We start from the raw sequence: 128792 nt of genomic DNA, 5'->3' as shown, positions 1-128792 counted from the left end.
GACAGACAGACAGACAGACAGACAGACAGACAGACAGACAGACAGACAGACAGACAGACAGACAGACAGACAGATAGATAGATTTGAATGAATGAATGAATGATGCATTTATATAGCGCTTTATTGTGTATTGCAATTAGGGTTGGGTACCGAACTCGGTACTTTTAAGGGTACGGACCGAATTGCGTCGGTACTACCGAGTATCGATTCACATGAAATCATTCGGTACCAAATTTCGGTACCTGAGAACGCATTTGGGCGCATACGAGAGAGACAGAGAGAGAGAGAGAGACCCTGTGACTTGTCACCCCTGCAACTCTTTAAAACACAACACGCAGAGCAAACCGAAATGTTCTGAAGTGTGCTTACATTTCTAGGGTCATATGGTTTCCGCGAAAACGCAGACAGGATGGCGGAATCCATTCATATAAACGGAATTTACTCTATAACGCGGAATGCCACGGAATTCGGCAAGTTTTGGATGAATAAAAGAATGTCTGTCACTTAATTCGAATCGCGATATGAACTAGTGTATGTGAATATTAAAACGCAAAAAGACGGTTTAAATATGAATCCTGCATGTTCCGTTAGCCTCGGTATGTATGAATGGCGGAGACGCGGTTTTGTTTAATAAACAAATACTGAAGCACACGTGAACTCGCGGTGATTTTCGGCCTCTGCACTACATGAACACATGAACTTACAGGCTGTGAGTCACTTCATGAGAATTTTACCGTTTCATTTGAGAAAACTAGCATCATATCATACTGTATACACACAGAAACTTCACGCAACCTGTCAAAATAAAAGTGCGGTTTAACATGTAACAGAAATATATTACTCTTGTATTACTTTTGTACAGTATAATGTACGCCTTTATATATTCCATTTACTGACAAATTTAAATAAAACAATTAAATTATAAAAATAATTATTACAACCACATTAACGACTTAATTGTAGAAAAAATACAATTATTATTATAACTTTTTAAAGGTATATTCACATAATTTTTCTACCATGTATTAATTTTAACAGTAAACCTCTGTTTGTTTGCCAAAAAATAAAAGGGTTTCATTTTGATTTGATTAGAAATAAATAAATGTTTCATGCCTTCATTTGATTATCAGAAAAAATAAAACACAAGAATTTCTGGAAGAAAAAAGAAAAACAATTGTTGGGTCCAATTGTTCAAAATGTTGAAATTGAGAGTTTTGGACTTATTTTTCACTGAAATAAATGTTTTGTTATTACACAGAGAGTAAAGTACCGAAAAAAGGTACCGTTGGGTACCGGTACCGAATTTCAGATACCGGTACCGGTACCGTACCGGTTCAAATGTGAACGGTACCCAACCCTAATTGCAATACACCCAAAGCACTTTACAATCATGTGGGGGTCTCTCCTCAACCACCACCAGTGTGCAGCATCCACTTGGATGATGCGACAGCAGCCACAGGACAACGGCGCCAGTGCGCTCACCACACACCAGCTACAGGTGGAGAGGAGAGAGTGTCATAGAGCCAATCAAGTGGATGGGGATTATTAGGAGGCCATGATAGACAGGGGCCAGTGGAGGGAATCTGGCCAGGACACTGAGGACACATCCCTACTCTTTACGATTTTTCTGTCTGAACTTGTTCAGTCAACAAACCCAGCTATATATACACATACAGTATGCCTTCATACATTTTCCATCCTCAGGGTGATGTCTTTTTATTTGCCCAAGGTGATTTCTATACTGGTTATACAAGAATCTGGAATGATTTACATTGTAGCAGAACTTCATCAGGTCAAACCAAACCAAACCAAAACAGGCTAACATTGCTTTAGCCAAATAAAGATATTATGATGAATTCATTTCATACTATCTTCCATCAGTTTTCTTTTTGATAAAGGCTTTATTCAGTTTCTGGATGTTGCATCTAATCCAGTCCTTTCTCACTTGCAGCCACATACCAAAAACTCAAGCTTCGCCAATGGGCATGATGTTCGGTTGGCATACGGTTGTGCCAATTATTTCATGCTCTCTGATGCTGTCAAATGCAATAACCTAATCATCTGAAGAGAACGCCGCATGAAGTCTGCTGTTTGCTTAATATAATTACAGCTAATTGATTAAGAAGTCAAATGATGTGGGAGACTGGCTCATAAAGCTCATTTCCAGAAGACATTTATTAATGAATCAAAGCCCTGAAGTCTTTTTAAATCCACATTCAGATCTACAGTAAATGCCTTCTCTATATCTGCAGAATTATCAGTAAACATCATTCTTTAACACCGCTAAAAACACATAGGTGGAGTCTGTAACCCTCCTACCCATGCATAATACAACAACTCTGAATTTATCTGACTGCTCCAACAGCTAATTATATTTCCATTCTCGATAAACGCAGCTTGACTGAACATTTTGGCAGCATCTGGAGGGTAAAACAACAGCTCACTGATACAGGAAACATCTGATCAAACACATCAGGAACTCCAGACTGATTCAACAAAGCACTCCGACACACCAGGGGATATTTGCCCAGCCTCTGATACAGAGGCACTGATGCACATGGTTCCAACCTGCTGATGTTACTGAGCAGTTGCTTGTTAGTGATTCCAAGAAAAACAGTAAGAAACATCACGAAAGAGATCTCTTTAAAGTCTCAGTTGTTCTTAGCAATGGAGAGCAAGTCTCCTGCCTTTCAGATGTTTCTTCTGAGAAAAAAAAAACAAACAGATGTATCATAAGTATCTTTTCTAAAATTTCAGAAGAGATTTCAACAATGTCTCAAACTGTGCTCAGATTGGCTAAGACACCAAAGTTTGCAACCAAAAGTCAGAGATCAAACTTTGAATCAAATATTTCTAATCAAATTCTTCCAAAACCTAATTATCTGGTCTATACACCTTACATTCCTTTTATAGACCAATACTATTGTGTGTCTACAATCTTCCCACTTGGGTTTACTTTAAATATATCCTATGAAACTTTAGGAGAAATATCTGAAAACTGAAACTGAAACTGAAAACTCTTCTACGTCTCCTATGCATTCAACATTTAACAGGTTTTAGATGAGTTTTGGGTACATCTCAGCTTTGGGTACAGGTCAGGCTGGGAGACCAGCTGGCCATCCAGCTAAAGACCAACTTAACCAGCTGAAAACCACCTTTAAAGACCAGTAAGACCAAATTAAACCAGCTAAGAACAGCAAACCAGGTTAGGATAGTTTAACCAGTTACTAGCAGGTTTTATATCCCAAATGCCATAGAAGAACCTTTTCTACAGTAGTTCCACCAAAAACCTTTTAGTTCTTTAGAAATCTATCTATGTTCTGGGTCTTTATAGAACCCAGAAACAAAAATGCTGATCTGAATAACCTGAAATATAACATCAAGAATCTTCTGAAGTTTCTAGAGAACCTACTGCCAATTTTGAAACCCTATACAGACAAAAATTGTTCTTAAAAATGGTTATTCTTTGATCAAATGTTGAAAAATCATAATGGTTTCAACTGTAAGCGCAAAACCATGTCTAAAGACTAGAACTGGTAAGTTCTGAAGTCTTCAAAAACATTCTTGAATACATTCTTGGTGGTGAAACAAAGCTTAAATCTGTGGTAGCTGCAGACAACAAAATATTTTAGATATAATATGTATATAAAATATGTCTTGTGTTCAGGATGAGGGAAGTGAAGACGACACTGTAATGATATCTTTCCTCTCTTAGAGATAATAAAATAAAACCAAATCTCACACACTGATCACTGGGTGGCTGTAATCACGGACTCTTAAATGACTATCCCTCTCTAGAACTGTTTCTGCGATTGCACGCCAAGAGTTCCTTAATTACAAATGCTTATGTAAAGACAAATCTATTGCAAAGATAGAATTAAAACATGTGATGATTAATTACTGAACTTTAGCAGAACTGGATCATTCATAGTAAAATTTACACAAGAAATCATAACATTCAATATGGCGGCTGTAGGAACGGAAGTCCCGCCTTTCAGTTTAAAAGAGCTGACTTGCCATTTGACATTAGTGACCCAAGTGCTGTCACCCATGACAAACTAAGTCCCGCGTTAGGTCTAACTGCAATGCTAGTCTCGGCTCTGTTCAGACCTGCACTGCCTCCCCCTCCTCTCTCTTCCTCTCCCAGCAGCCTGATCTCTGCCCTGTCCCAGTCATGCTCCACCCGCTGCAGGCCACTTCCAGCCCCAGCCGACTGCTTGATTTAGTACATGCCAAACACAATCAGACATTTAACCACTGCAGGTGCAGTGTAATATTAGCAGGCTTTGACCTGTGTCAGTTTCAAAACCAATGAAAATGGATTAGTATTAATATTAGTATTTTGTAATTTGTGATCATCAGCCCCTATATTTATGCAGCAGGAATCATAGCCATATTTAGAGACAAGTGGACAGTTGCAACAAACCCCATATTGTTAGGAGAAACTTTAGTAATAACTGTAAGGTTATTATTAAATGGATATCTCACCCAAAAATGGACATTCTGTATTCATAAACTCACCCTCCAAAGCTGTAGAACTTACTGTCTTTTGAGAAGCACAAAAGATATAAAAAATTTCAATAAATAAATATATAAATAAAAAACGTTAATAAAAAAATTAATAAAATAATTTAATTTGTCTCAGTGTTTTATTCTTTCTAAATCGTTTCTAAATCTAATATCAGAATTCTTTCTACTGTGGAAAAAAATAATTTTTGAGGAAAATATTATCTTTTCAATATAAATTTGTTGCAACTTGCTGAATATCATTGAATATCGTTTTTTTTTTTTTTCTTCAACTAGACCACATATAGCACCTGGCAAGAATCCAGAACAGCCTAGTAACCACCTAGAGGTGCCCTATAATAATCATATATCAACTTTCTGGTAACCACCTATAACACCCTAGTATTGTGCCAGCATCTTTTCTAGAAAAAAGTAGTTGTTTTTTAGTACATAATTTAATGGTACAGTGTATACTTATACATATTATATTTACTATTTGTTTTACATTATTTTCTTAGAATTACTGTTTTAGTATATAAGGGTAAATACTCAGAGAACTGTAAATGTTAATTAATTAAATATAAAATAATAAATTAAATGTAAATATATTTATCCAATTATTATATAATTCATATAATTATTTATATAATTATAATTAAATATTGAATTAATTAAATATAAAATAAGATTAAAACCTTATATCTCATGATATGAATACAAATAATCATTGTTTTGTGTAAACTGTCAGAAATTTGTTTTATATATCAGCAAGCAACAACTAAATATATATCACAGTAAACATAATATCACATATTACCTGATGCACAAAGGCTAAGCTTCCCACTCAAGACCATTTTACAATACAGACTATCAATGCACACTTCTGTAAGCAACCACATATTTATGTTGGAAGTCATAATCAGTAATTAGTGTCCATGGGGATGTCGGATATAATGAGGATTTAAATTTTTTATATGATTAATCATAGAGGAACTATGAGGAGTTATGCTGGTACAACCCATATGCAGTTTTACAATTATGTCTTGGCAGACATTTTCTCAACAAAATGTTAAAGTCCATTGCATGCTGGCAGGTAAGAAAAATCTCTATCATGTACTTAATTTTTTACTGCTTCAGAGAAAAGATTGTGGAAAGCAAACTTAAAATGAAGCCTCGGTTGTATATGAAATAAAGTATTTGCATGAATTTATGTTCAAATATGGAGCCAAGTGATATGCATACACACCAGCTATGACCCTTAACATTTCCATCTCTCTGTAAAGCTAATGAGTGGTTTAGAGAGTTTAAAAAAAAAAAAAAAAAAAGCAAAAAGGGGAAAGGGGAAAGATAATATTCACATCCCTCAACCAAACACACCCCTCATGGAAGAAAATATCTCTATTGAAGTAATCACAACGTTCCAGCAGCTTCAAATATAGGGGGTGTAGCCCCAGAAAAAATTACTTTCCAACATTTTCATCACTAAAGGGCTTTAACAACAAGTACGCCAGTTTAAAAGGTAAGGAGGCAGACCCTCATCTTTCAAAAGACAGATATTTGAACCACCAGCATGTCTATGCTTGTCAGTTTCAAGTGGAAAGGCTCGAACACTGTGCAGATGCTTCAAAATCCCTTAGGGCTGTTCCTCAGTTCACTATACATTTATGATGGCTATATGTTTTAACTGCAGCAAAATAAAACATATAAGTCACTGCATGTAGTATGAAACACAAGCTAGGTTAAGCAAGGAACATTTTAGCTAAATGCTAACAAGCATGTTTTCCTGGATTGTCTGTTCAGTCATATTGACCTTTTTTCTTTCAGAATGCTGTTGCTGATACTGAAACTCAAACTAACTTAGTTTAAACTAAAGTATGTTTCTAAAATATGTTTAATTTGAAAAAATAAATAAATAAAATGAAACACAGAAGCTAATTTCATTAGCATTTGCAGCAAAGACTCTATATAACTGATCACACTACAGGATCCAAAACAATGATTCATAATGCTACATGACCTACATTTCCAAATTAGTGCTAAATTATGTTTGGAAATTTAAATTTAAGTCTGTGATGTACCACTCCATGATTTTTACATCTCTCAATACTACTCAGGTGCCCACATCAAGGACTTCAAGGTTGTCTGATTACTAAGCAATGAAGACATTTCAAGAGAAAAAAAAGACAGAAATCATGTGTGCAACATCAAAGTGATCACTGATGGCACAGCCAGGGTGAAGGAGGAGACCGCTATAGTGGTTATGGTGAACGTGTTCATGGCCATGTGGTCCACGCAGTTTGCGGGGTGGGGCGCAGCATCACCGAGATAATTGCTGGCTGGGACAGCTCTGCCTGGTAGGGCCTATGCATTGGGAGAGGTGCATGGAACGTAGATCAAACGAAAATACAGCTAGACTGCTCAGCAAATCTCTTATTAGTGCGGCTCAAGAGCCAAAATAGCATGTTCTCCGCATGCATGAACATCGTGGTCACCTTGAAACTTTATAAAGTGCACTAAATTGAGTAATAAATGACATAGCAATAGCAACTAGCTGTAGTTAGGGTTTGGCATTGAATGCTATTCCTTACTTTAATAATTCAGCCTTGTCTAATCCTAACTCTAATAAGGCCAACAATAATTTGGGTGGAAATTTAACCTCATTTAGCCTTTCCGTCTAAATGATTCATTTAAATTATATGCATCACTTCTAGTCTATGATCATTCTGAGTATAACCATAAAATCACTGCAAAGTCCTCATGGCAAGTGTAAAACACCGGGTACCTCCCAGCCTAAAGGACATGGTTTGATTTGTGAATCAAACCATGATTTCTCTGAAGCATAAAGCGCCCTGCCTCACATTCCTTTTAGCACTTGCTAACAAACTCAACTCATATCTTCCACAAGAGGACGTTGAAACATGAGAATGAGGTCAGCAATTTAACACATCGAGTAATGTGTGCACGAGGCTTTTTTGAAAACATCCCAAATGATTCTAATCTGATATTTCATGTTGATGCAGGGTTCGTTTTAAGCCTGGCTGACCTGTCAAAACAGTTCTATGATAAACTCTGTAAAAACCGCACAGTTCAAAGCTACTGTGATCAAGGGAATGATGCCACAGAACTTATAACTTCCATAATTGATGGTATAAAACCACGGTTAAAGGCAAAATATGGAAAGCAAGAATAAAATGAAAGCATGGAACAACTAAAATATTTCTTTAGATCACGTTATTTTTCTTAACATTAATTTAACTTAATGCTCCCCAGGATCTTTCCCATGATGTCATTCACACTGGCAAAGTGGTTTAAGTCCAGACATTCTCATAATGTTAAAGCAAACAAGGAAAATATTCAGTAGAACACATTTATTGTTGGAAATCACTGAAATACAATCTGAAATCACTGGAGTACTGTTCCTTTTTGAGTACAGGCATTGTCTGAAAACACTGGAGTAAAGATGCTGTTAGAAATCCCTGGTGTAGAAATCACTAGAACACAGTCTCTCTGAAGAAAAACTAGAGGATAGTCACTGTCTCAAATCACTGGAGTTGTCTTAAAACACTGCATTGGCTGAACTTACACCACTATCTGAAATCACTGGGCACAGGTACCCTCTGCAATCACTGGAAATCAGTCACTAACCACTTGAGTGCCAGCTCAAATCACTGGAAAACACAGTAATATCTATAAAAAAAGTTATTGTTTCAAATCACTGGACCACAGGCATTGTATGAAAACATTGTATTGTCTTAAATCACCTGAAATCATGCACAGCACCGTCTGAAATCACTGGAGCACAGGCAAGAGATATCGGTCACTATTTGGAATCGTTGTAGAGAAAATCACTGGATAAAAAGTCACAGTTACATACTGGTGTAAAAGAGTGTTCACATACTGTGAGATCAAAACAGTCACTGTCTGAAAACAGTGCAGAAGTTACAGTTTGAAATCACTGGACAACAGTCATTGTCTGGAAACACTGCAGTAAAGGTAGCTTACTGTCTGAAATAACCTGAGATCACTGGCACGCAGGTGCCATCTGAAATCACAGGATAACAGTCACTGTCTGTAAACACCGGAGAACAGCCACTTAAAACACTGGAGCAAAGTCACTGTCTGAAAACACTGGAGCACTGGTATTATGTACATCTGCTGTATTTCAACCTGCTAACTGCAGGAAAAAATCGCCTTTAGTTTTTATGACCATTAGCATAATGTTGTCTTGCAAAATGAAACAAAAAAGCTATCTGGTTCACATTCCGTCACAAGCCTCAGAGACTTTTGTCATATCAAAACCAGAGCAAAGCATGACAAAACAGAATGTTTAAGAAACCCGGGCTAGCTTGCTTCCATTGTATTGAGCTCACATCTGCATAGCACATTGCTCAGGAATCTGGTTTGCGCTGATATCACCATCATATGGACCCGATTTTCTGTTGTCCTGGGACTAATTAAAGGAGTGATAACTGTAATCCACTCCACTGACGCATTGTTTCATCTGCCTTAATTACAACCCGAGTGAGACCCAAATCACCCCCAAAGTAGAAGCACTATGTGTCAACGGCATGTTTTTTGGACGTTGGCAGGTGCTGAAGGCCTGTTAAAGTTAAAGTCAGAGACAGACAGAGAGAAGATGAGAGAAAAATGGAGAATGAGGAGAGCTGGGAGTGGTGGTATAAAATGTCGACATACAGTAGATCTTGTCGGTTTTCTTGATGAATGCTTGTACCAAATGACATGAGGAATTACTCAGCAAGTGGCTTACTTCCTCTGTAAAATAACTTCTGATGAAATCCTTCCTTTCACTTTTAGAGAGAGGAAGACAGCAAAGGGAAGCAGTGGTGTCAGTCTTGCTGTCAGTTTGATTTAAAGTGTAAGCAGTTTGCTAACTTCCGCCATTTTGCTAACTTTAATCACACACACAGTCTGCCATTACTTTTTACTCCAATTCAGTCTAATTAATTTATGTCACTCTTGAACTATGATTTGCAACTGGCTATCGATCAGAAGTAGTTATTACGGGACGAGACAGCATTTTAGAGAGAATTTCATTCTTAAACATAAACACTTTTGAGTGCAAGATGAGTTGTGAATTTAAATGCATATATTTGCTACAAATTCTGTTCAAAACAAGACCACATTTATTTACTCACTTCTTTAAGAATGTTCTCAGAGGTTTTTCGCTACTGTGCAGGATATAAAAGTTTATAAGCATCTTAAAATAACTGTATAAAAATAAGCTGCGATGCTTTTGCTTCCCTTTTATGTTTTATGAGACAAAAATGTCTTTGCTAGGAATTTATGAAAATGGGAAAAGCACGCATTCATTCCCAAAGAGAATAAACAGGAAATTTGGGACTGTTTATCTGTTCATTTACTTTCCTTTAGACATAAAACTCTGGCTGTTTCTGAACATTTGGAATTAAGAATTCTTCGCCTACAGGAAGGACAGCAGGCTTGTTTTAGAGCTGTCATATAAATTACAGCTCGAGGAATGTGGTGTCTCTGCTTGTGTTGATCCAGAAAGTGCTTTTACTGCAGACAGGCCTGTTACACTGATCTCTAGCCCCCCCCATCCTTACCCAAATTAATGTTTGTTACTGGCAAACAACTCAGACTTGTTCTACTGTCTCAAGGCACATTGCAGTGCGTCTGTTTGTAGAGCTCAACCCTGGATGCTCAAACACGGAAGCTCACTAATAAACATTTTCCTGATTTCAACGGTCATCATATTTCAGGTTCACCCACATTGTAGAATTCAATTTGGCTTTTAACCCTTTTAAGGTCTTCATTCTTAATTGGTTTGTTTTGATACAGTTATCTCTAATTTAGCTCATTACACAAATGAATATTCAATGAAAATGAACTATTGTGGATTTTTGTCCATTAACCTCTGCACCTGATAATCTAGTATGTTTGAAATCAATCAATCAATCAATCAATCAATCAATCAATAAATCAATCAATCAGCAGGACCTTTTAAATAATCTGCAAAAATTATATATATATATATATATATATATTTTTTTTTTTTTTCGCAAAGCAAATTACATGAACATCAGTCACCACCATCAAACAATGACCGACATGCTTTTAGGGAGTTCACAGTACTGTCTGACCATGAGTAGTCAGCATGAAAGCTGATTTATGCTTCACAAGGCAATGCTGATGGGGCACAGGCCTTTCTTTTTTGACACGTTTCTGTCACTTGTGGGCCTAGCTGACAGGGTGGTCAGAAGCAGGCAGCCCCCTTCCCCGCTCTCTCCAGGCTCGGACTGTTCGGTCAGGGATTAGATACCTTCCGCTCCTCCCTTCACCTGTGAAATTTCAGAGCCAGCCAGGCTGAAAGGGGGCATTGTTCCCCCCTGTAAGGAATGCCCATGTTGTCTGCAATGAAAAAACTTCATTTGCACTGGAATTTGGAGGCTGTCTGACAATAGTGAGGACAATCTCCAAGTTAAGTTGGCCCATAAACCGGGGTCAGTCCTCTGTGATTGTTCCCAGAGTATGAAAGTGAACTCATAAAGGCTGTCATCGGGTTTGATATTATGTTCTAATGAAGTTACTTTTTATATCTCAAAAAAATTCAAAGTAATAGCCAAAATGCCATGGATTGAAATTCAGCAAAGAATTTGTATTTGTAAGGCACAATGGGGACAACCAATCCGGATCTGCAACCGCTAGTCCACTCTAAGCAAACATAAGCTGTTGCCAACGTTCAAGCTCATTGGATATGCATTTTTGAAAATGTGAAACAGGGGTGTCATGGAGAAAAATCCTGAATAAGTGGGACTCAGGACACAGAGGGGCAGTATGGTATAACTGGGAAGGAGGAAGGGAGGCCATAATTTGGCTTGGTCAAATGCCAACCGTACACACATTTGTCTGATCTCCACATACTACGAGCGTTACAAAGAAAAATAAAACTTTAATAATTATCAAGTTCAGTTTGTGTTTGGCACACTGACACAAATACACTTTTACAGCTTAACCATTTAACCCAGTTAACTACATTACTGTAAGAAAGAAAATGGCAATAAATAAATAATACATGGCAACTTTTTATATCTATTATTATATTATTTATAATTACAGCTGTAATTATTATTTACAACTACTACTATTTTTAAATAGTATATATTTTTTATTTATTACTACAATTTTTAGAAAATTATTAAAATATAAATAAAATAGCTCATGATAGTGTCGATGAATACTTAAAGTTAAAAGCCTCTTTACTGGCTAAACATTAAAAAAAAAAAAAAAAAAACTTGTCTTAAAAAGCTGATACGGATTAATTTAGTTAACAACAGTGCCATCTCCTGGCCGAAGAAAAAAACAAGTTTTCTGAATTTGGACCGTTTGTGACTGATGTACATTGCGAACCAATCGGTGATGCGAATGACCCACATTCAACCAATCAGGTATCAGATTTCCTTGACCTCATTAGACACGCCCACAAACTTTGTGAGGAAGAGCGTGAATTTGAACCGGGTACGTTTGTCTCACATCTCTCATAAACATTCACATGTCTCAGTTATTATACTGGTCTATATTTCTTTAGTAGCACAATGTTTTATTTATTGTTGTTTTATTCCAACTTTAAGTTAGTCCTTTGTTCCCGAGTTTTGTTGTGAGCTGTTGAAGCTAACGTAATGATTTGTGAGGCTCGCTTCAGAACTAACGTAAACCTCTAACGTTAGACTTGCATTTGCTATTTTTTAACCTGTTCACTTACTAACACAGTCTTAAGCCTGTTACTCCTTAAATGCAAATCCAAAGTGTCCTTCTGTGTTAGATAAGGACCAGATATGTTGCTGTGTTAGTCCTCTTTAGCCTGAACAGATGCTGTGTTTCCAGAACTTCATTCCCCCTGAGCAACACTAGATGCTTAAATTCAGTTCCGGACACACGCGCTGCAGTTTTAATAACATCATGAAAAATTATACTCTATTATAGTACTGAAAAGAACTAGAATGCATTATGCCATGCAGTTTATTTTATAAAAAAATAAATAAAAAAAGTATTAATATTTAATAATGAGAGTAATAACTGCATATGGGAATTTTATGAAACTTTTGAAGTCCGTTATGTTATTGAAAATAATGCACATTTCCCTGACAAGTTCTCATTAATGCTGAAACACGTCATTCATTTTACTACTGTAATGCAAAATAATGATAATTTGTTATTTTACATTGTAATGGTAAGATATTATTCAATTTAGCTGTGTTTTTTTATTTGTCTGGGCAGATATGTTTATTGTTGCATTGCAGTAATGGGAATTTGGTAGGGAAATGTGTAAGGAAATATATAAACACTATAAATAATGACATTTTTAATTTTATTTATTTTTTTGCAGTAATTAGTGAGATTTGCTAATATATGTCAAAATGCTTGTCTTTGTTTCAGTTTATTTTCAAAGACATTATTTTGATACTGGGAACATATAAAATTGGTTAAATTATTAAACATTTAAAACATTAATTTGGTGTGCAATGTAAAGGAAAGCTGTGGACAATAAATCAGAATGAACGTTTACCTTGTAAATTTTAATTAATAATGCAGCCAGTCTTCTTATGACTCACTAAATTAGAATAAAAGCATGCTTTTTTACCCTCTGCTCATCGTAAGGTTCCACGTGTTATTTCTATCATGAATAGATGAGTTACTGATCGATTTAATTGTTTGTCTTATTTAGAATCATGGCAGAGGCAGACGAGGCCGACGTTCAAACAAAGAAAAGCAAAACCCTCATTGTACGACATCTGCCCAGAGAACTCAACAGAGATGACAAGGAGGATCTCCTGAAATATTTTGGTGCTTCATCTGTCAAAGTGCTGTCAGAGAAGGGACCCCTAGTAAGTTGCAAGATTTGCAAGTATGAAAGCTGCAAATTGCTGTGGGTAAATGATGGAGTGAATTACACAGCTGACCTAATTGTGTTGTCATCTGCAGAAACATATGGCATTTGCAACTTTCAGGAGTGAGACCTCAGCCTCTAAGGTAAAACTAACATACACATGCTCCTCTTGTGGTTTAAGAGCTGGTTTGGACATATGCTAGTAAACCGGATTGTTTCTTTCCACCCACAGGCACTGAACAGACTTCATCAGCTGAGAATCCTTGGTCACACACTAGTGGTTGAGTTCGCGAAAGATCAAGACCATGTCATTGTTTTGAAAGACCCACCAGTGTCTAAGAGGTAAATGGCAAAATCAATAATAATGGACTTTCAGCTATTTCTGTTCCTTCCTCTCAAATGTAAGCTGTCAACATGTGTCTCTGATTGGCTAACTGTCTATTTTTATATTTTATCAAAACTGTGTTTATGGATGCTTCTTCAAATATGGGCACTTTTATGTTGCAGGGATTGATTTAATATATTTCATTTTGTTACATGAAGTTCACATTAAACTGTCTTGGATTTTTATTCATTAACTTACTTATTTAATTACTTATTTTTTAAATTTTTTTACCTTGCCTACTTTTAAGATTTGTTTTACTAGATTTCGTTTTTACAATAGATATTTTTATTGTCCCAGAGAAAGCTAATGTTAATTTAAAAAACATTGATTATGTTCTCAAAAATTATATACATAAATACACGTAATTTCCTTCCTGACAAAGTCAGTTTGCCTCTAATAAACGTTTATTAAAAGTTAGTTTGTTTGAGATAAAATATGAGACTTATGATGTGTAATGAAAAATAGGAACAACTATCAATTGTAAACAGTATATTTCTGTTGTGCGTCATTTCTACTCTAAAAGAAGTCAATTTTCACTATTCAATTTTACAATTATAAAAACAGTAAGAAACACATTGAATTAAACATGATTTTTTTATTTTCTTAAAATAAGTACTTCAGTAATCTTGGTTTTATTTACAACTTTGAAAAATAATTTTTACAGTGTAATCAAGCTTTGATATTGTCAGATTATGCAAAATAGTGTGAAAATATAATTTAATCGTGTATTTGGGATATATTAAATACTAGCTATGAAATTAGCCTTAACAAGACAAAGTAGCCATTTTATACCAAAAAGTTAAAAAAGTAGTTTCCAACACAATCATATTAAACACAGTACATAATTTGAGATAAGGTGTACATTTCTATGAAGAAGGACTTAACTCTCATATGACGTAAGTACATACTCAGTTTTTAGTTTGTTAGTAGAGAATTTGTTGACAATTAGTAGACAAATTAAACTAGTGTTTGAAAAAAATGTTTTAAGAGAGTTCATAGGGCTAAAGTTCCCCATAGTTGAAGAAACACCTTTGTATTTCTATAACTAATAACAGTTTTTCCTTATGTTTCAGTGGTGCTGGTGCCCAGTCTGAGAAGGGGAAGAAAGAAAAACAACAAAGCAACGTTCCTCTGGTGGACAACAGCATTGCTCCCAATCTGGGGTAGGTGTGCACATGCATCTGTGTTTTTTGATCAGCACATTGACTTCCTCTGCATGAGCCATCTCATCGTGCCGCTGTGTTTTATGATGTCACTGGAGATTTGAGACAGGCTAACGCTCCCGGTTGACATCCCGCACCTGGTGTCAGTAGTTCAGGTCCTGGTAACCCGGTAGGAAGTGCCCACAGCGAACAGAGAAAGATGGAGGGAGGAAGTTGGAAAGTGGCTGTCACCATCCGTCTCATGTCCAATTACAGGCCCATGTCTCAGAGTGTCTGTTCTGCGGTGACAGCCCGTCTGCTCTTGCCATGTGGTGGCACCAGGTGGCCTTTGATAAAGAGACCGTGGGCTAAGATATAATTTTGCACGTGGAGCCCGCACCTCACCTTCACTTAACGAGCGGAGCCATGACAGATTTTTATTTATTTAATTCCGCCAGAGCTGCTCGTGCACAGAGCAGGGTCGACTGATAAGCATGTTTTTCAGTGGTGTGATGCTCTGAATGAAGTGCAGACCGTTTCGATGATAGAATACGCAATCAAATTCAACTTGAAAGAGTCTCTTGACATTCAAAGCGTTTGGTTTGCAAGAGTAGTCCATGCAACATAGGGAGCTTAAAATGCATAAGCTGGATCTTGGGAGTAGGGAGTTGTGGGTAACACGTACCTTATATAGCCATATATATATATATATATATATATATATGTATGTATGTGGCACACACACACACACACACACACACACACACACACACACACAAAGACACAAAGACCACTTTTACATATGTATATATATGTATATATATTTAAAAACAGATACATTATATTTTAGATAAATTAATGTACTTTTATAACTAATGAGAGACACTTAAATTCTCATTGTTATTATAATTATTATTATTAAATGAGTTACTAGATTTGAACAATTATTATTACAATTATTATTAAAATTTTCCTAAAATCTTACTGTGTCATAGTAGCAAAGCATCACTAAACTAGCCTATTGATGTCTTTATGAAACTTTATGAAATATTAAAAGCACATTGTTGCTTAGTTTTATACTACCAGCAAAATCATTGTGAATATTTTAAATGTTACTTGCCCTAAATTAATTAATATAGTGATATTCAGTGTTGAGGAGTAAATAATAAGTGGCAATGGTACTAACCAATAGTTTTTCAAGTAACAAGTCATATGAACAACTAACATTGTAGAATGACATACCGTATTGTCCCGAATATAAGACGACCCTGATTATAAGACGACCCCCCTTTTTCCAGATGTACCTGTTGGAAAAAGGCTTTTTGAAAACCAAATCTTGTTTTTTGTTTTGTTTTGTTTTTTTATCTCTCTGTAAAACACATTTATTCTTAAATTATTTTCATATTGCATATTTTTCCAATTCTAATTTTTGTTTTGAAAGTATGGTAAATACTGGTAAAATGTACCAACAATGACATGAATTTTGATATACCATTGAAATAACAGGTAGCCCATCTGAATTATATAACAATTAGGCTATCCAACTCATAGTAGCCTACCAAAATGTTATTATCAGTAGACGTGAAATCTTATTGTAGTCTTCAAATCTGGGTACTGTGTTATGTTTTAAAATCACTTACAGAGGAAGTTTGGTCCCATCAGGCTAACATGACAGTCACGATCATGCTGCTGTAAGCTTTTCTTTTTCATTTGTTTTCATTCGCGATCTTTACAACACACATTACATTACATATTTCATGGCACACTCGTTTTATACGTTTTTGGCGCCACCTATTGTTGTGGGTGTATTATTGACATGTCAAAGTCTAGACCCTGAATATAAGACGAACGCGTTTTTTCAGATGTATTTCCAAGGAAAAAAACATCGTCTTATATTCGGGTCAATACGGTAATTGATTATCGCAGAGTAGTTTACAAATTTCCCTGTATTGGAAATTTCATATTCTTTTTGTAGAGAAATTAATATTTAAAAATTGTCATTCATAATCGGAGTTAGATTGTTGTGTGTGTATTTATGTGTTGAAGTTTTGTGCTAGTTATATATTGCTTTTTAAATTTTTATAATCAAAAATAATAAAATATAAAATGTTAGCTACTTTTTGTGGTGTAGAGTGAACTACTGAAGAGTAGCTGCTCTCCCGTCCCCAAACGCAGGTGTGTTTTGCAGGCGTGGGCATTTATAAAACACAGCCAAATTTTTGTACCTCGCTCTTATATTTATGCTTCACCATTATGTGCATGCATTTTGTCATGGGTAGCATTTCTGGAAATGTTTCCCTGTCTCCTCTCCGAGACTAACGACTGGCAATTTTTCATTTTTCTTTCCTCCCGCAGGTTGAAATTTCAAACAAATCCAACGCTGAAATATTTATACCCTCCTCCTTCAAGTGGAATTTTGACAAACATTACACACACTCTTCTGAGCGTGCCCAAGTTCTACGTTCAAGTGAGTAGAGGCTACAAAGATTTTTTCTTTATCTTTTTTTGTTGTTTTATTTATCAGTTCATGTTGGGAATGTGTAAACGCGCATCCATGGGCTTACCTCTTGCGTATCAGTATCTGTCTCCTATTTTCAGGTTTTTAGTTCATATCAGGTAAAAAAAAAAAACCCAAAGCAAAACAGAAAAACGTTCATTCTCAGCTCTCTGAGACTGGCACTAATGTGATTTTTTCCAAATCAAGTCCAGTCTCTAAAACATCAAACCACAATATTTGCATGGAATTATTCTGATGGTATTAATATCGTGCTCATGTGGGAGGGATGAGTGATGTATTTAACATTTTCCTTAAGCTATACTGCACCGTTTTGTAAAACACCAAGGAGACGTTATAATTTCCCAGGCTGCCTTTTGGTGGCGCTAGATTTCTGAGAAACAGGCTGGTGCATTAAATACATTACATCTGTTGCTCAGAGCTTCGTTTCAGAGCCTAAATATATTCTCACACAGCAATCTGGGTTACATATGGAGCCAGGGTCACAATTAATGTTTGTGTCCAAGAAATACTCAGTACCAGGTGTGTGGAAACAACACACACACACTCTTTTCTTCATCAGGTGAACATGTTCCTCCACAGGTTCTTCACTTGATGAATAAGATGAACCTTCCATGCCCGTTTGGACCAGTGACAGCTCCTCCGCCAATGGTGAGTTGGTTATGCACTTTTGCAATGTTTATCTTAACTCAAACAATCAGGGCAGTATGATGACAAATGTACGATATGAATCACATCCCAGCGCATCGCCTGAATTAAAACTCAGCCTCATCCCCGATGCTTTTCTTTTTACTGAATCCCATCAATATAAGTGCTCTGCTAATACTGATGAGCTCTCGAGAAGGTGTAACCCACTCATCTGCACCGTTTCAGTTTGAGATGCCTCCAGGCCCATTGCCGCCCATGCCCCCACCCTTCCCCCCAGAGAACCCTCCTCTACCGGAACACGAGGAGGGGGCGTCGGGCAGTGAAGAAGAATCTGAGTACGAAAGTGGAGATGAGGAGGACAAGGAGAGGTAGCTGGTTTTCCACCTTTCTATTTTGTCTACAAGCTGTTGAAGTAGTTTGACGTTAGTAGGTAACTATTATTAGGCAGTGTGTGCAAGCAAGATGTTGTGTTCACAATTGTTTTAAAAATTGATAATAAGAAATTTTTCTTGAGCATTAAATCAGCAAATTAGAATGATTTCTGAAGGATGATGTGACATTGAAGACTGGAATAATGGCTGCTGAAAATTCAGCAAAATCCATCACAGGAATGTATTACATTTTAAAATATATTTAAAAAGAAATCAAGTATTTATAATTGTAATAATATTTCACACTATCACTGGTTTTATTGTATTTTTATCAAATAAATGCAGTCTTGGTGGGCATAAGAATCTTCTTTTTGTTTTTAGGGTATTTTAACTATAACTATCCCTTTATAAAATGTGTAATTTAACCAGGGACATATTTTTTAAACACAAAAGTTAGACAATTATCTAATCTGTATGTAAAAAATAAGAGAATTGAGCATAGACAATTATAGTAGTTCTAATATCGGCCAATACTGATGAATAAATCAATTTTCTGGCCTCACAACACTTTACAGGGACATTTCTCTTACAGACAGATTATTATTAACTATTTTTGTGTCTTCCACTTGCCTAAAACGCAAATGCAATCTCTTGTCCAATATCTAAAAATAACTGGTAGTATTTTTGACTATGCATCACCAGCATTGGCACATTTTCTCATTGACAGATTGTCGGCCTCCAGAATGGCAGCAGCTGAAAGCTGCAAAATGCTTGGTTTGTTTGTTTTGTTGCCGTGTTTTGCCTTGCGTTCAAAAGCCATACATGTTTAATAGCTTCTCACTTCTTCTCTCTGCTTTCCACAAAGGATGATCAGATTGATGGGCCTTGTTAACCAGCCATGCAAAAGACCGTTGAGAACAAAGACTTCTTCTAAGAGAAAGAAACCCAAACTAAAAGACCTCCTGTTTATTCCCAAACCAGATTCCCACGGGTAAACTCTCAGCTGCTTTTCACTCAACCAGAAGCTTCTTTATCATTAATTAAGTAAAACAAAACTGCACCTTTTAATTTCAAAAGACCACCTTCAGCAACACAAAAAGATTCGCACATAGCTCAGTGTTGTATCTCTCAGCCCCTCAGGCCCAGCTCTGCAGCCATCAGACGTGTTCGAGCAACCTCAGACGCTTGGACAGAAAAAGATTGAGTTCCATATATCGGCTGAGGTGTCCACCATCCTTGAGGGTCCCAGACAGAATCAGGAACCGCAATTTGCAGATGCGAACGAAGGTAAGGCTGCACGTCCCCCACCACTCCTTCCACATCATCCATTTATCTATCCGCCTGCATCACCGAATGCGCCCCGGGTTCAGCCATCCATCCTGAGCGGACCTGCTCAATTAACACAGCAATTAGCCCTGAGAATAGTGACTCAGCTGGAGAGAAGATTTAATGTATCGGGCTGTCAGCAGGCCGAGCTGCTCTCGCCATGAGGCGTTGAGACCCTCCCCAGCGTCAGGATAACCCTGAAACTTTATTTGGGAATCAGGAATGACGGAATGATCAAACTAAAACAAACACACGCAAAACTTTTCAGAGCACTGTAAAATTAAAAAAAACGGCCAGATATTTACCATAAAAAAATACCGTAGCAACATTTCAGGTTTTACGGATTTAAATTAAATTTTTAGTGAAAACCTGTATAAGTTGATATAATGTTAATATACCAATCTACTAAAATTCTAAATCTATTTTGTACCTTTATAGTATACCAACGACCAACAAAAACACAGGTAATGAATAAAGCCACATGCAGGATCCCAATTCATCACAAGTAGCTTTTTCACAAGCTGAGGTCAATACATAATCATAATCATCATTCATTATCATCACATAATAATTAATTCAATAATATTTTGCCTAAAAAACTATGAAGAAACAGTGATTTCAACGAAAAAGTGTCAAATGTATAGTTTTACACTTCCAAAAACTGTCAATTTAACAGTATTTTACTTTACAAATAAATTAAATTAAGTTTTTATACAGTTTTCATTGTATATTAGGGCTGTGAAATCGATTAATCGTGATTAATTGCATCCAAAACAAAAGTTTGTGTTTACATAATATATTTGTATGTTTGTGTGTATATTTATATATACCTATGCACAGTATACACTTTTATTTTGGATGCGATTAATCAATTTGACAGCCCAACTTGCTGTTAGCCAATTAACAGGTTTTTACTGTAACATTTTACAGTCTTTTACTGTTAAAATTACAATAATTCTTTACAGAGTGCAGGTATGTCAAAGCAATTATTTAACTCCAGCAATCTACGCAGACGCAGCAAAAAAAGTCGTCCTCTGCGGTCAAATTTAGATTCACAGTCTTTTGTTTACCTTATCTTCCTGTTTGTTTTCCATTAATGTCTATGACCTAAAACCAAGATGGAAAACCTTTCAAAGTCAAAGACAAACAGCTTTCCTAACCTTTTTTAAAAAGAAAAGAGCACAGGGACGGTAGTTATTTCCATTATGCTTGCGTTTAGCTGATGATAAACAATATGTTTAAATGACGAGAAACGGCAAAGGAATCCACCTCTCTGAGGGAAACTTATCAGCACTTCTTGCTCTAGTACACATTAGGCACTAGATCTGTCAGACAAGTTTCCAGAGGATTTGAGTAGCCTCGCTGCTTCCCATAATTCCTCATACGCGTTTGCTTACGGCTTACTGCCAACTGCCAGGTGACATCTCCTACTGTGCTATGAAAGAACCTGAAAGAAAACCCCACAGAGCGTGACCCCACGCAAACACACCAGTGTCACCCTCAGAGATTAATACACTCGCCTGTTTCTTTTTCCTCTGGCATGGATTTTCCATTTTATCGTTTTTTACGTGCCTTTTGTTATTGATTACAGGAATTTTTTTTGCTTTCGTGCGCGACAAGAAAACAATCCTGCGTTTTTGTTTTTGAGTTTGTTTTGAATAGAAAAGGCTTGTTATTTTGATACGTGTTCACACAAGACTTCGGTGCCGCCGTTCACTTGTCATTGTTGAAATTTGCAACAGGCAGCCTATCTCAGACAGATTGAAATTGAGCACCGTGACAGTTCAAAGCATGCTCTAATTATGTTTATGCAACTTATTCCTAGACACGGCAGAGGTTTCCGTTCAGGACGCTGCAGAAGGGTTTGGGAAAATCTACCCAAGCGCTCCGGTCCCCAGACACGAGGAAGAGAGGGAGGAAGATGAGGACATCCCCTCAGAGTTCATCTCTCGGAGAGAGCTAGAGAGAGGGAGACTCTCCAGAGACGGTGAAACACTCACTCAAATTGTGCACGCATACACTCTTGTTCTTTGTAGTACATTGAACATCAAATAGAATTGAGAAGCTCTAGTAAAGAATTTGCCTTCGAGTGTTTGCAAGAAACATGTAGCGATCTTTAAAGAGGAAATTAATATTTGATATGAAGCACACCAGGCTGTCATCATATGAATGTTTGCATGTTTCAGCTGTTTGCGAGTGATTGCTTAATGTATTTATTTTATGTTAGTCAGTCATTCCTAAACGTATGTTTGACAGCTTTATCTCTCGGATTTACTATTCAAATGGTTGTGTGCATTTGTTGTATTGATTTTTTAATTTTTTTTAATTGACTCTTTTACATTTATAGAGATGAAGAAAATGTCTGTGTTTAAAAATTACGAACCTGGAGAGCCAACCTGCAGACTTTATGTTAAGAATGTTGCGAAGCAAGTTGAAGAAAAAGTAAGTGTCTGCTCTACCAACAAAAAAACAAAACAAAAACAAACAAAAAAAAACGAAATAGTTGAATATTAAAACGAAATGCTCAGTATTATTTATATATTTATTCAATGGGTACATTGGACTCGACAATTATTGTATAACTAAATACAAAACTAAATAGTTAAATATTCAAAGTAAATGCTCAATATCATTTACAGTATTTGTTAATTCATTCATTCAATGGATGAATTAGACTAGACAGTTAATGTATAACTGTAATTTGTTTTGCATTCATATTTTATTTATTTATTGTAATAATATTATATTTTAATATCAGTAAACGAGTTGGACTGAACAATTATTGGATAACAAAATAATTGAATATTTGTTTTGGAAAAGTTTTATTTTATTTTTAATGCATTATATATTTTTTTATTCATTCATTTATGATTAAGACCTTTGAATAACTGGATCATTTATGGATTAAGTTACTTGTTTTGTAAATACATTTTATTTGGATATTTTATTTATTTTAATAATGTAATATTTTAATATTAGTGGATGTGTTGATTTATTCATTTATGGATAAATATTAAAGTATGTTATATATTATAGTTAAATATTTTAATTTCTAAATATAATTTAATAGTTTATTAATTATTATAAATTTTAATAGTTTATTATTATTATTATTATTACTATTCGTTTTATACATTTATTTTCTTGGACTGGACAATTTCTAATATAGTTTATAATAAATTATAACTGGATAATTTATCATTTTAATTAATTATTAATTATTATTTTTACACACGTTTTATACATTTATTTTCTTGGACTGGACAAGTTCTGGATAACCAGATAATTTATTAATGTTTGAATAAATATTAATCAGTTTTGTTAATTGGCCAAGTGGGCATGCAAATAATTTCAAGATGGAGAAATATTACCCTTTATTACTAGTTTTTACAGTATATACATTTGATACCATATACTTTTGTATTCTACATATAGCAGATTCTTGAGATTGCATAACATTTGCTTCAGAGTGTGGTCTAGCAGAGCCTGAGATCTCTCAATACCCACTTTATTACCAGCTATATAACCCCTCTCAATCTTTTCCGCAGGATCTGAAGTTCATCTACGGCCGGTATATCGACATCTCCTCAGAGGAGGAGAGAAACATGTAAGCACCACTGTCTCATGCCTGAGGCCCTTGTCTGGGGCCTCAACTCCGCGAATCACAATCAAAGCCAATGAAAAGAAAACACCACTCCTATTTTTCTCAGGAGTGGTGAATAAAGGGGAGTTCTTCATGAACATGTGCTGATGTATAAAGTGTGTTCCCGTCAGGTTTGATATTGTTTTGATGAAAGAGGGGAGGATGAAAGGTCAGGCCTTCGTCGGGCTCCCCAGCGAGAGAAGCGCAGAGAAGGCCTTAAAGGAAACCAATGGATTTGTTCTCAACGACAAACCTCTTGTGGTGGTATCCTTTGTTTTTCAGTCATTTTGGCATTAACTTTCTGACAGAATGTTTTGTCTTTCTTTCTCCAACAAAAACAGTGTTTTTGCTTGTTACACCTAGAATTTATTATTACAAATGCTTTACTGTCAAACAAAATCACGCCTTAACTTAAACTCCAGCAATTCGCCCGATCTGCAAAACCTAAACAGGAATCTGCAGACCCAAAGAAAGGAGGGAAAAAACACTGAACCGGTGGGTTAAAAGACCAACAATTTTTGTATTTATGTATATACTTTTTATAGCTATGTCTGTTGAAGCGGGTGTGGGACTAATGTGCCGATTATTTTTATTATAAATTATTATAACTGGTTTGGATTTTGGATAGCCTCTTGATTTTGAAGCTTGAAGATTGATTTTTGTGTCCAGATAAATTTTAACCCAACATTTCTATTTGTTTAAGATGATGTTGATGTACAATCATGAGCCTACAGGAGCTCCATCTTTACTTCATATCCTTTAAAATATCCTTTAAAAGAGTCATTTGAATTGCTTGCTTTGATGATAAATTATAGGCAATAACTGAATTCTTCCAAATGTCAAGCAATATTTTTTATGTTTATTAACATAATGTGTATATATATATACAGTCATGGCCAAAAATATCGGCACCCTTAGTAAACATGATAAAAGAAAGCTGTGAAAATTAATCTGCATTGTTAATCCTTTTGATCTTTTATTTAAAAAATTCACAAAAATGTAACCTTTCATTGGATAATAATAATTTAAAATGGGGGGAAATATAATTATGAAATAAATGTTTTTCTCAAATACACGTTGGCCACAATTATTGGCACCCCTAGTAATTCTTATGTGTAAAATATCTTTGAAGTGTATTTCCTTTCATATTCACAATTTTGAGCACTCCAGGGTGATTATGAACATGAAATTATCCAGCCATGGCTTCCTGTTTCACAGAAATATAAATAGGAGGGAAAACAAAGCCCAAATTCCCTTAATCATCCATCACAATGAGAAAAACCAAAGAATATATTTCTGATGTGCAGCAAAGGATAATTGAGCTTCACAAATTAGTGAAGTGGCTTTAAGAAAAGAGCTAGAGCAGTGAAAATTCCCATTTCTACCATCAGGGCAATAATTAAGAATTTCCAATCAACTTAAAATGTTGCAAACTGCCTGGAAGAGGACGTGTGTCTATATCGTCCTAATGCACGGTGAGAAGGAGAGTTTGAGTGGCTAAAGACTCTCCAAGGACCACAGCTGGAGAATTGCAGAAAATAGTTGAGTCTCGGGATCAGAACCTAAAATAAATTGTCAAACAGCACCTACATCACCACATGTTGTTTGGGAGGGTTTCAAGAAAAATTCTCCTCGCTCATCCAAAAACAAACTCCAGCATATTCAGTTATCAGACACAACAGGAACTTCAAATGGGACTGGCTTCTATGGTCCGATGAAACTAAAAAAATGAGCTTTTTAGCAGCAAACACTCAAGATGGGTTTGGTGAACACAGGGATAAAAAGTACCCCATGTGTACAATAAAAAATATACTGCTGTATTTTTGATGTTGTGGGCCTATATTTCTGCTGGAGGTCCTGGACATGGCATCACCGATTCTATCAAATACCAACAGATAAAAAAATCAATAAGTGACTGACTCTGTTAGAAATCTTATAATGGGCCATGTTTGGATCTTCCAACCGTACAATAATCCAAACACAAATCTCAAAAACAACACAAAAATGGGTCACTGAGCACAAACCTAAGCTTCTGATATGGCCATTCCAGTCCTCTGACCTGAACCCTGCAGAAAATGAGTGGTGAACTGAAGAGAAGAACCAACATGGAGCTGGGAATCTAAAGGGTGTGGAGTGATTCTGGATGAAGGAATGGTCTCTGATCTCTTGTCAGGTGTTCTCTAACCTCATCAGGCATTATATGAGAAAATTTAGAGCTGTTAAACTGGTAAATGGAGGTTTCAAAAAGTATTGAACAAAAGGGTGCCGTTAATTGTGGCCAATGTGTATTAGAGAAAAAAAATTTTTTTTCATAATGATATTTCCCCCCATTTTAAATTCTTATTCAATGAAAGGTTAGATTTTTGTGATTTAAAAAAAAAAAAAAGATCAAAAGGATTAACAATGCAGATTCATTTTCACAGCCTTCTTTGATCATATTTACCAAGGGTGCTGATATTTTTGGCCATGACTGTATATATATATATTACACATAAAGCTTGTTATTAATATTTTTTCCCTCCAATTTTGTTGCAGAGTGCTGCTGTTGAGTTCATTTGGACTGAAGTTCATCATCGATTGATGTAATATTTTTTTATTATTATATTTGATTTTGTTGATATGTCTTACAATACAAAAAAATAAAAGGAAATAATACTTTCATCTGGATCTTCATTGAAACTGCTGTCCAATTTCAAGACCCTCTCATAACAATATTGTTTATAGATACTTTTCTTTGCAGTATTGTTATTAATCTGGGTTGTTTGTGCGCTCAAGGTTGCCAAAGGTCGGATCCTGATGTTTAATGGTACCAGTATTGTTCTGCACGCACAACATGTGCCTTTGATGTGAAGGAGAATAAATTTAGAAGTCGCTATCAGTCAGCCGGCTCATCTTCCAGCAGCACAGCAACAGATGGTACTGTCAGTACAGCAGAGCTCAGACAAACAAACAATATACAAGAAAGACTGTGACCAGGGCTGGCCCGACTCGAAGATTAGCTGTTATTTGTTCGCTGTACTTTAGTCTGAGATCTAAGACTCTCAAGACGCATTGTGCCAGGTTTGATTTCAGGGATGCCAAATGCTTTTGCTTTTCATGATCAATCATAATGCTCAATCATGATCTGTCTTGACATTGTATATTAAGCATGAATGAGATTTTACTATGCTTTGCAACATTTTGGTCACACAAAGAAACCATTACTGTCCAATTTTTTGTAAGTGCGAGATCAACTGATTAAGGGTTCAACATAAACCACACAGGTCAAAATATACATTAAACAGTAATATTGCGAAATATTACAATTTAGAATTTTAATTTAAAATCTAATTTATTATTTGATTCGTTGATGAATAGAAAGTTCAAAAGAATCTTTAACATTTATATGAAATAGAAATCTTTTGTGACATTATAAATGTCTTCACATCAATTTATTGCTTCCGTGTTGAATAAAAGCATGAATTATTTTTTACATTTCTTTCTGTATTATTATTATTATTTTTTTAAAACCTTGCTTACCCCAAACTTTTGAATGGTAGCGGATCATGGTTTTCATAAAAAACATTAAGCAGCAAACATTGATAATGATAGTAACAAATGTAACAAATCAGCATATCAGAATGATTTCTGAAGGATCATGTGACACTTTAGACTGGAGTAATGATGCTGATATTCAGCTACGGGAATACATTAGATTTCAAAATAAATTCAAATAGAAAACTGTTCTTTTAAACTGCAATAATATTCCACAATTTCATTATTTTCACAGTATTTTTGATCTATTAAATGCAGCCTTGGTGAGCAAAAGGTCTTTCAAAAACATGAAGAAATCTTTTGACCGGTTGTGTGTAATATTGTGGTGGGTCATACGAAGCCCATCTGATATTCAAATACTCTTGATTGCTTTGCCTAGAGGAGAAAAAAATTCCAGTTTCCATCTGTGTCCAATGGCATTCCCAACTAGGGCCCTTTTATCACTTTTGAAATTATGCCTGATAAATGTCTTGGTAATTCTCAATATTTCCACGACGTCTGGTGCATTTGTCATCATTGAAGTCAGTGGCAGAGTATCTCACAGATGGGAACTCCTCACGGGTGGCATTGAAGTACGAGCCGCCCGACGCACATGTGTGATTGATGACAACGTCTGTGTAGATCTTCACCTGCAGGAGCCGCATCGGTTCATTACCATGAGCCCACAGCACAACACTGCCTACCAGGACACATCAAAGGACATTGCTGCGCTTTCCTATCTACAGCGGCAACGCAATGAGTGTATCAAAGAGCTTTGGAGATCTAATACAAGGAGAACATTTTTAATGAGGAGATCTGCATTTAGATAAATATAATTCAGTCAGGGACATCACTTGGGCAGGACAACTGGGAACATTATCCCATGCCCAAAGGGAGAGGGGGTCCACCCACAAAAAAATGTGTTCTATTTAAACTAATATGTGTTGGTTTTTAATCTATTTCTAAGGTGGTTTAGGTGGTCAATTTTGCTACAGGGCTACCCTAAGGCAGGGTTTATATATAAGCTTGTCAATATATTATTGAACATAATTGGCGCTTGCAGATACAGTATATCTAAATTATGTATCCAATAAAAACAGAAGTCACATACACATTTATAGAATTCATTTTACAATTCAGAAGCACATACTACATGGTCAAACTGAGCGTTCATACACTAAAAAAGTGATAAGTTGACTTAACTAAAACAAATTGAGGAAACCCGTTGCCTTAAAATTATTAATTAAATAATAATTAAAAAAAAAAAAAAAAAGCGAACTTGACAATTCATGTTATGTCAACATCACTTTTTACAGTGTATAATAACCTGTCACTGCGATAATGTCCGCCTCTCATGTTAATACCATCGCATTGATTGGCTGATTACCCTGTCAGTGTGATATTTCCCGCCTATCAGGTTCTCTTCTTCACTCTGATAATTAGAGTGTCAAAGCGAAAATACCCGCGTCTTTTGCCCACAACAATCGGTTTGCAAGTCTTCTTGAATGAGAGCAACTGGTGAAAATGGACATTCTAAAGCACGTACTGCCCATGTACCACGATTTTAGATTAGATACAAACTTGAAATGATCCCGTGAGTGAGCCATTTTTGGCGACCAGTTAACTCAACAGGTTTTTGAACAATCATAACATTAACAGTAAGTATCAGAGCTTTAACAGTACTAGCAATTAAAATCTACAAAACATTTATATTTATCTATGTATGTTTGTATATAAAATCGCCTATATTATATTATATTATATTAATTATATTATATTATATTATATTATATTATATTATATTATATTATATTATATTATATTATATTATATTATATTATATTATTATATTATATTATATTATATTATATTAATGTGACCCTGGACCACAAAACCAGGCATAAGGGTCAATCTTTTGAAATTTTGAAGCTTTCCATTGATGTTTGGTTTTTTAGGATCGGACAATATTTGGCTGAGATACAACAATTTGAAAATCTGGAATCTGAGGGTGCAAAAAAATAAAAAATAAAATCCAAATATTGAGAAAATCGCCTTTAAAGCTGTCCAAATGATGTTCTTAGCAAAGCATATTACTAATCAAAAATTAAGTTTTAATATATATACGGTAGGAAATTTACAAAATATCTTCATGGACCATGATCTTTACTTAATATCCTAATGATTTTTGGCATAAAGGAAAAATCGATTATTTTGACCCATACAATGTATTTTTGGCTATTGCTACAAATATACCTCAGTGACTTAAGACTGGTTTTGTGCTCCAGGGTCACATATTATATTAGAAAATGCTCAAGTTGCTAACCCAGGCCATAATCTAACTCAAAAATCTGAAAGACCAACAAGAATATTCCAAAAACCATCTTGACCTTCCGGTGAACTGTCTGGACCAGCTGTCATGTTCCATATGATAAATATTGACCCACTTTACATCGCAGCATAACTTTTTGTTTTACCCCTCACATGACTTTTTGTGAGTTTTCCTCTGTTTGTTGAAATGTAGGTTCTTTTTGTTCTTAGGACCAGGGGTGAGAGCTGGAGATTGATGCCTTGTGACACAGCCCTGGTGTTTGTGAATAACCATGACAACCGAAGAGGTCATGGGGCAGTCGGGGCATCCATCCACCCGGTCTAGGAGCCTAGGTAGGAGCTGTCCTGTCTGAGACTAAAGCACACTGACTGTTTCAGCAGGAGCCAAACAAACATCATGAATGATGACTCTTGTCTGCTCTCATGGTCTTCAAAATGTACAAAATGACTGTGGCCCATCCCTACGGAAAGGGTCACGTCTAGCTACTGCTGGGACCGGTATGTTGTGAAAGGAAAGGTGGATTGCAGTGACGTAAAGCACTAGAGAGTCAGAGGGGGAAAATGTGACAGCTGTGGAGCTAAAAATAGACAAAAAGTCTGGCTTGAACCTACATCTATCTATCTATCTATCTATCTATCTATCTATCTGTCTATCTATCTATCTATCTATCTATCTATCTATCTATCTATCTATCTATCTATCTATCTATCTATCTATCTATCTATCTATCTATCTATCTATCATCTGTCTATCCATCCATCCATCCATCCATTGTTGTGTAATTCTGTCATTCTATCTATGTTATATCTGTCTATTGTCTAAGTTTTGGAGTGTGTCCCAACAACATTTTGCTTACTGTAGTGAACAGAAGCAGAAGATGAGTGTTAAGATGCCCCATGAAGGACAAAACTTACTTGCGTTCTCTCTTCGTGCTCCAAAAGTAAACGCGTCAATGCTAAGGTGTGCTTATTCATTATGAAATGAGTGATGGCTTCGCTGTAAATATTTCATGCATGCAACTCCTAAAAGTTTCATGACGTTGTCCGAATGAGTAAGATTTGGAGAGAAAGTGAAGTAATTCATTTGAATAATTGATGTTTGATGCCTTTGATAAGAGACGTCACAAAGGTCACCATTTCAATATAACCTGAGAGACTAAAGTAATGAGCTCTTGTCCCTGTCAGAAAATGCTTATATTAGAAAAATACTGTGACTATCTCCTGTGGTCTGTTCTGTATGAACATCACTCTGAATGGGCATCTTAGTGAGCCCAGCCTGTAAGCCTTGTATGGCCGTAAATTATGTTGAGGTGTAACATTACTCATTTCGTACTACTTGAGTTCTTCATACTATGTGTGTATTGAATGCACAGTATGTTTTTTTTAACTCAAAGGCCCTATTTACATTTACATTACATTTACATTTAGTCATTTAGCAGACGCTTTTATCCAAAGCGACTTACAAATGAGGACATTAGAAGCAATCAAAACCAACAAAAGAGCAACAACATGCAAGTGCTATTACAAGTCTTGGTTAGCCTAACGCAGTGCACATAAAAAGTTTTTTTTTTTTTTTTTTTTAAGAAAAGGAGTAGATAGAATATAGAAAAAAGAAACCTAGTGTTTCTTTTTATTTATTTATTTATTTTTATAAGAAACAAGTAGATAGAATAGAAAAAAGAAAGCTAGTGTTAGTTTTACAAGAAAAGCTAGCAGTTAGAGAGTAAATATGCAATTGATGGAGGGTCAAATGTGTTATTTTTTTTTAAATAAAAAGAAGACAGATAGATTAAATAAAATGAGAATAGAGAGTGCTAGAGTTAGAGGGTCAAATAAAGATGGAAGAGATGAGTTTTTAGCCAATTCTTGAAGATGGGTAAGGATTCAGCTGCTCGGATTGAGTTGGGCAGGTCATTCCGCCAGATGGGAACAGTTAATGAAAAAGTCTGTGAAAGTGATTTTGTGCCTCTTTGGGATGGCAAAGATTTTTTTCCAAGACAATATTTGAAGGCACTTCTATCTACAGTAATACAGCTGATATGTACCTCTTTTTTTGTATTAGAATTTTAATAATTATTATTATTTTTATTATTATTTTTTACAACTGGGCCCCCCTGGAAGTTCCAGTCTAATCTAAGGTTTTCCTTTGCTTGGATGTGGACATACATAATACACTAAAATGGCTAGATATCGAGTAAGTAGTTATAAATAAATAACCTTGTGTACTGTATGTGAAGTGTGTTCTGAGTGTTTGCGCTCTGAAACCATAAAGGCATCTCTGCCGTACCTCCTCCGAGTATCACATCTTAAAGTGTAGCTCAGGTTAACTTAGCGCTGACAAAATGAAGGCCAGAGCTGGTCTTCATCTCATTAGTTTTTTTGTGCTGTCTGAAACCCCAGTTGAATCTTCGACTTATTTCATCTGCAGTAACCTTGCTTATTCCCATCGGACGTATTTGTGTTGGTGTAAAGAATTTATGGCGATCTAAAAGAAATGTATAAATCCTCGGTTTGGCTTTTTCAGGGCCATTGGGGTGGACAGTGATCAGAATGTGTAAGAACGGCTCCCTCTGAGACTCTTTGTGACTAATACATCTCCCCTCCTTCGCTGAATGCCAAACAGGACCTACATGACTGTGGTGGGGTTCTTACCCAGCTGTAAGCTGGCCTTCAGTGATGAATCTTAGTCAGCTTGTGTGTGCTGTGAGACATCCTGTGCAGGTTTTTGTTGTTAGCAGAATCCCATATGAGTTTTCGCTCAGCAGGAGTGAAGGAAGGACATGGAATGGGGGCACAAGGATCTATATTTGCAGCTGAAAAGGGATCTATCGGGCCGTTTGCCTAGAGGCATGCTGTGAAATGCGTGTTCGTCATTGGCTTAACACTACAGTCAAAATACCAGAGCAAAAGCCATTATGCATTTGATTGGCAGGGACGATGGAGAACTTTGTATATGATGTTTTGCCAGTGAATAACTGCTTGATAGATTGAACTCACGGACCACGGTCCTGTCACTCCTATTCAGTTTCAACTGATTCTGGTTCCTGTGGATTGTGGCCAATTCAAGTTCCAATGTATGATTTAAAATCAAGCCAGTTCTTAAATTCTGAGCTCTAGTTGGTAGTGTTATCACAATACCAAAATTTTGACTTTGTAATGAAATCTGACTGAAGCATCTCGATACTACTACTGAACCAATACTATGACAAAAACATGGAACAACAGGAAAAGTAATTGAATGATAAATTATTCAAATGGAGGTTATAGTTATTTTATCTATTAAAAAAGCATTTCATCCTGTCGGCGCCAATAGCCTCGTGGTTAGTGCGTCGACATATAGTGCAACTGCGCGACCCGAGTTTGATTCTCGAGTTCCTTTGCCGATCCCGCTCCCCTCTCTCCTCCCAGTAAATTCCTGTCATCTCTCTACTGTCCTATATGAATAAAAAAATATTTCATCCACTTAAAAAATAAAAAAATAAAAATAAAATTCATATGCCAGTGCCAAAGTTTTCTCAAATTCCATTTTTTTCCATTTTAATTTTTCTAGACTCTATTTTACTGGTTACATTAAAAATATTAACCAGAAAGCATGTCGTTAATTGAAATCATGAAACATACACAATTTAACAGCAATTTATTAAAAGTTGAACAAAAAAATAAATTTTTAAGGCCCTAGAAATTTCAGAAATACTGCATTTAAAATTTTTTGGTAAATAAATTCTGTTAAATAATTTTTCTGGTAAATATTCCTTAAATATTGTTTTAATAATATTTTATTAGTACTATCATTACATTAACTAATATATTACTGTCAAGTTAAACCAAACTTTTATTTTGACGGGTTGCTGCAAACGTTTGTTTGTATATGATATGATGATATTTTTACGCAAACAAAACGGTAAAATGCTCATGAACTGACTCTCAGAGCTGTTCTAGAGATTATGTTCATGTGTTCATATACTCATATGTTGAGCTGGCAGATGCAGAAAACACTGTGAGCATCACGTGTGCTTCACTCTGTGTGCAGTAAATGAAACCACACTTTTTATGACTGGATTCCACGATTCCGTCCACGTTTTCCACATCGTGGAAATCATAGTGCCCAAGTAAACAGTGGTTTACACAGGAAATATGGCTCTTATTAAAATGCCTTCTTGAAGTACCGGTTCTAGTAAAATGAAGAATTGTACCATTTTTAAAAGCAGTGTACCGCGATAAGTTTTTAGTACTGGTATATCGTGCAACTTGTTTGTATTCCGTTCACATATTCTTGCTTTAGATGTTGTGAACACAGACAAGCAGAGGTATACAGAGAGTGAAGCATCCCAGTGCTTTTACGCTAAATATCAGCAGTCCTAAAATGCTGTTTGGCCCTCGAATTAGAGGACTGCAACTGTTGTATAAATTCATCTAGTTTGGTTGGACAGGGTTTATATTATCAATGCATCATGCTAATTTCAAATCAAAAACTTGAAAATGTGGCAAGGCAGTGATATGGCAGAGTTGGCAATATGTTACAGCCTCATAAAATTACTGAGCAGAAACGATATTTCTCATCCACTGATATGTCTGTAGCTTTCATTATTAATAACATGAATTATTGAACAGAACACGTCTCCTAATGTCTCATCATTCTCCTTAAGCAGGTGGGAGGTTTTCTCAAAAGGATGCTGGAGAGATTGCATCTAGCATACCAATGAAAGTGAGTATGTGTGAGCATGTCTGTGTGTGTGAGACTATTACGTGAGACAACTATTAGAAAATCACACTTCATACAAGCAGTGGAATCCTATGGAAGAGCAGAGGGGACTGAGTTGAAACGTAAGTAATACGAATAAATTTTTAATTGAAATGACAGTGTCAGATTCATTGCAGTCATTTCCCAAGTTTGGACCGAAAAGATGCCTGACATTTGACCTCAGAATGCCACTCTAATACGAATGAAAAATTCCTTTAGCTAATGATTCCTCGGGCAACCATTTGCAGTTTATGCATGAAATTGCAGCCATTAATTGTATTGGCTCTTTTGTACACTCTAAATAACCGTTATGTGTGCAAAACTGCGGCCCAAATGATTCAGATAGTTCTGGCAGAGCTGCAAGCTCAGTCAGAAAGAATTTTGGCTGCAAATTATGGAGGCATCCTGGGATTTCCCTCCAGTGAACATTGGCTTTGAAATCAATATAGCAAGTAAACTCAGAGGCACTGTGTGTAGTCAACTATAAGCCAAACAGTAATTGCTTAAATTGATGTAATTCTTCACGTGTCCTCCATGTGGCAAAGATAATATCAAAAGAATTATGTGTGCAGTCCAATGGTTTTGAGAGATAATCCTTAAATCAAGAACAATTAAAACTGTGATGCAGAGAGAGATGAACCTATACGTCCAGATTATGACTTTGACCTTTTTGCATTTTGCATTGTAATCTGAATCAACAATTGAGTTTAACCATATCCAAAAATGTGTAAATGCTGAATAGATTTATTTTATTTTATTTTTTGCTTGACTTCAGGACTGGGCTCAATATAGATGAATCCGATAGCCTTACGCAACTTAAACATGTGATGATCACAGTGTGTCCAGAGTCTGCTGTCTCAATGTATGACGACATAAACTTCCTCTCCAGAGCTATTCTGGGAGTTCACCTCACGAGCATATTACGGTTTCATTTGAAAAACAAAAAAAACAAATACACACTGACACTCACAACAAACAGGCAAAAAAAAAAAGTTTAGTTTAACTTGAAGAAATTATGACAAACATATTACTATTGTGTACAGAAATGTACTTCTCAAGGTAATAGTTAATTATTTTTAAGCAATGTCATACAACCAAGATATTTTTTCATCCCTGTTGTAATTTACACAGTTTTGTTGTGCAGTATCTCATTTGATCTAACTGATTAAATAAATAAAAATTCAATGTTTTTGTCACGGTGCACACAGCAGGGAGGAACGAGGAACACGGAGACGAGGATGAACTTCAAAATAGTCTTTAATGTGACATCAGGACAGGGCAAGACAAGGCAAGGCAGACACAGACAGGAACACCGGGGAATAACGAGTAGACCAGACGAAATCTAACTAAACAGGCAGGAACTAAATACACATGACAATTAATGATAATTAGACAAAACATGGCTGGACACGACTTAACTAATAAATCACACTTAACAAGGACAGGAACATGACCAAATATGGAAACAAGAGGCGGGAACACATGACAGACACGACAGAGGACTGACAGTTTTCTTGTAAATTAGGTTATATTTTCATTTGATTAAATTATAAAAGATTTATTGTTAAAGTTTTAATTCTTTAATAAACAGTTCATTTTCAAGGTTAACAAACCTGTGTGTTTGGAAAGCATTTCCTTTCCTATTAATGGTAAATGAATATTGTGATAAATATCAATATTGTATAATATGAAAAAATATTATGATACTATTTTTGGCCATATCGCCTAGCCTTACTTCATGGTCCAAATTAAAGGGGGCGTTTCAACAATGTTTTTAAACATTGTGTTTAAAAACATTGTTGTTTTACAGAAGAGCAATCTGGTCTCATGAAAAGTCATAATAATTCGGACAAAATTGTACAAACCCAGCCATAAAAGTACAATCCTATACTCAAACGCTAATGCTAATGCTTATTCTAATGTAATGTAATAAGAAATAAAATGTCAGTACTCGTACAAGCCATGTCATACTGGTATGTTACAATTTCAGCATCTCGTATGAATTATTGTGAGTTGTCATGAGTAAATGTTTTGGTAAATCTGAATGCACTAAATTGACCCATATATAACTCCTGAGGAGGAAGCTACCGCGTAAATGTTGCAGAAAAAACTTGATTGTTTTAGTTAAAACTACAGCTAACTGTGCTAGGCTAGTGGACTGAGACGAACTTCAGCACATCGCACCTGAAAAAAACTCTGCTTGGCTTGTCAACAGGTTTGTTTCTCAACTATTTCTAAACTTATTGAGCAGTTTTATGAGTTTGGAGTTCCAGCTAATTCAAAATTGTTTATAGACTTTACATGACTTGAGCTGATTGAGATTGATTGGCAGGCCGCACGCTAATTAGTCATGAATATGAGATAATATCATCACGGATTTATCCGAGTTCAAACAGGTCATCGTTAATCATCTCTGGGTATTGTGTGATTGAGAGCACTTTTCCGGTGCACTCTAAATGACCTGTTCATAAATCCCACTCTCCACTGTTTTATTATTAAAGTCTCTGCTAACCGGGCCAAGTACAGCGGAGGCGTGCGTTATAGAGGTGAGCGGCCCCTGAAAGCAGTCTTTGGGTTAAGCTCTTTTCATTTCTGGAGATCTGCAGCCCCTCTCAGCAAAGACTGCCAATCAAACGCCCAGCGCAGGGAGGGTTCATAATCTAAACCGTATTAATCTGAGCCATTTATGAGGGGTCAAGTGAAAAAGAGCTGATCGATTTGGAGTGCTCCGTGCAAACGCCGTTTCTCAATCGTCTGTGGCCCCATCCTCTAATTACAATTTGTTTTGCAATATTGAGAAATAATAGCTTTTCCTTGGTTGTCAGTTACCCTCAGAATTGGATTACGGAGCTTTGTTTAAACAGGAGAACAAATCAATACCATCTGCCTTCATGTATCCTGATCATCTCTCCTCAGCACAGCAAGCAGCTCTATGACATTGTCAATTGTTAATATCAACCCACACACAAGTCCTATTGATTTTCTGTGTATCTGGGTATTTATTATCTGTGCTGTTTTTTCCACCATATCTTCTGACCCTGTGAAGTGGCTGATTTTATCTGCATGAGATACGCCAACAAGAAGTTGATATCAAACTGGAGTTACAGGATATATAATGATTTACTGATAGGAATCTCTTGCTGGGACGGATCCATGTATAGCTTTGTTGAGAAGCACTCTTGCAATCCGGCATTTATTGACATGTATGCTAGTGTGAAAGTTGAGAGTTTTTTGGTGTCTTTTTTTTTCTATTTAATTTGTGTGTGTGTATATGTACATGTGTATGAACTATTTTGTATGCAAAATTAAGCAAAACGAAATATCGTCATGTTTTGATATCATACCCCCCTTTTAATATGTACCCCTTAAAAAACTAAAATTGAATATCCTCAAAAAAAAAAAAAAAAAAAGCAAGGTAAGACCAAATGAATTGCCTAAATAATAATAATAATAAAAAGTTATAAAATAAATATATCTTTATTTTATTATTTAGGTAATTAATTTGCATAATTTTTCATGTTTTTTTGAGGATATTAAGTTTCTAATTTGGCTTTAATATTTTATTGAGTTTTTTTTTTTTTTTTTTTTGATAAGCAATTTTAGTACTTATTTATAAAATATAATTTATATAAAACTTAAAAATAAATAATAAATAATGTTTAAAAAAAAAACTGTATTAATTATATATTTATTAAAATAAATATATATATGTGTCCGGGGAAATCAGCCGTTAGTGTCTGAATGAAAGTTTCAGACTCCATCTTTTCTGACATCAGCCGTGCTTCTTCAAGTGGCACCTGAAGAGAGAGCGAACCCGTGTCCCGCTGAGAGCCCCACAGTGTAGGCGAGAGGACATTTGGAACACTGCGGTCTTTTGAGATGTAGGTAGAGAGAGCAGGGTGTGATTCAAAGGCCTAGCTGCTGCAGTTCGCTCCGCAGTTGGTCCCAGCTTGATGCGCAATAATGACCTGTCAGAGTGGCAGGCCTGGTGCCAGAACCCCGAAGCAAAGCTAATCCATAGGGGTTATTCAGCCTAATGAATCCTAACAGCATGTAGGGAACCCACAGGGCCACAAAACATATCATCCATTCCCCTCGTTTTATTTTAACTGACGGAAGTATATTCCTGGGAAGTAGTGATCTTGAGCTGAACTCAAGTCTGTGGCCTTTGTGGTTTCTGCTCCTGGATGAAGTGTCTGTTTTATGTGTGGTTGGTCTGAGGGCTTTGATTCAAGCGTGGTGGAAGGCTCATGGTGTGTTTTAGTCTGTGATCTCAAAATGCTTGAATAATGGCGGTCTTCAAGGAGAGGTCAAGACTGTTATTGCTGTGATAGTGTTTATCATGCTCGAGATATTCGGGATAAATTGAGCACACGGATCAAATGCCATTTCTCTGAATTTATACTATTAATCCAAAGGACGCTTTTAAACAAGACTTGGATTTGAATATCTGTAACTTTTTGCAGATGGAATGCAAGAATTTACGAAGCTGCTAGGGCTCTTTGACTCCAGTCCTGGAGGACTAGTGTTCTGCCGAGTTTAGCACTCACTCTTACCAAACACATCTGAACAAGCTAATCAAATCATGTTCAGAATTACTTGCAAATTACAGACAGGTGGGTTTAATTGGGATTGGTACTAAAGTCTCAAGGACACTGGCCCTCCAGGACTGGAGTTGAAGAGCCTTGCCATAAAGTAAACTGAAGAAAAAAAAAAAACATGAAAATGTCAAAAGCTGGCAAAAGTGGCCAAATATGTATATGTATTTTTTATAATTAATTATACATTTTATTTTTATGAACAATATTTCTGTATTTAAATTGTATGTATGTTTATATAAAATGTATGTATTTTTATCAGATTAGTTTTATGATGATATATTATTTTCTTTATAAAATATATATACATACAGTGAGGAAAAAAATAAATAAAAATGATCCCCTGCTGATTTTGTATGTTTGCCCACTGACAAAGAATTGATCAGTCTATAATTTTAATGGTAGGTTTATTTGAACAGTGAGAGACAGAATATCATAAATAACAAAAAAAAAAAAGAAAAAATCAAATTTCAAAAAAGCTATAAATTGATTTGCATTTTAATGAGTAAAATAAGTATTTGACCCCTTCGGAAAACATGTCTTAGTACTTGTTGGCAATCACAGAGGTCAGACATTTCTTGTAGTTGGCCACCCGGTTTGCACACATCTCAGGAGGGATTTTGTCCCACTCCTCTTTGCAGATCCTCTCCAAGTCATTAAATTTTCGAGGCTGGCGTTTGGTGACTCGAACCTTCAGCTCCCTCCACAGATTTTCTATGGGATTAAGGTCTGGAGACTGGCTAGGCCACTCCAGGACCTTAATTTGCTACTTCTTGAGCCGCTCCTTTGTTGCCTTCCCTTACGAAACAAAAAATATACTGCAAAATATAGTGTGATATATTACATAATACATTTCCATATATTGGAAACTAGTGCTTATATTTTTCAATATATAGGAATATATGCATTGACAATGTATGGCTATATATCGATACATACAAATATATTTAGAAATTAGGACAAAGATAAATCTAATATTCATAATGTTTGATCCTTTATTGAGTATATATTGCTCATAGATGTTCCCATATAAATGTGAATATATGTACACACATATATACACACATTCACTGAATGAGTTAAATCAGATTTCTAGTTGCCAGCATACTTTGCTTCTGACTGTTAAATGAGAGTTAAAAAAAGTTAAAAGTAAGTGTTATTTCATGTGTTTTTGCTCAATATTAATATAGGGGGAGATTGGTTAGTGTTTAATGTTGTATTATTTTTAAATGTAAAAGGATTTCTAGTATGTGTAAGTTTGTGGGGTTACCGCTGTGCAGAAGAGTAGAGCCTGTGGTTAGGATGACGATTGGCCGAACACCGTTAAATTATATATTAATTACTTTATTTAAAAAGTAATGGCTGTGCAATTTTCAGCACAATGAAAATCTGCTCACTAAGTGTTTAGTATGAGCAGGTGTGCTTATGCTATACAGGTGCTGGTCATATAATTAGAATATCATCAAAAAGTTGATTTATTTCACTAATTCCATTCAAAACGTGAAACTTGTATATTATATTCATTCATTACACACAGACTGATATATTTCAAATGTTTATTTCTTTTAATTTTGATGATTAAAGCTTACAGCTCATGAAAGTCAAAAATCAGTATCTCAAAATATTAGAATATTTACATTTGAGTTTGAATAAATGACCATCCCTACAGTATAAATTCTGGGTATCTCTTGTTCTTTGAAACCACAATAATGGGGAAGACTGCTGACTTGGAAATGATCCAGAAGAGGAACATTGACGCCCTCCACAAAGAGGGTAAGTCACAGAAGGTCATTACTGAAAGGTGTGGCTGTTTACAGAGTGCTGTATCAAAGCATATTAAATGCAAAGTTGACTGGAAGGAAGAATTTGGGTAGGAAAAGTGAAACTTGTATATTATATTCATTCATTACACACAGACTGATATATTTCAAATGTTTATTTCTTTTAATTTTGATGATTAGAGCTCACAGCTCATGAAAGTCAAAAATCAGTATCTCAAAATATTAGAATATTACTTAAGACCAATACAAAGAAAGGATTTTTAGAAATCTTGGCCAACTGAAAAGTATGAAAATGAAATGTATGAGCATGTACAGCACTCAATATTTAGTTGGGGCTCCTTTTGCCTGAATTACTGCAGCAATGCGGCGTGGCATGGAGTCGATCAGTCTGTGGCACTGCTCAGGTGTTATGAGAGCCCAGGTTGCTCTGATAGTGGCCTTCAGCTCTTCTGCATTGTTGGGTCTGGTGTCTCTCATCTTTCTCTTGACAATACCCCACAGATTCTCTATGGGGTTCAGGTCAGGCGAGTTTGCTGGCCAATCAAGTACAGTAACACTATGGTCATTGAACCAGCTTTTGGTACCTTTGGCAGTGTGGGCAGGTGCCAAGTCCTGCTGGAAAATGAAATCAGCATCTCCATAAAGCTTGTCAACAGAAGGAAGCATGAAGTGCTCTAAAATTTCCTGGTAGATGGCTTCGTTGACTGTGGACATCAGAAAACACAGTGGACCAACACCAGCAGATGACATGGCAGCCCAAATCATCACTGACTGTGGAAACTTCACACTGGACTTCAAGCAACATGGATTCTGTGCCTCCACTCTTCCTTCAGACTCTGGGACCTTGATTTCCAAATGAAATGTAAAATTTACTTTCATCTGAAAAGAGGACTTTGGACCACTGAGCAACAGTCCAGTTCTTTTCTCCACAGCCCAGTTAAGATGCTTCTGACGTTGTCTCTGGTTCAGAAGTGGCTTGGTAGCCCTTTTCCTGAAGACGCCTGAGCGTGGTGACTCTTGATGCACTGACTCCAGCTTCAGTTCTCTCCTTGTGAAGCTCTCCCAAGTGTTTGAATCAGCTTTGCTTGACTGTATTCTCAAGCTTGCGGTCATCCCTGTTGCTTGTGCACCTTTTCCTACCCAAATTCTTCCTTCCAGTCAACTTTGCATTTAATATGCTTTGATACAGCACTCTGTAAACAGCCACACCTTTCAGTAATGACCTTCTGTGACTTACCCTCTTTGTGGAGGGTGTCAATGTTCGTCTTCTGGATCATTGCCAAGTCAGCAGTCTTCCCCATTATTGTGGTTTCAAAGAACAAGAGATACCCAGAATTTATACTGTAGGGATGGTCATTTATTCAAACTCAAATGTAAATATTCTAATATTTTGAGATACTGATTTTTGACTTTCATGAGCTGTAAGCTCTAATCATCAAAATTAAAAGAAATAAACATTTGAAATATATCAGTCTGTGTGTAATGAATGAATATAATATACAAGTTTCACTTTTTGAATGGAATTAGTGAAATAAATCAACTTTTTGATGATATTCTAATTATATGACCAGCACCTGTATTTATAATTTTTTGACTACACTGTATTTTGATAGTCCACTTTAGACATTCTACTAACTATAAGTAACTTTGCAACAGCAACAGCAACAGCTACATGTCTACTAATTCTCAGAGTAGACTGTTAGGTTAGGTTTAGGGTTAGTAGAATAAGTTGACATACACTTGCAAAGTTTCTCATAGTCAGTATGTTGTGGACCCATCAAAATAAAGTGTTAGAAGATATTAAGGAGACAGTGTACTAATACTCTAATGACTGCTAGTTGACAGTTGCAAAGTTACTTACTGTAAGTAGAATGTCTAAAGTGGACTATCAAAATAAAGTGTTACCAATTTTATTTTTATTTTCTTTTAACTGGAAATTGAAGTTTGTTTTCACCAGCTGTTGGCATATTGTCACTTCCCAGATAATGACCCTACATTCAGATTGCAGTGCAGCAGAAGTAAAATGGTTCATTCCTGCCACTGTCCTCATGATTTCGCCAACCGGCTGACTTATATATATATATATATATATATATATATATATTTTTCCCCCCTTTGGCTCTAACAATTGATGTTAGGCATGTCAAGAGCAGCTCTTCCCCTCTTATGCATGAGCTTGCGTATTCCAGCTCATCTGCCAAATTTACTCAGCAAAGGGACCCTGCCTCTGGAGTGCCATAATGGACTTGTCCATCACTTTTTGAGAGGATGAGGATTATAGTGGCCCAGTTGGATTATGGGTGGTTTGATCCATGACTTCCTATCCTCTTCCTATTCAAACACATTAGTCAAGGTGAATAATACAGCCGTCAGCTCTGACAGCCTCGCCCGCTATTGTCACTTACTCGCCCTACACCGCCCCAAGTAGCATTGTCTGGAGGACTGACAGCTTTCTTATGATACGCCTCACGGTGAAAGCAGAGACCCAACGTATTTTCCACCGGAGGACGTTTGTCATCCTTTCTGCCACTTTGGAGTGACAAGGAGAGATTGTCTCTTGGTGAACTGTGGGGGCAGCTCTTGAGAAATGCATGCAATGGTTACTTTTTGAGTCCCAGATGAATAACCGTTTAAAGTTGCAGGAATTTACTCTCCTCAGCATCTGACTTGTCCATTTTTTTTTTTCGCCCGGCCACCTTTTTGATGCAACTACATGACAAGTTTGTCACAGGGCAGACTTTGCGGCCTCTCAATTTGCCCGACAACCTCACACCATGGCTCCATTGGTTTCACCTGAGTGCAGTTGTGGCATCCACCATTTGGGGCTTCACCAGATTGTAAATTAAGCAGCTGCTTCCAAAACTCAGAGGGCCACCCTCTCAAGGTCAGCTCCCAGCAGCCAACCGGGCGAAATCAGGCATCTGTATGGCAGCCGTGCCATCCATATTTGAGTGGGTTGAGAACGCCATATGAGGTGAGACAGGAAAGGTGAAATTCAGCATGACATTCCACTTTGTTGTCATGGAAACCCGACCTTGATGGGGAAAAAAAAAAAGCTGGAAAACAATAAAACATCAAAAAAATAAAAAAGGGCAAAGAATTGGAATGCGATGGATAACAAGTCCACTGACCGGATACAACAGCTTAAAACAAGAGTGATAGTTCAACGTTTCTGCCGACATCTGATGACTCTTAACAACTCGGGGACAAGGAAGCCATTTTAGAGAATTTTCAAGCCCGAACATATTGCACCTGTTAAATTATTTAGCCCCACTCTGTGGCTTGGCTCTGCAGCACACTGAAAGCTGTAGCTACCGATTAGAGCCCCGCATGTCAGCATAGCAGGTCAACCTCCCTCGGCTTTCACTTATAGAGTAATTCATCGGCATTCACTTATACTAACATTCATCGGCGTCTCATTATCTCGCATTTACATCAGAAAAACAGCTTTTATTTTTTTTCATCCGACTGTTTAAACTCTGTCAAAGCACATTCACTGCAAAGGGTCAGATGTTGGGGTGAAAACAAACTCTTATCTGCGACTCTCGCCAAGAGGTCAGGCGCTAGCTTCGCTACTACGTAATTATAAACCAGTATAGCTCCCGCTTGGCCGTCAACCTTTCCTTTATCTCGATTGACACACAGATGCCGCCTGTGATAAACACTGCGAGTAGATCCTTTAATACCTCCTCAGTTCTGTCACCTTTTGAGATATACTTTACCTGAGCGAGAGAAGACATAGGTGACGGGGAGCATGACTCACTGCACTTAAAACTTTCCTCCGAGGATTTATAACCTTCAAACTGTTCTTCAGTTATTAATAGACCCATCGTAGTGTTTAAATCATGTTTATGGCTGAGATATCTGATCAGAATGTGTAATTAGCCTGAGAGAGTGAACGATCTTGTGCTTTCTTGTTTATAGCTGGCCTGGTCATTGAAAACACCACTTGAGGGCAGTGTTGAAATAAGCACTTCATTTTCTCAGCTCTCTTGTGAGGAAATGTGAATGCTTTGGAGTTGCTCTTTCCTAAACTGCTGTTTGCCCCAGTGGAACATTAATGTGCAAAGGTCTTTCGCTTCTCAAGTCTGACAGTCTGTCTCTCATCTAGAGTGTTGAAGATTTGGACTGGAGGATGTTTTTATTGCTTAAAAGTTGCTTTCTTATAGTTTTGGAGAATTAATGGACATTTCTTTTATGTTTTAAGTGTCAGAATTCATGAGATGAAAATGGAAGAAAATTAGTCATTTGTTGACATAGTAAGAGGATAGAGCTAAAAAATGAATGTGGATGGCATAGCTTAGATCATCTGGCCTTGGAGAAAATCTAATAAGAAATGTTTGAGGTCATTTTAAAGTCTTGGAGTTTTGATCATTTTAGGTCTTTGACTTTTTCGATTGCAAATCTGTAGCTTGGCATGTCTCAGTGCAGTCTGACATATTCAGATGTGAAACTCTGGAGATGCATATGGGATGGCTAGGTCTTTTCTCAGGAAAAACATCTTGGAAGCAGAATACTTGAGCAAAATTTTATATTTATCCCAATTGTCTATGAGCAACATTTTTTCTCTCTCTCTTTCAGGTGGATTATAATGCTGGGCAGGAAACAAGGTGAGCCCAAAATAATTATAAAGAGAATGCCATCACTCAACATTGCATTTTTTGTCACATTTTTTTTTTATGCTTTTCATTGTTTCATAATCATCATAATTTAAAACACATTTCATATCAATAGTCCCTTTAGAGCTGACCCCTATAATATTCAGACCAATGTGGGGGCCGAACATCTTTCTTCTTTGACAGCCTATACATATTTCTTCTTGTTTCTATAAGTTGCTATATGTAACTATATATAATTTTGTGCCATCAGTTAGTATTGTCATGACATTTTTTTTTTTACTGCATTTATTGGATTAATTAGCTGGTCTGTGGTTTTGTGAGCAAAGATGGCAGACTTCATGTGCCAGCTGAACAGTTCCCATTGAGATGATTAAGAATGTTAACAGATAGCGTCAGAATAGAAAGACATGAATCTCTAATAAGGCGTTGTTCATTTTTCTCCATCACAGCAAAAACAGCTTCAGAAGAAAATAAATCCACCTGTAGTTATTAATTTACATACTTTGAAGCCATTTAAACCAACTATTTATCAACCACTGAGGTTTGCTGTCCGTTGTTTGTAGATGCACATGGACATTTTAGGCTACATATATATTTGAAAGAGCTTATTTTGTGTTTATAAAGTCCAGATATTTCAGTGTATCAAATCACATTCTTGATCATTAGATAGTTCACTCTTTGACTACCTGGACATAATTAGATTCTGTCTATGTACCATGGACCCATAAGCAGTTGTCTTGTGCCTTGGGACCTTACAAATTGATGTTAGAATACATGTAGAAAGCTCTGGATCTCATGGTCATCCGCTTTACGACAGGCCCCATCATAGCCAGCTCAAGGTTCCCTCATGAGACCCAAATAAATGCTTTTTTAGAGATGAACAGAAGGCCAGGAAAGATTGAATCCTCTTTCTCTGAGGTGAGAAAGGGGTGCATCTCTGGAAATAGTCAGTGATAGATGAGATACATGGAACAAGACAGTCTGGCCCGGTCTCCAGCCAAGCTGAATCAGACAAACCGTCTGCTTGTTTGTGTCTCTCTCTCTGGAGCGTGCACACTTATTTCTCTCTGCTCTGCTTACACAGTACCCTTTTTTACAACTGATTACTTACCAGCAACAATACATCTATATTCATTTGTGCTGCATGCTCAGATTTTTACTTAATGAGTGTGCGCTTAAGCAAAACGCTGCACTCACTTGTTAAATGTTGGCCTTGGGACGTCTTCCCTGGAGCTCTCTGGTGTTTTAAAGAGCACTTTTTATTTCGTTGGCAAAGGTTTAGTAACAACAAAGCATAATTACATGTACACCTTGCATAATCAGTCTTTGTTTTGAGAGTTTTTGATAGTTTAAAGCATTTCATTTATCTGACTTTTTAAATCATTTTTGTTTATTTTTTTGTTTGTTTGTTTTAAGGGCTGGGTGATTTACAAACTATTGATTTAATTCCAGTTTGAAGCTGATTTAATTCAGAGTCATTTGGGCATGCATATATAAGCCCAAAAGACCTGTAATCAAATAAAAAAATAAATATATTTTTTACATTTATTCAAATATTCCATTATCAAAAATAATGACATCTTAATAACTTTATTGCATTGTGTTGTTTTTGCTAATTTACCATGAGGAATGTGAACAATAGTATTGTATTTTGGGGCATTTTGGCACCATTTTTGCTTTATTGACATGAATGATACTTGGTATGTCATACTGTAGTATGCATTACTTTTATATGTGGTGTATGATTATAACCTTGAGTATGATAAAATTGGAAAATCCCAATGGAAACTTCCATTGATGGAAGAACCTTTGAGTTGATGGTTAAGGTCATGACTCGTGATTGAAATCATGTTGAGTTTTCAGTTGTATTGCATTCTAATAGCATGTAGTTTTAAGCCCAATCCACTGCTGTTGAGTCAGTTCTCTGGATGTAGATGGTGATGGTGTTCATGGAGCAGGGGATGTTCTTCATATCTGCTCCCAGCATCATCTCACTGGCTTGCTTCAGTCATGAACAGCTACTGGAAATTGCTTCTTTCACCCACATAAGGGCTGTGCATCGGTTAACAGCATGTTTATTATGTTCACTCTGTGCTGGCTTCTGGATGCTCTGGGCTTATCTATGATTTAAGCTATTGTGGGTGACCTCAAAACGATGAAGGCCACCTTAGAGGGCAAGCACTGAGGGCAAGGGATTCTGGGACAGTGACAAAAATGCTTGAGTGACAGCACAGTTTCTGCAAGGGGTAAAAGCATAGAAAGCAAAGAAGCAAATCAAATTGCTTTAATTGCAATAGTCAAAGGTTGCACCATGGTTTGAAAGTAAAATATTATTAATAAAATACATATACAGTCTAAGTAAAAAAAAAAACTTTAAAAAAAAAAAACTATATATATATATATATATATATATATTAAAAATTTTATTTATTTATTTATTTGAGTTTAAATTTGATTTTAAATCCCAGATTGTTTTTATGGGATCTAAGATGTTGAATAAACATTCTGGACCTCACTCTATATGCATGTATTTTGTTACGCTTCTTATTGGCATAAACCTATATACTGTTATTCAAACAATACACAAACCATTTAGTCTGGCCTCAAAGAGGTCTATAGTTCGAGCTCTCTGGACTGTAATTGAGACATAAAAGCACATTCATTCAGTTCTGCTTTGTACAGTGGAGCACCGGCGGCTGAATTTGCATGCTGACGGGAAGGTTACTTTCAGATGCATTACGACTGCTGCGAGCTGTCATCAAGGATCTCATATTCAATCAGTGCGGCTTAATGCATTACAAGCAGTCGTAGGAAATTTTAATGAGAGTTCCTAATTAGCCAATAGCGAAGTCATAATCACTTCAGAAACAAATTAAGCCACGGGTATTTTGGAGGATAAATGTTCTGCCCCTGTCCACACAGTCTTGGCCTTTTTCATTTAAAGCCATCATGCTCAAAAATGGACTGACCAGGTTTTGTTACACTGCTAACCTTTGAATTATCATAGTACAGCTAAATGGTAGACTATTTTTGTGTGAAGTAGGCATGAAATGGTTCTATAGAATGCAACAATTGGGGTCCCAAAGAAAAAAATCTGATTAATTATATGTGTACAGGTGCTGGTCATATAATTAGAATATCATCAAAAAGTTGATTTATTTCACTAATTCCATTCAAAAAGTGAAACTTGTATATTATATTCATTCATTACACACAGACTGATATATTTCAAATGTTTATTTCTTTTAATTTTGATGATTAGAGCTTACAGCTCATGAAAGTCAAAAATCAGTATCTCAAAATATTAGAATATTTACATTTGAGTTTGAATAAATGACCATCCCTACAGTATAAATTCTGGGTATCTCTTGTTCTTTGAAACCACAATAATGGGAAGACTGCTGACTTGGCAATGATCCAGAAGACGAACATTGACACCCTCCACAAGAGGGTAAGTCACAGAAGGTCATTACTGAAAGGTGTGGCTGTTTACAGAGTGCTGTATCAAAGCATATTAAATGCAAAGTTGACTGGAAGGAAGAATTTGGGTAGGAAAAGGTGCACAAGCAACAGGGATGACCGCAAGCTTGAGAATACAGTCAAGCAAAGCCGATTCAAACACTTGGGAGAGCTTCACAAGGAGAGAACTGAAGCTGGAGTCAGTGCATCAAGAGTCACCACGCTCAGACGTCTTCAGGAAAAGGGCTACCAAGCCACTTCTGAACCAGAGACAACGTCAGAAGCATCTTACCTGGACTGTGGAGAAAAAGAACTGGACTGTTGCTCAGTGGTCCAAAGTCCTCTTTTCAGATGAAAGTAAATTTTACATTTCATTTGGAAATCAAGGTCCCAGAGTCTGAAGGAAGAGTGGAGGCACAGAATCCATGTTGCTTGAAGTCCAGTGTGAAGTTTCCACAGTCAGTGATGATTTGGGCTGCCATGTCATCTGCTGGTGTTGGTCCACTGTGTTTTCTGATGTCCACAGTCAACGCAGCCATCTACCAGGAAATTTTAGAGCACACATGCTTCCTTCTGTTGACAAGCTTTATGGAGATGCTGATTTCATTTTCCAGCAGGACTTGGCACCTGCCCACACTGCCAAAGGTACCAAAAGCTGGTTCAATGACCATAGTGTTACTGTGCTTGATTGGCCAGCAAACTCGCCTGACCTGAACCCCATAGAGAATCTGTGGGGTATTGTCAAGAGGAAGATGAGAGACACCAGACCCAACAATGCAGATGAGCTGAAGGCCACTATCAGAGCAACCTGGGCTCTCATAACACCTGAACAGTGCCACAGACTGATCGACTCCATGCCACGCCGCATTGCTGCAGTAATTCAGGCAAAAGGAGCCCAAACTAAGTATTGAGTGCTGTACATGCTCATACTTTTCATTTTCATACTTTTCAGTTGGCCAAGATTTCTAAAAATCCTTTCTTTGTATTGGTCTTAAGTAATATTCTAATATTTTGAGATACTGATTTTTGACTTTCATGAGCTGTAAGCTCTAATCATCAAAATTAAAAGAAATAAACATTTGAAATATATCAGTCTGTGTGTAATGAATGAATATAATATACAAGTTTCACTTTTTGAATGGAATTAGTGAAATAAATCAACTTTTTGATGATATTCTAATTATATGACCAGCACCTGTATGTAAGTCAAATGCAAACTCAGAATATTATGCAAACCTGCAATAATTACATATGTTAAATAAGACAAATATAATTCATTTAATACCATTTTATTAAACAATATCTTTGCTACTGACCTTCGATGATCCAGTTCAACCATACCAATAAGCAAAAATGATACATTTGTGTTTCATTTTTGTTATTTGCTGAATAGTGTTGAACTTTCTTCTTCTGCGTCATATTCTTCATGCAATTTGTTTGAACTGTGCCCTCTACTGTACAGATGTGAATTTACATTTCCTTCAGCCTGAGGCTTATTCATTTCATTATTGGTGTGAAAGGGCTTGTAGATTTGTATAAGAATAACTTTTTTATATTAAAAACAAACAAGCAAGCCCTGCCCAGATTTAAACTCAAAATTAACGTAACACATGACTTTCCATAAAAAGTAACTAAATAACATAACCAGGCAACCAGGTGAGGAGTACAGAGACAAGTTTGTCTTGCCTACAGTCAAGCATGGTGGTGGGAGTGTCATGGTCTGGGGCTGCATGAGTGCTGCTGGCACTGGGGAGCTACATTTCATTGAGGGAACCATGAATGCCAACATGTACTGTGACATACTGAAGCAGAGCATGATCCCCTCCCTTCGGAGACTGGGCCGCAGGGCAGTATTCCAAAGAGGCTGAGGGTAAAGGTGATGGACTGGCCAAGCATGTCTCCAGACCTAAACCCTATTGAGCATCTGTGGGGCATCCTCAAATGGAAGGTGGAGGAACCCAAGGTCTCTAACATCCACCAGCTCGAGTTCGGTGATGTCGTCATGGAGGGGTGGAAGAGGACTCCAGTGGCAACCTGTGAAGCTCTGGTGAACTCCATGCCCAAGAGGGTTAATGCAGTGCTGGAAAATAATGGTGGCCACACAAAATATTGACACATTGGGCCCAATTTGGACATTTTCACATAGGGGTGTACTCGCTTTTGTGGCCAGCGGTTTAGACATTAATGACTGTGTGTTGAGTTATTTTGAGGAGACAGCAAATTTACAGTGTTATACAAGCTGTACACTCACTACTTTACATTGTAGCAAAGTTTCATTTCTTCAGCGTTGACACATGAAACAATATAATAAAATATTTACAAAAATGTGAGGGGTGTACTCACTTCTGTGAGATACTGTATGTATATATATATATAAGTAATTATTATTATATGTGCATATTTTGCAACAAACGTAAAATATGTTGTTGTTTATATTTCTGGACAAAATAATGGAAAAAAATGCTTTCTGAACCAAGGCAGCTAAAAAAGTGTAGTTATCATGCATTTGACCCAACTAACCCCTTCCCTCATTATGACATCATGAAATGGCATGTACTGTGGGAAAGGGTCTCTCATTTAGTTCCATGTTCTGTTTACACTGTTTGTTAGCAGCTGTGTAAGAGCTCGGTGGCATGTTTATCACACCCTGGTCCTTTTTTGCAGAATCATCTAAAAGGTTTTACACATACAGTACATCAAAATTTGTCCTCTGAAAGGCAGACCGTTTCACAGAATGCAGCATCTTTATGCTTGACTGTGGACGAACACGAATCCCACAGCTTCGCCCAGAAGGATGCTGGCAAACATCGTAATGTGGAAGAAAATCTTTAACATCCTGAGCAAAGTGACACCACTGCAGTTTTTTTTGCTCCCTTGAGCTCTACGGAGGAAACATCACAGGCACATTGAGGCCACAGTTGCCGTTTGATTGATGTGTCAAACTGCCCATCTAGAAGGACTTTGCCTCCGGAGGCTGGCTTCTGTGTTGAAGCGCAGAATCGGTGGCTTTGATTGGCTGGGCTGGATGGTTCAGCGTATATGTGTGTGTGTGACTGATTTTTTTCTCGCTGTTCGACACTATTATTCAGTCTCGTCTGTCTCACTACCTACTGTTTAGAAACTATCTTGACATTTCAAGTGATTGTGACACTGTACATTGCTAAAAATATTCTTATTTTGTTTCACACTTTTTTTCCCCCCTTGTAAATATGCATTAGCTCAGGGGAAATATGCACATGCTCCATATTTTGTAATGCTGCGTTAAAAAGTGAGCATTCACTGACTCATTGATCATGTAAAAATTCACTTTCATGACTCATTTTTCTATCCCCCAACCAAACAGATTAATTTCTAATATTCCTGCACATACATTCACGCCAAGAATAATAATTTATTTTGAGAAATCGGCGCTCAGAATAGCTGCTGATGTCTGATGGTAATCAACCACATATTAATTAAGGCACAATTGCTGAGTCAATTGAAAGAGGCTGGTTAAATATTGATGTGTCTAAAAGGCCCATCATGGGAGACGGACAGCCAGGGTGATGGGACGGCGGCCACAGGCACAGTTCACGTCCTCTTATAGCAGCAGTGGGCTGAGTGCTAGATCAATGGGAGCTGTGCTTTGGTGTTGAATACAGAGAAAGAAACTCTCCCTCTTTCTCTGCAGCATCCAGCAAGCGCGGCTTTCATGCACGGCAAATGTGTAAAGCTGACAAGCTCATTAGCAGCTTTGCCGTCACAGTCAGGACACTCTGATGTACATAGAGAGCTTTTAGTTTACTGTCAGTTTATGGCTTAATCTAGATCTCAGTTGTGGTTATTAAAAGCAATTCACTTCCCTTTAAGGCAATTTAGTACACTCGGTGGCCATATTGGTACAGTCCCCAAGCAGTTTTCACCAGTCATGCTAGCACAGATTTCAAATGGGGAAGGGCCAGAATTGTTGCTCAAATAACATTTCAAATCAAGGTTAAAATTTGACAACAATTGTATCATAACATGGTTTTTTTTTTCTCTCTCCCATAAATCATGCAAAAAATGCTGCCAATTTGAAGGCAATATTGCATACTATATATGTTTTATTGAGAGGGCAAAAATACATCTTAAACCAGTTTTGGTAGTCCTATCTGCTCTCTCAGGTTGGTCTGTTTTTAGTTTTAGAGAGGTTTGGACACTTATCAGCTGGCCACCAAATGAATAAATCAGCCAAACACCAGCTTGGCCAGGCCAGAACTGCTTAAACTAGCTGAGAATGGCAGGCCAGTTTAGGTTGACCTAAAGCAAGGAACTCTAAATATCCAAAATGATTTATGAAATGAGAGCAATATTGATAGTTGTTTTTGTAATTTACTGTGTAGAGCAAAGCGATAGTTCACCCAAAAATTAATTACTCACCCTCATGTTGTTCCAAACCTGTGAGACCTTCGTTTATCTTCGGAACACAAATTAAGATATTTTTGATGAAATCCGAAAGCTTTCTGACCCTCTGACTTGCATAGACAGCAATGGAAACCTATACACAGAAGAGAAGTTGCTTCATTAAATTACAGTTGAACCACTGATGTCACATGGACTATTTTAACAATGTCCTTACTACTTTTCTGGGTCGTGACCTTGGTAGTTATGTTGCTGTCTATGTAGGGTCAGAAAGCTCTCGGATTTCATCAAAAATATCTTAATTTGTGTTCCAAAGATGAACAAAGGTCTTATGGGTTTGGAACGACATGAGGGTGAGTAATAATGACAGAATTTTCATTTTTGGGTGAACTATCCCTTTAAATTGATCACTTCAGAATTATGACTTTGAAGGAAACTATGTAGACAGTTGGCAGCAAGGCTCAAGGTTTGTGTATGTTTTATTCAGACTGTTTCTTCTCTCTGCATTGCACCTATAGGTAACATGAGAAGGAATGACCTCATGCACTGCTACATAAACACAAACACACATGACAATGGCATGTTTTATTCATAAGATGTTGTATGTAGTCTATATGGCTTCATTTACGCCTCAGTCCTGAACAGGTTGACTGAGAGGCAACAACAATGAAACAGCTGGTGTGCTGAGATATTTCCATTTATGTTCAGATAAACCTTTGTTAGCGCTTTTCTATGTAGTTCCATTGCTGATTGTATAGAGTGGTCGTGTGTGTGGCATATTAAAACAGATTTATTGTTTTGTGTTGCATAGGTGTGTGTGCATGAGTGTGTCTGAAGATGGATCCGTCTGTTCTCCCGAGTCTACTATTTGGGCCAAAGCAATCCTGCTCTCTCCTGGGATGGCACAGAGAAGGAGACACATAAATAAGGATGTTTTACTTCCCTTTTGGAATGGCAAACACTTGGCTTGGCCATTTTTTTTGAGAGTACATACTGCATTGAGCAGTATATATTCAAGTATAGATTCCCTCACCGCTAATGGGCTCTTAGCGTTGTTAAAATCCACCCTAGTCATGCTTTGCTTTGCAGGGTTGTTTCACCACACAAAGACACGAGGCTTATGGTAATGTTAACTAAAGACTTTGTCGATTAAGTTACAGTAACAGGTCTAGACTCGCTGCTGATTGCTGGCAGTTTGTGACACAACCAATCAGCTTGATTGATTGGCTCTCTCTGCGCTCTCAGACAAGCTGATTGGCATGTTAACGACATCAGCATGGAAAGCCACAAAGTCAGGCCTGCATTTCATGACAGTTAGCTGACCACCCTAAATGTTTTAGGTCATCTTGTGTAGTTTTTGTTTTGTGGGTAAGATGCTTAATTTGTTTCTGCTTTAATTGATCACACTGCGCAGTTCGTGAAATACCGATCTTTTCTGTGTATGTGGCCCAGTACAAGCTTGATCGATGGAATGAAATAATCCAACAAACCCTTCAGCCTTCAAATATAGTCATAGACAAACACTGAAAACCCTTAAAGAGTCAATTAGATGGTTAAATGACCCATCGGAAAGATAAATGCATAGCACGACGTAAAAATCCATCAGCATCAGTCCCAGCAAGGCAGGTAATTGCATTAGCCTTTGAGTGGACCCATCTGTCCATGGCTTGTGTGAATCCTGACTCGTGAAATAATAAATCAGCGGAAAAGCAAGTCTGTCAGGTGTTTCGCAGATTCAGGCCGTGGTGATTTGCGTGCCGTGGGGTCCTCTACTACCTTGAGCGTGCAAGCATGACAACAACAGATGCTTTTTGTCTCTTCGTCCCCCACGGCTTGTCTTTTGTTTGTCCTTGACAGCTGAGAAAGCATGAAGGATTCCCTTTGTTCAGTCAAGTGCAGTCGCTAACTATTGCGAGACACCTCCCTTCTGATAAGCGGTTTGGAAATGGGCACACAGAGTCGGTGAAATCTTCCCAATTTCCATTTTGGCTAGATTTTATTATAATGAGCATTTATATTCAGTTGTTAATTAGCAGAAAATCAGTGTTCTGTATTCTTTGTTGTAACATTGCTTTTTGTTTAGACACTTCATATTCATAATGAGAGACAAGAAATGGTGGCAGGATGAGGGGTAATAGGATTGGAATATATGCAAATGTTTGGTCTCTTGAATTTTTATCATTTCATGCTCTCGGCCAGTTAGGTTTATGGGCATGTCACGTGACCTGTCCATGCTGGCATCTGTCTCAAGTGCCTTACACTAAATTACATACATTACCGTTCAAAAGACTGTGGATTTTATTTTATTTTTTCTGGAAAGACTTTAATACTTTTATTTAGCATTAAAGGGATAGTTCACCCAAAAATGAAAATTACCCCATGATTTACTCACCCTTAAGCCATCCTAGGTGTATATGACTTTCTTCTTTCAGATGAATACAATCGGAGTTATATTAAAAAATTGTCGTGGCTCTTTCTAGGCTTTATAATGGCAGTGAATGGGGGTTGAGATTTTGAAGCCCAAAAAAAGTGCATCCATCGATCATATCAAGTACTCCACATGGCTCTGGGGTGTTAAAGTCACCATGAAATCAAAATTAAAGTTTTTTTGGGTGTTAGTATCAATATGTTAGTCTTAAGGTTAAGCCAGTGTGCTCCAAAACCGTGACAAAATTCGGATTTAGAAGATATAAGCATTCAAAGCTTGCAGTTTGTCACTTCCGCCAAAATGGATCAACGATGGATCAAGCGCCCACCCCCTACACTACAAATAGACGCTGAAGCTGCGGCTGAGATCGGTCACTTGTTCACAGTGTAGTATTTTCTGTACAGAGAATGGCATGTAGTGCACAATGTAGGCGATAGGGAACAATTCAGACAGTGTAAATATGCTTTCGACTGGGGCCCTCACGCGAACTGCGGCAGCGCGCACAGACTGATCCGAACTTTGGCTCTAGTCCAGAGACGCGATCGCACGGAACGAATCATGTGCGCGAGTCGGTATATATTAAACACTTTTAAAACTACACAGCCTCAGCATGATTATGATCACTATTTTGTTTTACTAAGAGTTTCATATTCAGTCTAGGGGGTAAATAGACTGTGGCTGTCAAATGCGGCTTTACAGAGCTCAACGGCTCTGACCCGAGCAGATATAAGCAAAACGATATTGGCTATTTTAAAAAGGGGGCGGGGCCCTGTCTTCCTGTTTCAGTTGAAATTACATCATCACATAGAATAACGCTGCATGTTTCAAGGCATTTCAGGGGACCTTTAATAAAGGCCTTATGAAGCGAATAGATGCGTTTGTGTAAGAAAAATATGCATATTTAAAACTTTATAAACCATAATCTGTGCACTCTAAAAAATTCTGGGTTGTTTCAACCCAACTTTGGGTCAAATATGAATTAACCCAACTTTTGTGTTAAAAATTTTATGTAAAAATTTAACCCAAAAGCTGGGTGAGTCCATATTTGACCCACAGTTGGGTTGAAACAACCCAGCATTTTTTAAAGTGTAGCTTCAACTGTCGTACGCACGTTCACAAGAACATGGCGTTCCGCTGCGCGTCGGGTGGTTCTTTGCCTCCACGTCGTGCATTCAAATCATTTAATGATTTGCTAGCCGTTGATTATCCCGTTTATGCCATGGTCATTTGCCAGCATTCACATATTAAAGATGTTAATTTAATATTTACTTAATTAGTTAATAATAATTACTTCGCGGAGGCTACACGTTACACATGCTACACATAAAGCATTCACATATTAAAGATATTAATAATATTTGCGCTGCAATATTTGACCGGAACGATAAAAATGACGGTTATTTTCGTCTGAAAATATAAGACCCTTTTTCTGTTAGTAAACAATGTGACGTTTTTCTGTGGGCGGGGCTTAGCTGGAGGCAGAAAGATTCCACTGACCGCTTCACTAACGCTAGCTATGATGTTTGTTTACTTTGTTTTTTTTAACAATGGCTGGAGAAAATCCGATTTTACCTGCATATGTAAGGTCACTCACTGTGCAGGACCATGATTGTTATTTAAATAAGTTAACTTTAACGGACAAAGTCAGATATATTAAAGTATATATATCCTGTAAATGATGTAAGTTAAATTTACAATACCTTACATACAGTACATTTAAAGGAAGATGTAAATGGTTTCTAGAAATAAAAATTCCAGAAATTAATTTTGAACTTTCTGTATTTAATTATTCTTTCTTACTAAGTTCTCAGAAAGTCCAGCCACTATCAGTCACAACAATTAGATGATTAAGCATATACATCGTCAGTTTGTTGTTTTACACACATGCACACAGACATTATTTCATAGTTGTGAGATGCATAATAAATCTTTAGACACGTAACACAAACCATAATCCATAATAACAAAAGACAATACTTTATTTAACCTTTTCTGATAAGAAGTGTGCGCTGCAAACGCAAGCATTTTTAATGATCGTTTCTGTCCAGTCCACTCGTTTTATCTCGTTTAACCACAGCTATCGTCGTTTTTTTTGTCTGGCAGAGGCAGCAGGTATGCGTTAAAATTTCAAATTGGAGCCTGTACTACATAGATTCTTGCATCCAACATCACAACAAGATGATATTTTAAGCTCCTTGTGTAGCCGAATCTGCGCTGGTTTGAATGGGCCGCCTCCAGTTTTCCGTTTGTTTTGCCTCCAGCTAGCGCTGTGACGTAATCGTGACGTCGGCGCAAAAAGGGTCTATTACTATTCAGCTGTAACTGTATGTTACTATGGTTACCAGTATTTGTAGGAAGCGCATAGAACGTGATTAAACTGACCTGGAACTACACATGCAGATAAATGAATTTAATCAACACCTGCCAGCCAATCAGAATCGAGTATTCAGACAGACCATTGCATAATATATTTTGTATGATAACAGTGTAAAATCTGGAATGTGGAGCAAAACAAGTGAGAACCACTGTGTGTTACCTTACTAACATGTTAAAAAATGCCCTATAAAATAAAGCAGAATAATTTTCCCCTACACTTAGCGTGTGTGGCGCTTTGTCATAAAGCTAATCCTTTCATACTGTCTCCATTATGCTTGGCCTCATTCCTCATTGCAAACAAGCGCTGCCGTCTATTGATCAGGACCTGCCACAAAACTGATTAGACACCTCTCCCTGCTCTCTGACTGCCATATCAATCCTGCCTACTCCACCACTATCAGCTCATATAAAGCTATCAGCTGACGCTCTGCATTAACTAGCACAGAGCGCTTACATTAGCTGCTACAAATGAAGGTGAAGGGGACATATTTTTTTAGCCCAAGGCTGCGTACGTATGTAATTAACTCATAATCTCTCACAGGAATTGTTTTTAATCACCTCCCGCTTCCATTAACTTGTTTATTATTTTTATTGCGTTACCATTTTTGCGGGAGATTTTGGAAGGGCATTCAGCGTGGGCTGGGTTAGTCAGTGTGTGTTTACGCTGTGGAGTACAAAGGAGTTAATATAGTACTGTTTGCATGTCTCTGGGTTTCATGTGGTCCATATGGTGACTACTGAGATACTGTGGGGGGAGAGAAAAAAAGCACAGAGAAAGTAAGTGGTATGATGGCCAGCACTAATGAAACAGCCCCTGCAGTGTAGACACACAGCTACCTGTGCTGATTCATTGGATGACTCAGACAGCACACATCCTGTGAGACGGCCTGATATGGAAGAGAGCTCCAACTGAAATCACTCTACTATATCCTGCTCATTAACTTACAGTTATACACACTTATTTAATGGCCGGAAATTAAACAAGCGTGGTAATGAGCTATATGTACAGCACTGTGTACTAATCGTTTTTTTAAAAGCATTTAGATTGTAATAAAGTTCAGATATTATTAAAGGCCCTTGCAAAGTTCCAAACCTGTCTATTAAGTGTCCTGTAATATGGTAGTCATAACTTTATAATTATTATGATCACATAATAATAATTATTTATTATTATATTATATATTATATAATTACAATTTAAAAATTGCAGACTGTTTGGGGTCTGTAACATTTTAAAATGTTTTTGAAAGAAGTTTCTTATGCTCACCAAGACTGCATATATTTGATCAAAATGATAGTAAAAACAATAATATTGTGAAATGTGATTACATTTATATTTTCTTTTTTAAATAACTGTTTTCTATTTTAATGTTTTAAAATGTAATTTATTTCTGTGATGGCATAGCTGAATTTTCAGCATCATTACCCCAATCTTCAGTGTCACATAATCCTTCAGAAATTATTCTAATATGCTGATTTGGTGTTTAAGGAACATTTCTCATTATTCAGTGTGTCGTTGCTTAAAGTAGGCTATTAATTTAATTTATTTAAATAATACTTTTGAAAGTAGCGTATATAAAAAGCATTAGTATCATCACTATTTTTTACTACCTCAACCACTACTACGATGACTACTACTAATTTAATATTTTAATATTATATATTATTAATAATGATGGTAATATTGTATATAATTACTATGTTTTGAGTTTTCTGGTTTGGAAATTAAGAAAGTAAGTGTATAATGCACATGAAGAACACATTATTTCTCCCATAAATGTATAACCAGTTAATGTATTATTGTTTTAATATTAACTATTAGTATAATACTTTAATGATGGTCTTGATGATGACCATTTTAGACATATAAATAAGAATTCCATATAGGGATTAATTTTTATAGATTTATTTGTCAATTCTTTATTTTGCGCAAGAATAAGTCGACAGTTCTATGCTCTAAAAGAGGTTTACACAGAGCTCCAAGGCACCCTGTGACTACAACAGCAATTGAATATTTCAGGATCTTAAAAATGTCAGACGTCTGATGTCATGCAGACTGCTGTCACAATTACATAACTGTGTATATTTACTGTGCGTCCGAATGTGTTTCTTTCTATTTGATTCCTCCGAGGTGAATATAAACATCATATTTCCGAAAAGACAGACTCTAGTACATGTTTGGATTTGTCCATATTATCTGCTGGTGGAGAGACAGAACTGGGCAGTGCAGACAGGCAGGCAGCTTGTGCTTGTTTTTTTCAGTACCTGCTTATGTTTCATAACTGAAATCCAGTTGATTTTGCTGAAATTGTGTAAACTGTGTTGTTTGAGAATTGTGAGTCGAACATTGCAACGTTGGCTGAACCAATGATGAGAGTTGCGGTCGGACTGTTCATACAAACCAATAGCAGAAGGGGGCAGTGTTCGGGAAACCTGTCTGGAAACAATCTTTTGCAGTTGTACGGCTCGGAAATTGTGAGTTAACATTAATCCCAGGGGTCTGTGATTGATATAGTCCATTATTATGCCATCCTTAAAAAGTTTTACCTGTCCACAAACGGAGACAGCACCTTATGATCATCTGTTCTAAATGTAGCCAGTCAAATGACAGGCCAGCAGGTGTCCTGTCGGTGTAGATGGCTGTAATTGAGGCAGAACTATGCAGGGAGAGAATGCAGGATGAGGAGGGCGGGGGGCGGAGGGGGGGGGCTGCGTCTGTCTCCGGGGGGTGTGATCCTGCGTAATTCCCACCTAGCTCCGCTCGGCCTCCGTGTGCAGCCCCCCGGTCGCCTATTAAGAACTGCTCGGGTAGCCGTGGGGAGTCTGGATTCATTACCGAAGTTGCACACAGACAGAGCACAGAAGTTCACCTCATTCTTCCTCTTCCTTCACTGCAGTTGGAAATTCGTATATAAAGTGGACATACCTGCGGTGTGCTCTCGCGTGGAACTGAGACGCAGTGGTTAGTGAAGCAGAGCAGCACGATATTAAGATCTTTGAGCTGAACAGACTGTACCTACAGCTGTCTAGAGACATTCGCCCACGGAACTGACCTGAATTACCTCCAAAAAGCCCTCATAGCTCATTCGGGCTCAGCTTTCTTAAAAATTGGCCGTCATCCAATTCAAAATTTGAAATCAGTTAAATAGATGACATGATAGCTGCCAAGTAGTCTATTTAAAAATGCCAATACAAATCACTAAAATAAAAATTATAAATAAATAAATAAAATTAGAATAGGAAATTGTAATATATAATGTTAATATATAGAATAATCTAATATATATATATATATATGCTAGCTTTATAAGTAAGTGAAATCTCAATTAAATATAAATTACAAGACATTTTTGTCAAACATCACAAGATAAACCCCAAAGTAGTTTATTTAAATAAATGATATGCTTTGCGTAATTTACTTATGAAGCTAGCCAGTTACTTGTTACAAGATTTTTTTTGTCAAATATCACAAGACAATTTTCATTATGCAGTAAAACCCAAAAATGGCACAGGCATTAGTAACCATCATCTTTTGTCTCCTCCTCTAAATCTGGTAGGAAACGGGATTCGTTCTGTCTGTGGGAATAAGGAGCTCGAAATATATCAATAAATTATTTAAAGAGCTGTTTTTCTCCGTGCAGTCATTTACAATTCTATATTTAACATCCGTTTGTTTGAGCATTATGGCTCATAGATATATCTTCATATCCCAGAAACACCCCAGCATAGACAAAATGATGAACTGTCTGCTGTCTGACATATTTAACTTCCTGAAATATTCAATTGCCTTTTTAGTCACAGGCTGTCTTGGAGCTCTGTGTAAACCTCCTCTGTTGCACAGAAACGTCGACTTATTTTCATTCTTGCCTATCTATCGTGCAAGACTCGACATAAAATGAATCTACACAATAACAATTCCAAAATGGCATAAACCCATCCGCACATCAATCAAATACTTTAAAACTGTAATATTTGGCCGCATGTGTTTAGACATTTTGTTTTGCTTACCTAATTTCAGAAGTTTTTTGAATGATTTTTTGAAAGGAAAAAAAATGATTTTTTAGGAAAGATTCATTTGTTTGTGAATTATGACTGTGTTTGTTGCGATTCAAAAACAGACTGGTTTGAAAGAGTCATTTGTTTATGAATCAGACTATGCTGGTTGCTCTGTTGTGTTTTTGATTCACTAATGAATCGTTTTACGGGAGTCATTTGTTCATTATTTGAACTTTTGTTTCGCTAAAGAAATGTTTTTAAAGTCATTAGTTGGTGAATTGTACTACAAAGGTCAATGTTAGTAATGCATATTAATAATGCATGTTGGCCAGTTATTCTTCATTCATTGCCTGTGGTTCAGTGTCATTGTCAGCTTATTTGTCACAATTTTAGCTAAATTCCTTACCAAAAAGCTGTAAAGAGCAATAGCTGATTCTTCTTTCAGGACGAGAGAGAAATGATCAGGATCTTCTTTTATCTTTTATGATTGCTGTCTGGTATACTGTAGTAGAGGTTAAGCAGAAACTGATCAACAGACCTTCAAACGGATTCTCGATGCTTTGATGAATCCACTTCCTCTTTCTTATGGATCAATAGGGGCGTAAAGCAGGCCGTGGCTAGCCTCGGTAGAATCATCCGCTGAACCTGAGCTCAACCTTTGGAGAGTGAACCGTAACCACATAAGCCAATGGATTCTGAAATGAAACTTTTCCTCCTAATGTGATAGACAATGTTTTCAATGGGTTATCAGGCATAGGCTTTTCTTTTCATCGAGTTTTCTTCTTTGGTGTGATGTTTGATGGTTCAATTTGCAGTACAATTTTCACACCTTTCCAATTGAGCTGTTAGCCACTTACAAGTAACTGCTGAAAGGCTAGACAATACAACGGATAAGAGTAATGGTACAACAGTGGAAAAGATGGTTAAGAGAAAAGTCACAGATTATGCTGCGGTCAGTCGGAAATCTTCTCTAACAGCACGGATTTGAGTCATATCCAGAGCTCTTAGTGCTTTAAGATTGTGGGGGTATGCTTGTCAAAAATAAGCATGTTGTTATAAAAACAACCACTACTAAAATGCATTTGGCAAACAGACCTGGGCTGAGCATCCACTGTATTTAAATTCCAATTCATTTCGTAAGTTTGAATTAAATTTGATTTGAGGAAACCAAAGAATGCAGAATCGATATTGCATGTATTGGAATAAAGTAGGAATAAATATCTAAATAGAAAATAATTTGAAATTCAAATGAATTCCTATAAATTCAACAGTATTTTTAACTAGACAAGCACAAAGTTGATCGTTTGTAGCCAGGGTGGAAGGGCACTTAAATTCATTTTTTGTTGATTTTATTTTATTTTTCATTATTATTATTATTATTATTTTTTTACTACCATTTAGAAGTTGAAAGGTGTCTCTTATGCTCACCAATGCTGCATTAATTTGATCAAAAATATAGTAATAACAGTATAATTGTGAAATAGTATTACTCTTTTTAATATATTTTAAAATATAATTTATTCCTGTGAAAATCATTTGAATAGTATGAGCTCAAGAAACATTATCAATGTTAAAAACAGTTTTTGCAGAAAAGTGAGGGGCCTACCTTTTTTTTTTTATTTTTTTTTTAGGATTCTTTGATTAATAGAAAGTTCAAAAGAACAGCAGTATTAAAAAAATCTCATTCTTTAATTTCAGCTCAAATTCCAGTTCAAGTTTCTGTGGGGTTTGGTCAGTTGAATTCATATCCAACTCATGAAGTCGAACAGCACCAATTCTTCAATTCAGAAATTTTAACAAACCCCAGCAAGAAGCATAAAAATAAAAATAAAAATAAAAAACACAGGTTGGACTCTAAACGGAGTCCATTTACAAGACTTTGTACTTCCTTCCAGCTTAGTATGCAGCACAAGTTGTATTGTTGGGTTCAGAGCAGTTTTCCACAATTGAACATTTATTTTTTTCTGATTTTGACTCACTTCAAAACCCATTTTACAGATCAAACATTAACAAATAAAGGTCTGGAATGTGTTTGGTGCACAGAGTTTTAGCAAGCGCCCCTGCAGTTTATCTTAACTCTATCTCAAAGCCCTAGCAAATGGGAAAAATAAATATATTTGATTAAGTTAAATTTTAAATCATGCCGCAATTGGTCCCAAAGGTTCTTTGGGAAATTTCCAAAAACTGTGTTGACATCTTGCGAGCAGTCATATATAAAACAGAATACTTACTTCAAAATAGTCTGACCTCTAAAATTATGTTTTCAAAACCCATAGTTGCATTTTTTAACATTAAAATATAATGACCATGGAAGCCACAGGAAACCTTGGTGGTGGTGTTTGCTATGGCAGTTGCTCATGCTAAGGTAATTGTTAGTATTCCAGACCTAAATGATAGCTCAAAATGTGTATTTTTTTTGAGGAGAGGTGTGCTTTTACTTCTCTAAGTAATCAGACTTGATTGTTTTTACCTTGGGCTTGTATAAAAGGGGGAAAAGCAATAGACTTACAGTACATTAAAGCAGCGCCACGTGATACGAGGCTGAAATATTATGCTTCAATTCAGTTATAAAAGGTCTCCAATGCTGTGTGTGTGTCTGTAAGCATCGCATAATAATTATAATGGCTGGATATCATGCCTAACAGCAGATGAATGTCTGGAGAGGTTGCTGACTCTTCTCTGGAGCTCTTGCCCATAGTCTGTCCAGGCTGTTTGTGAGCTAGCATGGGCTAACAGGGCTTAAACATTGGCACCATTTCCCAAGCTAAGGATGAATCATTCCTGGCATGTTCTCTCGCCTGCTATGTCTTTGTGATGACATTGATCTCCATGAATATTTGCCCAGATGCATGTTGGGAGTTAATAATAGCAGACCAGCTATGGCAGCTATGGCAAGGTTCGGCATGTCCCTAGGAGCGAGTCCTCCTCCCTACCGAGCATGATCTGGACTACTTAACACCGGCTGTATGTCACTTCATACTCTCACTAATCTGGTCACATGCAGTGTGAGACTTTGTTCTGCAAAAAAAAAGACGCATCCACAAAGTCAGACATGCTTTTGCATTCGATGTGTAGATAATGTGGTGATTTCTATAGTTCACCCAGAAAATTGACATCATTTACTCACCCTCGTGTAGTTGCAAAGCTGTATGACATATTTTCTTCCACAGGACACAAAAATGGGTTTTGTATAGTGTTCTGGTCGCTGTTTTGCATGAAATCACAATGAACAAGGACTGAAGCTTTCTTGACGCTTCAAAAAGGACACAAAAGGATCAAAGTACACAAAGTACAGGTTCCAAAAAGGGGTTTTCACAGTGATGCCATGGAAGAGCCGTTTTTGGTTCCCCAAAAAATATTTCAGTGAACAATTCTTGAAAGAACCATGTTTTGTTTTACTTTTTAAGGATTTATTTTTTGGCGTTTTGCCTTTATTATGATAGGACAGTGTAGAGTAGACAGCAAGCAAAGTGGGTGGGATAGGGAATAGTCCTCGAGCTGAGATTCGAACTTGGGATGCCTGTAACGCAACTAGGCTGTTGGTGCCGACCATGTTTTTCTTACTTTTTAGAACATTTTGATAATCTAAAGAACATTTTTCCACTATAAAAACAACAAAAACTGTGCAATGAAAAGGCTCCACAAATATTGAAGGTTCTTAATGGAACCATACAGTAGATAAAGACAGATAAAGATAAATTTTAAGAGTGCATCATACAAGTTTGTACTATATTACAAGTCTTCTGAAGCCATGGAATAGTTTAAATTTGAATAATTATTTCCTGAACATCTACTGCTCCATTGAGCTGTTAACCATTGAGCCAATGAGTCAAATTTTGAGAACCAAAATTCTCAAAAATTTCTGAACAGATCTTTCAGATCAATTTTGTGATCTTTGTGCATGCAGTCCAGTGAGAAAATCACTTTTGATCCACCTGACTATTAGCTATTGTCATGGTTCATTGAAAAGATCCAACTCAAATGAATGTTTTATTCACAAATCAGACATCTGCTGTTTATTTCATGAATCCCAAAGAGAGCTAGGATGGATGACGATTTTCTGTAAATAATGATTCAGATGTCAGTCTGTTCTTACACAAAACTATTAAATGACTTCAGAAGACTTGAAATATAGTGCATTATTCACATCAACCCATTTTATGAAATCCTTTTTGAAACTTGATAGCTTCAGTTCCCATTTAATAAAAAAAAGCATGCAAAAAGCATGCAAAATGTTTTTCAAATGTTCTCATTTGTGTTCTGCTGATGAAAGAAGGTCATATGAGTTTGAAAAGACATGAGGGTAAGTAAATGAAGACTGATTTTTCATGTTGCATGGACTGATCCTTTAAAGTGAAATGCCCATATGCAATGTTTAAGGGGGCCTGTGACCGTAAGTCAAAAATAAATGCCGCTATAGTCATGGTAGAGCAGAGAATACTTTCAACATACAGTACACACAAATATGCACCTGGTTCATTAAGTGTAACGGACCTATAGTTGAGCGGCGATTCCTTTACCACACAATTACAATCAAGCATGTTGCTTTCCCTCGGTCTGGATCATTGAAACCCAAAACAGGTTGGGTCTTATAGCTGTAATTTTCCTCCTGTGAGCTCTGAGGTCCTCTGGGATGTATTTCATATTGTAAGCCAGCCTCTTAAAATTCCCAACCTCCCATTGAGGCAACATTGTTCTCTCCATCTTCCTGACATTATATTAGAGGCCTCAGCAGAAATCAGCCAATATGTATTCTGACCTCATTTGAATACATCTTGACAGTGGTTCCTATTTGGAAGTCCTTCAACCAGATGCAGATGCAAGGTGTTGATCAGGGATGTAAAGTATTTGTACTTCATTACTTGTACTTTTTGGAGAATTTGTACATTATTTGAGTACTTACATTCATGCATTTCTTTCATCGTTTTATTACATATTAAGCATTTCATCATGGCTTCTTTCCTCTTTTTAATTTTTTTTATCCAGCTTACAAACAAATTGAATTATTCCCCATTGGACTTTTTAAGCCAATGACATCCATTCATTGCAAAATGTATTTGCACACGAAATGAGATCATTGATCTTTGTAAAGAATCATCTCATCAGTCACTACAACACAGCAATTAAAAGTCAAACTTAAGCAATACGTTTTAATTGTAGATATTGTTGCATAATGTGGAGAAACTTGATTAAAATGTGAATACAGTCAGTGGTGAGTCTGTATTTAAATTATAGCTCCTGATTTATTTATTTAGCTCTATTTCAATCACTAGTATATATTTTATGAAAATATATAAATAAGAACTAAAAATGAATTATTTGAACCTAAAACTAATTGAACCTTATTGTAAATTGCACAATCAAACGTGTAAACGTTTTTGGCTAGATACTTTGACTTTTAGATGAGTATAATTTTGACACTGCATCAAGTCTGAATCATAATTTCTTACTGTTACAGTTTAAAATAAGGTTCAGTTTGTTAAGGCATTATGAATGAACAATGAATATTTTTCTGTTACAAATATATTCATCTTAAACATTTTAGTATAAGTAGAAATTAGCATTAAACAATGTTAATGCTTTGTATAATTCTTTGCATTAGACAATATTAATGCAAAGTATTGTTCATTGTTTGATTGATGTCTACTGTATTTAATTAATGTTAAAATATATAACCTTATTATAAAGTGTTACTAACTGCTCACTACTTTTTACACCTCTATTGTTGACTGTGTGACTTTAGTTTTCATTTGAGACGGGTATACATCACATCTGGAAACCCAATGGAGCGAGTGGCAAGGCTCATCACACTGCATTTTCATTCTTTCTGATGGTGTTACTGATGTGATGGGTCTTACCACAATGCGAGCTCAAGAGCTTTAGGTGTCTAGGTGTCTGGATTTGCTGTGGGAACAGAAGGCTCCAGTAGAATAGAGGAACTGTCGGCACTGGGAAGATAAGAACTGCACGAAAGGGTCCATTGTGAGCTTTCTAGGCTTTAAATATCCTGACGGAGTAGATTAGAATATAGTGTATCCTACCATTTAACGTATTGCACATTGAGTTTTACATGCCACACTGGTGTGAGCCTCCTACTTACGATGATATCTTAATAAGTGACGGTTTAATATGCTACACTCCCTTGAGAGTGGAAAATACCCGTGTCATTATGCCTCATTGTGATGACCGTGCCAATGCTAATGTGTCTCTACTGTTACGCACCCTACTTTTCTTATCATGACAGACCAGATAAGACTATCCAGAGCTCTGTGACAAATTCATTTTTAGCAAATTATCTTTCAGGCATAACAGTATTGAGACCCACACTGCCCCTCGATTCCTTTTAACAATCAATTAATGCCTGCACAGGCTCCTTCCCACAGAAGTAAAGCGGAGGGCTCACTGGAGGTCTGAGGGTGAATTAAACCCCTCTCCTTCAGCTTCCTGTCACTAATGGGCTGTTGGTTTCAGGTTGGTTGTACTGTGCGTGGATGCTCCTCAAACTTTTTCTTGGATTACTAGTTTATATTTTCCCACACTGACAATATAATGCATAATTAAAAAGAGCAAATAAATATAACATTTTCTCAAATATGAAAAGTTTTTTATTTTTAAAATATAATTTTTAATAGTTTATCTTGCATTCATTCATTCCTATTTTATTTTTATTGTATTGTATTCATTCATATGTGTTACTTTATAAATGCCATTGATGTATATATTTATATTTTATTTTATATATTTTTATTGCCTTTATTTATATTTGCTGCTTTTTAAATTCCCTTTATTTTTAGATTACTATTTCATTGTGTTTTGTTTTACTTTACTTTATTTTATTGCATTTATATTTGCTAATTTTTAAAAGCCCTTTGTATAGATTAGTATTTTATTTAGTTTTATTTTTGCTTTTTTATTGCATTCAGTTTTGCATCTCTTTACATGCATTTTATGTATAGATTTAATATTTTATTGTTTTATATAAAAACAATTATATATATTTTTTAAATAAATAAATATATATATATATATATATATATATATAAAAACTTCAGTGATGCATGTGTTTTCGCAGCTGGACAAATAAGTAGACAAATTAAACCAATTGGAGGAAACTGTTTTAAGAGTTTATTCTCCACAGGGCCAAAAGTGCTCACAGTTGTAGAAACATTCACATACAAAACAGTGTGTCTTTGTGCTGCTGTTGTAGTGTATGCACGAATAAAATAAAATGATCTTGAGATTTTCACATGGTGAAATCCCTAATATAATTCCTCTCGTTACGTATTATTAGGTGTTTTAATTAGTAAGGAATTCTCGTTATGGTAGGCAGATGGCAGAATCCTCGCTCTTTTGTTAAAGTCACACTAATTAAAATTCTTGGAGAAGCTGGTTCTCTCCAGAATACCTAATAAGGCGCCTCAGCTCAGAAACTAATAAGAGACCTGATGCCTTGACAACGGCCTCACCTTGAAACTTCACTGAGTCACTTTCTTGCAGCTAACCTCCGAGGGTCTTCCAAGATCACGGCAGCGGCAGGAACGGAAAGACGTTATGAGCTCTTGAAAGAATGCTATCATGGATTGACATTGCTCTCATCAGGGTCATCTGAATATTTATTGGATATCTAGCTTTATATTCATTCCAAGGTAAAAAAGAAGAGGAGAAGGAAATAATTGAGTAATTTACTACAGTATTTGGCCAGCCGCTCTGGATATTGAATCACTTGGGAGTACCCGCAATGAAAATGTTGCCTCAGGCTTTTTGCTTGTCCTAAGCTTTTAAGTGTTAGGTTTGCTGCTCTGATGTAGCACTCAAAGAAACGGTTTGAATGTGGGTTACTGGAGGGTTTGGGACAGTACAGGCTTTTTTTCCTTGACTAACACTGCACAAATTTGTCAGCCAAATGCCTCCCATCTGAGCCATGAGTAAATTCTTCTTTGAAAAGTTCTTTGAGGTCTATCTGAGGAGAGGGCTGTGATTTGTTAAAAAAATTCTAATGAAAACTGTGAATCTGCCTCTATGCAGCATAAGTGCTAGTTCACACAGAATATGTTTTTTCATTCCACTAGGCTACTTTTCCATTTTTGTTCTATGCAAACACATGCTAGATTTGACCACTGTGCTCGTGTCTTACGTATTTAGCAGCGTCTCGCAAATGACACGGCTTTCTAAAAACATCACACGTTTTAAGATTGTGCGTTTTCCCCCAATTCCGCTGCCCACGTGTTACGTTTTTCGAAGCCTGAGACTTCAGCCAATTACATTTTGCATGTTTATTTATTTAGCATATTCTGCAAATAGTAGTTTGACTCAACCAACAGCATTGGATACAATGTTGATTACCACACTTATAATGAAAATGAATGAGGCTAATTCATAAATGTTAAAATACTCACTGATTCAATAGTATAGACACTTGGGGTGGGTGATATACTGGTAGACATGATTAACCGTTAGAAATTTCTGAAAACTGGTGGAGATTTTGAACTATCATTTCTATTATGGTTACACGTGACGTTGCTGTGTTACGTGGTCATGAAAACTTGTCGTTGGCATCCATTTTCAAATATTGCAATTTAAAAACAAGTGATTTTAATCCATTGCAAGGCAATCAGCAGTGAAAGAGAACTCATTTCGCTAAATGCGCGCTGTCAGAGAGGCGCGTGCACATGAAAATGGTTATTTTTGCTGCTTTATAGGCCACGAATGGTTAAATACACACACTTGTATGTGTCAAAAATTCCCATCTTTGCAAGTATCCTTGTAATTACAGTAGGCCTTATTTGAATGCAAACAGCTGAGAAAGAAAACGTATAACAGTATATTGGATCCGGGCAGCTCTTAAAGTGACAGCTGTCTAATATTCCTGCTGTCATTCATGTTAATCAAACAACACATTTTTACTAAATTGCTTTTAGGACTTTATTAGGGAGAAATATATGTTTAATTTACACAGGGAAGTTAGGCTAGTATTATTATTATTATTATTTTTTTTTTTGTGATTTTGACACTGGTGACAAGAATTATGAAATTTCTATGGTATCAAATTTTTTCATATCATGAAGACCTTATTTAATGCAAAAATAACTATATAGTGATATATCATTAATCATATCGTGATATAAGATTTTGGTCATATAGCCCACCCCAATAGACACAAAACCTGTTAACATGATATTAGTGTGGAAATTAATTTTTGTAATTTTGTAATTTAACAACTTTGTTGACATAACAGTAGAACACCATGAACCCTAAAACAACCATATAAATCCATATTATTTGACGTTTCAAATTGATGGAAGTGCTTTTTTAAAATAAAATTACTTCCATTGTAAGTGCTTCACTTTAACCTTCATGATTTTTTTTTGACGTTTATGCCACAAATTCTATTGATTAAACACATTTTTTTTAACCTGCAATATTCCTTTAACTGCGATTGTTAAAACTTACTTCATGTCATTATATTGGATTCTCCACATCACTTGTGTCAGATGTCTCAACCACCTTTGACTTCAGATGTTTGAGATATCTGACAGGGAAATCATGCTCCGTGTAGGCTTGCAAGAGTTCTGATATATTCCTGTCACACAGTTTAGACTCCTTTGCTGAATACCAATTGAAGCCTCTGCAAAATTTTGACAATATTCCTGGGCCATAATTTCACAATTAGAAAGCAAGGCACAATATGACTCCACACACAAATCTTCGGAAAAACGCTGCTAACAACGGAAACGTAAAACCCCCGTAAAGATATATTAAAATCTGGACCACTCTCAAGGATAACGATGGAATGTTTCTCGCGTCACCATTAGATTTTGTTAGGGGCAGTAAACAACATTTACCGAGTGCTATTACATAAAATTCAAACTGTGTGAAGTTCAGAACAGTTCACAGGATATTAATCACCACTATTTCTGTGGGACACATGCTATCGATTACCACCATGGGAACATAAGTTAATTTAGCTGCCACACTTCAAGGATACATTTTGTATTGGTGTTGCGGCAAGCACTGACAAATGAATACAGACAAAAGCCAAAGCGGCTGCCTCAAGGGTTGAACGGCGAAGCTGGAGGCCACCTGCGTAACATTAAACATCGTGTACTGTAATGAACTTCATATTTATTGCATGTCCCAGAACGCTTTTTAAGAATTGAATTTGTTTGTGCTTTGATTATAACTTCCTGCCTTGAAACAATAAAAGGCCCAATGCTCCTTCAGAGATTCTCACACTGAATAGATGCCAGTACAAGAGTACCCATGATTGCACTTGAAATTGTGAGTATGCATTGAAGTTGCGTTATTCATTTTAATACTCTCCTCCCATAAATTTTGCGTCTGAAAGGGATACTCCTACAAATGTATATTCAGTAAGTTCATGTGTCCATGCCTTTTCAGTGCTAATTCTTCACTGCGCGTCTTTAGTAGATCCTGGCAGTACTATTTTAATGCCAAAGACGGTTTGCGCGTGTGTTGTTTGGCTTTACATGCAGTATGCACTCAAAAATATGTTGAACCAACCATTGTTTGAGGCATTAATTGAGCATAATGTATATGTTGAGAAAGTATGGGGTGTGAAGATTTAGGTATTTATTGGATATTGAATGGGTGTGTCAAGTAATGAATGGCAGAAGTGGATTCTGCATTGGACCTACTGTGTTTGTAAATTGTCTTAAGGTAGCAGGTATGTGTACTCTAATTTTACCCCGGAGCACCAGGGTCCCTGATCTTGGTAAAGTGCAGACCGGATGTCATAATTACAAAGAATAACATGACACTTAATTCAATTTACTTTTTAAAACAGAGTTAATAAGGGATGGTTTTAGAAATGTTATACCAGATTCGTTGTAATAAATCTTTTTAATGAAGTTCAGTCCCCTGTTGGTTTTAAATGTCATACGTTGAACTCTGGGACACAAAATCCCACCTTCAATGCAATTAATCTTTGTAATGGAGTCAAAAAGTAATATCTGCTTCGTCTGTAACTTCCTACACAGCATGAGGTTTAGAACACACTTTCCTGCTTTATCAGAACAATACCAATATTCACAGGTCTTTCATTGGTTTGTGTTGGGCATTCATGTTAATGCAATCCAAATGCACCTGAAGGCTATTTTATGTCTCAGATTTGTCTTCAGTTTAACTTTGGGATGAATTCTGTGCCCAAGGAGGTCAGTTTTCAGTGGAATTAAGTTTCTGTACAGTCTTGCAGGTATTGTAAATTCTTTTTGGTTTGAAATATGATTGTGCTTTTAACTTATGCTGTGCTGAAAATCCTTTACCTAATTTGGTGTTCATGGTCCAAAGTGTCCTTTAAAAAACTGCTTGTGTATCTCTCATTAAGCTGTATTATCACCAAATCGTGGATTCAATCTTTTTGTCAACTTGTTTTCATTCAGTTAGCATAGGATTTGTATTTCTTTTTGAACTAATTGGTTGTAGGCCTCATTAACTGAACTTATACACCTCAGTTTTTGAGTGAACATAAAACTTTTTTCAATTAAAAATTGAGGTGCATGAGCTCAGGCTGATGAGACATTCGACCAATCATAGAGGAAAAAATTGGGAAATAATATAATTAGGCAGCAAGCCTTAAGGTCCTTGCACACTGAGTCCAAAATTTATCCGGGTTTTTTTGTTGTTTTTTTTCGTATTCGTCATCCGTTCCTATCAAAATGCTTGCTACGGATGCGAAAACACAAAAAATTGAACTTGATCCGAATTTTTTCATGACGGGTGAAAGTTTCGGAGGCAGTGTGTAAATGTTATTGACACAACGTGAGGTTGTATTTATTTAACGTGCAAAAATTTCGGACTCAGACCTTTACACTGTAGGTTGACAAATTGATTTATCAACGTTTTAATATTTCTCTGGACATATTGCTTTTTCGATGGATGCCGAGGCTTTTAGGTCAGGTTATCTTTGGTCTCTGACCAAGTTCATTTGCTGGCTTTCATGGTTTTGATACACTTTGTTTTTCACCAGCTTCCCGGGGTATCGAAATATTCTTGGGTAAATTGGCAGTGGGCAGAATTACACAGACAAAAACAAAAACAGACATTCCGACACGGAACACATATTTCAAAGTAGAATAACTGTCTGTAGCATTGTTTTTCAGAGAAACAAGTATGTGAACATAGGATGTTTCCTAAAAATCTGCAAATGTAGCCTATCAAAAAATGCATACGGCATCTTCAAAGCAGGAAAAATACAGATTTTTCTTTTTCTTTTTTATTCAGTCTTGGATAACAAACAGTAAATCACAGCATTCAAGTGCTTCAGATTAACTTGGCATCTTTTCCCCCGTCGGAGTTGTTGTGTTCCTGTTGTCTAGCCCTTGAACTTATGAAATATTGCAAGTATATGCATATGAACACTTCTTCAAATCTCCAGTTTCACTTCTGGCCACAGAAAGTCTCTTTCTTGTACAGTCTCATAAAGTGGCTCGCCATTATTAACAAAGACCTTCAACATGTAAAGCTAAGGTCAGTTAATTATTTGACCGTTAAATCTTTGAAGCTTCTCCGAAGCCACCAGGAAGCGGAGGTTCGATCTCTCTCTCTTCCCTCCATGGTTCTGCCCAGAATTCAAATCCCTTCAGATAATGAGAGCATTAAGACATTGAGTGTGAGGAGGTCTCGTCTTGAAGTGCAGCTCACATATACTCATGAGCCAATTTATTTTCAGGTAATTAAGTCACGGGCTGGAACAAGCTGGGGGCGGTCCTGCAGACACAGGGAGAGAGAGAAAACGCAGAACCGCAGCCGGGCCTCTCTGACCCCGCACCGATGTTTTTGTCTTTTAGACAAATTAAACGCTCATTATGAGGGAGATGCCGGGCAAAGACGCCCCGCGTGGCCTCTGCTCAGCTGCAATAAATAGCTCTGGCCTTCATCGCATCCATCATATCGATTATTCTTTAATGATATGCACAAGAAAGTAATTTCCACATCAACGTATTGTCAGTGTAACTAATCAGATTTCGCAGAGATGACTAATTCTACGGCTCAAAGAAAACAGGGCTGGTAAAAAGCTGCAAATCTGAGCTGGTTTCTAACACATACCGCGGCACATCATCTCAGATCTGAGCATCAGATTGTATAATTTGATGCATAATGCACTTAAAAGTATGAACGTATGTTTAAATGGGATTAAATGGGGTTAGTTGTCACGTTTTCCCCAGGTTTTAAGGTTAGGTTGATTAAATAAATAAATATTTTACATATATAATTTGTGTGTATGTATATATATATATATATATATATATATATATATAAATTTATTTATTTTTTGAAGTGAATGTTGCACCTTTCCATCAAACATAAACCTATATATAATATGTCCATATTTGAAGGAAAGGAGCAGTTGGTGCAATTATTGGTTAAAAACTAACAACATTTTGGCCATCCTCAGGGCCGATGTCTGATGTTTTTAATCAGAGTTTAAGTTTATTTCTCTGCAAAAAAGTGTCCCACCTCCTCCAAGCCAGATTCTTTTTTCTTTTTTTAAGTCAGTTAGAAGAGATGCCCAAACTGGGGTCCATGATGACCTTTGATTTGGCCAGCCATGCAATATCACAAAGGGGTGAGAAAAACAACAACAACAAAAAACATGTTGTTGAAGATCATCTTCACTTCTAATTTATCATTTTGTTTTAGCATTTAACATTTTTGGTTTCATTATTTTTTAAACTGAAATGTGGAGAATACAAGTAATTAAAAAGAAAAGATATAGTTGGATATAATGCGGCATTTATTTTCAGCCCACAGCCCTCAATCAAGTTTGACTGTTGATCCTTCATAATAAAAAGTTTGAGAATCTTTAGCATAAAGTATGTGCCAAACAACCTATTATATGCTTTTTTAATCAGTAAAAGAGTTTTCTGTGGATATAATCTTTTCCTGAAACAGAAAAAACTACAATTTAACACCCAAAATGTCAAATATTGCCCAACAAATATGGTCATTTATATTTAAAACACATGTGACAATTTGCCCTGACCTGACATTTATGAAAACTACCCTTGTGCTGAGAACACAGTTCAACCTTTCATTTAAAATTCATGCCTTCATTATATATTTGACCCTTGTCTTAAGTTTTGGTTACTGAGATACAGCCTTTCTCTGTGTGACTAGTCTTCTATATCAGGCCCTTATTAATCTGAAAGGACAATTATTTTATGCTTAAAATATTACTTCGTATTGACACGGTGCTGACTCTAGAGAGTAAAACCTGTGCAGTGTGTGCAGAATTTATTATTCATCAGTGTCAGGCTGACAATGGTCTGAATTTTCCATCACAGACAAAGAAACATCCCCATGGTGGCTAATTAAATCTACAACCAACATTTACTCGTTAAATTCCTGCTGGAAACAGCGTGACAGTTCAGCTAGGAGGACTGCTCATTTGGATGTTTGTGTAAACATGCACAAGTCGAGCATTTTTCTCTAACCTTAATTTCTAACCACTTTCGAAGGAAGCATGCGTTACCCTGCATCATGTTGTGATGGTGAAATTTAGTATATTGACAAGGAGTACAACGCAGCAGTGCTGATTATTCGCCATTATGCATTTGTATAAGGTAATGCTTTTGCATATGGCTTTGCATATAGCAACTAAAAGTAAGCCATTCGTAGGTTGATTCCTAATATAGCAATATTAGTGTGGGTTTGAGGCAGAACAATTCATTTATACAACCAACTGCAGATAGGGAATGTGTGAAAAAAAAAAAAAAAAAAAAAAAATATATATATATATATATATATATATAAATTGTATTATATATTAAATAATATTACATTATTAAATTATAAATTATATCGTATAATAATTAAAAAACCCCACTAATAATCATACTTTTGTCTTTTTAGATAATATTTATAACATTTAATTATAGAAACATAAAGTTAAAAACCTGAATAAATAGAATCCAAAATGTTGTTCAAGGTCATTTAAGTCAGTCTGTTTGTTTTGTTGTGGATTTATTTTTGCTGTGCATCGCTAGTTAACCAAAAATTAGCACTATCCAGTTTGCTCATCATTAACTTAATAGGTTTTCAGTTTTTAAGCACTTATTGACAAAAGGCATTGAGGCTCTAACCCTACACTAGACACCTCTGATCAATAATCTCCAGTAAATCAATTCCTAAACAGCTCCTTATTTTGTCAGATTGAAATAAATATGTAAAAAAACTGCAAACTATTTCAGTTTCTACACACAGTTATAAATGTTGTGTGCACATTTAAAAAAAAACAAAAATGCCTATAACAGAGCCTCAATATTAAATTGATTTTCACTATTAAAGCAGAGTGTTCATCAGCGTGGCCTCATTATAATTTCACACAGTGCCATTTATGAAATGTCAGTCAAAAAGTGTTCCCACAATAAAATCAATGGCTGTCTTCCAGCATCTGAATGTTTCATTACTGTAAATACAGCAGGAGATATATGGATCGAGGGGCCAGCGGCAGGGGCCCGTGTGCTTCAGAGAGAGGAAGCAATGCAATAAAAGCACATTGATCTCCTGAACTCAGTGATATACAGCCGCTGGTGTGAGGGGTGGGGGGCCGATGCTGATCTTTGGACTTCTGTTCCCCGGGGCCGTCAAACAACCTTTGAGCACGGCCTAGTCCTCATATCGATGGGCGGTAGATATGATCACCTCGCTGCTGGGAGTTGTCATTTTTCAATAAAAGCTCAGAGTGCTGCTTTTTCCAGCAACAGGCATTAATGAGAGAATCTCGTGCGAGTCGTTATTGATGGCAAGGGAAGCTCTTTAGATGATCACGGAGTGCAGACTTAATCTGAACTCCTCAGAGGAAGAGGAGATTGATAGATTTATCAACAGCCATTGGTCAATCAGTTATCATAATGTCACAAACCAGACAGCATGGTGTTTTTTTGCTTGATTTTCTTTATGTGTGCTGTTTTGCTGAAGGCCATTTTCAACAGGTTTTGTATTGCTTTCAATCCATGTGTGTTATTAGACAGTAAGAGAGAGATGTGTGTGAACAGCTTCAAGTGAAGGTGACCAGTAGATGTCACTGTTGTCAAAACTCTAGATGTCTTCTAAAAGACAATAGATAGATAGATAGATAGATAGATGGATAGATGGATAGATAGATAGATAGATGGATAGATGGATAGATAGATAGATGTGCAATTATCTTTTAACTTTTCTGTTTACTGAGACATAGCATTTGTGAATTTTTTTTTTCAGGTTCAAAATATTAAAAGACCTCATAAATGCAATCTGCCTTTTAAATATTTCCGCAAAGCCTTTGATCGCATTTGTGAGTCATGTTTTAGACACCTCGTGTTCTCTTATCGCAACCCTTACAGGCTTCAGGCCATTTGATTGCAGTCAATCTTTCAACCCTTTAGAGTACACATAGAGCAATTAAAGAACATTCATGAAAAATTGAAATAATAACATTTTTTGTGATGTTTTGGGGTGATATTTTCAGAAGTGGAGCTCGTACAAGACCCTTATATGAATTTGCACTTTTCAAAAAGGCTTGTACAATTAAATAATTATGATTGATAACATGGTACCTAAAACTGTTACAAATTAAAAAAAGCAATCACAAGCACTTTGGTCTAATGTTTGCAGCTTTTGAAAATTGTAATTAATGGCTGAAGAAAGTGGCTGTGTTCTCCGTGGCATACTAGCATACTATTTCTACAATATATTGTACAAACACTCCCAGAAAAAAGGTAGTAAAGTGTCATGGGGGCTGTATGCTTTCAAAACTAATATGTACCTTTAAGGTACTAATATGTAACATTTAGGGGAATAATAAGGTGCAAATATGTAGCTTTTAGCTTTTGTATCTTATACTGCCCCTGTGACAGATTTGTATGTTTGTGAGAGTGTTTAATATGCAAATTTTCTGTATGCATAGAATACATGGATGACTTACTATATACCAAGAGGTACAGTGGTAAAGAAGGATGCAAAAAGCATGTTGCATGAAATACTTTTTCACAACTGTTTCTTTTTAAACCATCAAAAATGCAAAACAGTAGCATACTGTTTGAAATAATTATTGTGGGTAATGCGTTCTGTTTCACTTACTATTAAGCAGTATACATTATCCACTGTTATCTATTCAGTAGATAGTATTCCATTCTGAACTCTTTTACCCCCCTCAAGTTTTTTTTGGTTCTTCTTCGAAGTGTTTGCCTGGGCAACTTGTACCCAGTTAAATATTTAAGAAAAAAAAAAAAAACGAAAAATAAATATACAGCTTCATAACTGCCATGAGCGTAAGCATTTATCAGGCTTCTCTAATCCTGTGTTCCACCTGAAATAAAAAGTCACGACTAAAGCCTGCACTTTAATGTGCTTGCCAGGACGTTTGTAAGAAATAGAAAATATTGTACAAACATGGAGCAAGGAAACATATTTCATGTCATAATCAGGTAAATTACATGGTGTCTTTTTCCTTGCTCTAATCTGCTCACCGGTAACCTCTCTTTGTGTCTCTCAGGGTTTTTGAGTCATTTTCTCTGTCTTTCCAGTTTTCTTAAATATTGCTCATATAAGAGATAATTTTTTTGTAATTTCAGAATGCATTGCCATTCAGCCATTTTCATGTTTGTAAAGATATTATTATTATTATTTATTTTATTTTTTTTATACACAAAATGACAATTAAATAACTTAAATGTGGAATAAATTCAGCCCTGATTATATGGTTTGAGTGGTTTTTAACATTTGTTGTAATATCCACTGGTCAAATAAATAAATACATATATGCAATATTCCAGGTGTTTATTTAAATTTTTCCTTTCTCTAATCTAAATGTTTCACTTTTTTAAAATTAGTTTAATTGGTAATCAGGGTTTTTTTTTTTTTGTCCTTTGACATCAATATCACAAGCCAGTGACATCATCCTCTAGGAAATGACATCATTTTGGTGGGAAAACAGCACACAGTAAGTCTTATCAATGCATTTGATCTGTGATGTTTTGATGTATTATTAGGCTTGTCTCCCTCAAAATATTTCATCCTGTTTGATTAAATGACAGAAATTGGTTAATTGATATTAAAATTTATATCAATTTGACACCATAATTTAGAATAAACTCTTAGTCCCTAGCTCAGCAATGACTAGCTCTAGATTTCATCCTGTTTGGCATCTTTTTTTTTTTTTCTTGCAACTGTGCAGATAAGTAACAAATACATTTTTTTTTTAAAGTTTGACCTGAACAAGTCAGGTATACTCTACACATATTTCTAGTCACTTTTAAAAGTCAAAGAGTTCAACATTTTTACCATTAAGCACCCTTCATCTAAAGCTACCTAAATTAGCAAGACTTATGTTCTGGATAAATTCATAATTTTGTGCTAGGCTCCATAACAAGACTAAACAACAGTCTAGACAGTCTGGTTTATTTTAAAACTATTAGTAATCGAATTACTGTCATCAACCTAAGAACATTTCCAACCGTGAATGCCAGTTTCGACGCAAAAAAGGCCATCCTAATTTTGAATATTCTGTTTTTTGATCTTCAGGATGCAGCGAAAGTGTGCGGGGGTTTGCGTATTCGTGCTAGAGCACGGCGGTGTGCGCTTGCTGAGAATTGAGTGTGATTGCACCATCCCTCGTGTAAACAACCAACTCTGAAAGCCCTTCCTGTGATTGACACTACTGGAAATGCCAAGCAGAGGTGTCTTTTGTCTGCCTACCCTTGCTTTCAGCAAACACCAGCACTCCGGGCTGGAAAAGATCTCCACACATAAGGATAAAAGCAGCTGTCTCTGACAGGCAGGTATTTTGTGCTACTCGAGCCAACCATTTGATAGCAGGTTGTAGACTATTTCGAAAACATGTTTATGGTATTCTTTTCTCGTTCCTTTTGGGTGGTTAATTCCAGGTTTTAAAGGAGTAGTCCACCCATTTACTCATCCTCATGTCGTTCCAAACCCATATGACATTTCGTCTAAGGAATACAATTGGAGAAGTTTTGAAGAATGTTCCAGCTGCTCTCATTCATACAGTGAAGGTGTAAGGGCTGTCAGTCTCCAAAAAGAATCATAAAAGCTGTTAATATGTGGAATTTATTATTAAAATATTTCAACTTTTTATTAAACAGAAAAAATACCCATTCACATTCAATATATGGAAAAAATAGCATAAATATGAAATAATAATAATAATTCTCATATGCTCCAAGTTGAACAGTTTGGAATTACATGAAAGTAAATACATTTTATTTAAATTTTTAATTTTGGCTAAAGTACTCTATTAAACTTTGACTAGTGCATTGTGGTGTGTGTATGTTAGATAATATATGTGACCCTGGACCACAAAACCAGTCTTAAGTCGCTGGGGTATATTTGTAGCAATAGCCAAAAATACATTGTATGGGTCAAAATTATCGATTTTTCTTTTATGCCAAAAATCATTAGGATATTAAGTAAAGATCATATTCCATGAATATATTTAGTAAATTTCTTACCGTAAATGTATCAAAACTTAATTTTTGATTAGTAATATGCATTGCTAAGCACTTCATTTGGACAACTTTAAAGGTGATTTTCTCAATATTTAGATTTTTTTGCACCCTCAGATTCCAGATTTTCAAATAGTTGTATCTCTGCCAAATATTGTCCGATCCTAACAAACCATACATCAACGGAAAGCTTATTTATTCAGCTTTCAGATGTTTTATAAATCTCAGTTTTAAAAAATTGACACTTATGACTGGTTTTGTTGCCCAGGGTCCCATATATATATTATAAAATAAATATAATTTAAAAAAATATGCTGTCTCATAAACCAAAGACCCTTTTTGTTGACCACTAAACTAAATCCATTAGAGGCCTATTTAATCGAATTAATTTGCATGTGCCGTGGACATATTTCATTTCCGTTGTCAGCAGTAACCTAGTGATATGGTAATATTCAAAGCACAAACACGTAAAACTGCAGGTCATATGCAGATTAGAAGGACTAAGGGCCTCGGATACTCACAGCAGAACTAAAGGAACAGGACTGCAAAGAGTATAATTGGGCCCGTTGGACTTGCTTCTGGGCACTGTTTTCCTACCTAGCTCGCAAATGGCCTGAGGCGAGTGCTTACCTGTGCATAATTTGAAAAGCATTACGAGCAAAGGATTGGACTCTATAGGTTTATGTCTCCGTTTGTTACCTGTAGTTGTTAGTTTAGCATGCACACAGTGTAGCTGCTTTCTCCATATGTGCGTGTGGATAATGGAAAGATGTCTTTCCAGCAATCACAGTGATTAAGACATTACAATGTGAAAGCAGCAACTGAAGACCTTATTACCACTGAAAGAGTCGTGTGTGCTGATGAATGTGGATTGGCTAGGCGTATAATTAGAATGTTCCATGTCCCGGCCAGGATGGCAGATTGGCTGAGCTGTTCTCTCGTGTCATAACGTGTCAATCAGAAAGCATGTGGGTGTCACCATTTTTTTTTTCATTTGCTTACAGCCTGGTTTTCATACATTTGATTGTGTAGGAAAGATCTTGTTAATATCACATTTGTTCTTGTTTTTCCTAGACAGCATTGAGATTAACTGGAAAGCAAATGGAGACTTTTGGCAATAGGGAAGACCCTAATATTACAATAAATATGTCTACAATCAATCTTTTTAATATGAACTTGAACATTCTTACAGTTAAAAAGTTTAGGAGCAGTAATTAGTTTTTTTATTTGAAAGCGGTTTTTAGCATTGTTACTTCAGTGTCACATGATCCTTCAGAAAACATGCTGATGTTCTGTTCAAGAAACATTTTGTATTATCAATGTTAAAAGTAGTTGTACTGCTTAATATTTTTGTGGAAACTATGATCATTTATGATAATTTTTCTGTCATTTTTAAACAATTTAAAGGGATAGTTCACCCAAAAATGAAAATTCTGTCATTAATTACTCACCCTGATGTCGTTCCAAACCCGTGAGACCTTCGTTCATCTTCGGAACACAAATTAAGATATTTTTGATGGAATCTGAGAGCTCTCAGGCCCTCCATAGACAGCAAGGGTCCTTATACGATCAAGGTCCAGAAACATAGCAAGGAGATCGGTAAAATAATCCATGTGACACCAGGGGTTCAACCGTAATTTTACGAAGCTATGAGAATACTATTTGTGTGCAAAAAAATAAAAACAACGACTTTATTCAAATTCGTCTCCTCCGTGTCACCCTAGCGCCATTTTGGAGAGTATCCGCTGGACGGAAACTGCGTACGCTCTTCTGTGTTAGCCGCATACCGGATGCGCTGTTTCGTTCAAATCAAACCGTAAATATACATAGAAAACGTATCCATGCGGTGCGGCTGACACAGAAGAGCGTATGCAGTTTGCGTCCAACGGATATTCTCCAAAATGGTTCTACGCTGACATAGAGGAGAGGAACTGTTGAATAAAGAGGTCTCACGGGTTTGAAACGACATGAGGGCGAGTAATTAATGACAGAATTTTCATTTTTGGGTGAACTAACCCTTTAATGCATTCTTGCTGAATGAAAGTATTAATTTCTTTAAAAAATTTACTTTCCCTAAACAGTTGGGTATTTTTTTTATTTATTTAGATATTATATTAGACTTAGAAATTTTAATTAATTCTGTTTTATTTATTTCTGTTATAACCTGTGAGGCAAGAGACTTGAATGAAACCACTGAGATCTGCCATAAAAGTGATGTTTAAATGCAGAAGTAATGACTGATTTCAAACAGGTTTCCTAAATCTGCCATTGAACAAAACATATTCCCACAGTCCCACCCTTAAGACTGTTATGGCGTGTCCATTTATTTAAGCATTTTGAGCCAGACATAATATATCCAGCCAGTTTCACGAGAGATAATAACGAGAGATCTCTGCTTTCCAGAGATCTACAAATATAAGCAAACATGAAATCAGATGGGAACAAATTGAGTCTTCTGCCAGTCACAGTTCCACCCAATCCTAACCCTCCCAAACTGCACACAGTCTGCCGTCTGGGACTCTCAACCACAGTTCAGCAGTCACACACCCGCATGCAGAATCTGAGTGAGGCGGTCTGTTTAATGTGCTGGACTTGGCTTAACCTTTGCAGAATTGAGTCTATAACGTTGCGTCACTGTTTGCTGCAATATTTGCACTCCTGTTCTCTGAAATCTCTGCACTGAGATGGAAATCACAGGCAGGTGATCTTTCATTTTATTTACACTTTGTTCTCATCTTACAGCCATCTCCTGGCACAAAAGCACAGGTAAAAAAAAAAAAAAACCTTCACTGTAGTAAAGAAAAAGACTTGGCTGAATTTCCAACTTGCTCAAAAGAGTCTTGTCTAGCAGATGACATAAGTAGGTCATCCCACATATCATGCATGTTTTCAGAAGAAGAAAAAAATCTAACTTTCAGTCCTAGTGGTGTCCAAAAAATACATAGGGGAATTCACTGAGAATAAATTTTTAATTTTGGCTAAAGTACTCTATTAAACTTTGACTAGTGCATTGTGGTGTGTGTATGTTAGATAATATATGTGACCCTGGACCACAAAACCAGTCTTAAGTCACTGGGGTATATTTGTAGCAATAGCCAAAAATACATTGTATGGGTCAAAATTATCGATTTTTCTTTTATGCCAAAAATCATTAGGATATTAAGTAAAGATCATGTTCCATGAAGATATTTTGTAAATTTCTTACCGTAAAAACTTACGGAATTTTTGATTAGTAATATGCATTGCTAAGAACTTCATTTGGACAACTTTAAAGACGTTTTCTCAATATTTTGATTTTTTTGCACTCTCAGATTCCAGATATTCAAATAGTTGTATCTCAGCCAAATAGTGTTCGATCCCAACAAACCGTACATCAATGGAAAGCTTATTTATTCAGCTTCCAGATGATGTATAAATCTCAATTTCGAAAAATTGACACTTATGACTGGTTTTGTCGTCCAGGGTCACATATGACAAACATTTTGCAGATCTGTTCTGGGTGGGTGGTTGTGGAGGATGTACACTGCCATTTGAAAGTTTGGGGTTAGTAAGATTTTTGATGTTTTTGAAAGTTGTATACTCACAAAATCTCCATTTAGTTGATTGAAAATACAGTAAATTAAAGTGGTATAGGGAATTAAAAAAAAAAAAAAAAAAGTTTAAAAATATTTTAAAATGCAATTTATTCCTTTATGGCAAAGCTGAATTTTCAGCATCATTACTCCTGTCTTCAGTGTCACATGATCCTTTAGAAATCATTCTAATTTTGATTTGGTGCTCAAGATCAGTGTTGAAAACAGTTGTGCTGCTTAATATTTTTTGTAGAAACTGTGATTATTTGATTTGATTAGATTTGTACTTTTGATCATGTTTAATGCATCCTTGCTAAATAGTGGTATTCATGTCATAAAAAATTACTTACTGGCTCCAAACTTGTTACACAGTATGTGTTTAGATAAAGATTTATAGATATTATTTTATTTTTTATTTTTTTTACAGCTTTTATACGAAAATGTTTACGCTTTAGCATTGTGCAGTGTCATAACGAAATTGCTGTGTTTGTCCATTGGTTGTACAAATAGGTAGCCCCGCCCCAAACTCACTCCATTGCTTGAGCAAGCGTAACTGTTGTCAGGCAGATCAGGATGCTCAAACATACAGATGAATGTTTTATTAGCTCCAGAGTGATATGTTGAATGTTACACTTTTCAGTTGAGCCGACTGATAAATAGCTTACTACTTTATACACTGTAAAAAGTGAAAGTTGACTTAACTTAAAAAAACTGAGAAAACCCATTGCCTTAAAATTATTAAGTACATAATAATTAAAAAAAAAAAAAAAAGTTAAGTGAACTTGACAATTCAAATAACTTATTTTTTTACAGTGTAGTTGTCTCTGCACATTAAGCTAGAATAGAAGAAATTAAGTCAAACAACAACAACAGGTTTAACACTGAGATGACAGAGGTGTCAAGATTTTGATTTATAAAGACAGTCAGCTTAATTAGTGCAGTTTAAACCTGGCACAGGAAATCATTGGGCTGTAGATGCTGGCAGTGGGTTTAAAAAGGGAATTCTTGCTGATAAGTGCTTATCCCTGCCAGTGCCTTGGGGTGCTCAGTTTATTGCCCTTTTGGCAGCACTGCACCTGGCTGATTCTTGGGCATCACTATCACCTCAGAGTCCCACACTGCCAGGCTGTTACAGTAGGCACAGTGTCTTGGATTGTGTTTCTTTAGAAATTGCATATATCATCAGTTTTTGTCTGCAGCATGTCTTCACAACTGAAACATATTGAACCATATGATATATGTGTACATGATTAATTTGAATGATGGTTCGGTTTATTTATGAACAGGATTCAGAGAACATCATTGATTTGGTAAACATCATGAGGACATGCATATCTTAATTTTTAACACAATTACATGTTGCCCGATCACATGTATCTGCTCAAAATTGTAATCAGCCAAACAAACTACTGAATTAATGATTCATGCACTATAATATACTAAATATTGCAGTGTTCTTCATTAATTAGAACCACTAATGCCTGCTTCCAGTTTACACTTTGGAAGCCACCAAAATGCACTTTTCTTGTCATCTGTGTGTGCGAGAGTGTGCAGTTTGGCCGAGTGCCACTCAGAAGGCCACATGGTTCCAATGACCTTTTTCAGACCTTGTTGTAGAATGAGGTGTACCCCACCTGTCAATACTGGTTTTCATGGACCACTTCTTTTCACCTTTCCTGTGTTAACCAGAATGAAAAAGAAACTGGCCTGCGAGGTTTCAAAAGACCAATGGTAAATTAATAATAAATGTGATTCTGCAGAAAAGAACATATTGTTTTGGTAATGACAGCTTATTATTTCCCACCATTAGTGCTATTTCTAATAAGAAAAATAAATTTAACCCTCCTGTTTTGTTGGGGTCATTTTGACCAACACTCAATTTTCAAACAGCTCCAATAATCGAATACCAGTTATTTATTATTAAAAGTTTGTGAATATTTCTCATTTAGGGCCATGAATATGCATGCAGCGTTTGACGAAGAGATATGTTTTGAAAGGCTGTACAAAATGGACCCTCATTAGTTTTCATGCAATTTTACAAAAAAAAATCACTAAAGGGTCAGGTGAAAACAGAAAACCTTTTGTAGCTTGTCAAACAGTAAAATATGAAATACATGACAACTTATGAAAGTTTCAAAGGTTACTCTAAAATAACTAGTTGACTTTCACAGTCAAAAATCTGTCAAAGGCTGTTTTAGTTGTTAATTTTCTTTTGGAAATACTGTTTTGTTTTGGTTTTTTTAAATAGTAATCTTTAGTATTTTTCTCTTTTTGAATGAAAATCAATATGGGTCCAATTGACCCCCAATATAGAAGTTGTATTTTGAACACAACAAGAAGGTTGAAGGTGAAGTGTGTAATTTATGTCACTTGTGCCACTAAACAAAATTTCAAAAACAAACAACAAACAAATATATATATATATATATATATATGGTAACACTGTGCAATAAAGTTCATTAGTTAACAACATTAGTAAACTTGAACTAAGAATGAACAATACTGCTACAGCATTTATTAATCTTAGTTAATGTTAATTTCAGCATTTACTAATGCATATTAAAATCACAAGTTGTGTTTGTTAACATTAGTTAATGCACTGTGAAATAACATGAATAAATAATGAACAACTGTATTTTCATTAACATTAACACAGATTAATAAATAGTGTAATAAATGCATTGTTCATTGTTTGTTCACGTTAGTTAATGCATTAACTAATGTTAACAAATGACACCTCATTGTAAAGTGTTACAACATATATATATATATCTATCTATGTTAGAAATGGTATTTTAACATTTAATTTTGTGTAACTTAACAAAAAAATTGCATCACCTTGAACATCTCTTTTTGATTTTCAGTGGGAGAGAGGCTGCACAACACAGGTGGCACTGAAAGCGGCACCCCTTGCTAACATCGAACATAAAAACCCTGCTGCTTTGTCGTGGTCGACTGCTAGCGCAAGATAAAAAAGATTTTATATTTTTGTGGCTGCTGTGTGTCATTGACCAATCAGAGGTGACTTTATTTGCAACCAATCTAACAGAATTTAGCTTTTATGTGATGAAAGAACAACACAGATGAGACATGAGGTTGCATGCTGCTTCTTTGTGCTCTGAAAAAAATTGCTTTCCTCCAGAATGTCCGCCCACCAATCACATTTATTTAGGCTGAGATCTATTTGTGGTTAACCTATTTTACCTGCATTTCTCAAATGAAAACCCACACATTTTATGGAGCAATATAAGCTATTTTATTTTGTTAATTGTGTTAGTTTTATAAGCTGTCACTTACGTGCAACATGAAATACAGTGTTGAATGCTTTTATATGCACTTTTAACTTAGAAAATCGTGTTCATAACTCAACATGTAAAGTTAATTAGCAATTTAAGCTCAATTTTATATCACAATATTTGTAAAACATTTAATTGATAAACATTTATCACAATATTCACATTTATTAATGTAAATTTGATTTTAAAAGAGGGAAAAAAAACTCTTGTGATGAATTTCAAAGTAGATCCAGCTCAAATTAGATAAAAAAATCTTTATAATCCAATATATAAATAAAACTATTTTAAGGCAGACGTCACTGAAAGTAATAACTTGCAGCTCAGTGAGTCAGATGTTGATTCAGCAACTGCTTTGACTGATTCGATGAGTTCAGATTCTTTTGACTGATTCAAACCTTTTCAATTCAATTCAACAAAAGGAGAAGCTCATGAGTCATATAGTGTGAAATGGACTATAATGGATGTTTGCAAGGACAACTCAGGGTTTCTCACCTTTTATTTTGTATATACAAAGTTCTGGCATGAAACTCTAGATGGTGCCGTCTGATAGATCTAACTCAATATGACATAATGACATCATTATCACGTGGAGCAGCTGATTTGTTCTCTCCTGTATCGGTAGCCAATGAGCTCGCTGCAACATTCAAATACTTGGCAGTGTTTGCTGTAGCAGTAGCAGCGTAATTCAAAAACCTTCCCCAGCTCCACCTGTATAGATCTGATATGGGGTGACTAATATATGCTATATATGGGGGTTATTTTATATATGTTATATGTGCAGCAGCAGTATTTCTCACATGCTCACAGCAGCATGTTGTGGATGTATTGGCAGTAGCAAGTCTCAGTACTTGCTCTGCCGCAACAGCAGCATAGCAGATCTATTCCACCAAGACCAAATACATTAACATTGTCATGTATATTACCATGCAGATCACTCCAAGAGTTGTCATGACAGAACACTTTTTATTTATTGACATTCAATTCAAAACTTGAGTTAAATACATTTTCGGAAATAAAGGTACACAAGCTGTCTCTGGAGCAGTATCTTGTCAAATGATACTAATATGTGTCATTTAGGTACTCATATACACCCCTTGAAGGGAAAAAAGGCACATTATTGTTCGAACTACTGTGGTGTACAAAATGTGTATCACGTAAATCTAGCTTATCACGTACTTCGAAAAATACCATTATCACAGCTCCACAGTGATTATGGCACAAAAAGGGATGTCTCTTTCATGTTAATGCAATCTAGGAACAAAAGCAGTAAAACGTGAGCTCACATTGACATCTGTTATCTGAGATGAATATGTATGCACACACACTCACTCACTCACTCGGTGGTTACATAGAGCTGCACAAGAATGCTTGAGAAGGACACATGCTCACACACACACACATACACACATACACATGCCTGTGGCTACTCTGTGATCAAAGAGCTCGGCACTTTCTTTAATCACTTCTACATGTATAAGATATTCCGGAAGGATCCTGCTCGGCTTGCGACAGGCTGTGGCAAACGCTTTGCATGTCTGACCTGACTGATCGATAAGTTATTAAAGAACAACCTCTCGCAGGCTCGTCAATTAATTCAGGGCTGTCAGGCTGCGGTCAGCCCGCCGTGTTCTGCTCCGAGGATCCTCCCGCGGTCCCAGACGACCTTACACTCGCTCTCCCTCCCTCATCAGCCACATGCGGGTGCATTAACTGGGCTGACGGGAGGAAGGTACTAGAGGGAGATTTAACGGGATTTCAGCTGTCCAATTCTGTATTGATTGAATCAAGTTGTGCAGTAAACATCAGAAAGTCACTTTAGAGTGCATGCAAGTATGTGCAAATGTGATGTTAATGTTTGTTTAAAGGAATAGTTTGCCCAGAAATGAAAATTGATGAAAATGTTCTCACCCTCAGTCTATTCAACATGTACAGTAGATGAGTTTGTTTCTTCGTTGGAACAGATTTGGAGAAATGTAGCATTACTTGCTCACCAATGGATCCGAATGGGTGCCGTCAGAATGAGAGACCAAACAGCTGAGAAAAACAACACAATGATCCACAAGTAATCCACACAACTTCAATCTATCAATTAATGTATTGTTGTCCTCTCACATCAAAATCTACCAGCATACTTGTTTAGAACTGTTTTCATTTGTAAACAGTGCTTGATCTGTGCGTATTTCTCTCCTGATTCAGATGAGATGACTGGAGAAAGCAATATTATGGATATAGGACTTATATTTTAGCTGGAAGCAACGATTTGATGTTAAAAATGTGTTGATCAATTTGTTTATTACAAACATCCAGTTTGTGGATTACTTGTGGATTATGTTTTTATCAGCTGTTTGGACTCTCATTCTGATGGTACCCATTCATTGCAGAGGATCCACTGGTGAACAAATGACGTAATGCTAAATTTCTATAAATCTGTTCTGATGAAAAAGCAAACATTTTTTTGGGTGAATTATTTCTTTAAACATATCGATTTGAATGAGTGTGGTGTTTAATTAGAAAATGGAGATGGGTTGGGTTAAGGATGCAGTACTTACTGGGAAGGATGTTTGGTTTGCAATGGCAATGTGAAGTGTGTGTGTGTGTGTGTATTCTCAGGCGGTAGGAAGGATAACACATCAGAAATCTCAGCCTGACTCAACGCCTGCCGCTTTCATCCAACCTGCAATAACAAGATCAGCTCTACAGCCTCTGCTCTTCCTCGACTTCACCTTGCCAGACTTTCCAGACGTTTCTTTGCACCTGGGAATAAACATACAGTACAGTACAGTTCACACTTTTTTTTTTTTACTTCTGATTTAATCAAGGATATTCCCACTTATGTAATAAATAAACATTTGTTGAAAAAATGAATCCAAGTTTGTGGGCGAGATGTGAGGTCTGTCATTTTGAGTCAAAAGTGGAAAAACAATTTTGATGTTTTATGTTTTTTTTTTTTTTTTTCAGCTTTAAAATTCTATAATTCGTGTCACTAAATTCAAACAATAAATGCTGTTTTGAAATTTTGACCAATCATCTCCTCCTTAAACAGTTTATAGTATGAAATAAAACAGCAAAATGTTGAAAGAAACAGTACAGTAGCAACATGTTTTAACCATATTTTATTGTTTGGAGTCTGTATTTTCTTTCTTTCTAAGGAAGTAATATAGTTTTTTCAGCAGGGATTAAATTGATCAAAAGTGATAATAAAGACTTCGTTACAAAAGATTTCTATTTCAAATAATTGCTGTTCTTTGAAACTTTATATCCTAAAAATGTGTCACAGTTTCCACAAAAATATTTCTATGATCCATGTGTCTTAAGCATAAACGTGTTTTACATATTTACACATTTGACCAAATATCAATAACAGGTTTAGTAAAAAAATATCTACATTGAAAGTTATGATATTGTAAATATATTTAGTTTGGTTTCGGAAACAAATCTAAGACCTCATTTGTACATTTACCTTTGCATTTGTTCTTTTAGCATACACATTTATCCAAATTTACTTAAATACTAAAACATTCTTAAACCTTTTCTCTACTGAAAACATAATACAAATGACGCTAAATTTGAACCCCACTTTACATGTATTGGCAACCTTGGAGACAAGGAACTGAGGTCCTGTTCTCTCTCCTTGTTTCTCTCCTCATCTCCTTCATGTTCCTCTTACTCTGAGGATCAGACCTGAGAGTCGAAGCCCTAGAATAAGCGTAGGCCTATCTATCAGAGCTCTGAAATAACAGCTCTGACCGCTGACCTGTTCAAACTGATCAAAAGTCCACGAGTGCCATCACTCCACAGCTACGATGAGGCAGGTGGAGAGAAGCACTCAGTAAGAGGACAATCCCTCATAATCTTTAGATTTCCTTTATTGAGCGTCGAGCCGAGTTTCCGCCGTCATGCGTGCTTGACACAGTGTAGTGATTTCTCACTGGATATTTGCCACAATTGCAGCAGCCACATCTGACAGAGATGGAGAGAATATTGTTTAAGGGTGAGAGTGATAGATTTATCGTCCGACCCGCCATCAGAGCAGAGAGGGATGTGATAGATGGACTAATACTCTTTCTGTCCTCTCCGCTCTTGAGTTGAGGATTCAGACTCCAGTTTGATTCGTGACTGCTGGGATATTTAAGCATCTGAATGCAGCGTCTGGCTTCTAAACATCTCGTTTAGGTGCTTATTTTATACCGGGGCCAAGACCTTTAGGAATTTTGTGCATTTTTGCTCTAGTTATATTCCTAGAGGACTATGAAACCAGACCAGAAAAGAATCCGAAGACCACTTTTGGTGGTAATTGTTTCTTCGTGACAATTTTAGGGGAATAAATACGTCTGGTTTCTCCACACGAGAGAGACAAAACGAGAAGGAGTGTGTGAATGAGAGATCAAGTGCGATCAAATGAGAGGCGAGAACATTCCGATAAATTGATGCGATGGGGCCGGCACCAGTCCGACACAGAGGGAGCATTGATTGGTCTGTGATGTTCTGATGAGACAGTCGGAGTCTCTTCTGTGCCAAGATCTGGTTCTTTAAAGACCTGCTCTTATAGACTCTACTAAAGGAGTAATAATATACCTGCCTGACAAAGTCTATTACTTAGCCCGACCTATTAATGAACATGATGAGCTAACTAATGTAGTTCTGCAGCTGGTATTTGTTAAAGAAAGAAATGTTCTGTTGATTTTACTGGTTTTCTTTTCCTTTTTAAATTGTATTTTATTTATATCTTTCTCTGCCAAATATTGTTGTGGTTATTGTTGTGTTGATAACCATTTTAGCACTTGTATAGTTTCTGTTTGGTGTCAATTTGACAGAAATGAAAATTATAGCATAAGAAATGTCATTGCATTTATGATTGATGTATTTCTTAGATCTCCTTTATTACTCTGCAGCAATGCAAAATTAATGAATTAAAAAGCTTTTGTTTTTGGAAAACTCATGAAGTATCAACTTGATAATTCAGTGGTAAATATGCTTTTCAAATCTTTAATATGGCCTTGGGTTTTCTTAGAACAAAACTGAAATGAAGCCAAGACTTCTGTTGTTACAAAAAGATCCATTTTTTTTTTATATCCATCAATATCTATCCTTATGAAATACAGAAAACTACAGAAATAGCATAAACAGCTGGTTTATGGATAAGGAAGATTCTTTATTATGTAAGCAGTGTTTTGTTTGTGAACGTGAAGAGGGATTTAATGGTTCCTATAACACCTCGATTAACCTGCCGTTCAAAGGTCTGTGTTCCTGTTTGCTGGGCCAATTGGGGTTGTCCTGTGATAATTATTATGCCTTGCTCCAACGTCAAAATTTTCGAGATATTTTCTTTTTAATAATTCACATTTGCTATTATACAGTTACAATATGAAAGCCAGTTATTTTAGCAAGCAATGTGGTCTTTATAATGGACCCTTTCACAGACTGTGATGACGCATTTCCACAGTTATTAAAAATCATAAATCTAGCAATATTTATTTATTTATTTATTTATTGTATATCTGTAACATTATCATTCATTCATTATATTTTATTTATTTATTATTATTTTATTTATTTTTTGCTATTGGAGCAAATGTGAACACAACAATATATTGTAGTTTCCGCTCACTATTATAGAAGTTTACCTAATTATGATGACTTCTGCTTCTGAGACCACTGGAAATTTAAAAGAGTCCATGTTTTTTCCTCACAAAATATAAATGTCCTTTACTCTCAAAAACCACTCAACTACTCAAAACCAATCAAAATCCTGTACTCTCAGAAATAAAGGTACACAAGTTGTTACTGGGGCGGTACCTTTTCAAAAGGTACACTTTGTACTTATTAGGTTCAAATATGTGCACTTTAAGTACTAATATGTACCAAAATGGACCCTTTAGGTACAAACAGTGACAGCTATTGTACCTTTATTTCTGCGAGTGTGCAAAGCACAATTAATCCAATAAATGGCTAAATTAGTTCTAGAAGACATTTTACAGACATTTGACTCGGTGAAAGAGGTGTTGTTGTCTTACAAGGGTTTTTTGATGAAGACTTATTGCCAGTACGTGTAGCAGCCTTGTTCTCCATGACGGCATCGCACACCTCAGTGGCTGCTCAGGGCAGATTGTGTAAATCTGTTACGAGACGGCGTTATTAACTCTATTTTCTTTCCTGCTATCCACACATTGTCACCTGTTCAACCTTATTTCAGCTTAAGTGCCTCTTAATCATCCCATTCCCAGGCTGATAGATATCCCCCTCTCCTCGTGCCACCCCCTCCTTCTGTACGTTTCTCCTTTCGCTTGCGAATCCTTTGAGGATGTAACTTTCTGATTATATGCCGAGCATCTCTCTGTCCAATCAGGGCTTCTGAGAGCTTCTTACTAACAGTCCCAGAGGAGAAGAAGATCTTGATTACGTATGCGTGTCCAAGAGCTGCCCGTTGCTACTGGAAGATAATGGTTGCAAAGTTACCAGATTCTGGGTAAACAAAACTTTTGGTGTTTTTAAAAACATTTGATATGTAGGTTTCTCGTGCACGCTTGTTACCTACATGATTTCATTACCTCCTTCTGGGCCAGGCCTCGGTAATGTGTTCGCAGTCTAAGCAGGCGGTCATTACCCACAGAAAATGGCTTAATTATTCAGGCAAGGCTTTTCGACTGCATGGGAGAGAAACATATGTTACGCTTAACAACGGGGGGAAGTTTGGAGGCCGAGCAGCCAGGCTGAAACAGCTGACGGAGCCACTGCATGTGTAGGGCTTTCCCTGGGAAAAAGCAGAGCAGGCAATAATCTAACTATAATTAAGGCCTATAAACCATGTCAGGCTGCCATTAGACCAAATGGCTTGCAACCAATCAGCTATGACATTAATGGCATCGGAGCTTCGTAAATCATTTGTGTTATAATAAGAGAATCTGTTTAAGCATTTCTGTCTTACACCTTTACCACATTTTTGTGCTGTTTTCACAGGAATGACCTGTTATCCCACTAAACTGCAAATCTCAGTAAGTTCACTGTTATTTGGACTTATCTACAAAGCTATGTTTTAAGGGAATATTTAGGCTCAATATAAGTTACCAAGTTCTTTTCTTTTCTTATTTCCAATTGTTTTTATTTTATTTTGTTGTTTATATTTATTTTGTTGTTGTTGTTTTTAGTAAGTTTCATACATTTTTTGTTTGTTTGTTTTTTTTAATTCATTATTTTATTTAATTATTTTCTTTCTTTCTTTCTTTTTTCTTTTTTTGGTGAGTTGGTTTGGTTGTTTCAAAGGTTTTTTCAAGATTCATTTTTTATTTTTATTTTATGTCTTTATTATTATTATTAGTATTTATTTTTATTTTTTTGCCAGTTGGTTTTATTTTATTAAGTTTCATACAAAGGGGTTCCCTATCTGTCGGTCACTACGAGTTATGTCGTGACGACATAGGGGATTTACTTGGGAGCCCCAATCATCTCTGACTTAAGAGAAAACGCCAATGAATATTGGCTAGTGGATTTTGCATACCTGTGCCACTCCCCGTGCACACGGGTATAAATAGGCGGCAGGTGCATGCACTCATTAGATTTTTGCTTCGGAGCCGAGTGGATGAACGTGTTGATCTCCACAAAGAGCCATTCATCATCTGTCTGGAAGCTGTTCTGGTTGGCGTTATGGTGCGAACAGTGGTGTCCCTGTCTGCAGCGATTCCCCTGGGCACTTCAACTAAAAAGAGCAGATTTCCTAAAAGAGCAAATCACGGTCGGTTCGCGTCTTTTTAAAGACGCCGTTCCGGCCGTGTCGTCTTGGTTGCGGTCGTTTCCTATTCCTCCGTCCACGGCCACGATCGTTGTCTTCAGTGTCTGGGCATCCAGCACGCTGAAGCTGCGTTCGTGGATGGTTTATGCGTTCGCTCTGAGCGTGTAACCATGGCAGCGCTGCGATCACGCCTCTCTCTCCTCACGGGGATGGGAGGTGCTCCCTCTGTCACTACCCGCGCTGGCTTCTCTGCCACGAGCAGAGAACCATCGGCTAGTACTCTGGGCGATCTGAGGGTTACAGTGAGAGCCTTTCTGCCGGGCCAGTCCCCACGGCGAGAAGATTGGTTCCTCGGCATGGGCCGTGGCTCGCGACCACGCCCTGCCCCGGTTCCTTTCTTCCCGGAAGTGCATGAGGAGCTGACGAAGTCGTGGATGGCCCCTTTTTACGGCCAGAAGCGGCTCGTCTGCCTCCCCCATCCTTGCTACCCTCGATGGTGGGGCAGCTAGGTGTTACGTTGACATTTCCGGTGCACTTGTGCCCGCAAAACACCGCCACTTGGAGGAATCGTTTCGTCTCCCGTCCAAAGCCTGTAGGCTGATGGCCGCTCGCGGCCAAGGCTTACAGTGCTGCTGGCCAAGCTGCCTCTGCCCTGCATGCCATGGCTATCCTGCGAGTACACCAGCCAAGGCATTAAAATGCACGAGGGCAGTACCAAACCGAGGTTGATGCAGGAACTGCGCTCGGTAACTGACTGTGCGCTACGGGCGATGGAAGTCACAGCGCAGTCCCTCGGGAAGGCGATGTCCACACTTGGGGTCCAAGAGGGCCATCTATGGCTCAGCCTTGTTGAGCGATGTCGACAGTGCGCTGTTTGCCGCTCTCGTCTCCCAGGCTGGACTGTTCGGCGACACTGTCGAGGACTGTGCCCAGCAGTTCTCGGCAGTACAGAAGCAGACCGAGGCCAATTGGGTAACAGGTAAGTAGCACATTTTGCCCCGGCGTGATGCAGGCTCCCGTTCAAGATGCTGATGAACAGGCGCATATCAAATGCATCCAGCCCCAGGATTGGTTTGCAGCAATCGACCTGAGTGACGCTTACTTTCATGTTTCGATCCTACCGTGACACAGACTGTTCCTACGGTTTGTGTTCGAGGGTCGGGCATGGCAGTACAGGGTCCTCCCCTTCGGGCTGTCCCTGTCCCTCCCGTGTCTTCACGAAGGCACGGAGGGCGCCCTTGCCCCGCTACGGGAAGTGGGCATGAGGATCTCGAGCATGGCCCGCGTGCGAGAACAGTTGTGTGATCACAGGGACCCAGTGCTTCAGCACTCAGCCAGTTGGGGCTTCAGGTCAACTGGGAAAAGAGCAAGCTCTCCCTCGTGCAGAGAAACTCTTTTCTCAGTATAGAGTTAGACTCGGTGAGTGTGGTGGCGCGTCTCACCAACGAGCGTGCCCAGTCCGTGCTGAACTGCCTGAGTTCCTTCAGAGGCAGGACGGTGGTACCACTGAAACCCTTTTCAGAGGCTCCTGGGGCATATGGCATCCGCAGCCGCAGTCACACCGCTCGGGTTGCTTCATATGAGACCACTTCAGCACTGGTTGCACTCCCGAGTCACGAGGTGGGCATGGTGTCGCGGTACACTTTGTGTGAACATCACACAGGAGTGTCGCCGCTCCTTCAGCCCCTGGACGGACCTTGCCTTTCTACGGGCTGGGGTGCCCCTAGAACAAGTGTCCCAGCATGTCGTTGTCACGACGGATGCCTCCAGTACGGGTTGGGGCGCTACATGCAACGGGCAGGCAGCCTCGGGGCCCTGGACAGGGCTTCGACTGCTTTGGCACATCAACGGCCTAGAGTTGTTGGCAGTGCATCTGGCCTTGCGGCAGTTCCGGCCACTGCTGCTCGGCAAGCACGTGTTGGTCCGTACGGACAACACTGCGACTGTCTCGTACATCAACCGGTTGGGAGGTGTACGATCACGTCGCATGTGGACGCACTAGCACACAGCTGACCTCGGGCTCTACGCAAGTATGTGTTTCCCCCAGTGAGCCTGCTTGCACAGACACTGCTGGTCGCGCCGTACTGGCCCACCCAGACCTGGTTTCCCGAACTCATACTCCTTGCGACAGCTCTTCCCTGGCGCATTCCTCTGAGGAAGGACCTTCTTTCTCAGGGGCTTGGCACCATATGGCACCCACGTCCAGATCTGTGGAACCTCCACGTGTGGCTCCTGGACGGGACGCGGCAGACTTGAGCGGTCTCCCACGGACTGTGGTAGAGACCATCACTCAGGCTAGAGCTCCTTCAACAAGGCAAGCCTATGCACTGAAGTGGAGTCTGTTCGCGAACTGGTGTTCTTCTCACCGAGAAGACCCCTGAAGATGCACGATTGGAGTAGTGCTTTCTTTCCTGCAAGAAAGGTTGGAGCGTAGGCTGTCACCCTCCACCTTGAAGGTGTATGTGGCTGCTATTGCAGCCCATCACGATGCAGTGGACGGCCGGTCCCTGGGAAAGCACAATCTTGTCGTGAGGTTCCTGAGGGGTGCCAGGAGGTTGAACCCCTGATGCCCCCCTGGGATCTCTCTATTGTCCTGGCTGGGCTTCAGAGGGGTCCCTTTGAGCCGCTGGACTCAGTTGAGCTTAAGTTCCTGTCTGCTAAGACAGCGCTCCTGACCGCGCTCACTTCCATCACGAGGGTCGGGGACCTCCAAGCATTTTCGGTGAGCGAAGAGTGCCTTGTGTTCGGGCCGGTCTACTCTCACGTTGTCCTGAGACACCGGCCTGGATACGTGCCTAAGGTTCCCACCACGCCCTTCCGCGATCAGGTGGTGAACCTGCAAGCGCTGCCCTCGGAGGAGGCAGATCCAGCCTTGGCGTTGCTGTGTCCCGTAAGAGCGTTGCGCATATACGTGGACCGCACCCAGAGCTTTAGAAGCTCTGAGCAGCTCTTTGTCTGCCACGGAGGTCAGCAGAAAGGGAAGGCTGTCTCCAAGCAGAGGTTGGCCCACTGGATAGTGGATGCCATCGCCTTGGCGTACCAATCCCAAGGCGAGCCGTGCCCCCTAGGGGTGAGGGCTCACTCCACACGGAGTGTTGCCTCCTCCTATGCATTGGCGCATGGCGCCTCTCTGGCAGACATCTGTAGAGCTGCGGGCGGGGCGACACCAAACACCTTCGCAAGATTTTACAATCTCCGCGTCGAGCCATATTCTTCCCGTGTGTTGGGTAACAGGTAAGTGGCAGGAAGAGCTGGCCGGTGTCACGCTTGCTGCGCCATTCCCCCTCACCCGGGGATACGAGCGCCGTTTTCCTCCTCCAGTTCATTTCCCCAGACGGCGAACGGTGGTGGAGTTCCTCCAGCACCCCCGGCAGTCAGACTGGGCGGAGCAGTCTGACACCAGGCCCAGTACTTGTGTTAGCTCGCCCGGGTCTCCAGTCAGCCCTTGTACTGGGCTAGGTGTCCGTATGGCTTGATTCCCTTCGGGTAATCCCATATGTGTATTCTACCACGGTAAGGTTTCCCTCACGGTAAACCTGTGTCTTCCCTTTGACAGAGCCCTCTGTCAGGCCCTGCTGGCAGCTCTCGTCCCTACCCCTAGGTAGGATCTGCCCCAGGGTCCAGTCGTATGTAGTACTGCCCCAGGCCTGGGTCAGTCCATATCAGTGTCTCCACATGTTACCTCCCTTCGTGCAGGATGTGGCCTCCGTAGCGCCCTTCTCTGAAAGGCTTGCTTCCCCGTCGTTACTGCCAAGCTGTAACAACAAATAGAAAAGACTTGAAGCTATCTTTCATTGAAGGTCGAAATCCCTTCCGACTTCTGTGGGGAAAGGAACAGCGGCTTGGCTATCTCCAGCAGCGATGTACTCAGTGGTCCCTGCGGGCACCAAGGTTAGCGAATTTGCGCTGGGGCGATGGGAAGGTTGCGACCTTTCGCATGGCATTTGTCTGTCACGCGCTCGCTTGTCAGCATCTGCATGCCACAAGGTTGTGGCGCTTTCCATAGGACCCCTATGTCATCACGACATAACTCATAGTGACCGACAGATAGGGAACGTCTCGGTTACGTACGTAACCCTCATTCCCTGATGGAGGGAACGGAGACGTTATGTCCCCATGCCACAATCTCAAACCATCGCTGGTTGCCAGGGACTCGTTCTCGGCTCCTCAGCCTAAAACCTAATGAGTGGATGCACCTGCCGCCTATTTATACCCGTGTGCACGGGGAGTGGCACAGGTATGCAAAATCCACTAGCCAATATTCATTGGCGTTTTCTCTTAAGTCAGAGATGATTGGGGCTCCCAAGTAAATCCCCTATGTCGTCACGACATAACGTCTCTGTTCCCTCCATCAGGGAACGAGGGTTACGTACGTAACCGAGACGTTTTTCAAGGTTCATTATTTTTATTTAATTTAATTTATTTTTTTATTTCTTTTATTTCTTTTTTGCCAGTTGGTTTTATTTTACGTTATTTTATTTAATTAAGTTATTTTTTTTCAAGATTAATTTATTTCTTTTCTTTTCTTTTATTTCACTTTGTTTTATTTTATTTTATTATTTTTTGACAGTTGGTTTTATTTTAGCAAGTTGCATACAAATGTTTTTTTTTTTCAAGATCCATCATTTTATTGTATTATTTTATTTGTATTTTGTTTTATATTTTATATATTTTTATGTTTTATATTTACAGCAGTTTGAAAATTTTTTATTTTGCAGATATATATTCCCTTGATACTGTATTTGCACATTTGTACAGATTAGCATTAATTAATGTTACAGAGTCACGCAAAGTTACATCAAATATTTTAACTTCTGGTTTGTTGTCTTGAATGCTTTCATTCAAATAATAAATAGCTTTTGCTGAATTACACACTCAAAATATATAATATATGATCTTCACTTTATTGACTTATTTATCCACAGCTTTCCTTGAAACATAATGCACTGTATGTCTAATACTGTCTCAGGAGGATTAACTGTTTGAGTTAGACCTACTGTAAAAGCCCTCAAGAATTGTATCAGTTTTACCGGAGTCGGTGGGTACTGGTCTGCTTCGTGACGATCAGACTCTTCGATAACACATAGAAAATGGGCCGTGCTGGGAGAAATGAACAGCAGGGTAAGAGAAAGTGTGCTTGGCCTATTATTCACCTCTAGTGGTGCTTTTTAGGGCAAAAATACACTTTAATTCATCACCATGGAAACAAGGGAACATTCCTTTCCTGGCACTTGGGGTGTTAGTTAAGGTGTTCTTTTCATGTGTTAAAAAAGCTAGTATACTATTATGTCTAGTTTATGTGTTAGATCTTAGGAAATGTGACCTGGGTCAAGAATACAGAGGTTTATTGGACACGACGCAAAGAAAAAAACAGTTATTAAGTTACACCAGAACTCTCTTATGATCTTTAATCAGCATTGGGTTTGCAAACGGGTTCACTCGCTTCTGAATTATTTCTATGCTCAGCAGCATCGGTAAAGTGCAGCAGGGGAATCTGCTTCCAAAAAACCATGCTGGCTGGTTTACTCAGCAGATTATTTTAACAGACAGTATTCTTAATGGAAAATGTGGATCCATCCCAGCAGCATCTTTGTGGCCTTCCGGCCTTCTCTGTGTCTGACATGCATTGATTCAGCTTTCAGTTCTCGCCAAAAATGGACTGGTTAAAGCTACCCGGCCTGTAGTGTCAGCATTCTAAGCGGTAAAGTACATTCAACTGCTTTTTTACTCACCACAGCACTTCTATGAATTATGCGTAATAAATAGGTGCTTTAACTTCAGCTTATTTAGCATCTTACATTTACGCAATGACTAAATGTAATTGTTGGTGCACAATGTCTTAAAGTAAAGGATGTAACGGTATATTTATGTAGTTAATAGTTACAATAAAATGGGTTGATTAATAATATTGTATGAGCCTATTTCAGAGATCAACAAAGAGTACACACACACACATACAGTATATATATATATATTCTGCTTGGTCACTCTGATTTACAATTATTTGTAAATTATATTTTTCAAAAAAGTAAATATTTATCAAATTTAATATTAGAAATGTTTTTATGAGTTTACATTGATTTACATTCATTTTTTTGGATTATTTATAGATAATTGCAAATAATTTATCTAAAACATTTTCACATTTATTTAATATTTTAAAAGTATTGTTTAAAATCTTGTTTATTATTATAGATTTATATATAAAAATTATTTACTTTTTAATATATTTTTATATTTTTATCAATAATTAATTATACATTTTAAATAATTATTTTTACATGTATCTATTATTATTATTATTATTATTATAAAAGCATTTGATATTATAGTATTATATTATATTATAGATTTATCAATATTTTTACAATCAAAGATTACATTTTCTCTTGCATTTTTACTTTTGTGATGATAAATGATAAAAATTATTTACTTTTAATTTATTTTGTATTTTTATTAATAATTATTTTTATATATTTTTTTTTTTTTTATTAATGTGTTCTCTCTGGCCAGATGGCATTTCTTATTGTCAAGCCCTGCTCTTCTGTTTCTGGTACGAGGTAAAAGGTTTGCTAACTTTTTTCATTCCTTGTAGCAACTGACAAACAACATCTGTGATTAGAGAGAAAAATGACTCAGTCTTAACGATACTTCACTTTCAGGTCCCAGATATTTCCACATAAATCAAAAAGAGACAGATAATAACATCAAAATGTATTGATCTGAGTGAGGTAACTCTGACTTGAGCAGCAAGAAGCCCCTAAACACAATCTAAAGGTATTGCGGCATTTTAGAGATTACACTGTATCTTATTGAATAAGAGGACTTGGGATTTAGGATTGAGGAATTGTATTTTTCAAGAGAAATAGTTATATTAATGCTAACCGATATAGGTGATGTCATTTATTGTGCCACAAAAATGCTTGTAGAATGTTGTCTAATATACCAATTATTGTTTTTCCTTGCAGGGTCAACATTCAAAGCAACATCTGTCTCTGTCTGCACACCAGGGGTTCGTATGTGCCGACTGGAGCTAATGATGAGGTGGGATTTAACTCTATCCTTTATAGGCTGTCATAAAAACCATAACCAATCGGATTGCAGTCTGCTTAAGATGCTTTTCAGAAATCATTGCTAAGCTCAGGATGAAATGAAGAAAATAGGTCTCCGGGTCAAAGTTGGCGACTTGGTCAATCCGATGGCTTGAGTTTATTTGCGTGTTTTCTTTAAGAACGTTAAACCTACATATGCGATATGCGATATCCTGTGCGTTGCGCTCGTGCAGCAGAGAGAGCGTGAACCTGGATGGCATTACTAGCCGAGATCAAATCCAAACATTATTCCACCAGCAGGCATTTCTTGATTGAGTATTGACAGCATGCAATTACTCTCTCGAGCGCTGATTGACTTCTCGTTAGAGGATGTCTGATGAAGGATTCACTGAGCTGATTCCAAGTAAATGTCTTGCCTCACAGCAAGTGTTTTGCAAGGTCAAATCTCAGCATCCATTCTGTTTACACTGCACAAAAAAAAAAGAAAAAGGATTTTGCTTGAAATCCTAAAAGCAATTCGATTTTCATGCAAGTAGTTCACAAACAGAAAACACTGGAATAGCTGACATTATGTGCAGACTATAGAATGTCTGTCTATTCAAGAATACAGTAACAAGTATTTTACAGACATAAAACAAAGCGGAATAATACATATACACTGTACACTGTAAAAACAATTCTGTAGTTCTTACAAAATAATTTTGGCAGCTGTGGTTGCCAGAATAATTTTGTAAAAAATACAGAAAAACTGTAAACACATCTACAGAACAAAACTGTACAATTCACAGTATAAAACTGCAATTTACAAACAAGGAAATTTGAATGTAAACCAGTAAATTCAACAGCACGCACTGCTATTAAAATCTGTTTTGTACCTTTAACATACTAACAACCACCTATGATACTTAAATAATGCAATAAACTTTCATTAAACAACAGAAGATGTAACATAAAGCCCAAATGTACATAACTGATAACAAAAACTATTAAAAAAACATGTTTATTTAAACAAAATACTTTCAAATGTGGAGTGTTGCACAGGGAATTCTGGGAATATCAGTTTACAGTTTTTGACTGTAAATTATACATTGATTTGTTATTTTTCACTTCTAAAAACTGTATAATTAACAGCATTTTACTGTAAAATTACATGAAATGTCTGGTTAGATCTTTTACAGTTTTTCCCTGTATATAGTACGGGAACTTACTGTTAACCTATTAACAGTTTTTTTCCATAGCGTTTTTACGAAATTTTACAGTTAAAATTGCACTTATTTTTTACAGTGTAGAGAATATATATATATATATTTTTTTTTTAAATGATACCACTAACCTGGTAAACACTGGCGAAAAAGTATCCAAATATTATTTTTTTTTATTGTGTAAATATAGTTTTATTTTAAATGTTACACATTTCATTTCAAATTCATTCTATTTAAATGTTATTTTCATTTACAATATAAGTTCAATAATACATTTTTAATGATTAAAAAATGAATACTTTTTTCAGCAAGGACACTTAAAATTAATTTGGAAAAATATGACAGTAAAAAACATTTTTAATGTTACAAAACATATTTCAAATAAATGCCATTTTGTTTCCATTTTTTCTTCTACAAAAATATTAAGCAAAATTAATTTTGTTTTATGTTGATGATAATAATAAATGTTTGTTAAGCACAAAAACGGCATATGCAATTATTTCTGAATATGTGACACTGAAGACTGAAGTAATGATGTTGAAAATGTTGCTTTGCATCTGAGGAATAAATTGCATTTTAAAATATACTGAAATAGAAATCAGTTATTTTAAATGATAATAATATTACTATTATTAATAGTATTCATTATTAATAGTACTTAATTTAGAAAAAGGTAGTGTATTTGGCACAAATTTGTCCATTATATCTAAATACTTTTTGAGGCCACTGTGTACTGTAACAGAGAGGAGAAGCAGGTTAAAATCTGGAGCACAGGATAAAAATTTGACCTGGCCAGACAAACAGCAAAACGGGAGCATTTCTTTTCTCGTATTACTGCAGAACATGCACAATAAATGCATAAACAAAAAGCTTCCAATATTTGGCATCCTGCATTGTCTGTATATATAATTTGTTGAATATATCTGTGGATTCAGTTTGATTTTCAGCACATCACAGATAGGCTGGCTTTCTGGAATACCTCAAGGCTTTAAAAGTGGCAAATTTTGCAAAGTTTTATTCCAGAGAAATAAAAGCAAAAAGTCCTGGTGTGAATGAAGGAAAACTCTCAGAGGGCTCAGTGCTTTCAGTTAGACACCTGGAAGCTTTACTTCAGACATTCTGTCTGCTTTGTGATGCTCAGAGATGTTCCAAGGGATGCCCTGGAGCGAGAGCTGCCCCACCAGCACCCGACCCCACCCACTTCTGGAGGACGGCACTAGCATTTCAAAAGCCAAGCCTAATTTGAAGTATACTTCCCACCAGAGCGGCTCTGCATTAAAACCGATGACTTTCTCCTGCTTAATGTCAATAAAAAGGCTCAGGGCTGATGCACAGTGGGGGGCCGGGGCTGATATTGCTTCTTGTGTGTCAGGTTTTGGTTTGGGAAAGAAAAGTAAAGGAGGAAATATGTGACACGTACTCTGTCGTGCAAAATAATCTCCAGAAATGATGTACAAAATGCCTCTTAAACCATTTATGGCTTTTTAGAATGTGTTGTATTTTGTTGGATCTTATGTATGTGTTGCTTTTTCGTGTTTGCTTTAAACTTTTGTTTACCTGTACTTTATTGAAATGTTTACTGGTCCATAAGCTCTTTGAGATAATTTATGGCAACAAGAAATTTCATTTGGCTGGTTATGTTAAAGTGTTGTTTTGTTAGCGGTTATGTCATAAACTTTAACCTAAACACTCTCAAGGAAATGTAATTAAAGAAAAGGTATCTACAGCTTGCCTCGAATGAATAGCAGTTTCTATGGTAATGAATTTTCATGAATTTGCATGCATTTTTTACTTTTATTTTCACAGTTGTGCAAACATCACTACTGCAGTACATAGTAAGTAGTTTACCTCTACTTCTGTCATTTCTCCATCTGTCTATATGCGAATCCAACTGATGATAGAAACATAATCTTACTAAAAGCATAAGTGCATTGATGGAAATATAAAGACATTTTTACTCAGGTCTTCATTGCTCTGTTGTTGCATGAACTAAACAGAATTGTAAAGAATGCATAGAAATATTATGTTGAGTCAGAATTAGGTTTTGCTAAATCCTTTTAGTTGTGTGTGAGCTGATTTTTCTCTTATCATAGCAGCATTTGCTGGTCATACATGTACAGTAACTGCATGACTGCGTAGCATATGATGAGTAAAATTAATCAAATTCAAGTAGCTGTTGTTAACCACTCTTAATTCAGTTGTATATCACTGCTGCATATTTAGATTTCACAATACTGGAATCATATAAGGTCACTTATGATTAAAATGGAAAATATTTGCATGTACTCTTATGAGATTGTTTACAGTATGATGATTAAATATTTATGACGGGAAAGATATAAAAAAACTAAATATAAACAGGATAAATTAATCTGTTGATAAATATGTGCAAATTAAACTCACAGTTGCTGCTCTGATCATAATGGAGATTAATTTGTGAAATATTACTGTATTAATTTTGTAGCTTCAAGACAATGTCGGGAAAAAAGTTATTGTAAAATATTAGTTATTTGTTATAAAATGGCATATATTTTCTTTCCTGAAAAATAAGTATATTGAAAAAATTAAAGAAAAAATAACTTACTATAAACAAAAATACACTGATATACATTTTATCGTTTGTGTTCCACAGAAGAAAGTCAAACCAGTGTTATTTTAATATCATTGATATACCATTACAGTTTTTATTTTGAAATAGATTTTATTTTCATAATTTCTGTTACTTGTGTGTTTTGATAATTGTTTATAGTTTTAGTTTATTTTTAAATACAGATCTATCTATCTATCTATCTATAGTTTATATATAATTTAAGCATAATGAATTAATACATTTTTAAGTTTTTAGTACTTCAACTTAAATTTGACAACTTTTTTTTTTTTTAATTAAACAATTTAAATAATTTATTTATTTCTTTATTTCTTTTAATGGTTTTTAGTTTTAGTTCATTATAACAACCCATACAGATTTAGAATGACATGAGGAAGAGTAAATAATGATAATTGTCAGTTTTTGGAGGAAAAAAATGATAATTTATGAAAAATAGATAAATAGGTAAGACACAGACAGACAGACAGACAGACAGACAGACAGACAGACAGATAGATAGATAGATAGATAGATAGATAGATAGATACTGTACTCATTTTCTATGAAGCCAACATACTCAAAATCAAACGCTGGTATGATCGCATTTGAAAGTTGTGACATATGAGATTTATAACAAGAGATGGAGGACAGAGGAGCTCCTCTCTCTGTGTTAAAGGTGTTGTGCAGTGCAGACCAGCATCTCCCGCTGTCTGTCTGCTGGAAATTTTCAGTGCTGATGGAGCTATTGATCATGCACACATTAAAATGATGTCTACAGCTCTAAACACCAATGACAGAGAGGTACATTAATCAGGAAATCAATGGCTGTGTCAATGGGCTGCTGGGGCTTGACAATAGATTGCAGTCCAAAGACAAGAGGCCCAGGAAGCCGTTCTCTACAAAGTCAGCGACCCATTCAAACTCCAAGTGTTTATTTTAATCCATGCCATTACATCAGACTTGGGGTATAAAGGTTTTTAATACATTTAAGGAGCATCTTGCATGGAGGAGCTCAGACTCCTTGAGGGGAAATGACTTATAACCCTGCTCAGAACTGTTGCTTGTTTGACGTAAAGTAATGAGTTGATGAAGGCTGAGCAATGTGTCAATGTATCACTTAAACAGCTGTAATTTGTCAGCCAACAAATTAGCTCTGTTCCAAAACCTTGTGAGCTGCCCACCTAGGTGATATTTATAGGCATTATAGGGACACCGCTTATATGATAGCTGTTCCAAACAGTAGGCAGCTAAATTATGCTCATAAAATACCTTGTGGCTAAAATGTTAAGCAGCATTTCATGTGTGCTTCATAGATAAGGCGATCCCAGAAACCTTTTCAACAATTTTTATCCTAGTTGGCATATAGAGTGGAGCGAAATATTGATTATATATTAAATAAATGCATTTTTGTGTAACCTACTATTCGAAAGTTTTGTGTCTGTAAGAATTGTAAAATGTTTTTGAAAATGCTTACCTGGGTGGTATTTATTTGGTTGAAAATAGTGAAATATTATTACAATTTAAAATAACTGTTTTATCTTTTATTATATTTCAAAATGTAATTTAACCCGGTGATGGCAAAGCTACATTTTCAGTAGTTATTACTCCAGTCTTTAGCGTCACTTGATTCTTCAGAAATCATTATAATATGCTGATTAATATTTTTTATTTTATTTAATTTTTTATGACTTTTTCCAGGATTCTTTGATGAATAGGAAGTTTAGGACACATTTAATGCATCCTTGCTAAATAAAAGTATTACTTTCTTTTAAAATAAAAACCCTTACTGTTCACAAACGTTTGAATAGCATTGTATGTAAATATATTTTTTTGTCATTGTTGAACAGTTTTTAACTGCAAACAAAAATAGTTTTCATTTTTAAATTAAAAGTTGTACTTTTTTGTATCTGCTGTGCTTTTTAGAGTATCGTTAGAGAGAATCCTAGAGTCGTTAGCTTAGCAACATGCTAACCTCACTATTTGTTTGGTACACTTTTAGAAAGTCTCTATAAACATAATTAGTTCTGAATCTGAGAACAAAAAGTGACAATGCTAACCTTTAACATAACAGAACAAGAGCAATATTTCAAAGACTAAGAACTTTGGCCTGACATTGGACTCCTTTTTAGCATTATTAGCATATTTGGATGGATAATGGATGTCCACGTTCCATCTAATTTATTTTTCGCTCAAATTACTACCATGTTCTAAGTGTCAGCTCAAACCTCAATTATTTATACTGCTAACAATCTTAAGCAGAGGTTAATCAGCTGATAAATCTTCAATAGCCTTATAAAGCGATGCCTCACCTGTCACCGTTCACAGCAGCTGAAGCTGATATTAGGCGTAGTGTCATTATCTGTTGCTGATATAGTCACTCAACTGTCAAGCTAAAATATGGCCACTGTGGTCTATTGAAATGAGCCCCAGAGCATCTGTGGAATAATGATATTCCGAATAGAGCAAGGAAGTTACTTTCATCTGCCCTGGATGCCCATAACTCACTAGAGATCAGTATTTCTCTCGCCGCCCATCATGGTGATTGCTATTTTTCATCTAACGGAGATATCGCTTAGTATGCATGTGTTGTGCTGTTTTTAAAGGCCTCAGGACAGGGAACCGAAAGCCTTATTCTGTTTTCAGACATTTCTAAGACTGTTCACGAAACAAATATTAGTCGAATGGAATATCTTAAATTTTTCAATATTTTCAGACAGCAGGGAAAGTGTCAGATAAGTATATTGCCTATTTTCCCTGGACATTTCGTAGGATACAGTCTTTCAATATGAGCATAGACTCCAGTTATTATGAATCCAGACTGATTTGGACTTCCTGCCATGTGTCTTTTCAACCCACTGTCTTTTTTTCCTTCTTCCATCAGGTTAAACTGAATTGCAGTAGCCTGCCTGTAATTTGACTTAAGACATAGGCAATTTCTCCCAGAGTTCTGAGCAGTGCTGACCGCTGTAATGGACAGGGGCTGACAGCGCAGAGCAGAAGACTGACACCTGTAACAGGAAGCTCAAATTAAAGACAAGGAGAGCCGGCAAACTGTCAGGTGGAGACGTTCTATGTTCTAATAGATCTGTGGGCAGGAAAGGTGAGGGTGGTCACAGTCCAGACATCCAAGATACACACACACAGTCAAACACTCTAGTGTAATTCATGTTACCTTTTCAGCAGGACTGACGATTAAATACATTAAATCAGTGTTGTTTTAGTATTATTTATATACCTTTTTCACACTATAAAAAGAAACCTATAGAAACTACTCAATAAAACTGAGGTAACAATTTACATTTAAAGTGATAGTTGACCCGAAAATTTAAATTTTGTCATTAATTACTCATCCTAATGTCGATCCAAACCTGTAAGACCTTTGTTTGTCTTCGGAACACAAATTGTGATTTCTGACCCTGACATAGACAACAACGCAACTACCACGTTCAAGGCAAGAAACATAGTAAGGACATCATTAAAATAGTTCATGTGACATCACTGGTTCAACCTTAATTTTATGAAGCTATGAGAATACTTTTTGTGAACAAAGAAAGCAAAGATTACGACGTTATTCAAAAACATTTTCTCTTCCCTGTCAGTCTTCCACGCACGTTCACAAGGGTACCACAACGCACACTGTAAAAAGTGATAAGTTGAGTTAACTTAAAAAAATTGAGGAAACCCGTTGTCTTAAAATTTTTAAGTAAATGATAATAATAAGTTAAGTGAATTTTTTTTTTTTTTTTTATTATTTACTTAATAATTTTACGGCAAGGGGTTTCCTCAGTTTTTTAAAGTTAAGTCAACTTATCACTTTTTACAGTGAGGCGTGTTTTATTTTGTTTTCTTTGCACCTAAGCTTCATAAAATTACAGCTAAACCACTGATGTCACATGGACTTTTTTTTAACAATGTCCATACTACCTTTCTGGGCCTTGAACGTGGTAGTTCTGTTGCTGTCTATGGAGGGTCAGAAAGCTCTCAGATTTCACCAAAATATCTTAATTTGTGTGTTCTGAAGATGAACAAAGGTCTTACAGGTTTGGAACGACATGAGGGTGAGTAATTAATGACAGAATTTTCATTTTTTGGTGAACTATCCCTTTAATTTATTTTAGTAGATTTCATCCTATGTGTTGCGTAAGGACTACCTAAATTTAACAGCTGTGATACACTAAGAACTTAGGTAAAGTCTACCTAACATGCATCAATATATTATATCATATAAAAAGTGAGTAATATGAACTCTTGATTGCTATTGTATGTTTAAAAATAGCTTCTGTGGCATAGCAAATGTCTGCAGTGAACAAGTAAGAGTTTATTCGTCACTGCACTGACATTAGTGCAGCTATTGCTCATTGATGGAGCAGCATACACTAGAACTTAAGTCATGTAGCCACCCACAACCTACTGTATAGCCAGAAGCTCCACTCTTCAGCACAGTGGTGACCACAACAACTTATCAGAAACTTTTTAAAATGTCAAACATAACTGATCATTCAACACACACAGGCCTTTTCTGGTACTCCAAAACACATAAAATAACACTTAATTTCAATAGTTACTGTCCCGATCCAGCACTATGCAAAGCATGCTGGAAACAGGGTGATGATACATGGGGCTTTTTGAGCAATCTTCCTGGGGAACTTTTTTTGAGCGCACACACACACACACACACACACACACAGAGCAGTGGGCAGCCATTTATGCTGTGGTGCCCAGGGAGCAGTTGGGGGTTCGGTGTCTTGCTCAAGGGTCTCACCTCAATTGTGGTATTGAGGGTGGAAGAGAGCGCTCAACATTCACTCCCCCCACCTATAATTCCTGCCGGACCTGAGACTCAAACCCGCGACCTTACAAGTTACTAGTCCGACTCTCTATCCATTAGGCTACAACTACAAATAGTAGCATTTAGTAGTCCCAACTCAAAATAAATAAATAAATAGTAAACTTCAGTTTTGCATGTTTTATAGGAATAGTTAACCAAAAAAAAATTTTGAAGAATGTGGGTAACCAAACAGTTGATGTTAGCCACTGACTTCCATGGTATTTCTCTTTTTCCCATTGGTTTGGAACAACTTGAGGGTCAGTAAATAATGACAGCATTTACATTTTTGGGTGAGCTATCCCTTTAAGTAAAAGCAAATTTAACATGCAGCAACAATAATTTTTTTTTTACAGTGCAGTATTTATTTATGTTGAAGTAGATTTTATTTGTATATTTTCACTTTTTAAATATTTCTGTTTCGCATTTTAGTTTCAGATGACGTTGTTTTTTTAGTACTTGAATTTGGGCTTATTTTATTTAATTTGGTTTCCAAAGTAACATTTTTTCATTCAACTTTTTCCAGGTTTATTTTTTTTAATATTTCTATTATAATTCAGCTTATTTTCAGGTAATACATTTTTTTTTTAAGTTTTCATTTTTTTTTTTTTTTTTTTGATAAACAATTAAGCATCATGCGGAATTGAATTAAGAATGCCTTTTTAAATTCATTCAGTTTCTCAATTTGAATTTCTATAATTTGTAATTGTAATTTTAACTACAAAATTTTAAACATTCACTTGCCAAAGCCGATAGATAGATAGATAGATAGATAGATAGATAGATAGATAGATAGATAGTAACTTTCCCCAACACTAAGCATTATACTCTCAGTCTCTCACACACACACACACACACACACACACACCAACTTTACATTTTGTGCTCGTATTGTCAGATGGCACATTCTCATGCTGGAAAAACAGCAAGTTCTCTGATTGCAGTAAATGTAATCACTCATTACTTTGGAAAGCTCCCAGTGGTAGCAGCTGTTCAACAGCTATGAGGATTCTTATTATTTATGCAAATGCACACCTTTTTGAAAGGTTTTCTTCACATGTGTAGGTGTTATGACTGTCAGTCATTATTAACAATTTCCGCAGGAAAAAAATATTTAAAGGAACCAAGTCTTCATACCTGGATGGGATAGTTACTATTGGAGATTTACACTTAGTACCACTGCCAAATAAGGCCAATCTTTGCCTCAGGTATGTTCTTTTACTCCTTCTTTAGTTTCCAAGTTTCTTCAAGGACACTGATCAATTTATATTCATTCGATGCAACTGGAAGTTCACAGATTTGTACATCTTCACAATTACACAAGTCCACAAGGTCTAACTACTGTATAGAGGCTGTGGCCTCCTGTGCACATGTAGGCAACATATATGTTGTTTCCTTTCATCTTTACCTTTCACAAAGGGAATGTGACCGCTTTGGAGTTGTTTGCTGTTATTTACAATCCATTTGCAATCCGTATTACTCTTATCCATGAACTGAGAGGTTAACCCTGTAAAAAGCATTCATGAGTGGTTTGTTTTTTGTGCTTGAATCAATGAGAAACATTAAGATGAAAACACCGAACATATTTAAGAGTATTGGACATGTTTGCATGCACATACTTTTTTTTAGTTAAGGCTTTTATACCTATTTTACAAATCCAAAAAAATAAAATTAAATGATTATTTCTCATTCATGTCCTTACATTAGCACACATGAATGAGGTGAGTTAGCAAATAAAGGTTGAGATGTTTTATTTTTATCTAAATTAATGTTTCTTTCTTTCTTTATTATGTATGTATGGATTCATTTATTAATTCATTCATTATGCTTGAATTATATATATATATATATATATATATATATATATATATTTCTTCTTTATTCTATGCAATTTTATAGAAAGCATAATATTGCATAAATCATATTATGATCAGAATATTTGTACGCATATAAACATGATCACTGTCTGAAGGTGTCTATTTATTTAAATAAATTCAGCACTGGTCTTGATAATTGCATGAATTTTTCTTCACAACCTTCCTTTGCATCATTATTGACAAAAATCTAAACTTTTATTCAGACCATTAGACTCTAGAGTTAAAAAATAATCCCTGAGGAACACGAGAGATGGAGCAAGTCCAAATTTATGTTGCTTTTAATTTTTTATTCTTACTCATTATCCCCCTCTGTTTCTCATTATCTTGAAGAGTTAGTTACACCTGAAATGCACAGTTATTGACAAAAGCACTTTAATTTGGGCTTTAAAAATGAGTGCAGGTTGCTCATTCACTAAGCGAAAATGAGCATTTTTAAAAGCATGTTTAAAATGCAGCACCAGTTTGAGATTTGTTTAGAGTGCGCTCTGCAATTCTAATCATCCTGTCTGCTCTTCAGAACAGAAGTCAACACTCCAAGATTCAGAGCGGGACACTTCTGTCTGTCTCTTATCGTAATCCAGATTGGCTACATGCATCGTCTGGCCTGTTTCTGAAATCTGTCCCTGCATCTGGGACTGCACTGCCAGCCTGTGTCACTGCTCAAACTGGATTAAATCATACAGTGTTGGCAGAACAACAGTGCAACACCTAAAAAGTGTTGAAGTCCTTGAAATTCGTCACGACTGTCAGGGGCCCTAGCTCAAGGTCAGTGTTCTCATCCATTCTTTAAGAATCTTTATGACGGATGCTAAGGTCACTTAGAGGCAAGTGCACATCTCTCCATTTCTCTCTCCCTCTCATTCTCTGTTAGAAATCTGTGCCAATCATGAATTCTGTGAGGATTTTGGCAGAATGAAGAGACGATGGAATGATGGAATGCAGTGCTGCTAGTGGGGATTCGCAGATAGAAACAAAACTTTCATTGTGAAGGCTGAGCTATTTATACACAGCACACTGTGTTATTCTTCATCTATGAAGGCCGTAATTCTTGAATACATTCACAGCAATTTGGACCAGTGTTTTGTGGTTTACCTTTAAGAAACTAGTAATGATCGATTTGATCCCCAGGTCCACATTTCTGCCCCGACATCAATCTCACTGTTCCTGACAGTGTTTACTGGTAATTATGAGCCATTACAAATGGCTTTCTCTGTGAAGTCCCTGACAGTACACTGCAAATGTCCTTTTCTTAATTGTCTTGTTTTCTGGTAAAAAAAATAAAAAAAATAAAATCTGTTCATCCTTAAGAAGGCACTGCAATTCATTGTAAACTTCATTCTAAATGATTTATTTCACCTTTATTTATATAGCGCTTTTAACAATACATGACCTACATGACCTTATTCTACATCTCTAAACCTACCCAATACCTAAATTTAACAACCACCTTACTAACTATTAATAAGCAGCAAATTAGGAATTTATTGAGGGAAAAGTCATAGTTAATAGTGAATAAGTGTTCCCTATTCTAAAGTGTTACCGGATTAGGTTACTCACCATTGGAGTGAATGGGTGCCGTCAGAATTTGAGTTTAAACAGCTGATAAAAACATCACAATAATCCACAAATAATCCATCTGTCAATCAACTATTGTCTTGAAGCAAAACGATCAAAAAGAAACAACATCCATAAGGGGTTTTAACTTTAAACCATATAGTTTCTGGCCAAAATACCAGTAATAACATTTCCTCTAGTGAAAATGTCCACCCCCTGTTGTCCTCACAGATCAAAATCCACCAACATGTTTTTTTTAGAACTATTTTAGACTGTTTTGGCTTGTAAACGGTGCTTGATCTGTGCATATTTCTCTCCTGATTCAGATGGGAAAAGCTTTCCCTAATATTGGATAGAAAACTCAAAAGCGTCTTAATGATGAATTTGCTCCTTACAAACACGCATACGTTAATTTAAAGACTGGAGTCCTGTGCATTACTTGTGGATTATTGTGATGTTTTTATCAGCTGTTTGGACTCTCATTCTGACGGCACCCATTCACTACACAGGATTCATTGGAGAGCAAGTGATGTAATGCTAACTTTTTTCAAATCTGTTCTGATGAAGAAGCAAACTCATCTACATCTTGGATGGCCTAAGGGTGAGCACATTTTCAGCAAATTTTAATTTCTGGGTGAACCATTCCTTTAAAGCAATTTCAGTTGTAACATCTTATTGTCACAAATTTGGTTTGTCTTTAATATCTTGACTTTTTATTTTTGTTTCCAGGTTTTAAGCAATGGGCCCAAACAGTAACTGTAAATGGCTGTTTTAAACATTTTACTGATGCAAAATATGTTCTAAAAGCAAAGTTTTTGACACATTTCTATACTTGGTATTCACAGATACAAGATAATTAAAAGGATGAAGCATTTGATTTTAGGACAAGAGGAATAGAGCACACTGTGTGTAGGAGCCATCTGGGCCGGTTTAATGATGGTAATTTTTTGTGTTAGGATCTCTGGCTCTGTGTTTTTTTCTCTCTGTCCATCTTTGCCATTCTATCTCTCTGTCCGTTGTGTCTGTGTCGATATTTCTAGACTTTAATTCCAGTTTAATGACCCCATGAAATCAAAATACGAGTTTAGTCTGTGTTAGCTTTGAGGGCATCAACCCTAGTGCACTCCTAAACTGTAAAAAATGTTTGAAGTAGTAAATAAAGATTATTGGAGTATGGTTTAGAAGAACACACTATTTCAGTCTTTCTACTTCAACATTTCAACATTACTTGCACTTTTTTGTTTATTACTTGTAAAAATTGACTAGCATTTTCTGTTTCTACAACATGTTTTTTTAGTGCAGATGTTGACAAAATTCACTTTAGAGATTAGGCGTTTAATTTTTACTTCATTTCACTTTTGTGAAAACAGCCCAAAAATATGGATGCCTCATCCTGCACTGTACAGATTTCTGTCCAATCAGATGCTTTCTAGATTGAGCATTTCCCTCCCCTTGAACCAACCAGTGAATAGCAAATTATGGTTTATGAGATAAACCAAAACCTACTTACTGCTTCCATATGAAATATGTCAACACAGGACAGAAAACTGCAATTTCATAGGGTGTAAAAGCAATTAGAAAACATCCATCAAGAGAAACGTGACTTGGATTTTAGGGATGTTAAACAAAACGTAAACAGAGTTTTAAGTGGAAAGCTGCAGTTTCTCTCATAGACACAGAACAATTTGAGAAAAACCTAGAATGAATATTTATTAGGCGTTGCTCTCCACTATTTGATTAATGCCAAATGTTCTCTCTTTTTTCATTTTTGCAAAACAATAATTTCCTTTCGAATTAATGCTGCTTCCTATCTATTCATAAATGATATTACTTCAAGGCATTTGTTTAATATTAACGATTTTAACTCACAGCATAAGGTTCTAAATACTGTTTTAATCTGTAACATAAGCAGTCGGCTCATTGTTCTACTTTCCCCAGATCAAAATTCTTTGAAGTTAAATATGTTTCTTAGAATTAACACTGAGAACTGGGAACATAATATGTATTAATCTATAATACAATTGTGTCCTACACCAGCGCTTAATCCTTTTGTGTAAATCCGCTGATATATTGGCCACCTGTCTACCCTTTTCGTACCCTGCCGGCATTATTTCACCTTTCTCAATCAATCGTGACATCTCCATCCTAATCTATCTAAACAGACCTCATTTTATAAAGAATATTCTGGTCTGAAATGATTTTTGGTATTAGTACACAGGCAGATATGATTATGAACACTGCTGCATCCTCTGTGGTTCTGTCTGTTGGGTGCAGCGCTAAAGCAGTGAGGAGATTCAGAGTCATTTTGCATGCTATACGCACTCGGGGCATATTACACATTCATTCCACACAATGTGATTAAATGCTTGTTTTCACAGAAAATGCACTGAATATGAACAATACCACCACTTTCCTGAGGGAAAACGCTGCTTTTATGAGCTTTTAGACACTTTGCATTCTAATCTCCAAATCTTTAGGGGGATTTGCCATGCTAACCATGCCAGTTAATCAAAACCTCACCAGCAATTTATTTATTCTTTCATGAATTCCCACTTGTGTCCTTCTGTAGGAATCTTCTAAAACTATTTCTGAAGTTATTGGCATTTTCTGCAGTGAAGAGGTGAATATATTTTGTTGAAGTTGCAATGACCTCTGTGTGTGTGTGTGTGTGTGTGTGTATGAGGAGGTAGTTTGATTAGTTTGCTTGGCCAATCATACCAAATGCAGCACAGATTAAATCTAGCAAGGATCCTCATAATTACCCAGAATCCTTAGTCATCAAGGAATGTAAATCTGCCACATCTCATCTTTATTCAGAGAGAGATTTTCTGAACAACTGTTGGTTCTGAGAGCATGAGAAAAAAATGGCCCTTTCAGTTTTATTTTTATGTTTGAGACACATTTTTATGACTCGGGTATAAAATTGAGCCTGACATGCAAAAAACAAACAAAAAAACATTTTGAGCAGAAATATGTTTTTGTTCAGTACAATTTGTACAGTATTGTACTTTTTTACAAATAAATTCTTTCAATATCAATTCAATGGCCAATTCAAATGTTAACAGTTAAGCTACATAATTTTCATCTTTTGATACAATCGAAAAGGTCAAGACCTCTGTGGTACAGGCCAAAATCATGGAAAACATACATTTAATGTATTGAAATCTAGCTACATTTCATGCTAGGGCAATATTATGTTAGATTCTGTAGATAATTAATCTAACCTATCTAAAATTTCACAACAAAAGAAGCTCAAAATAAATTCCTTCTGATGTAATTTTTCTCCCCCTAAAGCAATTGAGCACCAAAGTATACCGTATTTGTGGCAAGTGTCTGAAGTGTAAATTTGTGTGTGTTTTGTTTATGTGAGAAATATCCTTCAAAAGAGAGCTTAAAAGCTGCTTGGCACTATTGAATTTCAGCCACACAATATGTTTATATTTTCTCTGAGAGAGAAATCAAATGTCAGTATTCCCAACTGAGCACAATTAGTTCCGCTAGAGTGTAAAACGGTCTGAAGACATGAAGCTCTGGTCAGCGTTATCGACGGCTATAGCAGAGGTATTGAATTTTCCAGTTCGCCAGAACACAATGATTCATTTTCAGCTGTTTTGAGTCCATTCTCATATCATTTTACTAGAATACTGCTACCGGACTGACTAAGAATAAACCAGGCCGTGTGCTGTCTGGAAATCTTTAGAGAGAGGGAAAGAAAGATTACTTTTCTTTTTTTGTCATCTTTGTTTAACTAGTTTTAGATATATTTTCAGAGATGCGGTTTTAGGTCATGCATCTTTGCGGTCAGCGAGCAGGAAAAGTGTTTACTAATGTGGATGCGGAGCTTGCCTTCAAATAAATCACGCTGCAGTCATCAGAAAATCATTAAAATTCACATCTTCCCCACAACATATGGAAATACCAGCGAATTAAAGTGTTCGAAAAAACACCGAGATGGCATTTCACATGCGTGATTAAAAAAACTGCCCTTCGGAAGAAAGCAAAAAGTCTGCCGTCAGTGAAAAGAGACAGCTGTCAGGTCTGTTGTGGCAGCCGAGAGAAGAGTGAAGGAAGATTCTCCTGTCTCGTTCACAGAGGTGTCATCTGTGATAAATAAAAGAGAGGCACCTGGGTGGTCAGAGAAGAGTCTGTTTAATGTCTAGACGGGGTGGGGTGGGGGTGGGGGTGGGGGGGACCCAAGCCCCTGAGAGCCTATAAAGAGCCTGAAAGTGTTCATTTCACATGCAATAGTCTGTCAAATGGAGGAAAACTAAACCTCACACTCACGCATTGTATTATGGAAATGTGGTTACTATGTTTTATACAATGAAAAAGACATTTACATTCCTTTACCCTTCATTCCAGAGCGGCTCCTGAGGCTTCAGTGCATGTGTGACTTTGAAGGACTTGTGCTTCACCCTGCAGCAAAACCATAAAAATATGAGGTTAGTAATGTATGTTTAAGGTGGTATTTAAAAAAAAAAAAAAATTCACTCCTTTTCAATTTGGCTTTAAATATGTTAAAGGGGGCATAACACACACAGTTTCACCCAATCTCATGTTAATCTTGAGTACCTATAGAGTAGTATTGCATCCTTCATATCTCCAAAAAGTCTTTAGTTTTGTCATATATATAAAAGAGAAATACAGCTTTACGATTCTCTCAGAAAAAAGCCGAGCTCCTGGAGGCACACCGTGGGCGGAGCTAAAGAGTGACAAGCACCGACCGCCAACAAAACAGAGACATTTGATGCCGTTTCACTTACTGGTTGCAGTTCTGAATCATGACCGGGATCTTTTATAGTTGGGACCGCTCTATCTTTCAGTATCAAACAATGTGCAAATCCAGCGTCGAACTGGGCCTTGTTTATAAAACGTTCGTCAAAAAACACACTTGAGAAACTCAGTTGCTGCCCCGAAAAAACAAACTGCATTCACTGTTTACGTAACGCTGGGTTCTTCGGGAAAACACACTTATTTAGAGACATTCTTCCCGAGCGAGTGCCTGATTGGGCGCACTCTTGCTCTCGCTCTGGTCGATGAGTGCAGGGGCGCGTTCTTCCAGGAGAAATGCCCATATAAGGAGTTCCACTGTCGTTTATGTCATGAAGAGCCACGATCGAAAAAAAAACTGTCCGAACCCGGAAGTACGATTTTTGGCACAGAAATACTCTGTTATACATCCAAATAGTTTTTTGAAACTTTGTCCATGCTTAGCATGAGAATCCAACTCTTTAACAGTGTAAACAACTGAATGAATGCATGAAACAGCATTGTAACCCCTTTAATGTTAATTTTGCATTTTCTACAGGCAGTACACAAAACAGTAAGCGAGAGAATGTGTGTTTGTTTGTGTGTGTGTGTGTGTGTGTGTGTGTACCTGGTATCCCCCACGTTATGGGGACAAAATGTCGTCTTCTTATTTTTGGTCCATATGAGGAAACAAGCTTATAAATCATACAGAATGATTTTTTTTTTTTTTTTGAAAATCTAAAAATGCAGAAAGTTTCATGTGAGGGGTAGGTTTGGGGTAAGGGGATATAAAAATACAGTTTGTACAGTATAAAAACCAATGTATCTAGAATGTCCCCATAACACATATAAACCTGTGTGTGTGTGGGGGGGGAGTGGGGGGGGGGGTAATCTGCAGTAAGTCAGTAAGGGTATATATTAGTGAAGGTAGTGAAGCGTCTCTGCACTCACTCCAGTGGAAATGCACAAAGCCTCTTTCCCTTCCTCATGTCAAAGCTGACCCTGCCATCTTCAACCACAGCCCCCCATTACTATACACCACCCGCCCCATACATAACTATACCCCATAACCCCAGACATGCAACACTGAACATGATTCAACCACACACACTCCCAGATCCATCAGTTACAGTTCCTCACACCCTCAGCACAACAGCACTCTTATAACTTCTCAAAGCAGCCAGCATTCCTCAAAGTCACCCTTCACAAAGCCCTTAGTAGCCTTCATACAACTACAAGTTGGAACTAACAAAAAGTGCCATTGTGGTACCATGGTCTTGAACATATTTTGTGTGTGTATATGGTTTAAAAGTTCTATTTGTTAACATTACTAACGATGAAAAATACTTGTAAAGCATGTATTAATCTTAATGGCAATTTTGAGATTTACTAATACTAATACAAAATTATTATAAAATTGTGTGTATATATTTTGTATAATTATAATTACTAAATATATGATTTCATTGTAGTATTAGTGCATTTGTTTGTTTGTTTATTTATTGATATATTCATGTTTAATTATTATTATGATATTTCTTAAAATTTTAAGATATTAAAAATACATTTGAAAGTTTTTAGGTACAAAAGTTTGTAACATGGTTTACAATGTACATTTATTTTATTATGAGGCTATCATTACAATCCCAAAACAAATATTATGTTAATTATATAATTATTATAATAATGTATAATTATAATATTTTTGAAAATATTATAATTATTAAATATATGATTTCATTTTAGTATTAGTGTGTTTGTTTATTTATTTGCTCATTCTGTTTAATTATTATTATGACATTTCTTAAATATGTTTTTGTTTATTTTTTTAGGTATTTAAAATGACATGGTAATTATATAATTATTCAAACAATATTATTATTAACATTAAATTTATATATATATATATATATATATATATATATATATATATATATATATTATTATTTTAGATATTTAATATGTTTGTAACATGGTTTTTATGTTTTTATAAAGCATTTATTAATCTTAATGTTAATTTTGAGATTTACTAATACTAAATTGTATCTGTTAATGTAATTTATTGGAGCTAACATGAATTAATGAACACAATGACCAAATGTGAATAAATACTGCAACAAATGCATCGCTCATTGTTAGTTAATATTATGTACTGCATTAACTAACAAAAACTCAATATGACCTTATTGTAAAGTGTTACCATTATTACCAAAGTGTACAATTTTCAATGTTTAATGTTCGGGTAGTACTGAAATATTTTTTACACATGGCAACCTGTACCATCTACAAGAGAACAACTCATGCTCTTCATCTTAGAAGGCAAAATATGTTAAGCTGAGGTGCACATGTGGGACAGTGAGGTTCAAATCTAGCTATATCAATAAAAAAGCATCAAAAAGCCTCCTTAGAAAGACATGCAATAAAACAAAGATTAGCCTGTTTGCACTTTTGAACCTGTTTGAACCACCATCGTCTTAAAATCTTCCATAGTTTTTGAGCTGCTCATGACACCACCAGCGGGTCACTGCAGGGTTGGGTCTATAGAGAGGAAGATTAGCATTAGCATGTGGAGAAAAGAGCTAATGAAGTGCACATAGCAGGTTATCATATGTCTCCTCCTCACACATCTGTGTGACCATGATCCCCTCACAAATCAAATCTCCGGCCAATCCTCCAGATGGATAATTGCGGACAGGGATATGATAAGCTTTTGTAATAGAGATCTGTCAATCAATGAATGCCACATGACTTCTCGATCCGGAGTGTTTACTCAAATGGAATGGAAGAATTCGGCCGGTGCCACTCGGGCCACTTCCTTTTCTGCCGCTCCGAAGGATGTTCTTGCTTCATTTCATTAACTGGGTGGGAGTAAAAGCAAATTTGCCTTATGAAAAGCAATTACTGCACTGCTGACTGCTGCTTTTGTGTGCGGAGGAGAGAGTTCCTGTCCCTCTTCTTCACGTCTGAGACTTCTGCATCATTGATTTTTAAAACACAGCCAGACATTACAGCTTTTTAGCCCTGCACGTCCTTTCATTACCTTTATTAGGGACAATTTGAGGCCCTGTTAAAGATCTTTTGACACCAAAATAAAATATAAACTATATATTTTGTAATTATTATAAAATATATAATGTTATGTATATACACTACTCTTCAAAAGTTTGGGGTCAGCAAGTTTTTATTTAAGTTTTAAGTTTTTAATTACTATGTTCAACAATGATGCATTGACTTGATCAAAAGTGACAGTAAATACATTTATTATGTTGCAAAAGATTGCTATTTCAAATAAATGCTGTTCTTGAACTTTCTATTTGTAAAATCCTGAATATTTCTGAAGGACAATTTAACACGGAAGACTGGGTTAACAACAGCTACTGAAAATTCAGCTTTGTCATTACAGGATTAAAAAAAAAATGTCATTAAAATATTAGCATAAATATATTAAAATAGAAAACAGTTGTTTTAATGTGTTTTTTTGTAATGTGTTATTCATTGTGTATTAGATCAAAAATCATGAATTGTAATGATTTTGTTTTCTTTGTTTCCTTTAAAAAATTTTTAGTGAGAAAAAAGTGAGAACCATATATCAACCACCCAGAACACCCTAGAAACCATAAAGCAACGCCCTGGCAACCACGTACAATAGCATCTTCACAACAGTTTCTGCAGAAGTAACCAACAGTTCCATTTTCTCAAGAAATCTAGTCTTTAGAATGTTTTACACACACACATGCACACACACACACGCACACACACACACACACACAAGATTGCACTAACCCTCCCCTGACACCTGACTGTTTTGATTCAGGGATATTTTAAGAATATTTTGGGAAAGGCTTTAGACCCATTTTATTTATTGGAAATTTAATGAATCTGTATTAAAGTGCTAAGAAAGCCATTATTCTTTCTTTCAATCTAGGTATTGAGATAAGCTTGCTAAGAGGAATGTAAGTGCCAACTTATTAATGCAAGCAATTTGAGTGATTGTGTCTTCTTTGAGCTGTACTGAATTACAATGTGTGATAAAGTCTTTCAGCTGGTGATCCTGTCATGATCTATGTGCATCAGCTGGGCTGTTACAGTATGTTTATGGAGTACAGAGTGCCAGCGATGCAAAAAATGAATTAACAAATTCTTTAGATTCCTGAAGTAATGGTGCAGGGGTCAACAACAGGGGAGGTGTGGAGAATGATATATATGAACTAGGGCTGCAAAATGATGAACCATGATTAATCGTATTCAAAATAAAAGTTTATGTTTACATACTATAAGTGTAATATTTATATGTACGGTATATACAGGTGCATCTCAATAAATTAGAATGTTGTGGAAAAGTTCATTTATTTCAGTAATTTAACTCAAATTGTGAAACTCCTGTATTAAATAAATTCAGTGCACACAGACTGAAGTAGTTTAAGTCTTTGGTTCTTTTAATTGTGATGATTTTGGCTCACGTTTAACAAAAAACCACCAATTCATTATCTCAACAAATTAGAATACTTCATAAGACCAATAAAAAAACATTTTTAGTGAATTGTTGGTCTTCTGGAAAGTATGTTCATTTACTGTATATGTACTCAATACTTGGTAGGGACTCATTTTGCTTTAATTACTGCCTCAAGTCAGCGTGGCATGGAGGTGATCAGTTTGTGGCACTGCTGAGGTGGTATGGAAGCCCAGGTTTCTTTGACAGTGGCCTTCAGCTCATCTGCATTTTTTGGTGTCTTGTTTCTGATTTTCCTCTTGACAATACTCCATAGATTCTCTCTGGGGTTCAGGTCTGGTGAGTTTGCTGGCCAGTCAAGCACACCAACACCATGGTCATTTAACCAACTTTTGGTGCTTTTGGCAGTGTGGGCAGGTGCCAAATCCTGCTGGAAAATGAAATCCGCATCTTTAAAAAGCTGGTCAGCAGAAGGAAGCATGAAGTGCTCCAAAATTTCCAGGTAAACGGGTGCAGTGACTTTGGTTTTCAAAAAACACAATGGACCAACACCAGCAGATGACATTGCACCCCAAATCATCACAGACTGTGGAAACTTAACACTGGACTTCAAGCAACTTGGGCTATGAGCTTCTCCACCCTTCCTCCAGACTCTAGGACCTTGGTTTCCAAATGAAATACAAAACTTGCTCTCATCTGAAAAGAGGACTTTGGACCACTGGGCAACAGTCCAGTTCTTCTTCTCCTTAGCCCAGCTAAGACGCCTCTGACGTTGTCTGTGGTTCAGAAGTGGCTTAACAAGAGGAATACGACAACTGTAGCCAAATTCCTTTACACATCTGTGTGTGGTGGCTCTTGATGCCTTGACCCCAGCCTCAGTCCATTCCTTGTGAAGTTCACCCAAATTCTTGAATCGATTTTGCTTGACAATCCTCATAAGGCTGCGCTTCTCTCGGTTGCTTGTGCATCTTTTTCTTCCACACTTTTTCCTTCCACTCAACTTTCTGTTAACATGCTTGGATACAGCACTCTGTGAACAGCCAGCTTCTTTGGTAATGAATGTTTGTGGCTTACCCTCCTTGTGAAGGGTGTCAATGATTGTCTTCTGGACAACTGTCAGATCAGCAGTCTTCCCCATGATTGTGTAGCCTAGTGAACCAAACTGAGAGACCATTTTGAAGGCTCAGGAGCAGGTGTTTTGAGTTGATTAGCCGATTGGCATGTCACCATGTTCTAATTTGTTGAGATAGTGAATTGGTGGGTTTTTGTTAAATGTGAGCCAAAATCATCACAATTAAAAGAACCAAAGACTTAAACTACTTCAGTCTGTGTGCATTGAATTTATTTAATACACAAGTTTCACAATTTGAGTTGAATTACTGAAATAAATGAACTTTTCTACGACATTCTAATTTATTGAGATGCACCTGTGTGTGTATATATATATATATATATATATATATATATATATATATATATACCGTACATAGAAATATATATTTTTAAATATATGTATATATGTGTGTGTGTTTTTACTGTATATACATAATAAATATACAAAGTACACACACATATGTAAACATAAACTTTTATTTTGAATGCGATTAATCGCGATTAATCGTTTGCAGCCCTAATATGAACGATAAATTTCAACTATTTTAAATAGATTTAAAACTGTATTCAAAATGAACTAAAAACTACAAATAATAATCAGCAGATATTTACTGTCTCTAGTGTAATTTATTATTTTGTTACAGTATTATTTTATACAGTATTTATTCATACAGATATAAATATAGTATTTATTTTTTATTAGCTTTCATTTTGTATTTTCAATTTTAATTTTAGCTTTAGTGATTTTTAATGTTCTTTTGTCATTTTTTATATTTCAATTTTGCCTATTTTTTTCAGTTTTAATCATTTTAATACTTTAGAACTTATTTCAATTACATTATTGCCAATGCAACATTTCTGTTTTTAAATTTGTTTTTTAAATTTCAATTAATGTAAATTATTTTTAATAGTTTTACTTTTAGTTTACTTTAACAATAATAACATGGCTGATTAAACTGATTCTCATTGTATATATATCCAGTGTGCAGGTTTCTGAATCAATACACCAAACTAGCATCCTGCACACAGACACTGCTCTTTTCTCTAATGAATAAAGAGCAGAACAAAGCTGAGATGAAGCAATGTCAGTTAAAGATATCCTCCTGTTTCTCATTGAGGCCTAATTTACGTCCTTGTTCTAATTTAAGCTGTTTTTAACAACAAGGTGGCGAACAGCAGGGCTAAATTCCCACAGCTCATTGTAATAAGGCAATCACTACACCTGTGTCTTTTTGTAATGCGAGGCACCAATTTTCTTCACCTGAGCTCAAGCACAATGTGCCGAGCTAATAAAGCACGGCGGTATAGTCTGATTCGAGAGCAAATACGGAGGGTATGAGAAAGAAATCAAGAGAGAAACAGTTCTTTTTTTAAATATATTGTCAAACTAATGAATATGGTTATTTTATATTTTTATCTAGATTGCAGTAATATATTAGTATGCTATTTTAAATATAGTGATAGTCTGAAATCGGAATCACATACTAGCATTCTATTATTATTTCTGTGGGTAAATGATGACAGATTTTCATGTTTGGGTGAACTGTCTCTTTAAAACTCACTGTATCTATACAAGCACTTGTTTGAACTTCACTCATTTACTCATTGATTTGCCATCATGTCATTTCCTTCCAAATTTATATGGTTTCCTTTTATTGCTGCAGAATACAGAAGAAGACAAGGTTTCATCAGTTTATTTTTTGGTCCATAATTTGAAAGTCAGTGGGAGCCAAAGCCTTAAACTTTCAAAGGTTGTACTTGCATAGAGTATTTTTGGCAACCTATGGGGAGAAACTCGGTTTTCGAAATGTGTTAGAAAGCATAATGCAACATCACTGTGCACTTTTATTTGAATAGATACTTACATAAGAAAATACAGTTAAAAATGAAAAGAAATGAGATATTATATGCCATGCTTATACTGTATATAACGAAGTCACCAGGTGAACTGATCTGCCTATTCAAATGCAAGTGGGCCGATGTATTAGGATGGGTTCAAAACAGAGCCTGCACTATTTGCAGGAAATGAGAAAGCCAAATGCAGGCTGACTCGGTGGGGCGGGAGCCCGTCTCAGCGCTTAGCTCGGCCCGCCAGACGTAATCGCTTTACACTGCCTGATTTAAGACAGAGGTCTTTAGATTTAAATGTCCCATTAGAATTCAATAGATGTGAGAAGTGATAAGCATCTAAACCAGAGCAGGGCATGTGCAAGCAGAACAAAAAGCTGATTAAAAGATGCGCTAGGCAGTTCACCCTCTGAATACGCATGGACTTGTCACTGTTGAATCTATGGCATCTTGGTTCATCTACTTCCCTGCAGTCGCTGTTCCTGGTCTCGTGGTGTGACACAGCATTTTTGTACCTCTGAAAGTCAACATGAAATGTCATTTGAACCTATTTTACTTCTGTCATGTGACATATTTCTGAGTTAAAGAGAATATTCAATTTGAAAAAGCTGAGTGGGACTTAATTTTACCCATCTGTATGTGGGTGCTACATCCGAAAATGAATTAGGTAGTAGGCAGAAAGAAGACTGAAAAGTGAAGTCAACCCAGAGGCTGTGAAAGTTTTAATTAAAGATTCTGAAGAGAAACATTTTTCTCTGTAATGATCTGTTAGAGAGGAATGTTTATTAGGAAGGTTTTGATTTCATGTTGACAGAATTTGGTTTCAGACCAAATTAGCGTGAACTAATGGAAATGGAAAAAATTTCCATTTATATAAAAATTCATTTTATTTAAACATTATTTTAATTTAATAATTTAAAAATACAATAAAAAGGTTAATAATAATTCTATATTTATATTTGAAATGTATTTATAAATAATACAAAATATGTAAATTATTTAAAAATATTTATGTACATATTAATTACATAATACTTACCATGTAACTAAGTTATGGAACAGCCTGTACTTACAGTTTGTAATTATGTAGATGTAATAGGCAGCTACTGTTACACGTATGTAACAGACAGAGTCTGTTACACAGCTACTTATGTAACCAAAAGATTGTTACATATGTGTTGCAGACTTAAACATTGTAATTATAAATGTAAGTACAGACATAAGCTACTTAAAAGTGTAAAAAAAGTGTATCAAGATTGTACTTAAGTGTACTTCATGTGTATCTATACTGTACACCTTATCCAGCTGCACCTTAGTTTGATTTAACCAACCAGTACACAGCTTAAATACATGTAATACCTTTCTAATTACATTACAATTATAGAATATTACACAGGCATAAACTACTTAAAACTAGACTCGGTCTGTTACTTATGTGTAACAGTAGCTGCCTGTTACATCTACATAACTGCAAATTGTAAGTACAGGCTGTTCCATAATTTAGTTACATGGTAAGTACATTTTATTTCACGTAAGTACTAAGGCTACTACTAAGTACTTAACTAGGTAATTACTCTGTATTATGACACCTGAATTGGTCCCACTTTATATTAGGTGACCTTAACTACTATGTATTTACATTTAAATTAATCATTTGGTACAATGCACTTACTCTGTGCATACATGTTTTTACATTGTACTTAGATTTTTAAAAATACCTATATGTAATTACATCTGTAATTAATTTCTGTAATTACATTTATAATTACACTCTTGACCCATCCCTTACACCTTAACCCACCCTTAAACCTACCCAGACCACCAAACCTGTCCCTAACCTTACCCTTATCCCACCTC

The 128792-nt window shown here is 36.5% G+C and overlaps 1 protein-coding gene and 3 long non-coding RNA genes across 8 annotated transcripts; 2 read left to right on the top strand and 2 right to left on the bottom strand.

Annotated features, from left to right (window-relative positions):
- Positions 1-11919: 11919 nt before the first annotated feature.
- On the top strand, positions 11920-26876 carry rnpc3 (RNA-binding region (RNP1, RRM) containing 3). 3 transcript variants are annotated; one of them, XR_009269198.1, is made up of 17 exons: positions 11920-12003; positions 13211-13370; positions 13468-13515; positions 13605-13714; positions 14831-14920; positions 17255-17366; positions 17997-18065; positions 18288-18430; positions 19299-19424; positions 19566-19720; positions 21585-21746; positions 22107-22201; positions 23308-23366; positions 23534-23666; positions 23825-23897; positions 24106-25984; positions 26178-26876. XR_009269198.1 is itself a non-coding variant. In XM_058766131.1 (16 exons), the coding sequence occupies exons 2-15, from the start codon at positions 13215-13217 to the stop codon at positions 23891-23893; spliced, it is 1527 nt and encodes a 508-aa protein (XP_058622114.1). In that variant the 5' UTR covers positions 11920-12003; positions 13211-13214; the 3' UTR covers positions 23894-23897; positions 25938-26060. The 3 variants fall into 3 exon arrangements, 2 of the variants coding, with proteins under 2 accessions (XP_058622114.1, XP_058622113.1); XM_058766131.1 differs by lacking the exon at positions 26178-26876 and having other exon boundaries at positions 25938-26060; XM_058766130.1 differs by lacking the exon at positions 26178-26876 and having other exon boundaries at positions 24106-26060.
- Positions 14930-16639, bottom strand: LOC131533713 (uncharacterized). The gene is made up of 3 exons (XR_009269199.1): positions 16540-16639; positions 16142-16203; positions 14930-15246 (listed from the first exon to the last, which is right to left on the bottom strand). It is a non-coding gene; the product is annotated as an uncharacterized LOC131533713 (long non-coding RNA).
- A 1491-nt stretch (positions 26877-28367) lies between the features above and the next one.
- On the top strand, positions 28368-87643 carry LOC131532840 (uncharacterized). Of its 3 annotated transcripts, none has more exons than XR_009268969.1 (5): positions 28368-28573; positions 29454-29576; positions 33890-33948; positions 44945-44973; positions 87521-87643. It is a non-coding gene; the product is annotated as an uncharacterized LOC131532840 (long non-coding RNA). The 3 variants fall into 3 exon arrangements; XR_009268970.1 differs by lacking the exons at positions 33890-33948; positions 87521-87643 and adding exons at positions 79508-79562; positions 80144-80374; XR_009268968.1 differs by lacking the exons at positions 44945-44973; positions 87521-87643 and adding an exon at positions 35193-35536.
- Positions 87644-90321: 2678 nt separating this feature from the next.
- On the bottom strand, positions 90322-119766 carry LOC131532841 (uncharacterized). The gene is made up of 3 exons (XR_009268971.1): positions 119539-119766; positions 119126-119191; positions 90322-90706 (listed from the first exon to the last, which is right to left on the bottom strand). It is a non-coding gene; the product is annotated as an uncharacterized LOC131532841 (long non-coding RNA).
- Between the last annotated feature and the right edge of the window lie 9026 nt (positions 119767-128792).

This window comes from Onychostoma macrolepis, chromosome 24, assembly GCF_012432095.1.
Source record: "Onychostoma macrolepis isolate SWU-2019 chromosome 24, ASM1243209v1, whole genome shotgun sequence".
In the NCBI taxonomy this organism is placed as follows: Eukaryota; Metazoa; Chordata; class Actinopteri; order Cypriniformes; family Cyprinidae; genus Onychostoma; species Onychostoma macrolepis.
This window is presented reverse-complemented; position numbering and strand designations above follow the sequence as displayed.

Bases quoted from the DNA above. Each gene is read 5' to 3' on its own strand.
- rnpc3 (XM_058766131.1), top strand. From the start codon at position 13,215: ATGGCAGAGGCAGACGAGGCCGACGTTCAAACAAAGAAAAGCAAAACC. The intron at 13,371-13,467 runs GTAAGTTGCAAG...TGTCATCTGCAG, and splicing joins TGTCAGAGAAGGGACCCCTA to AAACATATGGCATTTGCAAC. The intron at 21,747-22,106 runs GTGAAACACTCA...TTACATTTATAG, and splicing joins AGGGAGACTCTCCAGAGACG to AGATGAAGAAAATGTCTGTG.